The 144,179-nt window shown below is 42.9% G+C and overlaps 4 protein-coding genes across 13 annotated transcripts in view; 2 read left to right on the forward strand and 2 right to left on the reverse strand.

Annotated features, from left to right (window-relative positions):
- LOC106560325 (guanine nucleotide-binding protein G(I)/G(S)/G(O) subunit gamma-12) overlaps window positions 1-19,052 on the forward strand; it is a 58,545-nt gene extending 39,493 nt beyond the window's left edge. For 4 of the 7 annotated variants that reach the window (XM_045687718.2, XM_014123125.3, XM_082956974.1 and 1 more), the window contains 3 exons: window positions 13,113-13,166; window positions 13,267-13,375; window positions 16,264-19,052. In XM_045687718.2, the coding sequence (XP_045543674.1) occupies window positions 13,283-13,375; window positions 16,264-16,389 (219 nt within the window). In that variant the 5' untranslated portion in view covers window positions 13,113-13,166; window positions 13,267-13,282 and the 3' untranslated portion in view covers window positions 16,390-19,052. The other 3 variants (XM_014123131.3, XM_014123126.3, XM_014123130.3) reach the window with 3 other exon arrangements.
- Window positions 19,053-21,752: 2,700 nt separating this feature from the next.
- Window positions 21,753-24,779, reverse strand: LOC106560326 (growth arrest and DNA damage-inducible protein GADD45 alpha). Its single transcript, XM_014123135.2, has 4 exons — window positions 24,614-24,779; window positions 24,213-24,314; window positions 23,793-24,006; window positions 21,753-22,656 (listed from the first exon to the last, which is right to left on the reverse strand). Exons 1-4 carry the CDS (start codon window positions 24,754-24,756, stop codon window positions 22,546-22,548), a joined length of 570 nt encoding a protein of 189 aa, XP_013978610.1. The 5' UTR covers window positions 24,757-24,779; the 3' UTR covers window positions 21,753-22,545.
- Window positions 24,780-25,624: 845 nt separating this feature from the next.
- sec16b (SEC16 homolog B, endoplasmic reticulum export factor) lies at window positions 25,625-58,070 on the forward strand. Of its 4 annotated transcripts, XM_045687721.2 has the most exons (26): window positions 25,625-25,759; window positions 26,194-26,262; window positions 31,479-31,898; window positions 32,850-32,941; window positions 34,544-34,646; window positions 34,737-34,836; window positions 34,925-35,066; window positions 35,320-35,471; window positions 35,734-35,795; window positions 36,035-36,173; window positions 37,400-37,496; window positions 37,701-37,846; window positions 40,428-40,525; window positions 41,227-41,308; window positions 41,933-42,050; window positions 46,214-46,325; window positions 50,340-50,445; window positions 50,673-50,810; window positions 51,607-51,726; window positions 52,277-52,361; window positions 52,762-53,049; window positions 53,245-53,273; window positions 55,200-55,367; window positions 55,603-55,707; window positions 57,100-57,207; window positions 57,696-58,070. In XM_045687721.2, the coding sequence occupies exons 3-26, from the start codon at window positions 31,519-31,521 to the stop codon at window positions 57,780-57,782; spliced, it is 3,057 nt and encodes a 1,018-aa protein (XP_045543677.1). In that variant the 5' UTR covers window positions 25,625-25,759; window positions 26,194-26,262; window positions 31,479-31,518; the 3' UTR covers window positions 57,783-58,070. The 4 variants fall into 4 exon arrangements, 2 of the variants coding, with proteins under 2 accessions (XP_045543677.1, XP_045543678.1); XM_045687722.2 differs by lacking the exon at window positions 25,625-25,759 and having other exon boundaries at window positions 26,054-26,262; XR_014379029.1 differs by lacking the exons at window positions 25,625-25,759; window positions 53,245-53,273 and having other exon boundaries at window positions 26,054-26,262; window positions 57,696-57,856.
- A 19,647-nt stretch (window positions 58,071-77,717) lies between these two features.
- znf648 (zinc finger protein 648) lies at window positions 77,718-97,046 on the reverse strand. Its single transcript, XM_014123137.3, has 2 exons — window positions 96,641-97,046; window positions 77,718-80,285 (listed from the first exon to the last, which is right to left on the reverse strand). Exons 1-2 carry the CDS (start codon window positions 96,711-96,713, stop codon window positions 78,634-78,636), a joined length of 1,725 nt encoding a protein of 574 aa, XP_013978612.1. The 5' UTR covers window positions 96,714-97,046; the 3' UTR covers window positions 77,718-78,633.
- Between the last annotated feature and the right edge of the window lie 47,133 nt (window positions 97,047-144,179).

The raw sequence follows: 144,179 nt of genomic DNA on the forward strand, positions 1-144,179 counted from the left end.
CTGTGTTGTCTTGGCTGTTTGCTTAGGGTCGTTGTCCTGTTGGAAGGTGAACCTTCGCCCCAGTCTGAGGTCCTGAGGGACCTTATATAGACAGGTGTGTGCCTTTCCAAATCATGTCCAATCAATTGAATTTACCACAGGTGGACTCGAAGTTGTAGAAACATGTCAAGGATGATCAATGGAAACAGGATGCACCTGAGCTCAATTTCATGTCTCATAGCAAAGGGTCTGAATACTTATGTAAATGAAGTATTTCAGTTTTTGTCTAAAAACCTGTTTTTGCATTGTCATTATGGGGTAGTGTGTGTTGATTGAGGAGGATTTTCTATTGTTGATTTAATCCATTTTAGAATTCGGCTGTAAAGTAACCAAATGTGGAAACAGTCAAGGGGTCTGAATACTTTCTGAATGCTCTGTATGTGCATGGTGGTCTTGTCTCAGTTAGCATTCAAACTGGTGAGAATGTCCTGTCTGCTCTGCTTTAGATATGAACTCAACAGTACTTCCTTTTACACAATAACTGAAAGTTATATTTTGTCATAATACTGACAGAATTGTGTAGTTCAGCAAAATAGTCCAATCAAGCTATTAAGAAATAGGTCATATTTATTGCCAGCTGTACTGCAAAGCTGGGGGGTTGCATTTATGTGTAGTAGGGTAAGATATGTTCACCATTATAGCATTGAGGACTGTGAATTAAGTAACTCTCTGGTGCAGCCAACGTGAGAGAAGCAGCACAAGGTAGTCGTATAACAATGAGGGGTTGTGGGCTAGCTGGATTCCTATCCAGTGAGCTACTACTGCAGTTGGGGCCTCTGATCTGTCTAGACACAGGCGAGTCATTGGCTGTCGGTCGTTGAGATCCAACTACTCTAATTCTACTCTGAAATACAGAACTGCTCCAGGCAACAGGAAGTTGGTTTTGTGTGTGTGTGTGTGTGTGTGTGCGTGCGTGTGTGTGTGCGTGCGTGCGTGCGTGTGTGTGTGTGCGTGCGTGTGTGTGTGTGCATGCGTGTGTGTGTGCGTGTATGTGTGTGTGTGTGTGTGTGTGTGTGGAGGGGGTTCCTCAGCTCATTTCTCAATCCTCTGGGGGATTTAAGCATATGCGGTCAAACTGCTGTAACTTCAAGCTAGCTCTGTGTGCCGTGCGGTCACAGGGGTTTTTCTCAGCTCGGCAGCCCAGGTGGGTTTCACAGTCACCGGTATCAGACCAGTAGTAGACTAGAGGCCTCAGTCCTTTCAACCCTCTTACTCAACAGGAAACAGTGGCCTCCGCCTGGTCTGGTCTGGCAGTGTAGCACACAGTAAGTAGTTACAGTCACTCACTGCCCTGCTTAGGATGGATTTCCTGCTTTCCACTTAATGACCCACATTAGTTATATCACTGTAGGGAAAGGAATGAAACACCACCACCCAGAAGCAGCAGAATATTAGCCTGGTCCCATATCTGTTTGTGCTTTATAGCCAACTCCTATGGTCGTTGTATGACAGCACAAACAGCTCTGGAACCAGGCTAGCATCACCTCACTGTTTCAGTTGTCTTTCTGATTGAGATACTCACTTATCAAGTTGGAAGAGGTGATAACATCTCATCACACCTACCTCATAATAGAGATGTTACAGAGTTACAGGTTTTGTAAATAGTAAGCTGTCTGAGTGCTTATAGACATTTCGCAAAGTTACATGACTTGAGAAACAGGATACTAGTATTACCCTGGCTTTGAGAGCTTAAGAGGAGTTGGAAGATGATGAGAGCTGCACCGTGTTCTGTGTCAGTTTGGTGGCAGTTAGTGTGTCATTAATTGCAATAACTACCTGAACAAGAACAAACACAACGCTTCCTTTTGTTACTAACCACCTGAGTTCCTAGACACTGCCACACACAAAGATGAGCTCTCATCCCTTCCTCAGCCCTCCCCTCCTCATCTCTCCCCTCCTCAGCCCTCCCTTCCTCAGCCCTCCCCTTAACAGCCCTCCCCTCCTCAGCCCTCCCCTCCTCAGCCCTCCCCTTGTCAGCCCTCCCTCCTCAGCCCTCCCCTTGTCAGTCCTCCCCTTAACAGCCCTCCCTTCCTCAGCCCTCCCTCCTCAGCCCTCCCCACCTCAGCTCTTCCCTCCTCAGCGCTCCTCAGCCCCCCCCCTCCTCAGCCCTCCCCACCTCAGCCCTCCCCACCTCAGCCCTCCCCTCCTCAGCTCTTCCCACCTCAGCTCTTCCCTCCTCAGCGCTCCTCAGCCCCCCCTCCTCAGCCCTCCCCACCTCAGCCCTCCCCTCCTCAGCCACCCCCCCCCCTCCTCAGCCCCCCCCTCCTCAGCCCTCCCCTCCTCAGCCCTCCTCAGCCCCCCCCTCCTCAGCCCTCCCCTCCTCAGCCCTCCTCAACACTGGCTCAACCCTCACACTTTTATCTTTCTAAAGCCGATGCCAGAACACATGATAGGGGCAGGTTAACAAAAGGATGAGAGACAGTCAAACGCTTCCCTGCAAATGGTGTCATTTGGCTGGGATGGATACAATAGATAAGGCATAGCACTGAGGCTTAGTGTTGAGATGTACCAGAGCAGACAGGGTTGACTAACAGTTCATGATCTGATCTGTAATGCTTAACCATGCCGAGAGGGTATCACTCGCTCTGCAAGCCAAGTAGCAGTCATACTCTCTGAGCTGAGCCTTTGTTTTCAGGTCATCCTGCATGACGACAGCTACAATGTTTACAGGTGTTTATGAATTGTAGCTGTTCGGAAAGTATGCCGAATGACGTTAAAGCAAGTAAGCAACATAGAGGGACACATGAAAATGAATGTCCCTCACCACCACCCTTACCAGCTTGTGAGCTTTTCAGTTGCTGGGTAGCAAAGAGAGAGAGAACCTGTTTCATTTGCTTAGCTGTCCTGATTGTTCTAAAGTAAGATAAAAGGCCTCTAATGGACCTGGAGAGAGTGTTGCGTGCGAGGCCCTTTTCGTTACGCTGCTTCAAAGTAAATGGACTGCATGCAACAGATTTAGTTTGCATGACACCCCTCCTCCCTGTTCCTCCGCCCTTTCTCCTACTCTGTGTGTTTGTGCACTGTGTATTAATAGAACCAGATGGTGGAGCGTTTCATTGATGTGGCATCTGGTCATACACACTGTGCCAGACAGATTCTCCCTTTGACTACTCTCCAGACAGACACTCTCTCCTTCTCTCTCTCACATGTCTCCCTGTTGCCTGCTGAAAGAATAGTGTGCATAGCTGATCTCATATTTACTACTAGGCTACAAATGACCCCAGTTTTGTGAAGACACTGATAATGATCGAATGAAAAACAAATATGTTGAATTAAGATAAAATATACAGTGTGCTTCCTGAAAGGAAATGATGCACATCAATGTCAATGTGTAAACACACCTGGGATCTTGACTTTTGCTCTTTTGCTTGTCATCCATCTATTGACTGGCTCACAGATGTATTATATGAAGAATAAATACACTTCAAAGCAAGACTTAATCCATGGATGTTGTTCACCTTCCCTCTCACTGCAGGGTGTACATGCGCTGGAAGCCATAGATGGACTGTCGCTGTGTCTTAGGAAATCTTACATCAAAGACATCTTACTCACAAAGCTTTGATCACTTTCTGACTGATTGGCAATCTGTCTATTGTGTTGTGTGGGACGACTCCGAATGTGTGACTCTTGGTGAGATACACTACAGAAACTGAAAGACAAGAGAACCTGATTGCTCTTCACATGAAAGCCCAGGTGGGAAGGAAGAGACGGAGGAAAGGGTGAGAAAAGAGTCTGTGTGAGACATTATTGTTCTGGGTTTAACCTCAGCCGACCACCTAATTCGCTACTTCCCTTCACAGAGCTCTGTGGAAGAACATATATCCCCTGTATATAGCCTCGCTACTGTTATTTTATTGTTGCTCTTTAATTCTTTTTTATTTCTTTTTTACTTCAGTTTATTTTAGTAAATACTTTCTTAACACTTATTTTTCTTAAAACTGCATTGTTGGTGACTCAATGGCTAAGAACCCTTCTATCCGGTTGAGTAGATTGTAAATACAACACTTTGTTGTCTCCCTAACGGCACCCCACTATTCCCCACTATTCAGTCTGAACAACAAATAACTGCACAGTAAATCTGTCATCATCATTATCACTTAGAATCAATGTGGCACCTCTTACGGTCAATACTCAAACCTGCTTGACTGTCATTCCTGTTGCATTGCATCTACCATCATATCTTCCTCTAACCCTAGGAAGCTCTTTGCTACCTTCTCCTCCCTCCTGAATCCTCCTCCCCCCCCCCCCCCCCCCCCCCCTCCTCCCTCTCTGCGGATGACTTCGTCAACCATTTTGAAAGAAGGTTGACGATATCCGATCCTCGTTTGCTAAGTCAAACGACACCGCTGGTCCTGCTCACACTGCCCTACCCTGTGCTTTGACCTCTTTCTCCCCTCTCTCTCCAGATGAAATCTCGCGTCTTGTGACGGCCGGCCGCCCAACAACCTGCCCACTTGACCCTATCCCCTCCTCTCTTCTCCAGACCATTTCCGGAGACCTTCTCCCCTACCTCACCTCGCTCATCAACTCATCCTTGACCGCTGGCTACGTCCCTTCCGTCTTCAAGAGAGCGAGAGTTGCACCCCTTCTGAAAAAACCTACACTCGATCCCTCCGATGTCAACAACTACAGACCAGTATCCCTTCTTTCTTTTCTCTCCAAAACTCTTGAACGTGCCGTCCTTGGCCAGCTCTCCTGCTATCTCTCTCAGAATGACCTTCTTGATCCTAATCAGTCAGGTTTCAAGACTGGGCATTCAACTGAGACTGCTCTTCTCTGTGTCACGGAGGCTCTCCGCACTGCTAAAGCTAACTCTCTCTCCTCTGCTCTCATCCTTCTAGACCTATCTGCTGCCTTTGATACTGTGAACCATCAGATCCTCCTCTCCACCCTCTCCGAGTTGGGCATCTCCGGCACGGCCCACGCTTGGATTGCGTCCTACCTGACAGGTCGCTCCTACCAGGTGGCGTGGCGAGAATCTGTCTCCGCACCATGCGCTCTCACCACTGGTGTCCCCCAGGGCTCTGTTCTAGGCCCTCTCCTATTCTCGCTATACACCAAGTCACTTGGCTCTGTCATATCCTCACATGGTCTCTCCTATCATTGCTATGCAGACGACACACAATTAATCTTCTCCTTTCCCCCTTCTGATAACCAGGCGGCGAATCGCATCTCTGCATGTCTGTCAGACATATCAGTGTGGATGACGGATCACCACCTCAAGCTGAACCTCGGCAAGACGGAGCTGCTCTTCCTCCCGGGGAAGGACTGCCCGTTCCATGATCTCGCCATCACGGTTGACAACTCCCTTGTGTCCTCCTCCCAGAGTGCTAAGAACCTTGGCGTGATCCTGGACAACACCCTGTCGTTCTCCACTAACATCAAGGCGGTGACCCGATCCTGTAGGTTCATGCTCTACAACATTCGCAGAGTACGACCCTGCCTCACACAGGAAGCGGCGCAGGTCCTAATCCAGGCACTTGTCATCTCCCGTCTGGATTACTGCAACTCGCTGTTGGCTGGGCTCCCTGCCTGTGCCATTAAACCCCTACAACTCATCCAGAACGCCGCAGCCCGTCTGGTGTTCAACCTTCCCAAGTTCTCTCACGTCACCCCGCTCCTCCGCTCTCTCCACTGGCTTCCAGTTGATGCTCGCATCCGCTACAAGACCATGGTGATTGCCTACGGAGCTGTGAAGGGAACGGCACCTCCATACCTTCAGGCTCTGATCAGGCCCTACACCCAAACAAGGGCACTGCGTTCATCCACCTCTGGCCTGCTGGCCACCCTACCTCTGAGGAAGCACAGTTCCCGCTCAGCCCAGTCAAAACTGTTCGCTGCTCTGGCACCCCAATGGTGGAACAAGCTCCCTCACGACGCCAGGACAGCGGAGTCAATCACCACCTTCCGGAGACACCTGAAACCCCACCTCTTTAAGGAATACCTAGGATAGGATAAAGTAATCCTTCTAACCCCCCCCCCCCTTAAAAGATATAGATGCACTATTGTAAAGTGGTTGTTCCACTGGATATCATAAGGTGAATGCACCAATTTGTAAGTCGCTCTGGATAAGAGCGTCTGCTAAATGACTAAATGTAAATGTAAATGTAAATGTAATCTACAGTTGTTCAGAATTCTGAAATGTTATTGAAATGTCTGCAGATGTTTTCCTTTCACAGCACACAGCAAATTGGCCAGTGTTAACTAGTGTAGATCTTTCAGTTTCTAGTGTTGATTCAGTAGTTAAATGAACACTAAAGAGTTCAATTAACATTCAGTGGCATAAAATAACCCCACTGTTGGTGTTGATAACCAGAGTTGAAACAAAACCACACCCATCTTTATTATATTTCCCAGCATGCTCTATTGCAGGTTGATTATTGGAATTATTTGTTTCAATATGTATGTTTTTTATTACTCTTATGTTACTCCAATATAAACATACATTTTTCTAAACTAATCCAATCTGTTAGTAGTTGGACTTGCATCCGTTACTGAAATGGTTATTCCAGTTTAAATACTTTAGTTTAGATCTAGTATCATCTTAGTCTTCCCAACCCTGGCAGTCATTCTGAATCCAGGTTGCTGGTGATTTCTTTCTCAAAATGTTGGATATCCCCTCACTGGCTAGATTCCAATATGAGTTACACATCACTTTGCAAGCCAGCATACTGTGACTTGTAAGGCATGATGTGGCCTGTAAACCATGTGTTTCAAGCCACTGTATTAGGCTAAAACTAGGCCATCAAAATAAGACCTATATGCATTGTAATATGCATTGTATTGTCTTAAAGAATGTAACTTTAATTATTAATGAAAACATATTCACTTAGTATCTCAATTGGCAAAGGCCACAGGACTGAAAATGAATGAATGCAACCACCATGTCTGTCACTAGCAAACACACTCTTGGGTGGTACTGGTAACTAAAAAATGCACTCGAATGGTACCCTGGGAAATATGCAAACAAGGATCAATACTTTATTTGCATAAAATAAGGTGTTGAGTGTGTGTGGTTCTTCAAAGAACCATCCCATTTAAGGTTCTTCTGAGTGTACTATGTTTGTTTTTCTATGGGTGGTGCTTTTACACTAGATCAGAGAGCCTGTGTCTTTTCCCTGCACGGCTGACTAGCTCCCTGCTCTGTCTCCCAGTCCCAGATAGCATCAGGCTGTCTGAGATTAGCATCCATGAGGGTGCAGTTCAACTTTCTTTTTTTTTTTACTCCCGGACCCTATTTTTGATCCGTCCATTTTGCACATCACCCACTGTCAGTCCGGCAGCGTCAAGCATCTAGTCGCACTGATAACACGTCTTTATTGTTCCTGTGGGGCTCTAATGTCCCCCGAGCCTTGAGAGCTCATTGTACTATCATTGTAGTATCTGGTTTCAGACACATTTTTAGGCCCAGGCGTAAGGCCAAGCCATCTTGTTGCTAGGCAGTTTAGTAGTGCGGAGGATAGATAAAGGGCCTGCTTATTCTCTCATGGCCATTGGCCTACCAGTTAGGGACTGATTTTCCCATTGGCCTACCAGTTAGGGACTGATTTTCCCATTGGCCTACCAGTTAGGGACTGATTTTCCCATTGGCCTACCAGTTAGGGACTGATTTTCCCATTGGCCTACCAGTTAGGGACTGATTTTCCCATTGGCCTACCAGTTAGGGACTGATTTTCCCATTGGCCTACCAGTTAGGGACTGATTTTCCCATTGGCCTACCAGTTAGGGACTGATTTTCCCATTGGCCTACCAGTTAGGGACTGATTTTCCCATTGGCCTACCAGTTAGGGACTGATTTTCCCATTGGCCTACCAGTTAGGGACTGATTTTCCCACTGGCCTACCAGTTAGGGACTGATTTTCCCATTGGCCTACAAGTTAGGGACTGATTTTCCCATTGGCCTACCCGTTAGGGACTGATTTTCCCATTGGCCTACAAGTTAGGGACTGATTTTCCTATTGGCCTACCAGTTAGGGACTGATTTTCCCATTGGCCTACCAGTTAGGGACTGGCGGTTAGGGACTGTGTAACGGTGGCAGGGTTAGCTTCTGATTCAGTAGTAGTGCCAGAGGATAGATTGGCTGATAATAGATGATATGAGATTATTCTCACAGCTCAGCCAAGTCTCTCTTCTTACAATTATCCCTCAATCTCTGAATATAGCCAGTATCTATTTCACACAGTGTATTAGCAATACAGTCATTGATAATATCTATAACAAGTAACCATAGTAAAGACCATAGTTTCACCAAAGTAGGTCTTAGGTATAGCAACCGTTAGATGTGGTTTATCTGTGTAGTAATGTCTAAAGAGAAGCAGGTAGTGTCATGATTATAGTTACACACCACAGGTCAGAGCCTCTCAGAAACCTGCTTCTTCTGCTGTAGTGACAACCCACTTGTGTACACACCAGAGCCACACTACAGCAGCCACATTACAGCCACATGAAAGCAGTGCCTCAGTGGTCTCAGAGCAGTATATGAATAGTATCAATGGTGCAGTGTGCTGTAGTAGATGGCATTACTAAAGACTCCAATCTGTGGTCCAGAGAGGAGGCTGGGTAGCAGGATGGGATGCTAGCTATGGCATTCCTACAGACAATCCCTGACCCTTGGCTGCCTTTCCTGGACGAGAGAGCAAAGCAGGGAGGTGGTCCTATTGGCTGGCTATTATTTGTAAAGTGAGAATCTGTGAATCCCGAGACTTAGTCCCTTCAGCGCTTCCGACAGGGGTTGCCCAACTGTGGCTATTTCCTGCCCAGGAACGGAGAGTTATTTCAGGGTACATCAGAGGCCTGGGAAGGACCTCAGTGAGTCAGGACTTATGTCCCAAATGGCACCCTATTTCCTATATACGGTGCACTTCTTTTGACCAGGCCCCATAGGGCTCTAGTCAATAGGGAATAGGGCCCTGGTCAAAAGCAGTTTACTATATAGGGAATAGGGTGCCATAGAGCCATAGGGCTCTCGTCAAAAGTAGTACACTAAATATGGAATAGGGTTCCGTTTGGGAAACAACCAGGCTGTTCCTAGAGGAAAGCCAATCAGCACGGCTGGTGTCGAACTTACTTCCTTTACTTTTTACTCCTACTGAAGCATTAGCAAGACCATGGACAACAGCTTTCAGCTTGTGTCAAAGCCACAGGGAAACGCCACTGCCAGCCCAGACGTGTATGTGTGGTCTGGTGGTGGTGGGCACCTCTGCTGCCAGCTTAGCCGTGCCAAGTGGGCCTCTTACAGTATCCTTGTGGACCATGTCCTTAGGTGGTCTGATCAGGTGTGGAGGGTCTATCCGGTATAAACCCTAAGAACCCCTGGTCGTGACCACCTAAAAACAGATACACAATGAAACTCAGCTGTGTCACAGAATGACTCTAAAATTGCGTTCCAAATGGCACCCTAGTCCCTATTTAGTGCACTAAGTTTGACCAAGGGCCATAGTGTTCTGGTTAAAAGTAGTGCACTACATAGGGTATAGGGTGCCATTTTAGATACTCACTAATACTGCACATACTAATACTCTTCTGTACTTTCTTTAAGTAGATATAAGATATGATTAGATTTGAAGCCTCTACAGTTCCTTTTAGTCTGACTTTGGTATTGCCTACAGCATTAACCTGATCCATACATCTAGCCTCCTTTACTATGACATCACTGAGAGGTCAGACAAAACAAAGGTCAAGACAAAGTAGCACCAACTGAACAGACTTCATTGAGTTGACTAGACAAAAGCTAGTTGTTAGTGTTGCACACAGTGGCACTCAGCCCATTGACCCTCAAGCACCTCCTCTTTATGGTCCAAGCCCTAGCTGCTAGCGTCACTTTCAGTCTGGTGCAGACGTTAGTTAGACACTGGGTTAGTAGCCCTTGTCTGACCCAGCCCTCCGATTATGGCCTTCTTCCTGTGTTCACTCTACCATCGTCTGGTCAGTGTAGTGGTCTGGCTGTGTTTTAAAACCCACTGTTGCGCAAATAACAGAGATATGCACATTAAACCACTCCTGTGTCTAGCCAAGCCAAGCACACAAAAGGCACTGAGGCAGACATGAGGTTGAAGGGCTCTTGAAGTGTCTCAGAGCATTGAAAGATGTATTAATTCAAGGAAAGCTGCGGTGTGGAAGAGGATGAAGTGTCTTTGATTATTTCAAGATCCTCACGTGAAGGAAAGAGTGTTGAGACTGGTTGAGAAGTGTTTATTTGTCAGGATACTTTGTTTCTATTCCTATACTTACTCCTTATGGTACTAAATCTTTACGTTCCCGTCTGTTTGGGTGACTAACCACCTCTGCAGCTCTCTCCTCTTCCGCCCGCCTCTATTTTTAAAACCGGAACATATTTAATCATTTATACTTCAGAGGAGAATTGAACTGGCTGTCTGGCTGGGGATACATCTTCCTGTGAATGAAGGAGGGAGGAAGGGAAAGGAAGGGTAGGAGGAGAGGAAAGGAGTGGGTTGGTAGGGTGATTAGAGAGATGTATGCTTCCGATGGAGGTCTCTCCGTCCAGTTTGTACTCAGCTGCGCTGTGGCTGGCTACAGATTCCTTTATTCCGTTTCAGCATCCTTCCGTGCGGCATCCTCCTCCTTAAACCTCTTAGCCATTGTAATAGAAGTGGGATCACATATTCATGACCTCAATACAAAGGTTATTGTTGATGCTTCTCAAATGACCTGCACTGTGTGTGTGCGGGCGTACCAGAGTGTGTTTGTGTGTGCGTGCATGCATGTACGCAGTCAGTCTGGATCCACAGGTTCCAAGTGAAACCTGGCAGACTGGTCGCTCTTAAACAGTCCCAGCACCCAGGCAGTCTCTTTCTTACTACATACTGTACAGACCCACTACAGCCCTGTCCTCTCAGGCAATTTCTTTATTGCTATGGACCAATTAGTGTTGTCACGATACCAGAATTTTGACTTTGATACCGATACCAGGTTTAGTATCATAATACTCGATACCGTCACGATACTCGATTCCAAAACGATACTACAACAAAAAAAGAAGGCACATTAGCCAAAGTCACCGAATAGCACTTGATAGCACGGATTCCCTGTGGCTCAGTTGGTAGAGCATGGTGTTTGCAACGCCAGCATGGTGTGTGCAACGCCAGGGTTGTGCGTTCGATTCCCACGGGGGGGCCAGTACAAAAAATAAATAAATAAATGCATGAAATGAAATGTATGCGTTCACTACTGTAAGTTGGTCTGGATAAGAGTGTCTGCTAATTGACTAAAATGTTTAAAAAAAAAAAAAAAGTAAAAATATTATCCAGACAGATAAATTCTGGTCTGTTCAATCGTTGGGCATCTTTTGAGTTCAATATCATTACATTTGAACATTTGAATGTCTTTTTTTGTTGTTGAGACAACCATGTATGCATTAATGAATCAATTATACAATCATACAATCAATTTGTTTTTACCAATCTAACAACAAAACAACATAATGGTATTCATTTATTTAATAGGTAAATATATTGATAAACTGAGTAAATCAAGATGTAGCATAGGTCTTTTCACAATACAGGTGAGTGCATATTATTCAATACGGAGTGTGTGCATGCAATGAGTTATTGAGCTTGTTTTAGCTGATTTCATGGGGCTACAGATGACAAACAATTCCTTCCATTTAGGACTTATTTCAATGGCAACTGCTAGGAGAACATATTATTTGATTGTACTGATCAACAACATTGATCACCGTGTGCTAGCTAGCAAACTAGCAAGCTATTACACGGTGTCGCTAACTAACAAGCTAGCTAGTTAGCTAACACACGGTGTCGCCCCTGCCTCCCACATACCGGAGTAGCTAGCGGGAGGCAGGGAGACCGGTAGACAGTATCCTTTGCCCCTGCATGTCGGGGACTGTTTTTCCGCAGTTCTCTTAACGAATGTGAGGGCAGGTGTTCGGCAGGCGAGAGCGAAGGACACTGTCTACCGGTGTTGCCCCTGCCTACCGCTAGCTAGTAAGGAGGACGCCAGTACACAGCAGACGGCGCTGCTAGCTAGCAAGGAGAACTCTGGTACATAGGAGGCGGGGGCGATAATGCTTGTATTTTCCTTTTGACCCACATTCAAAAGTGTCACACAAGCATGAAGATGTCATGATCGAGGGGTGACATTTATGCAGGAACTAATGAGATGCTCGAGGGGGGATGTTTATGAAGGAACCAATGGGATGCTCAAGGGTGTTCCTGTATGCAGCCCGCATTCACACACTATTGGATTTTACTGGAAACCAGACTGGAAGCGAGGGAGTGAAGAAGTGAATGAGTTTTTGGTGGCGAGGGAGACAAAGTGAATTAACGTTTTTTTGTGACAATCAATCAGCTTTGAAATCAGCATATTTTGCAGTATGGTTTGCACAAACAAAGTACTAGGGTAGTGAATTGATGTTGCTTCAGCTGTAAGCTAGCAAGGAACGTTAGCCTACAATGAGTGGGCATGAGTGGGGAGCTAACAATGCAGCCCAGACAGCTCTAGCAATGAATGAGTTAGTGGAGCAGGCACTTTGCTCTTCACGCTATGAAGGGGCTGCATTTATACACAGACTTGATCCTCTCAATCACGTGAGACACATTTGACAGAAGTATCAAATGTAATTTTTTTGTATTGAAATACTTACCTACGTTTTGGTATACCGTGCAATGCTAAGACCAATGCAGACTGCCCATGTTGTGTGTGGGTTGTGCAACCACTTTCGTCTATGCCAGTCTGTGCGTGATTATGTGCGTTAGCTTGTTCGTAGGTTGTTGGTTGAGCAGTAAATTGCAGATGAACTTCCGACTGTCACTTTTGGAAAGTTACTCTGGAGAGGAAGGACAGTGGAGTAACAGCTGCTGCTAGCCACGTTGTGTTTGTATGTTCTGTTAGACAGCTTGTCAAAGTTCTGTTCCTGGCACTTAACCATCTTGGGTTATTCTCCAACACACCATCTGCTGTACAAAGACGTAAGAAGTGCCTGCTGATGTAGCTGGGATATCTTTTATGAGACTGTTATACAGGGACTGGCTGTTCTGCTGCCCTATATGGATGTACCAATGATGATTTAATGATTGTTTATTGTGCTTTTCTTTAGTTTTTCCAGATAAAGCCACACACAAAAATTGCCAGTACTCCAGAATTGTGGAAGGTATATCCAATATTCATTTATTAATTAATTCATTTATTGTCAGTCATTCTTTTACATAGTGTTATACAGTACTGAGTCCAGTATGTGTGTTTTAACACAGGTGTGTGGAGACCATCATGTCTTCAAAGATGCAGAGTTCCAATAACACTGCCCATGCCAGGAGGACAGTCCAGCAGCTGAGAATAGAGGCCAGCATTGAGAGGATTAAGGTACGCTTCTCAAACATAACCCATAATTACCTAAATAGACTGTACGTATATGATATTACATTTTTCATCCTGCAAGAACTGCCTTCGCTGACCTTCTCTTTAACAATTCCACAACGTATATACACTACCGTTCAAAAGTTTGAGGTCACTTAGAAATTTCCTTGTTTTAGAAAAAAAAAAAAAAAAAAGAAAGTCCATTAAAATAACAGAAAATGGATCAGAAATACAGTGTAGACATTGTTAATGTTGTAAATTACTATTGTAGCTGGAAACCGCAGATTTTTTATGGAATATCTACATAGGCGTACAGAGGCACATTATCAGCAACCATCACTCCTGTGATGGCACGTTGTGTTAGCTAATCCAAGTTTATCATTTTAAAAGGATACAGACGCCTCACAAGTCCTCAACTGGCAGCTTCATTAAAAAGTACCCGCAAAACACCAGTCTCAACGTCAACAGTGAAGAGGCGACTCTGGGATGCTGGCCTTCTTTTGTTCATTAAATGTGTGCTTTTCTTTCAAAAACAAAGACTTTTCTAAGTGACCCCAAACTTTTGAACAGTAGTGTACATACGAGATGAGTAATGCGAGATATGTAAACATTATTAAAGTGGCATTATTAAAGTGACTAGTGTTCCGTTTATTAAAGTGGACAATGATTTCAATTCTGATTGTAGGCAGCAGCCTCTCTGTGCTAGTGATGGCTGCTTAACAGTCTGATGGCCTTGAGATAGAAGCTGTTTTCAGTCTCTCTGTACTGACCTCGCCTTGTGGATGGTACCGGGGTGAACAGGCAGTGGCTCGGGTGGTTGTTGTCCTTGATGATCTTTTTGGCCTTCCTGTGACATCGGTGCTGTAGGTGTCCTGGAGGTCAGGTACTTTGCCCCCGGTGATGCATTGTGTAGACCCCACCACCCTCTCGAGAGCCCTGCGGTTGTGGGTGGTGCAGTTGCCGTACTAGGCGGTGATACAGCCCGACAGGATGCTCTCAATTGTGCATCTGTAAAAGTTTGTGAGGGTTTTAGTTGACAAGCCAAATTTCTTCATCCTCCTGAGGTTGAAGAGGCACTGTTGTGCCTTCTTCGCCACACTGTCTCTGTGGGTGGACCATTTCAGTTTGTCAGTGATATGTACGCAGAGGAACTTAAAACTTTCCACCTGCTCCACTGCTGTCCTGTCTATGGATAGGGGGTTGCTCCCTCTGCTGTTTCCTGGAGTCCACGATCATCTCCTTTGTTTTGTTGACGTTGAGTGAGAGGGTATTTTCTTGACACCACTCCGAGAGCCCTCACCACCTCCCTGGAGGCTGTCTCGTTGTTGTTGGTAATCAAGCCTACTACTGTTGTGTCGTCTGCAAACTTGATGATTGAGTTGGAGGCGTGCATGGCCACGTAGTAATGGGTGAACAGGGATTACAGGAGGGGGCTGAGCACGCACCCTTGTGGGGCCCCTGTGTTGAGGATCAGCGAAGTGGCGATGTTGTTTCCTACCTTCACCACCTGGGGGCGGCATGTCAGGAAGTCCAGGACCCAATTACACAGTGTGGGGTTGAGACCCAGGGCCTCAAGCTTAATGATGAGCTTGGAGGGTACTATGGTGTTGAATGCTGAGCTATAGTCAATGAGCAGCATTCTTACATTGGAATTTCTCTTGTCCAGATGGGATAGGGCAATGTGCAGTGGGATGGTGATTGCGTCGTCTGTGGACCTATTGGGGCGGTAAGCAAATTGAAGTGGCTCTAGGGTGATAGGTAAGGTGGAGGTGATATGATCCTTGACTAGTCTCTAAAAGCACTTCATATTGACAGATGTGAGTGCTACGGGGCGATAGTCATTTAGTTCAGTTACCTTTGCATTCTTGGGTACAGGAACAATGGTTGCCATTTTGAAGCATGTGGGGACAGCAGACTCGGATAGGGAGAGATTGAATATGTCTGTAAACACACCAGCCAGCTGGTCTGCGCATGCTCTGAGGATGCGGCTAGAGATGCCATCTGGGCCGGCAGCCTTGCGAGGGTTAACACATTTAAATGTCTTACTCACGTCGGCCACGGAGAAGGAGAGCCCACAGTCCTTGGTAGCGGGCCGAGTTGGTGGCACTGTATTATCCTCAAAGTGGGCAAAGAAAGTGTTTAGTTTATCTGGAAGCAAGACGTCGGTGTCCATGACGTGGCTGGTTTTCCTTTTGTAGTCCGTGATTGTCTGTTGACTCTGCCACATATGTCTTGTGTCTGAGCCATTGAATTGCAACTCCACTTTGTCTCTATGCTGACATTTTGCTTGTTTGATTGCTTTGCGGAGGGAATAACTACTCTGTATTCTGCCATATTCCCAGTCGCCTTGCCATGGTTAAATGCGGTGGTACGCACTTTCAGTTTTGCACGAATGCTGCCCTCTATCCACGGTTTCTGGTTAGGGTAGGTTTTAATAGTCACAGTAGGTACAACATCTCCAATATACTTCCTTATAAACTCACTCACCGAATCAGCATATACGTCAATATTATTCTCTGAGGCTACCCGGAACATGTCCCAGTCTGCATGATCAAAACAATCTTGAAGCGTGGATTCCGATTGGTCAGACCAGCATTGAATAGTCCTTAGCACGGGTACTTCCTGTTTGATTTTCGGCCTATAGGAAGGGATTGAGCAAAATGGAGTTGTGGTCAGATTTAGAATGCATCCCCAGTACATTGCTTCATAATAAGTAGTAAGCAAGTGTATATTTCCACTACATAATGTGTTGAGGATTGATTTAGGGTAGTCAGTCTTTACCAAGGATGTGCATCTCTCAGGGACACAAACTACATTCCTTGGTGAGCCTCCTGACTGTTTCTTTGTGTTCATCTGAGGCTGACAGTAACCTGCTGTATGATTCTCTCCCGTAGGTGTCCAAGGCCTCAGCAGACCTGATGCACTATTGTGGAGAACATGCTAAATACGATCCTCTACTCATGGGCATCCCAGCCTCTGAAAACCCCTTCAAAGACAAGAAGCCGTGCACTATATTATAGTAGCGGGACAGCTGAAATCTCTTTGCTTTTTTATTTGTATATTATTTTATAGAGGGAAATATGACATTAATACCGGTACACTATTTGCCTTAAGGCCAGCCCAGCCCCACTCCCCCTATTGCCTTGTGCTTTCGGTTGATTTCCAAATGTTATCCTTGGGCCCATAGGGCTCTGGTAAAAAAATGGTGCACTATATAGGGAATAGGGTGCCATTTTTGGACTCTTGTAAACAAGTGCCATTTTGGTAGGATCAGAAACATTGGTGTGCTCTCTGTTCATCAGATACAACTAAGACCAAATAGCACCATGAGCCAAAATGTAACAGGTCATTGGTGACCCAGAAACAATGTTTTAGTTTAGTTCAATCAGTCATGAATGAATGAAAGCTCATTCTGAGGCTCCTCTCAACAGAGACGGGTGTTCTTTCAGATTGTTATCTCATGTTATGCAGACTAAATACTGGCTTGGTTTGAACTATGGGTTCCCAACTCTGTAATGTTCACATCAGCCAGAGCATAAATAATGCCAATGGCCCTAAAGTATAAAGCATTGCACTTGCACCACACTCTAGTTAAACCTTTCAGCTCCTGATTTTGTCATCAGTCCCCACACAGTAGCTTCTTTGGGAAACAATCAGTCAAGTTTGTATGGTATAAGCCTGTAATAACCCCATTATGTAAATCACCCAGTCCCATGACACAGGAGGACTCTAAAACCAGTGCTGATGGGCTGGTAAGCTATGTCTGTTTCCCAAATGGCGCCCTATTCCCTATAGAGTGAACCACTTTTGATCAGAGCCCTATGGGCCCTGGTTAAAATGTGTGCTCTAAAGGGAAAAGGGTGCCATTTGGGACTCAGCCTGTGAATGTCCCGTCACAACAGGAGAGGGTGCCTGTCGTTTTGTAAGGGAAAGCATATGGCTTGCAGCAATAGCCTCATAAACTGGCAGGTTTAACCAGCATTGTTTTGTTTCTGCAAAGATGTCAGATCGTTTCATTTTCAGGTGGTAGTACATTTGAACTATCCCACTATGTCTATGTCTTTTGTTATGAAAGAATGACTCTTTAAACTTTAAGACTAATATTTATCTCTTGTGAATTTGCCATGCCTTTGCCTTACAAACTTTGTGACTTTGCATAGTTGTCTTATTTGTATGTGGTACAGTAGATAGGTAATGTAGCAGCAATATAAAGTGTTGCAGATACCATGTAACCCTTTAAATTATTTTACTATGCCTTACATTGATGTAAAAGTTGTTGTTCCATAATGATGTCTCTACTTGGCTGAAGGAGAAGAAGTTAAGATCACAATCACGTTAATCAAATGTACAGATGTAGGATCATAATTTGATCACCCTGTTGTTGCAGGACATTTCCTGCACAGCAAACTTGCAGTGTATTTGAGGTTTAAAAAGGGTTCTAACGTTTGTAATTTCCACTTTAAAATGTCAGATTTGATTAAAAATGTATCAAAAATGTCCATTAACTATAATCCACATAATAATTCACATTTCCTGTTGCTGCAGGATTATTTTCCTGCTGTGAAAAACTGTTCAAATTAAGATCCTACATCTGTACCAGCACCAGAGGAAACTGGGTGCTAATCTGTTTGTGCTATCATGCCAACTCCTTCACTCATTGTAGTGGCAAACAAAGATAAAAACTGGCTGGACAAGGACATCAATGGAGAGCACAAGAGCACAAACAGATCTGGTACCAAGCTAGAAATGTAAAGGTTTTCTGATATGTATTTTATTGCCAGTGCTTTTAAAGTGTTTCACTGTAATACATTTTTATTGATAGATGTACAACTTCTATTCTGACAGGGATTCTGTGATCCATCATGACATTTGTGACAACTGTTATTATGATCTCTTCTTGAGTGTGAACATTCCATGTTTACAATAGCTGCTCCATTGTCTTCTTTTCAACTCTCAGAATGGTCATGCGTTGAATAATAATTGTTATTGTGTGTTTGGGAGAATGTTTTTTTTGTCTGTGCACGTGACTGTCAAAAGCAACTCGGAGACCATGGTCGTGTTCATTGGGGCGGACAAGAGCAAAACCGAAAACTAAAACAATTAGACAAGTTCAGGTAGTACATCCCTGGCTCGCTTCGTTTTCTACCTAATGAACATGACCCAGTTTAACCAGCCAGGGCCTTAGTATTAAAGTAGTCTCGTTTCGACATCTCACCACTACTTTTTAGCCACACTCCTCAAACAACACTATACTAATACCGTGAACAACTGAATCAATACATCCCCAGTGGATGCAGGGAGCACATCTTTGAAGTGCTTGTCGCTATTCATCTGTCCGTATCATTATTGGCAATACAATAAGTTGCTATTATACCTGTGGGTTAAAGCCTATAATTACTATAAACTGCTATATAGAGAGACAGATGGCAGCACCAACTGAAACGTCCCCTCATAGTAGGCTATTTGCCTCCATATTCTGTGTAATCTTAGCAACCTACAATCGAAAATCTCACGTAAAATACTATTTACGTTACATAGTCTGTCCACAAGAGATTATTTTCTGTGTGGCTTTGAAAGCTAGCTTAAAGTTGCGTGTTCCTGTATGATGTTTTTCTGCACTTGCTTCTTCTCACTGTTATGTCACTGCATATACATTTACAATAAAAGGCCTATGCTATTTTGATGCATCTGTTGCATTGATTTTTTTCCAACTTAATTCATGTTGCAAATGGATTTTGCCGTTTTAAAGAAAAACATGTTTATTTTTCTCTGTGACACATACTGGATGCTGGATTTGGTCTCTAGTACGTACTGTCTATGTGGATATATTTCCTATTTCAAGTGATTACAATTTTATTCCCAATTTTGCCTTCTTAAATTTAGTAGATCTTAATGAATTTATTTAAATACATGAATTTATTAAATACATCATATTAATGATTTAGTAGTGATTTGTAAATGCATCTGGCACAATAAAAACTGTGTAGAAAATAATACTTGTCTTACAATGATTATCAGATACATTTGAACAAGTGGAGAGGATAGATTGTTGAATTGTCACAACCACTAATAGACTAGCTAGTGCCACGTCAGTGAGTCACCTGGCTGTAAACATTCCCATTTTGCTCTGATTTCTGCCATATTTTGTCCTGTTCTCTGCCCCAATGTCCAGGCAGGTCTGGTTGTTATGTAACGATCCCTGTGCTTCAGTGGCCTTTCTCTCTCTCTGTCTCTCTCTGTCTGTCAGTCTCTCTTTCTCTCTCTCTCTCAGGGTCTGATGTTACAGGCAAAAACCAGGTCAGGCCATATATGTTGGCTCACGTTGATGTATTGGCCACTCTCCCCTCTGATATTAGATGGCACTGGGCTTTGTGGAGATTATCTGTGATTGTGTTATCTGTCCGCTTGACAGAAAAAAAGTATTTATTTGCACTACCCACTCCCTTACAATTTCCTTTCTGTACTCCACCTGGTTAAAGATATGCTTGAGTTAAGTATATTTCACCTGCTCTCTGATACTTACTCCAGATATGCATATTTGCACAGATCAGGATATTTATGAAATGAGTCCGCTCTGTTGGCATTGCGGTTAAGCCTATAGATCCATGGTAAAAACCTACAGAAACAGTGTATTCAGAGTTCATCAGAGTAATGTTCCAGTGTTCTGTCCATAAGTTATGCTTGCTCCTCCTAGTTGCATTCCTGTCATTTGTGTCATGTGTGTTTAGTTTGACTGGTGGTGCCCCCAGCCTAGCAATTCTTCCATGACTCTTGTGGAAATTCAGAGGAGTGGGGTTGCAGTGTACTGACCTTCTCCTAACCTCCAGTCCACACTGTTTCACCCACAGGACAGCTTCCCCATTCCTGACCTGCAGTTCATTTGGACCTTTATGGTTTTATACTTAGTTCCTATATCCAGTAAAACCACTAGATTTCTACCTCAGGAGAAGGTAGTAGCCCACCTGCAACTTTCCTCTATTCTCACTCACTCCAGGTCAAATCAGCATAGCATTCTACTGCTTAGAGTTGATCTGATGACTGGAGATGTGGGCTCACACCCATGTCTCTCATGGTGACTTGCCCTGAAACATACAATGCTGTGAAAAAATGTGTGGTTATTGCCCCCGGAAAGGTTGGGAAAGCTAAATGACAAAAATGTATCATTGAATGTTCCGTTGTGTTAAGATGCCACAGGAGTACAGCTACATTTCAGGTCGTCATGCTGACGTGACATTAGGTGGTTTGTGGTTAACAGCCTGCACTGCTTGTGTTGTCTTCTAATTAGTAACACTATTATTACTATCAGTGCGTCACTGTGAGTGTGATTGCATCACCTCCATTCATAGGGTCTATTTATAGCCATGATGAAATCAGTGGTCAGTAGTACCCCCACTGTGAGGGTGTGAATGGGCCTTGACTCAGTCACACACATTGTTTCATCAGCTGCTCTTTGAGGGCTTTGTCCCCCTGCTTTGCTCTGCTGCACACACACACACAATCACTTCTGGTGTCCTCTGAGTGTGCTGGTTAGTAATATATATTTTCTTTCCTCTAGCTATTTTTGTCCCTGCCAGGTGTGTTTGAACAGAGGGTGTTTCTGTGTTCGAACAGAGGGCCTCGGTGACAGCAAGGGTTGTCATGGTGATCACACAAACACCCTGATGCTGCTCATCACACAAGGAAACTATATGTATGTGGAAATTCTCCTTCTCCCTCCTGTGTGACGTTTTTTTATTAAAAAATGTTGATGTGAATGCAGGGTGTGGAACTGTTGTTACATGGGCTTTGTGTCCTTGGATGTAAATAACCAACACTGTAGTGTTTACCATCGGGATCAATGGAGTGATGTATTGTTGAGACATGGTGTATGTTACGTAATAAATACACACAAAACTAAGTACTAGCTTTTTGCACCCGGTTAAACAGTGCACCTTTCTTTATTCAGCTGAATGCGAAAGATCACTTGAAAGTGTTGCATGCCATTCCATTCCCCTGAACTGAGGTTTGCAGTTAACACCTGCAGCTGAGAAAAAAAACACTACCTTCGTGAAATGACAAAAGGTGCTGCAGCTGGAATTGTGCTGGATTATCTAGTGACCTCGGTGAAAAGCCTCTTTGACCAAGCTTGGTGCAAACATAATCCTTGTTCAATGCCTGTTTTCCACTGCCTTGACAGAGATGGAGAAACCAGTACGGAGAAAAAATGTATGAAATGTATGCATTCACTACTGTAAGTCGCTCTGGATAAGAGCATCTGCTAAATGACTAAAATGTAAATGTAGATGCATTATTAGTCCTGTGAGTGATGTTGCTTACAGGTTAATGAAAAACCTGCAGAATGATACCCATAACTCACTGCATTAATTCCAAACAAGCAAACAAATTAAATGTTTAGTTCAGTTCTGTTTATTTCTCTACAAAGGTAGCTGTTGATGAACATTGCAAGATAAATACAATTCATTAAATTAACGCAAACATATTAATTAAAACAAAACAACAAGTTAATGTTTAAGTCAATACATTGCTTTTTCCTGACAATATCTTCCCTTTTTTTATTTAAATAATTCTCAAAACAACAATTCAGAGATGATCAACATCATATAAATTACAGTTGAGATTTGTCCACTTTCCTTGAGGCATTATCCAACCTGTAGTCCAGACTACTCCAGTCCAGTTCAGTAACATCCTGTCCGGTTAAATCGAGTCCGGTCCAGTCCTTGGAGTCAGTTGTCTGATCCTTCAGTAGATTCCAATCCCCTGCTGCCTAGTGTTCTCTGCTCTGCTCACCACCGCCTGTGTCTAGTGTGTTCTGTTGTGTGTGCTCACATGATTCAGCTTCCTGTAATGGCTTTCTTCCCGGCAAGGAGGGCACAGTCATACCAATGACCAACCGTTGCCTTGTGATTACAGTCATCATTGTTACCATGGCAGTCTTGGTACCCAGAATGCTGAATCACTCTTCCTCAGCCGAAACCTCTGCATAAAATCCACACTGATCCAGCAAGTTTTGTTGGAGTTGGAGATTTTCTTGTTATTTTGTTGGGAGATTTCCTGGTCCTCTATCTCCCTCTGGCAGAATCAAGGTTGTTCATGAGAGGTCCAATAAAGGGGTTAATACACAGATCTCGTGCAGTGTGCGATGTTTCCATATAAAGTGCACAACATGGGTAGAGTCATCAGTCAGGTAGGTTGATGATGGGGACCCACTGGTCCAGGATTCGACTGTCTCTACAGAAAAGATTCACTTTGCTCAGTGCTGGGTCCTTCCACGTGGTCAACTGGGGGTTCTGTGAAGAGGAAGGGAAAACACAGTCAGGCTAATGCTGCTTTCTAAAAACATATGCATTCAAATACAGACCTAATAAATGTGTAAGAACAACCCTAATCAGTTAGGCCTAAGGGGTTCTCTGCAAGTGAGTATGGTTACCATAACTGCTTACACAGTTAATCAGCACACATCTACTGCTGTGCTTTCTAAATATATTCATCAAATATAGGGATAAAAAGTGATTTCTAACAACCATAATAAGATAAGGGTTCTCTGCAACTGGTGTGGTTACAGTGACAAGTAGAGCCAGTTTGCTACAGCAGGAAAAATATTTCTGCAGCAACAGGAAATGTAAAGTATTATGTGGATTATAATTAATTTACATTTTTGTAGGGGTTGATACAAGGGAAAATCAAGTCTGAAATTTCTAAGTAGAAATTACAAAACTTCAGAAGCCTTTTTAAACCTCAAATACATTACAAGTTTTACATTTCTTGAATTGCAGGAAGGTTCTGCAACAGGGGGATCAAATTAAGATCCTATACGATCTGTATGGCCTGCTAGTGTGCTTCATAGATCAGATCACTACTAAGGAAGTGTATGAGCAGGGCATAAAAATGTCACCATGCTGACTTCTGCATTCTAAGAATCGCTCTGCAAATATGCAATCATTCATCCTTTTTCTCAGCTTCATTTCCTGGAATGTGTGTTTGAAGAAATACTAGTGGCCCACAGGAAGAGCAGCTAGAGTACACATCGCTCTGCCAACTCAGCCACAAATGTATAGAGTACATCCCAAATGGCACCCTATTCCTATGCCATTTGGACGCAGTCCCAGTAACTGGAGTCAGATCACTTGCAGTACTGCAGTCAGCGTAAGCTACGTCAGACCACTACGCAACCCACATCACTACAGATCAGGTGGCTGCAGTCAGCTGGATTCAATTTAAAAGAGCAGAGCAATGAATGAAGACATAAAACTACTAGACCAGATGTTGTGGCCATTAAAATCAAATATTTGTTTGCATCTAGGCATTTGATTCTGTATTCAAAGCTCTTGACCTGCAAATCTTTAGCATCTGAGTAACTGATATAAAAGTCTAGCACTGTTTAGTGCAGGGATATGGGGAGTATGAATAATGTAATGACACGTACAGTAACTAGTACACAGTGCATGTCCATTGGCTCTCCTCCTGGCTTCACTCCTCCAAGGATCTCAGCGAGGCGCCTCATGTTGCTGACCCGCAGGATGTTGATGTCGTTCTCGCAGCAGAACGCCTGGATAAGGGTGAAGTGGATCTGGAGGGCCACGTCTTCTACCTGTTCCTCGTCCGTAGCCAGGAGGCACAACACCACATTATCCGGGTCACTGATGATTTAAATGACAACACAATTTGTTAAACAAGCAGAATATATTAATTTAGTTGCCAGAATGTTTATTACAGTTTCATTGCGTAAGGATATATTGAAACACAATGTACTTCACTCCTTGCATTTAGTTATTTCACAATGGATTTATTACTAGCTAATAACGTTATAATATTGCTGAATGTGCTTCATTTGCTATCTACTTACACATTGAGCGACTTGGCTGCCTCGTATACCCCGACAGTGATGCAACCCTGAGGTAACGCGGAGCAGAGGACCTCCTCCAGTGCTTTAGCCACCGAATCCATCCTGAGGTTGCACAACAACAAAGAAGCATATTGATGGTGGGTGATACATGGACCAAAAAACAAAGTATCGATAGTTAGTCAGTTTGCAACATTCTAGAAAGTATATAACTACCTACCTATCTAGCTAACTGCATAGCTAACTAGGTTAGCTTAGACATGCTCAGCCAAACGCTCGTCCATACCGGGACATTGACATCACATAGCTGCTATAATTGGCTTGCTTGCCAAATGAAGTAAATTTAGCTGAAAACTGAAGCTTTCATTTTCAACAAGTTGCAAAAAATTATCTCAGCTAACTACCTTTCTGTAGAGTTTTCTCCGCTGGTTTCCTCAAAAGTCATATTGCACATTAGAAAATATCCACGTTGAAGACAGGATATCCACAGATGATCTCTCCACGTCGGAGTTAATTTCGCGACCTTGTGTCCTGCTCTTTTCCTCATATTTCCCCACAGTTCACCGTGGAAGGTGGAGTTCGACGCAACATATTTGCATATCAAACCCCATTGGTCACATGCTAATTCCACGGTGTTTGACGTGAATGAGGAGCGCCCCCCAGGTATCAGTACACCTATGTAACTTCCTTGGTAAACTGCGACGACTGCTGGAAAAACTATGAAATTCATTAGTGGCTAACTATTTCATTGTATATTCGTGGTAAATGCACACTGATAGTGTGCAGAGTTTTGGACAATACGTTTTATTTACAGTTGTTATTATAGCCTACATATTTTATACCCGTTTGCTTTGAAGGCTAATTCAACATTCTAAACTTTCTGAAATGTCATCGCATCCCAACCCACTGGGCACAGACGTCAATTCAACGTTAATTCATTGAAATGACGTGGAAACAAAGTTGATTCAACCAATGAGTGGGGAGAAACTCAAGCAGAGCACATCAAATAGATGTTATCTCCATTTGCTGTGATTCCAACAATGATCTCATAGCGGATGTATACGAGACGCCTTGCCAAAGCTGTATAGAAGGCCTATGGTTTAGAAACTCCTTGCCTTCTCTTGAAATAGCTAATTAAAATTTGGTCAGCACACTCTTTTAAGATATTTGATATACACTTGATATAATAACAGCTATGCAAAAGTTCATAGTGATTTGTCCACAGAAGACACCAACCAGTAGACTACACATGGTCCTCCCTAGTCTCATTTCATAGCCACTCTGTGCTTTCAGATCTTCACTTATGTGGGAGACAGTCCTCTAACCTTTTCCCTTCCCAATATGGAGGTTTTAGGATACCAACCTCCAGCTAAATGGTATGCGCTGGTGGGTGTTTTTTTCCCCCCATTTCCACTGTCAACGGCCCGGGGTTCAACGCAACGTGGCATGTCCAGACATCCAAATAATAAAAAAAAATGTAAACATGGAAATGGATACAGTTATCTTTCACAGACACAAAATATCGCAAATGATAGATATAGAGACATGATGTAAGTAATTCAAAGTAGCCTAATCTCTTCTTAAAAGTAATCTCATGTTTATTACAACGGTTCTGCTGTCAAGGGTGTGTGCCAATATATGTTTACTAACGATTGTATGAACAACGTGCATCGGGATTTTGTCGGGGCCACAGATTAGACATTTGTTTAGAAATACATTTTGATAGATGGGTACAATATTTTATATATATTTTTTCTTTCAATGAAACGTTTATTATATATATATATATATGAAACTATTTTACATTTGCGCAAATGCAAGCTCTAATTGTAATGCGCAATTTGGCCCTTGTTATCCAATGAAAATACCTCTCTTACGCCATGCTTTTATTTACCTGCTCATTTGGACTGTTGGACTTTGTACCCCTGAGAACTTTATCTGTCAAGTTCGGGTCGGTTTATTTAATGTTGTGTTTCTTTTCCAGTGAAATTATGTGGCAGATGAACTTTGCCTGCGACTGGCTGGGTGGAAGCGCTTTGAAAAGATGTGAACAGTAAGTTTGAACTTTACAAATATATTTGGTATTTTTTTGTTAAGAAAATTATTAATAGAATGTTAAATGCGCTGTCAAGGAAAGACAAAGTACGTGTGCATGTATGTATTGGTAGGTAGCTATAGCCTTGTTGGTTTATGTTGCAGAAATCAAGATTGACAGTTCTCTCTCGAAAATAGGTTCTCAATCTCAATTTCAAGATATCTCTCGTTTAGACAAAGGACAAATGCCCTTCAAAGGCTTTTATTTTATTATCTGTAGGCTACACATGATATTGACCAAATGTGAACATGTATGGTCTAAATTAGCCTAACCATGTAGCACTAGTATTCTGCCAGAAGCACAAATGATGATGTCAAGTTTGTATGGTAATGAGCTAACCTTCAAAATAAAAGCCCGCATTTCAAAACATTGCAATGTGGATAACTCATTCAAAATATATGTAATTTTAATCAATGGCCACTTTTATTTTGCCAACAAGAAAAGGCAATGAGTAATTTATTAAAACAAATAACAAATATGGTTTTAAAAATATTTTTACCATTAATGAAAAAAGTACTATGTTGGCACTGGTATGTTGAAAATATTGGTCTGTAGAGATAACTTTTCTACCTGTCTCAGCTATAGTAAGGTGGAAAATACTCAGTAGGTCCTCTAATAACCAAATATGTGTAGTTTTGGAGGGGTACTGTGTCCTACATATCCAACAGCACTTTGTTCTCCACCCCTTCCATAGCCCCCAATGCAATACACTGTAATACTGTACATGGGATACATATTGGGTTGTCGAGAGATAACTTTTCTACCTGTCTCAGCTAAAGTGGGGTGGGAAATACTCAGTAGGGTCTCTAATAACCAAATATGTGTAGTTTTGGAGGGGGACTGTGTCATACATGTCCAGCAACACAGCTTTAAATGATCTGGTGCTATCCATGGTCCCGACGTCAATAAAGACAGCAACAAAAAACACACAAAAGCAACACTATTTTATCAAAATGAAAATCAATTTTATTTATATGTTAAATGTAATGAATATTAACCCAGCTATTAGGAAACAGTATAATCACACTTTCTAAACAGCAATGGAGAAAATGATAAATTATTAAGTTGTAGGCCAATATGTGCTGCTTATCTATGAAGGTTATTAGACCTATTAAATGGTTTTACAAATTATAACAGAGACAAGATTATTTACAAGCTATATTGTAATGATTATTGATTAAGGTCAGAAAAGGCACTTTTTGTAGAGTTTAAAATGCGTTACATGAGACAACAAGGCTACATGGCTAACAGTATACAGTATAATCAAGCTTTCAGAACAACAATGGAGAACATTATTTACAAGTTATATGCCTCTGTGTTTTGCATCTCTATCAATGTTAGCAGTATACAGTAAATGCCTATTAACCAAGTTTTCAAAACCAATATCAGAGACAAGATTATACGATAATACATACAACAGATATGTGATGATTATCTATCAAGGTCAGCAAAGGCATTTTCTGTAGAGTTTAAAATGTATTACGTTGTAATTTCTGATCAGTCATATAAAACATTCTCTCGCATGCCATTGTGACAACGCGTATTCACATTTCCCTCTAATAAGACTGTTTATGAGAATAAGCACACATAAACACCACAACTACTACCATCTGACTGTTTTCTAAAATAGGGACACCGATGAGAAAATGTCACATCTACCACAACACCATGCATTGCCAGATACTGTGATGCCAGATATTTCTGAAGTAGAAGTAGTGTATCCTTTAATTCTCGTTTTTTCTGGCTTAAGGAATCCATCATTTTAAGATGTAATGTAATGCAATTACCGCTACTAAATACACAGAGTACACAAAACATTAGGAACACCTGCTCTTTCCATGACATAGATTGACCAGGTGACTCTACTGTAGGTGAAAGCTATGATCCCTTATTGATGTCACCTGTTAATGAAGGAGAGGAGACAGGTTAAATAATGATTTTTAGGCCTTGAGACAATTGAGACATGGATTGTGTGTGTGCCATTCAGAGGGTGAATGGGCAAGACAAAAAATGTTAAATGTCTTTGAGCGCTCAACAGTTTCCCGTGTGTATCACGAATGGTCCACCACCCAAAAAACATCCAGCAAACTTGACACAACTGTGGGAAGTATTGGAGTCAACATGGGCCAGCATCCCTGTGGAACGCTTTCGTTCATGCCCCGACTAATTGATATTAGGAAGGTGTTGCATATCTATGACTATAACTGTCTAATGTGACTTTACGTTCACAGGCAATATCACATGCTCAAAATGCCACCAATTGTTCACCGTTCCAGGCACATTTGGCATAACCTCTTTGCTCTCACAAAATAGACTCTGTAATTCCTGACTCGCAAAAGACACAGGGGACATTAACGCATATTGTTCCTTCACGTGCGGCTTGAAAAGACCATTGTACCCCACAAGTATTCGGTCATTGAACCAGTTGTAGTCATTGCTTAACCTTTTACTGAAGTGGGTTAAATCAGGATCAGACAGTGTTTCTTGGTAGTCCTAAACAAATCTACTTTGAAACAAAAGTATACACCTCACACACATGGTTATGGGCTTATAAAAGAAGACACCTGTACCATGTCAGTTATAGAGTTGAAATGTACTACATTTTGAGTTTGCATTACATAATTGCACTTTATATACATCACAGAAGTCTGAAAAATATAAAAACCATTTGACATAGAAACACAGGATTAATAACTTAATAATCCCTTGTATTTTCTCACAAATGACAATTGCAACCAAAGTGGGTTTAAGAAAATGTTTGAAAGGCTATGCATAACTGGGTTGATATAAATCTATACCAACATTATTTTACTAAGATACTACATAAAAAAATATTTTATTTGTCAGTTCAAGCGATTGACCTGATGCATTTTTTGGCACAAGTCAAAACTGGCCTTGGGTTGATTTAAATGTGTTAAATGGACCATTACCATCACCATTAGGTTAATCTAGGTCGTTAACAGGTATGTCAGTCCATGATTGTTTACATTGTGTCTTTGACTTTGTTTACATTTTTGTCACACTGGAAGCTAACATAGTAAGATAACAAAGTGTCAAAGTGTTTTATCTTTACAACTGATATTCAACACAACAACAGTACATTCAGTTATTGTTTTGGGATTAATATAACATGCAGGACAAATGCATATGTCTATAACCCAGTCCCCCTCCAAAACTACACATCATTCGTAAGTAGAGACTCTACTGAATATTTCCCACCCCACTTTAGCTGAGACAGGTAGAAAACGTATCTCTCTATAAGCCAATATTTATCCCATGTAAAGTCTATTACAGTGTATTGCATTGTAACTGGTTGTGTTTATGCCACACAGAAAAGGTAAAACATTTTAAAAGTTAAACTACAAATATTTAGGCTATATTGAAGCGTTAGGTTCTTAGGTTCTAGGTCGAGGAATAGCCTCTCCGATTGGACAGGTGGCTGACACTGCACTAGAGTGCTAAAGAAAATCAATATTCCCTGTGTCACTGTGTCTTTGCATTGGGACTCTTATTTTGAGGAAATCATCTGCGATTGTTCTGCCAGCATAATATCCTGCTGCTAGGAGAACAGTAATCCATTTCCTGAATATCTGGGCCTGATTGGAAAATAGGCCTATGTGTCTGCACTATATAGGACAACATGGGAGAGTGATGATCGGTAACAGGCAGCGCATCAGTATCAGAAGTTAAAATACAGCTAGACTGTCCTCTACTGTTCCTTTCTAGACCTTAAAATCTGTCGAGATTACAATTTGGGTCGCTGGTGTGATAGACAAACACCCTACGCATCATGCCAATAGGGTTAACCCACTTGCTTGGAATTGTAACGTGGCTCATAGCAAGGTTTGCAACACTGCCCCCTCCTCCTTTTTACGCGAACAAAGTGCATGTTGAATAAAAAATGTCATGACAGGCCTGATGGAAACTTGCCAAATGTCGACAAAACAAAGTACACTAGAAAAGGTGGGATCTTTTTCTGTTGGTAAAAGGAATTGTGCGTGAAATGTGGGTGGAAACGCTTTTATGTTGAAATATTGATATAATAACCCTCATATCGAAGTAATCTTGGAGTCACGCGATGACATGTAGTGTGGTCCTCCCACTACGACTCCTCTGGGAAAGCATGCCGTTTATTAGGCTACAGATGAAATAAGTTATGATGAACTTCACAGGGTGGTGAAAGTGCAAGGCGATGAGCTTGATGCTCCTTTCCAATAAATATTGAGGGTCTTATTCTGGTGATGTTATGATCAATGCTTGTCTGCTATTTGACAAATAAAAATAATCTTGGTCTTTTGCCCATAATAATCTCATAATGTAGGCTATACGTGCACTCTAGCCAACAGCACCCAATCTGCGCCCTGCCCCCTGCACGCTGCGCCCCCTGCACGCTGTTGGCTGGCTAGAGCGCACATACCAATACCAGAGTGAGCACACTCACTGAATAACAAAAAATAATTGTGAGAAAACAATCAGTAGACTTGAAAATGCGATGGAAACCCATTTTACTTTTATTTTTTATTCGGTACATGGGAATTTAACCGCAAAAGTAATTTTTATGTGCACTCTGTCATCATGCACAGCCTTTTATCTACAACAAGTCAATTTGATGGAAACATCTCTGGTGGGAAAATGTGCAAATAGTTTTTATGCGGATTTTTGAATCTGTCACCAGTTGGATGAAAACCTAGCTACTGTTTGCAATTCACAAATTATTATTTTGATTCCTATGATTCAATTCAGAGACAATTTAACCGATCCCCAACTACTTCAATTGTGAAGCACATCATTCAATTTGTCAAAAAGAATCGTTTAAAAATAATCTTTTCATATGAATTAAATGAATCAAATTATTATAATATTTTTTTACTATTTGGAGAAATGTGAAGAGGGGCATCTGCTATATAGTTAATTTAGATATCAATAGGGGAGCTGTTTGAGCTGCATGTCTCATGTCCTGACTGATCTTTAATGCGCAATGACAAACCAAAAAGGCACTACCCTCCCCAAAGCAAAAAAAAAAGTTTGGCAACCTTCCCCTATTTTGGACCAGCCCTCCCACCCAAGTAAATTTTGATCTGTCCTTAATTGACTGTAATGCTCCAGAGATTTCCTCAGAGAGCTCTACCAATCCTTTTCATGTGAAAGTACTGATGATCCATTATTCTTCTCAGGTATTGAAGCATTCTCCTCTCAACATAAAGAGTGGTCATCATGGACCCCAAAAGTCACCACTGGACCAAGCCAGGCCCTGGTCGTCCCCCACAGAGACCCAGGGAGAGAGAGGACTACCATAGGCCTGCTCACCCTCACCAGGGGACTGGAACCGGGCACCACCCACCAGCACCAAATGTTGGGGACGCTATCGCTGGGCACTACCCACCACCACCGGACCCCAGGGAGAGGGAGAGGCAGTGGTCCCACCAGGACCCTCGCTACAGGGTCTACCTCACCAGCCCTCCCCCTTCCAGACCACCTCTAGATTTCTCTCTCAGCTCTTACAGCACTCCCCACTCCAGAACAGCTTATGACAGACCCCATTCCACGATGGGTTACATCAGACCAGAGCCACAACACTCCAGACCCCACTCAAGGTTTGTACACAGAAACTGACTGTTACTTATTATATTATTGTCAAATGTCAATGTCTCTATGTCTCAATTTGAAAACGTACAAATAAAGTATATAAAAAAGAAAAACTGACTGTAACTGTAACTATCCACTATTCATTGAGGAAAATGTTAAACTACTGGATCTCTCAGTATTAGTTGTTGTGGTTTGGTGGTGACACATGTGAAATGCCAGCTATTTATTATGTGGACCTTAACATGCTGACCAGACCAATCGCGCACGCGTCCGCCATCGTGCCCATGTTGATTTTGTCCACCCACACCAGACATGATCAGGACACGCAGGTTGAAATATAAAAACTAACTCTGAACCAACTATATTCATTTGGGGACAGGTTGAAAAGCATTAAACATATATGGCAATTTAGCTAGCTAGCTTACTGTTGCTAGCTAATTTGTCCAGGGATATAAACATTGGGTTGTTATTTTACCAGAAATGCACAAGGTCCTCTACTCCGACATAATCCACAGATAAAAGGGTAAACCGAGTTTGTTTCTAGTCATCTCTCCTCCTTCAAGCTTCTTCTTCTTTGAACTTTAGATGGCGGTTGGCAACCAACTTTAAGGTGCATTACCACTACCAACTGGACTGGAGTGTGGACCTCAGTTCATCTTTCAATTACCCACGTGGGTATATGCTCCTAAAAACCAATGAGGAGTTGGGAGAGGCGGGACTTGCAGCGCGTCAAGTGTCGCAAATAGAACCAAGTTCTATTTTAGCGCCTGGCTACGCAGATGCTCATTTACACACGCGAGCAGTGTGGGTTGCAATGATTGAATAATATGTATGTGTAAATGTATTTTGCAACTCGAGTGGTGTGGTCAGCATGTAAGATACAGTTTTTAATAAATGATTCATCTTTATATGATCAGAAATGGATCTATGATATCTTTATATTATCTTATTGTTTACAGGCAAGCATATGACTACCCACCCCAGATTTACTGGGACCATAGTCAGGACTATGGCTACTATGACCAGGGCTATTACGAAGGACATTACCCAGGTACTGACATATTGTTATCAGTGGATTACACTGATGGATTATATTACTCAAGTATTGCACTCCTGCTTGCCAAGCAACTGAAGCTATTATCAGAGTTATAAAAAGGGTGGCAGGTAGCCTAATGGTTAAGAACATTGGGACAGTAACCGAAAGGTTGCTGGTTTGAACCCCCGAGCTGACTAGGTGAAACATCTGTCAATGTCACCTTGAGCAAGGCACTTAACCCTAATTGCTCTTGTAAGTCACACTGGATAAGAGCGTCTGCTAAATGGCAACAACACGTCCGCTACGCTGATCCTCAACATGGGGGCCCCACAAGGGTGCTTGCTCAGCCCCCTCCTGTACTCCATGTTAACCCATGACTGCGTGGCCACGCACATCAGCAACTCAATCATCAAGTTTGCAGACGACACAACAGTAGTAGGCCTGATTACCAACAATGACGAGACAGTCTACAGGGAGAAGGGGAGGGCCCTGGCAGACTGGTGCCAGAAAAATACGTTAACTGAAACAAAGGAGCTCATCGTGGTCTTCAGGAGACAGCAGAGACAGCACAGAGCTGCAGTGGAGAGGGTGAAAAGATTCAAGTTCCTTGGTGTGCACATCACTGACAACCTGAAATGGTCCTTCCATACAGAGAGTGTAGTTAAGAAGGCGCAACAGTGCATCTTCAACCTCAGGAGGCTGAAGAAAATCAGCTTGGCCCCTAGGACACCCACAAACTTCTACAGATGCACCATTGAGAGTATCCTGTTGGGCTGTATCATTACCTGGTACGGCAATTGCACCGTCCGTAACCATAGGGCTCTCCAGAGGGTGGTGCGCTCAGCCCAACATATCACTGGGTGCACAGTGCCTGCCTTCCATGACACAGGAAGGCCATGAAGATCATCAAGGACCTCGGCCACCTGAGCCATGGCGTGTTCACCCCGCTACCATCTAGAAGTCGGAGAAAGTACAGGTGCATCAAAGCTGGGACTGAGAGACTGAAAAACAGCTTTTATCTCCAGGCTGTCAGGCTGTTAAATAGTCACCGCTAGCCAGCCTCTGCCCAGTACCCTGAACTGTACTTAGTCACTGTTACTAACCGGCTACCACCCGGTACTCTACCCTGCACCTTAGAGACTGCTGCCCTATGTATATAGACATTGAACACTGGTCACTTTAATAATGTTTACATACTGTTTTACCCACTTCATATGTATATACTGTATTCTAGTCATGGCTCATCGTATATAACTACTGCTGTACACACCTTTTCTATTCATATACTGTCCATAATGTCTATACACACTATCATATACATATATATTCATGTTCCGGACTCTGACATTGCTCATTCTGATATTTCTTAATTCCTTTCTTCGATTTTTGGGGATTTGTGTGTATTGTTTTGTATTGTTAGGTGAGCTAGAAACATAAACATTTCGCTGCACCTACGATAATGTGTGTACGCGACCAATAACATTTAATTCAATTTTATTTCAACATATGCAGCACAGTACAAAAGTAATTAATGTGTAAAGAAACAAAACTAAACAATAACTATGTGCAAGTAAAGCAACATGATTGATCCAATTCTCTGTAATTGATATGATCCAGATGCAGGTCAATGGCCTCCCCAGGAACAGTGGAGATCAGACCAGTATCAGGAGAGGAGATATGAGCAGGACCAGACTGGCAGTGGCTACCCAGAACAACAAAGGTTAGACAGAAAGATGTGAGATTCATGATATTCCTTTCATTGAAGGGCATGAATTCAACCCTATTTCTTCCTCTTCTAATTATTTTTCAGGTATGACCAGCGGAGAGCGAGCTCTCAGCATGACTTCAGAGGTTCTGATGAAGATCGTTCTAAAGCGAATGGGGATGCTGGTGGAGATTTGCCCACTTTGGTGAATATTTACTTAGGAAACTTAGTCGTATGATGTTCTCCATCCCTGCCCATTCTCCTATGTTGATTTGACTGATTTTGTTTTCCAGGCTTGCTGTTATGCCGAAGGTGCTCTGGCCATCTCCAAGGCCTCAGGCTTGTCCTCCAGTAGCTATGAGTTGAGCCAGTACATCAACGGTGCTGAACAGACTGAGCCTGCCCCACAAACCACCTGGAGCATAGCAGACACAGGTAATCATTGAGTTACATGTAATCTCTGCCCAGATACTACAGGTCTGTCTCTTAGAAACAGGGATCACATTCTAATGTCATGCTCTTCTCTGTAGGGTTGATTGTAATCCGCTAATAACAAAATACCACAATGAGGCTAACTTGCCATCCTCAAGTCTAATGAACACTCATTACACACTCATTACAACACAATGAATATCTCCCATGAAAGTGATAATATTATGAATGATAATAATGCATGTTCTCTCCTTAGAGTATGCAGCTATTCCCCAGGTGACTGCCCCTCTGAAATACACTTTGCCCCATGCTCTGGTCAGCTTTGGTCCAGCTGGACAGTTGATCCGGGTCAGTCCTGGTCTGGCCATGCAGGGAGACCCAGGGAAGGTGGAACTACACAGTCTCGAGGTATAGTTCTAGGTTAAAGGAGCAGGACAGAATCAGTACGGAGAATAGTAGGATATATCTACATGGCAGAATTGTTGTGGTGAACTAGCAGGTTATAGGAAGAGGCCGCAATCATTCTAGTGAATAGAGTAATCATCAAGGAATGGCTAAATTACTGGCCGATTAGTTTCGGTTTTGAGGAACTGTTGAGCTGTTTTTATCAGTATTGAGCTGGTGTGTGAGAAGTTTCTGTTAATGTGTTACTGAGAGGTTCTGTCTGCAGATCATTCTGGGGGAAACACAGGAGCAGCAGGACATGAGAGAATTTCCTGGGCCACTGGCTAGGTATTTTACACTCTTAAACACAATATCCAAACATCCATGCTACTCTGTATGTGATGATGTATTGTCTATGCATGCAAAGTAGGAGACACTGACGAAATAACTACATAAAACTGTTCTAGAGACAGTAAAAACAGGCACACAAAATGGATTGACAACAACGAAGGTTTACTGTCATAATGGTGGCTATTAGTATTATGTGTGTATTTCTTTCAACTGGCGTCTTTTCTCCTCCTTCAAAGGGAAGACCTGCACAAAGTAGATGCCATCTCTTTTGCCCACCAGAAGGCAGAAGCCTGCATGAAAAATGAAAAGCTACAAGACAAGGGCTCTGCCGCCCTCCTTTGGAATCTACTGGTACTGCTGTGCAGACAGAATGGAGTAGGTGTACTATAGACTGTATCTCCTCATATATCCTCATATATATACTACACCTACTCTTATAGTAGGTGTACTATATATCTTCTCACACTCTTCTAGTAGGAGTAGGTGTACTATATATCTCCTCACACTCTTATAGTAGGTGTACTATATATCTCCTCACACTCTTCTAGTAGGTGTACTATATATCTCCTCACACTCTTCTAGTAGGTGTACTATATATCTCCTCACCCTCTTATAGTAGGTGTACTATAGACTGTATCTTCTCACACTCTTCTAGTAGGTGTACTATATATCTCCTCACACTCTTATAGTAGGTGTACTATATATCTCCTCACACTCTTCTAGTAGGTGTACTATAGACTGTATCTCCTCACACTCTTCTAGTAGGTGTACTATGTATCTCCTCACACTCTTCTAGTAGGTGTACTATATATCTCCTCACACTCTTCTAGTAGGTGTACTATATATCTCCTCACACTCTTCTAGTAGGTGTACAATATATCTCCTCACACTCTTCTAGTAGGTGTACTATATATCTCCTCACACTCTTCTAGTAGGTGTACTATATAGCTCCTCACCCTCTTATAGTAGGTGTACTATAGACTGTATCTTCTCACACTCTTATAGTAGGTGTACTATATATCTCCTCACACTCTTATAGTAGGTGTACTATATATCTCCTCACACTCTTCTAGTAGGTGTACTATATATCTCCTCACACTCTTATAGTAGGTGTACTATAGACTGTATCTCCTCACACTCTTCTAGTAGGTGTACTATAGACTGTATCTCCTCACACTCTTCTAGTAGGTGTACTATATATCTCCTCACACTCTTCTAGTAGGTGTACTATATATCTCCTCACACTCTTCTAGTAGGTGTACTATATATCTCCTCACACTCTTCTAGTAGGTGTACTATATATCTCCTCACACTCTTATAGTAGGTGTACTATAGACTGTATCTCCTCACACTCTTATAGTAGGTGTACTATATATCTCCTCACACTCTTATAGTAAGTGTACTATATATCTCCTCACACTCTTATAGTAAGTGTACTATATATCTATCTCCTCACACTCTTCTAGTAGGTGAAACCCCTTTTGTCTTAGCACTCTTGAAATATCAGGAGTTGGCCAAGATGGTCCAAAACGAAACTAAACGCCCACCCACATACTCATTCTAACATTACTTTCCTTTTTTTTCTCCCTGGATTCATTCAGCGTATCGTTGGTTCAGACATAGCAGAGCTGCTGATGAGGAACTCTCAGGGCCATGGTGGTTTAGGGGGCAGTGAATCAGAGGCCCCTACACTCATAGGTAAAACCTTTTTTTAAGCGTCTGCTAAATGGCATATATAGGTAAAGGACTCTACACCACACGTACTGAGGAAGACATGCTGTTTTTGTCTGTTCGACGTGTTGCTATGAGTTAAAAAATAAATCAAACAAAGCTTGTAAATAATTGCAAATTATATCCAAGTGAGTCCTGGCCTTTTTTTCACTTTTTATACCATCCTCATAGACCTGAGTGAGGGCCCCAGTCCTGAGACAGACCCCTTGGATGGAGCAGATCTGTTGACAGGGACAGCCACTGGTGTCTGTACGGCTGAGTCCACAGAGAAGGACATGCAGGGATACACCAAGCTTCTCCTGGCTGGACGGAAGAAGGTCAGGGTGATCTTTTGAACAACATATAATAATATATTTTAAAATGATAAAGTAATCTCCTATTTATTCTGAAATTAATAGATAGTGTCTATGATTAACACCATGGAGACAGCATAGTGATAGCTGTCTGACTAATGTTACACCGGGGCTATCCTCTTACTCCTCCAACACTGACCCCTGACCCTGTGTTCTTCTACAACTCCTCCATATCTCTTCCATGTTCTTTCATACTTCCTTCATCCCTGCCTATGCCTCGCCTATAACCCCCCCACTCCTCCACCACACCTCATGTCTCCTCCAGATACTTCAGTTCTGGGACAATGTAAAGTCCATGGAGAATAAGAGCACCTCCTCCCAGCTGCCCACTGCACTGAGGCTAGGAAACACTGTCACCACTGATAAATCCACAATAATTGAGACCTTCAATAAGCATTTTTCTACGGCTGGCCATGCTTTCCACCTGGCTACCCCTACCTCGGTCAACAGCCCTGCACCCCCACAGCTACTTGCCCAAGCCTTCCCCATTTCTCCTTCACCCAAATCCAGATAGCTGATGTTCTGAAAGAGTTCCAAAATCTGGACCCCTACAAATCAGCCGGGCTAGACAATCTGGACCCTGTCTTTCTAAAATTATCCGCCGCAATTGTTGCAACCCCTATTACTAGCCTGTTCAACCTCTCTTTCGTATCGTCTGAGATTCCCAAAGATTGGAAAGCTTCTGTGGTCATTCCCCTCTTCAAAGGGGGAGACACTCTAGACCCAAACTGCTACAGACCTATATCTATCCTACCCTGCCTTTCTAAGGTCTTCAAAAGCCAAGTTAACAAACAGATCACCGACCATTTCGAATCCCACCGTACCTTCTCCGCTATGCAATCTGGTTCCGAGCTGGTTATGGGTGCACCTCAGCCACGCTCAAGGTCCTGAACGATATTATAACTGCCATCGATAAAAGACAATACTGTGTAGCCGTATTCATCGACCTGGCCAAGGCTTTCGACTCTGTCAATCACCACATTCTTATCGGCAGACTCAACAGCCTTGGTTTCTCAAATGACTGCCTCGCCTGGTTCACCAACTACTTCTCAGACAGAATTCAGTGTGTCAAATCGGAGGGCCTGTTGTCCGGACCTCTGGCAGTCTCTATGGGGGTGCCACAGGGTTCAATTTTTGGGCCGACTCTTTTCTCTGTATACATCAATGATGTCACTCTTGCTGCTGGTGATTCTTTGATCCACCTCTACGCAGACAACACCATTCTGTATACTTCTGGCCCTTCTTTGGACACTGTGTTAACTAACCTCCAGACGAGCTTCAATATACAACTCTCCTTCCATGGCCTCTTCCAACTGCTCTTAAATGCAAGTAAAACTAAATGCATGCTCTTCAACCGATCACTGCCCGCACCTGCCCGCCCGATTCTGACTTAGAATATGTGGACAACTACAAATATCTAGGTGTCTGGTTAGACTGTAAACTCTCCTTCCAGACTCACATTAACCATCTCCAATTCAAAATTAAATTTAGAATCGGCTTCCTATTTCGCAGCAAAGCATCCTTCATTCATGCTGCCAAACATACCCTCGTAAAACTGACTATCCTACCGATCCTTGACTTCGGCGATGTCATTTACAAAATAGCCTCCAACACTCTACTCAGCAAATTGGATGCAGTCTATCACAGTGCCATCCGTTTTGTCACCAAAGCCCCATATACTACCCACCACTGCGACCTGTATGCTCTCGTTGGCTGGCCCTCGCTTCATTTTCGTCGCCAAACCCACTGGCTCCAGGTCATCTATAAGTCTTTGCTAGGTAAAGCCCCATCTTATCTCAGCTCACTGGTCACCATAGCAGCACTCACCCGAAGCACACGCTCCAGCAGGAATATTTCACTTTCACCCCCAAAGCCAATTCCTCCTTTTGCCGCCTTTCCTTCCAGTTCTCTGCTGCCAATGACTGGAACGAATTGAAACTTTAAGCATCAGCTGTCAGAGCAGCTCACAGATCACTGCACCTGTACATAGCCCATCTGTAAATAACCCATCCAACTACCTCATCCCCATATTGTTATATATATTTTTTGCTCCTTTGCACCCCAGTATCTCTACTTACACACTCATCTTCTGCACATCTATCACTCCAGTGTTAATTGCTAAACTGTAATTATTTCGCCACTACGGCCTATTTATTGCCTTACCTCCCTAATCTTACCTAATTTGCACACACTGTATATAGATTTTTTTATATTGTGTTATTGACTGTACGTTTGTTTATTCCATGTGTAACTATGTGTTGTTGTTTGTGTCACACTGCTTTGCTTTATCTTGGCCAGGTCGCAGTTGTAAATGAGAACTTGTTCTCAATTGGCCTACCTGGTTAAATAAATGTGAAATAAAAATAAAATAAAAAGGCTCAGGCTTGAGTTTCACAGAGTTTTGCCTCCCCGTGCCTCCCACACTGTTCCTTCACCCCTCCCTAAGCCTCCTCATGCCTCTCCAAATCTCCCCTATGCCTTCCCCCACGGTTCCACCGCCCCTCACTCGCGTCTCCTCCACACCTCCTTTATGGTTCTTTCACAGGAGGCCCTCGAGTTGGCCATGAAGAGTGGACTGTGGGGCCACGCCCTGTTCCTGGCCAGCAAGATGGACAACAGGTCCTATACCACTGTGTTGAACAGGTAAGCGCATGGAGCAACATTATCTTTGAGACAATACAGTGCTTTTAGAGATAATTCACTATTGATCCAAGGTTAGTGGGTTGGGTGTATGGGGGACGGGGGAGGGGGGGTAAAGAATAGGGGGAGACTGCAGGGAGGAGGAGTGAAGCTTGGGGTGAGGGATAGGGACGGGGAGGACGGAGGAATGCCTGGTCTCTGGGCAGATCATTGGTCTGGACCTCACGCAGTTTGTTAGCAGTTCTGTGGGCAAAACCTACATCCTCACTTACATGATCTGATGATCGGTGTCGGGGTTGTCAACATACTCAGCACATAGCGCAGTATTACATATTCATATACCATTACATTTTCAGTATTTCGGTAGGCGTTTCTTTTTTGTAATATTTTACTTGACTTTTGTTTTACAATAAACAAAAAAAACATGAGCTGTTCTGTTTCTATTACCCTGAACAGGGGTGGATTTTTCCATGTACAGTGTAGCCTTACATGTTCATAACAATTACATATTAATATCACATTACATATTCAGTATTCTGAATTTCCATTTCATGGGTGGTTCTAGTTGCAGCACTCAGTGACTGGAACTATGCATGGGCGGGATTCTTTCCATGTACAATGACCTTACATATTCATATCTATTACATATAAATATTTAATATTATATATTTAATATTTCCATGGCGTGGTCATCTCTATGGCAGGTTTACAGGCCAGCTAGCTCCCAACGACCCCCTACAGACCCTGTTTCAGATGCTCTCTGGAAGGATCCCTGCTGTTTCCACGGTAAAACAATGCTTAATAAATACATAAACATACCACAGAACAATAGTTGTCTATTCTAATGTGCCCTTCCTTCCTTGTGTAATTGGGGCTGGTCTTGGCACATTTACTGTAGTTGACCAGTTTTTATGTTTCAGTGGCTGTTGTGTTTATTGTACTGTAGTTGACCAGTTCATGTTTTCAGTGGCTGTTGTGTTTATTGTACTGTAGTTGACCAGTTCATGTTTTCAGTGGCTGTTGTGTTTATTGTACTGTAGTTGACCAGTTCATGTTTTCAGTGGCTGTTGTGTTTATTGTACTGTAGTTGACCAGTTCATGTTTTCAGTGGTTGTTGTGTTTATTGTACTGTAGTTGACCAGTTCATGGTTTCAGTGGCTTTTGTGTTTATTGTACTGTAGTTGACCAGTTAATGTTTTCAGTGGCTGTTGTGTTTATTGTACTGTAGTTGGTAATTATGCTAACAACGTACAGTACATTTACAGTATTTTGCACCAAATTGTAATATAACAATCTGGTAATAGACTGACGTGTGTGTGTGTGTGTGTGTGTGTGTGTGTGTGTGTGTGTGTGTGTGTGTGTGTGTGTGTGTGTGTGTGTGTGTGTGTGTGTGTGTGTGTGTGTCCTCAGTGTTGTGGAAGTGACAAATGGAGAGACTGGGAGCCTCATCTGGCCGTCATGCTGTCCAATGAGACGGGAGATCCAATCGGGCACCAGAAGAGCATCATTACCATGGGAGACACGCTAGGTATACATACATACATACATACATACATACATACATACATACATACATACATACATACATACATACATACATACATACATACATACAGTTGAAGTCAGAAGTTTACATACACTTAGGTTGGAGTCATTAAAACTTGTTTTTCAACCACTCCACAAATTTCTTGTTAACAAACTATAGTTTTGGCGAGTCGGTTAGGACATATACTTTGTGCATGACACAAGTAATTTTTCCAACAATTGTTTACGGACAGATTATTTCACTTATAATTCACTGTATCACAATTCCAGTGGGTCAGAAGTTTACATACACTAAGTTGACTGTGCCTTTAAACAGCTTGGAAAATTCTTTAGAGGCTTCTGATAGGCTAACTGACATCATTTGAGTCAATTGGAGGTGTACCTGTGGATGTATTTCAAGGCCCACCTTCAAACTCAGTGCCTCTTTGCTTGACATCATGGGAAACTCAAAAGAAATAAGCTAAGACCTCATAAAAAAAATTGTAGACCTCCACAAGTCTGGTTCATTCTTGAGAGCAATTTCCAAATGCCTGAAAGTACCACGTTCATCTGTACAAACAACAGTACGCAAGTATAAACACCATGGGACCATGCAGCCGTCATACCGCTCAGGAAGGAGACGTGTTCTGTCTACCGTAAATTCCGGACTATAAGCCGCAACTTTTTTCCCAGGCTTTGAACCTCGTGGCTTAAACAAGGCTAATATATGGATTTTTCCCGCTTTCAATGATTTTTTATTTTTTTTAAACACATTCTGTGACGTGCTCAGTTTTTTGCGGGATGAAGCTTTCATTAGACCAATGAAATTGCCGTTAAGGTCAAACAACTTTTTTGTTTACTGTTTAGATTAAATCGAGCGCTCTCAAACTTCCCATCATTCTGATTACGGTAGTCATTTTGTCACCCTCATCATGGCAAAGACACGGAGAAATGCATATGATGCAGCTTTCAAGGTGAAGGCGATTGATCTGGCTGTTGGAAAAGGAAATAGAGCTGCTGCACGGGAGCTTGGTCTTAATGAGTCGATGATAAGACGTTGGAAACAGCAGCGTGAGGAATTGACTCAATGCAAAAAGACAACTAAAGCTTACTGCAAATTTTTTTTTTTTTACAAGCCGTGTTTCGTTAAAGCCTATTTATTTTTGTTACAAGCCGTGTTTCGTTGAAGCCTATTTATTTTTGTTACAAGCCGTGTTTCGTTAAAGCCTGTGTAAAGTTCATTTGTTTCAATGTACCGGTAGGCACCTGTGGCTTATAGACATGTGCGGCTTATTTATGTTCAAAATATATATATATTTTTTAATTCAGTGGGTGCGGCTTATATTCAGGTGCGCTTAATAGTCCGGAAATTACGGTACTTGAGATGAACGTACTTTGGTGCAAAAAGTGCAAATCAATCCCAGAACAGCAGCAAAGGACCTTGTGAAGATGCTGGAGAAAACAGGTACAAAAGTTTCTATATCCACAGTAAAACGAGTCCTATATCAACATAACAAAGGCCACTCAGCAAGGAAGAAGCCACTGCTCCAAAACCGCCATAAAAAAGCCAGACTACGGTTTGCAACAGCACATGGGCACCAAGATCGCACTTTTTGGAGAAATGTCCTCTGGTCTGATGAAACAAAAATATAACTTTTTGACCATAATGACCATCGTTATGTTTGGAGGAAAAAGGGGGAGGCTTGCAAGCCGAAGAACACCATCCTTACCGTGAAGCACGGGGGTGGCAGCATCATGTTGTGGGAGTGCTTTGCTGCAGGAGGGACTGGTGCACAAAATAGATGGCATCATGAGGTAGGAAAATTATGTGGATATATTAAAGCAACATCTCAACATATCAGTCAGGAAGTTAAAGCTTGGTCGCAAATGGGTCTACCAAATGGAAAATGACCTCAAGCATACTTCCAAAGTTGTGGCAAAATGGCTTAAGGACAACAAAGTCAAGGTATTGGAGTGGCCATCACAAAGCCCTGACCTCAATCCTATATAAAATGTGTGGGTAGAACTGAAAAAGCGTGTGCGAGCAAGGAGGCCTACAAACCCGACTCAGTTACACCCCGAAACGTTTGACCCAAGTCAAACAATTTAAAGGAAATGCTACCAAATACTAATTGAGTGTATGTAAACTTCTGACCCAATGTGATGAAAGAAATAAAAGCTGAAATAAATCATTCTCTCTACTAATATTCTGACATTTCACATTCTTAAAATAAAGTGGTGATCCTAACTGACCTAAGACAGGGAATTTTTACTAGGATTAAACGTCAGGAATTGTGAAAAACTGAGTTTAAATGTATTTGGCTAAGGTATATGTAAACTTCCAACTTCAACTATACATACATACATACATACATACATACATACATACATACATACAGTGGGGGAAAAAAGTATTTGATCCCCTGCTGATTTTGTACGTTTGCCCACTGACAAAGAAAGGATCAGTCTATAATTTTAATGGTAGGTTTATTTGAACAGTGAGAGACAGAATAACAACAAAAATATCCAGAAAAACGCATGTCAGAAATGTTATAAATTGATTTGCATTTTAATGAGGGAAATAAGTATTTGATCCCCTCTCAATCAGAAAGATTTCTGGCTCCCAGGTGTCTTTTATACAGGTAACGAGCTGAGATTAGGAGCACACTCTTAAAGGGAGTACTCCTAACCGCAGCTTGTTACCTGTAAAAAAGACACCTGTCCACAGAAGCAATCAATCAATCAGATTCCAAACTCTCCATCATGGCCAAGACCAAAGAGCTCTCCAAGGATGTCAGGGACAAGATTGTAGACCTACACAAGGCTGGAATGGGCTACAAGACCATCGCCAAGCAGCTTGGTGAGAAGGTGACAACATTTGGTGCGATTATTCGCAAATGGAAGAAACACAAAAGAACTGTCAATCTCCCTCGGCCTGGGGCTCCATGCAAGATCTCACCTCGTGGAGTTGCAATGATCATGAGAACGGTGAGGAATCAGCCCAGAACCACACGGGAGGATCTTGTCAATGATCTCAAGGCAGCTGGGACCATAGTCACCAAGAAAACAATTGGTAACACACTACGCCGTGAAGGACTGAAATCCTGCAGCGCCCGCAAGGTCCCCCTGCTCAAGAATACATATACATGCCCATCTGAAGTTTGCCAATGAACATCTGAATGACTCGGAGGACAACTGGTGAAAGTGTTGTGGTCAGATGAGACCAAAATGGAGCTCTTTGACATCAACTCAACTCGCCGTGTTTGGAGGAGGAGGAATGCTGCCTATGACCCCAAGAACACCATCTCCACCGTCAAACATGGAGGTGGAAACATTATGCTTTGGGGGTGTTTTTCTGCTAAGGGGACAGGACAACTTCACCGCATTAAAGGGCTGATGGACGGGGCCATGTGCCGTCAAATCTTGGGTGAGAACCTCCTTCCCTCAGCCAGGGCATTGAAAATGGGTCGCGGATGAGTATTCCAGCATGACAATGACTCAAAACACACGGCCAAGGCAACAAAGGAGTGGCTCAAGAAGAAGCACATTATGGTCCTGGAGTGGCCTAGCCAGTCTCCAGACCTTAATCCCATAGAAAATCTGTGGAAGGAGCTGAAGGTTCGAGTTCCCAAACGTCAGCCTCGAAACCTTAATGACTTGGAGAAGATCTGCAAGGAGGAGTGGGACAAAATCCCTCCTGAGATGTGTGCAAACCTGGTGGCCAACTACAAGAAACGTCTGACCTCAGTGATTGCCAACAAGGGTTTTGCCACCAAGTACTAAGTCATGTTTTGCAGAGGGGTCAAATACTTATTTCCCTCATTAGAATGCAAATAATTTTATAACATTTTTGACATGCGTTTTTCTGGATTTTTTTGTTGTTATTCTGTCTCTCACTGTTCAAATAAACCTACTATTAAAATTATAGACTGATCATTTCTTTGTAAGTGGGCAAACATACAAAATCAGCAGGGGATCAAATACTTTCCCCCCCCACTGTACATACATACACACAGACACATTTCTACTTGAATATAGTGGCCGTGTTTCTATTCTCATCAGAAAGGTTTTGTCTTAGTCCCAAATTGTGCCATTTTGCCTATATAGTGCACTATATAGGAAATATGGTGCCATTTGTTACATAACCTTAGTGTTGTCTCTCCCCAGCCTCCAGAGGGCTGTTACATGCTGCTCATATCTGCTATCTGACAGCTTATGTTCCTTTTGGCGTCTACACAGCCAAGAATGAGAGACTGGTGCTTCTGGGCAACTGCAACAGGTGAGCTCAGCTGTAATATGACCCAGATTCTATTAACGCTCCTTTCACATGTCATCTTTCTGGGTGGTGATCCCCTCTTTCACTCTTATGTCTTCCTAACGAGTGGGAATGTCCTCTGGGACTCACTGTTGAACAGCACAGCAATGGTCATTTGAGACGCAACCAATCTGAATAGAAAGGAGCTCCTTGTGTTGGAAGAAGAGGACACTTGTTACGAACCGGCTCTGAGTTCGCAACAAAAGGGAGACAACGTGGAGACAAGGAGTATCAAAATATATATTTATTAAATAAAGTAATGAACAATGGTGTGTGTAAGTGAGTGCTTGCATGCATAAATGTAATAATGCAGGGTGTTGAAGGGAGCCAAAGCAAACAACCAAAAAGCCACAACTAGCACAACCAAAAACAACAAGGTGTCTGCATGGAGAGAGTCTCCCCAATAACTGTGGAAGAGGTGCCTTTATCCTGGGACACACCCGGGCCCAGGTGTTTCCCATGTAGCTGACGACCTTCCCAACTCCGCCCACCAGCATCCTAATAAGGAACAAGAGCAAAGAGAGAGAATACGGCAGACAGAGTGGGAGGGTCGTCACACCTATCTTTAAATTGGGTTATACAGTTATAGTTCCTGATTGCGGGTATCAGTATTTGGGTGATCCCTGTAATGTTTTCTTAACAAGGTGTCCTCTGGGACTCACAGTAGAACAGCACAGCAATGTGTTTGTAATGAGTGCACTGGGAGTCAGGAAGCAAGCTCAGGGAGTGCATAATTTAATAAACAGATGAACGAAACACGAACAACGCACAGACAGGAAACTGAAACAATAACACCTGGGGAAGGAACCAAAGGGAGTGACATATACCCCCCTTTGACATATACCCCCTCCCTGGCGCATTCGGCTCCAGACACAGGACGCCAACCAAAGGGACAATCCCGGGGATCCGGAGTGTACCGGTCGCCTCCGCTGAGGCGCAGAAACCTGACGAACCGGCTGAGGTGTGAGAGCCTAATGAGCCGGCTGAGACCTCCCCGGTTGCCTCGGTCGAGGCACGGGAGCCTATTGAGCCCGCTGAGGTATGGAAACCTGTCGAGCCAGCTGAGGCAGGGGAACCCGACAAACTGGCTGAGGCCTCCCAGGTAGCTCCGGTTCGGACACCCAGACCCAAAATCACCTCCAACACAAATTAATACAAATAAAAAGCAACCCCTGATGCTTCCCTCTGGTGAGGCGTTATTCTGTAATGAGTATGCTGGGAGTCGGGAAGCAAGTTCAGGGAGTGCATAATTGAATAAACAAATGAACGAAACAAGAACAACACACAGACAGTAAACTGAAACAGAAACAATAACGCCTGGGGAAGGAAGCAAAGGGAGTGACATATATAGGGAAAGTAATCAGGGAAGTGATGGAGTCCAGGTGAGTCTGATGAGGCGCAGGTGCGCATAACGATGGTGACAGATGTGCGCCATAACAAGCAGCCTGGTGACCTAGAGGCCGGAGAGGGAGCACAAGTGACAGTCTTGCCATGCTGAAAGGAAACGAGCTGCTGATTTTCGAAAAGCAGAATAGGGACGTCATGCACCCAATTCATAGTGGTACACACGATGGATGTGTCGATGTGAGGGGGATGCCCCCATAGGCATGAAAGTAATAGCTATTGTTTGCGGGAACTAATGCCACAACATAATGCTGGTATTATCGTAGCATGACTGGTATGAAAACCACTTAGTCCTACTTAAAGGCCCAGCACAGCCAAAAACTAGATTTTCCGGTGTTTTATACACTGCCTTCGGAAAGTATTCTGATCCCTTGACTTTTTCCACATTTTGTTACATTACAGTGTTATTCTAAAATTGATTAAATAAAAATAAAAAACTCAGTAATCTACTCACAATACCCCATAATGACGAAGCAAAAACAGGTTTTTAGATTTTGTAAATGTATTAAAAATAAACAGAAATACCTTATATACATAGGTATTCAGACCCTTTGCTATGAGACTCTAAATTGAGCTCAGGTGCATCCTGTTTCCATTGATCATCCTTGAGATGTTTCTCGACTTGATTGGAGTCCACCTGTGGTAAATTCAATTGATTGGACATGATTTGGAAAGGCACACACCTGTCTATATAAGGTTCCACAGTTGACTGTCCATGTCATAACAAAAACCAACCCATGAGGTCAAAGGAATTCTGCGTAGAGCTTCGAGACAGGATTGTGTCGTGGCACAGATCGGGGGAAGGGTACCAAAAGATTTCTGCAGTATTGAAGGTCCCCAAGAACAGTGACCTCCATCATTCTTAAATGGAAGAAGTTTGAAACCACCAAGACACTTCCTAGAGCTGGCCGCCAGGCCAAACTGAGCAATCGGGGTCATAAGGCCCTAGGTCAGTGAGGTGACCAAGAACCCGATGGTCACTCTGACAGAACTCTAGAGTTCCTCTGTGGAGATGGGAGAACCTTCCAGAAGGACAACCATCTCTGCAGCACTCCACCAGTCAGGCTTTTATGGTAGACTGGCCAGACAGAAGCCACTCCTCAGTAAAAGGCACATGACAGCCCGCTTGGAGTTTGCCAAAAGGCACCTAAAGACTCTCAGACAAAGATTGAACTCTTTTGCCTGAATACCAAGCGTCACGTCGGAGGAAACCTGGCACCATCTCGACGGTGAAGCATGGTGGTGGCAGCATCATGCTGTGGGGATGTTTTTCAGGGGAAGGGACTGGGAGACTAGTCAGGATCGAGGTAAAGATGAACGGAGCAAAGTACAAAGAGATTCTTAATGAAAACCTGATCCAGAGCGCTCAGGACCTCAGACTGGTGCGAAGGTTCACCTTCCAACAGGACAATGACCCTATGCACACAGCCAAGACAACGCAGGAGTAACACGTCTCTGAATGTCCTTGAGTGGCCCAGGCAGAGCACGGACTTGAACCCTATCTAACATCTCTGTAGAGACCTGAAAGTAGCTGTGTAGCGACACCCATCCAACCTGACAAAGCTTGAGAGGATCTGAAGAAGACTTGAGGGTGTAATCGCTTCCAAAGGCGCTTCAACAAAGCTCTGAGTAAAGGGTCTGAATACTTATGTAAATGTAGTATTTCAGTTTTTTTATTTATAATAAATTTGCAAACATTTCTACAAACCTGTTTTTGCTTTGTCATTATGCGATATGGTGAGTAGATTAATGATGGGGAAAAACAATTTAATAAATGTTAGAATAAGGCTGTAACATAACAAAATGTGGAAACTCTTGAGTTAATAGACCAATAAGAAAGAGTTCTAAACCTTTCTGTCAACAGCTAGGGTTCAGTTTTCCCCTCCCCACTCAGACCACTCCCAGACAGTCATATCAAAATTCTTACTGGAGAAATTGCTCTTTGCTAATAAGCAATTTCTGTTTGTTTTTAATTAAAATGCTAAAAACTATCACAGTAAGGTAGTTAATTGTTACCCAGAAATAATTTGATATTGAGATTAACACGGTTTTAAAGTAACTGTCTAGTGTTTCCAGATTTCTATGAAATATTACTTATTATTAATAAAAATATGAGTGAAATAGTTTTCCTTCCAAACGTTTTTAATTAAGTATGTTAAAAAGCAGCTTTTCTGTGTTGGAATGGTGTGGGCGTACTCCAACAACAGAATGGTGTGGGCGTACCCCAACAACAGAATGGTGTGGGCGTACCCCAACAACAGAATGGTGTGGATGTATACAGGTTCTTAAAATGACATGTTCTATGAGGAAACGGTGTTGTTGAGACAAGTTTGAGGTGGGATATTTGAAGTGTTTAAAAATAATAAAAATGATGCTTTGGCCAAAAATACGAATATAGGACAAGTCAACAACATTATTTGGGTATGAGTTAACAGAATATGGACTTTTAAAAGTGAGATTTTCACTGGATAGTTACTTTAAGACTTAGGTAGCAAGTAGTAGTAGTCCCAATTGTAACTTTTTAATGTTTAAAACAACGTCTGCTAAGAATTGAATGTATTTCCTCCCCTACAGTCTCCCATTCAAAGAGTTTGCTCAGAATTCTGCCATTCGGTGCACAGAGTTATTTGAGTACTGCCAGAGACTTGGAGATAAATTCTTCTGTATCCCCCCCTTCCAGGTAGTTTATATTCATTTTTTTGTGCTTTTTTATGACTAGTATGATTCGTCCATAATTTGCCAGATTTGGAACTCATAAGTCAATACAGAGTTTTGATTCCATCTGTATTTTGCTATTAAGCTTTCTCTAGTCCAGGACACAGTGAAATTATGTTTAGCTTTTTCCATGTGGCTACCGTAGGTTGTGCTGTTGTGTTGTCTTGTTACAAGCTGTTTTGTCATTCCCAGGTGTATAAGTTCCTGTATGCGTGTCGTCTGCTGGATGCTGGGCTGGCGTCCCAGGCCTTCCACTACTGTGAGGTGATAGGGATGTCTTTACTCAGACTGCAGGAGCCCAGCATGGTGCTGCTGGGGGAGCTTATCAAGGTAGAGCACTTTATCATGATACTCTGACATATACACATCATATGTAGCACTTCGGCGGTAGGTAGCCTAGCGGTTAAGAACGTTGGGCCAGTAACCGAACGGTAGCTGGTTAGAATCCCTGAACTTACTAGTTGAAAAATCTCTGTCAATGTGCCGTTGAGCAAGGCACTTAACCATAATTGCTCTGCATAAGAGCATCTGCCTATCTATGCACTTCCATACATACGCTAAACACAGTCTGCAGGGAGAGCTTATAAAAGTAGCGTACTCTGACTTGTACTGTATGTATCATACACACATTTTATGCCATATTGCATTCCTAGTATCCAATCACTTCAGGGCCTATATTCATAAAGCATCTCAGAGTAGGAATGCTGATCTAGGATCAGTTTTCCCTTTTAGGTGATAATGAATACCATTACATGGACAGGAACGACCTGAGCTCCCGAGTGGCGCATTGTTCTAAGGCACTGCATCTCAGTGCAAGAGATGTCACTTCAGTCCCCGGTTTGAATCCAGGCTGAATCACATCCGGCTGTGATTGGGAGTCCCATAGGGCGGCGCACAATTGCTCCAGAGTTGTCTGGGTTTGGCCAGGGTAGGCCGTCCATTGTAAATAAGAATTTGTTCTCAACTGACTAGCCTTGTTAAATAAAGGTTCAATAAAAAAATACAAAAAGGACCTGTTCCAGAGGGTATCAGATTAGGCACTAATCTTCTGTACAGTGTGTGTGTGTGTGTGTGTGTGTGTTTGCTCAGCACTTTCCCTGTTTGTGTGTGTGTCCTCCCCTCCCAGCTGGCAGAGCGGCTGAAGCAGTGTGAGGGAATGGGACAGCTCAGTGACACAGCTGACGACAGGCCTGGACAGGAGCCTGACTGGCTACAGCAGCTGAGATGCAGACAGCAGGGCATACAGGTGACCACACCACAAAGCATTACCATTGTACTCGTCACATTTTCACATGTTCCTCTGTTTGTGTTGGAGATGATTACCTATTTACTGGTTACAAACATCCTTGTATAGAGATATACTTTGTTGATGTTGATTGAATAATGATAGTAAATGGGACTCACTGTAGTTGGATCTTAAGATTCACCTAAATTGGATATTAGCCTATAATCCACTGGTACTGGTAGGTTGTCAAGTGAGTGAAATTTTGTCAGTTGGCACTTTTGTCAAGGTTGCTGAGGTGGTAAGTACTTCCTATAGTCCAGCTGGCAAGACTAGACTCAGGTTTTTAACTTGCCTCAGTCAGCACAATGGTTGACCTTATATAGACACTGGTAACATTTTTATTACTACATTAGAATCCCTTTGTACCATTTAAATGATATATTTCAAACAATACCAGACCGTTTGAAATTATTCAATTGGCTCATATGATCTTAATTGTGTATTTTTTGTCTCTTCCAAAACATTCTCGACACATTATGACGCTATGGTTAAAACGTATCTATTTGCTTAGATGGGGAGCAGTGGTTGCAGTGATACATACCAGCCACCAGCAGACAGGAGTGCATTGGCCCATGAGGAGAGCAGTGTGTATTCAGGTAAACCTACAGTCCCAGATCATTATTTCAATGGACAATTAATAACAATTTATTGGACTCATATAGCACTTTTCCTGATGCTCAAAGCGGTTACATAGTAAGGGGGAACTCACTTCATCCACTTGGGTGATGTACGGCCACCATTTGTGCCCCATCCAGTATTTCTCTGCTCTGTGTTTGTGTCTGTATGGTGTGGTACACTCTTATTCCACCTGGGGGGAGTGTCTCATGTATCAGAGTTGCATGATGACTCATCAGAGGGCTCGTCCTATCAACCAGTTGCACAGTGTTTGAACCATGTCCCAGGTCGAAAGTAGTGCATTTGATAGGGAATGGGGTGCCATTTGGGACGCACACCAGTGTTGTAATTTTTGTCTTCACTCCTTTGGTTTCGCTGTAGAATCAGACACCGGTGACCTTTCTGCAAGGGGAGATGACCAGAGACTGGATGCTAAATTCCTCTCCCACAAAGCAGCAGAAGAGCAACAACAACAGCACGTGCAGGCACAGCAGATCAACACCCAGCCTCCGCTGCCAGTCATGGCTTCTAACACTCAGCCTGCAGTGCCACTTGTGGTGGGAGGCCAGGACCACAGTTGCCACTACACAGACACTGCCCAGCCTTTGCCTCAGCCTCAGCCTTCACCTCAGCATCCTACACTGGACTGTCCTCCTTCAGCAAGGGAAGGTGAGAAAATGGATGAAGGCCCTGGTTTTTATTGATCCAACATACTAGGGATTCAACCCTGTTTCTGGTGGTTTACAATGAAACATGCTCATTTAATGTAACTCCTTTTTACTCATTTTATGAATCTTCTTACATGTTTCTGTTGTTAACTGTGATATGAGGACCTCATGCTTTGATATCATTGTATTGTTGTAGGGGCTGATCCTTTTGCTGGCCCAGGCATGGTGAGTGCTCAGGAGGGTTTTATTGGCTACCAAACATACATTACAACTACAGTGGGGGAAAAAAGTATTTAGTCAGCCACCAATTGTGCAAGTTGTCCCACTTAAAAAGATGAGAGAGGCCTGTAATTTTCATCAGAGGTACACGTCAACAATTACAGACAAAAATGAGAAAAAAAATCCAGAAAATCACATTGTAGGATTTTTAATGAATTTATTTGCAAATTATGGTGGAAAATAAGTATTTGGTCACCTACAAACAAGCAAGATTTCTGTCTCTCACAGACCTGTAACTTCTTCTTTAAGAGGCTCCTCTGTCCTCCACTCGTTACCTGTATTAATGGCACCTGTTTGAACTTGTTATCAGTATAAAAGACACCTGTCCACAACCTCAAACAGTCACACTCCAAACTCCCCTATGGCCAAGACCAAAGAGCTGTCAAAGGTCACCAGAAACAAAATTCTAGACCTGCACCAGGCTGGGAAGACTGAATCTGCAATAGGTAAGCAGCTTGGTTTGAAGAAATCAACTGTGGGAGCAATTATTAGGAAATGGAAGACATACAAGACCACTGATAATCTCCCTCGATCTGGGGCTCCACGCAAGATCTCACCCCGTGGGGTCAAAATGATCACAAGAACGGTGAGCAAAAATCCCAGAACCACACGGGGGGACCTAGTGAATGACCTGCAGAGAGCTGGGACCAAAGTAACAAAGCCTACCATCAGTAACACACTACGCCGCCAGGGACTCAAATCCTGCAGTGCCAGACGTGTCCCCCTGCTTAAGCCAGTACATGTCCAGGCCCGTCTGAAGTTTGCTAGAGAGCATTTGGATGATCCAGAAGAGGATTGGGAGAATGTCATATGGTCAGATGAAACCAAAATAGAACTTTTTGGTAAAAACTCAACTCGTCGTGTTTGGAGGACAAAGAATGCTGAGTTGCATCCAAAGAACACCATACCTACTGTGAAGCATGGGGGTGGAAACATCATGCTTTGGGGCTGTTTTTCTGCAAAGGGACCAGGACGACTGATCCGTGTAAAGGAAAGAATGAATGGGGCCATGTATCGTGAGATTTTGAGTGAAAACCTTCTTCCATCAGCAAGGGCATTGAAGATGAAACGTGGCTGGGTCTTTCAGCATGACAATGATCCCAAACACACCGCCCGGGCAACGAAGGAGTGGCTTCGTAAGAAGCATTTCAAGGTCCTGGAGTGGCCTAGCCAGTCTCCAGATCTCAACCCCATAGAAAATCTTTGGAGGGAGTTGAAAGTCCATGTTGTCCAGCGACAGCCCCAAAACATCACTGCTCTAGAGGAGATCTGCATGGAGGAATGGGCCAAAATACCAGCAACAGTGTGTGAAAACCTTGTGAAGACTTACAGAAAACCTTTGACCTGTGTCATTGCCAACAAAGGGTATATAACAAAGTATTGAGATAAACTTTTGTTATTGACCAAATACTTATTTTCCACCATAATTTGCAAATAAATTCATAAAAAATCCTACAATGTGATTTTCTGGAATTTCTTTTCTCATTTTGTCTGTCATTGTTGACGTGTACCTATGATGAAAATTACAGGCCTCTCTCATCTTTTTAAGTGGGACAACTTGCACATTTGGTGGCTGACTAAATACTTTTTTCCCCCACTGTATATACAAGAACATACCCCCTATTGGGGCATACAAATTTAATCTCTCTAAAGATGTCCAGTGATTTATTCCTGAGCACCTGCTGTTTCTGTCAGTGGTGCTGTATTTTATATGTAAAACATAAATAAATAAACAAATAATTTAAAAAAAAATTATCAAGCATGTGAAATCGTTTGATAAATGTATTTGTGCGACTCAGATGAGATCATGTGTCTTGTTTGTGTCCATGGAGATGTCAAATGACAGTCTGTATATCTGTCTGTCCTATGCAGATAGGGGTCCATGTGAATGCTGGCATGATGCCGGTGGCAGAGTATGGTCAGCACTATGGCCAGGAGTCTGGTTATGGAGATCAGCAAGCATGGCAGCAGGGAGGGCACCAGGCCACCATCACGCAGGAGGGCAAGGCCTCAGAGCCGGACAGAATCCAACCAAAACAGGTGGGTGGAGCCTGAAGCCTGTCTTGTCGACAGCATCAGATAAGAACCAGAGTTTGTTTAAATAAGCCTCTCTCTCTCTCTCTCTCTCTCTCTCTCTCTCTCTCTCTCTCTCTCTCTCTCTCTCTCTCTCTCTCTCTCTCTCTCTCTCTCTCTCTCTCTCTCTCTCTCTCTCTCTCTCTCTCTCTCTCTCTCTCTCTCTCTCTCTCTCTCTCTCTCTGTGTGTGTGTCTGATCAGAGCACCAAGTCAGGGTGGTTTAGCGGCTGGTTCAAACACAAACCCAAAGAGGAGCAAAGTGAGGCGTCTCAGGATGCAGACTCAGCTGACCCAGTTCTCACTATGGTAAGGGTCAAGCAGACCTACTGTTAACTCTTACCTAGCCGTTAGATGGGGGACATAACAGTCAGTCAAGTCAGTGATCTCAAGTTTAGGTTTTGTAGTTTACCGTCCAACAAATGATGTCGATGGACATAATAACATTTTGATGATGATGGGCAAGAACATTATGAACTTAGTTGAAAACAATCTTTTAAAATGAGTTTTGGCTATTATTGTTATTATGATATTCAGAGAATTTGATCTCCTTGTTCTTCTCATAAGACCCATTGGAGGTGGTGACGATGTTTAGTTTGAATGTAGACTCATTGAACCTTTTTAATGAAGGTTAGCCACTAAGTAGGGTATGGTATTTGCTGTCGGTCACCAACTAGCTCTAAGTAGGGTATGGTATTTGCTGTCGGTCAACCAACTCTTTCCAGTTCATTGGCAATGTTTGCAACACATTCTGCACAAATACTGTAGTTTAGCAATTTTGTTGTCCATAGCATTTGAATTGTACAGCTACGATCCATAAGTTACAATGATAAAGCATAAGCTACAATGATATAATAACTATTTGTGTCATAAATGGTAGAGGTTTACCTACTACTTTCCTGAGAGCATTGTATTATGCAAGGTAGATTAAAACAGTGATTTTTAAAACGTGCTCTAAATATGTCAATAAGTCAAGTCAGAAGTAATTTGAAGGATTTTATTGTTTTTTTGTTATTAAGTGATAACAGTATTTTAAAATGTTTGAGACTAACTGGCTGATAAATTGTTGTAAGTTAAACATAGTTTTTAACAATTCAAAATATAACCTACCAATTGTCAAAGTAAAGCTTTTCAGAAACATCTTAAATACATGATTACATAATCAGAAACAAGTAGCTTTCCTTATGTCAATGACAGTAAACTCTAAAAATTCACCACAGAGAAGCTATTGAGTCTATGTATGCCCCTTAAACTGGAGGTTCTGAGAGATAAGCAAACCTAACGCATCCTAGTGCCGTAAAATGAATTCAGAGTAAGGTCGGTGACTTTCCGAGTGATGACCCCTTAGTACAGCTGTAGGTTCTTAATTTTATCACTTTTTTGTTGCAGATGAGCTTCGTGATGTATATAAATTCATTGAAAATCCGCACTAACACAAGTTAAATTAACAGTATTGCACTTTTCATGTAGCCAACTTTTGTCCAGCTAATAGCCTAACCACCGATCAAGCAACATTATGGACTAAACGTTCAAACCCTGTTGCTGCAGGATTATTTTGCTATGACAATACTGGTCAAATTAAGATCCTACATCTGCATCCTTAGTGCCCCTCGGTATGTATTCGTCGGTTACGTCATTGTGCAATACTAGGTCAGTGGGTCTTGGGCGTTAATGTAACATCATTCATGTGTATTTCCTCAGGAGATGCCTCCCACTTCCCTATTTTCTTTCCCTCCCACTACCAACATCCCTGCAGCCAATTTTCCTACCCAGCCTGCATCTACTGGTATCAACGCCTTTTCTCGGAAAGTGGGTGAATAACAGGCCGGAATGCATTGGACAACACATAGACTAAAGTTTTTATGTTTTGCTGCAACCACCCACCATACATCATACACCTGTACACATACACAAATCATTAATGATAATAAAATATTTGTGGTGACAATTGATATTGATATTTAATGGATTACTGCATGTTGGAACTGCAGAAATGCATGAATAATGTGCAGAACAGTGTCCAATACTGTCCAGAGTTGTGGACAGGAGGCTGCAAATCTCACTTATCACTGTATCTAATTCTCCCGGAAGCGAATTTGGGCTGGTTTTCTATTTATCTTTCACCTACACTTTGATTAAGGCTCTATGCTGAAACATGTTGGGCACTTTACATTTTTTGAACTGCTCTATGCCCTGTAGATACAGTTTTTTTTAATGTAAAACCCATCTGGAGTGCCTGGAACTTAGACTCGTCAAACAATTTTACACTCTTTTGTTGGATTTTTCCTGTTTTTCAGATTTTTAATTCCCCACTCCAGAGCGATGGTGGATGTTTTTGTGGGATACTTGTAGTGCTCCCGATATATTGGTTCCTGTCGGGCTGATCTTGAACCAGACATATTCATGCTGAATGACAACTGTATGCTTGTCTAGGCTAACATGAAGTGAGGAATTTTGACTGGTGCTTCTTTGTAATGAAATACCCAACATGCTCTACCATATAGTGATAGTGCTTCCATTGATAGTGTTAGTGCTTCGAGTGTTAGTGCCATTGAGTGATAGAGAACACCATTGAGTGATTGTCTGAACTTTGGTCTGCTGTAGAATCCTTTCAGTAGTCTTTAAACAGCAGAATGAGTACAACAGAGAAATACAAATGGTTTATAACAATGCTTTTTTGTGAATATTTTTTTCTCAATCAGAAAACAGTACTCATGTGCTACTTGACCTGAATGCTATTGTATATGAGACATAACCTTGATTTCTATGAGTATCCCTCCCTTTTATCATTATCTAAACTATAGATGAATATGGTTAACTTGTTTAAACTATGATTTATAATTGTCATATTATTCACGAACAAGTTGTATACAACTTGTTGCTAAATCCTTGCTGCCCTTTGAGCTTTGAATCTGTAGCAAAGTATGCATTTCAACCATTGCACTACCCTGCATAACCCTGACAAACTCTGCAACACATACTGTAAAAAAAAACTTTAACTAACCTAATAATACTTTTTAAGTACCATACATTCTGTCATTAATCTAGATAGGTTGCAGCCAAGGATTTTTTTTCCTATGTCCAACATGAGTGTGATATTCACACACGCATACACACACACGCCAGCACACACACTCTGCACAAACATACACTACTGTTCAAAAGTTTGGGGTCACTTAGAAATGTCCTTGTTTTTGAAAGAAAAGCACATTTTTTGTCCGTTAAAATAACATCAAATTGATCAGAAATAAAGTGTAGACATTGTTAATGTTGTAAATAACTATTGTAGCTGGAAACGGCAGATTTTTTTATGGATATCTACATAGGCGTACCAAGGCCCATTATCAGCAACCATCACTCCTGTGTTCCAATGGCATGTTGTGTTAGCTAATCCAGGTTTATCATTATAAAAGGCTAATTGATCATTAGAAAACCCTTTTGCAATTATGTTAGCACAACTGCAAACTGTTGTTCTGATTAAAGAAGCAATAAAATTGGCCTTCTTTAGACTAGTTGAGTATCTGGAGCGTCAGCATTTGTGGGTTCGATTACAGGCTCAAAATGGCCAGAAACAAAGGTCTTTCTTCTGAAACTCGTCAGTCTATTAATGTTTTGAGAAATTAAGGCTATTCCATGCGAGAAATTGCCAAGAAACTGAAGATCTCATACAACGCTGTGCACTAATCCCTTCACAGAACAGTGCAAACTGGCTCTAACCAGAATAGAAAGAGGAGTGGGCGGCCCCGGTGCACAACTGAGCAAGAGGACAAGTACATTAGAGTGTGTAGTTTGAGAAACAGACACCTCACAAGTCCTTAACTGGCAGCTTCATTAAATAGTACCCGCAAAACACCAGTCTCAACATCAACAGTGAAGAGGTGACTCCGGGATGCTTGGCTTCTAGGCAGTGTTCCTCTGTCCAGTGTCTGTGTTCTTTTGCCCATCTTAATCTTTTATTTTTATTGGCCAGTCTGAGATATGGCTTTTTCTTTGCAACTCTGCCTAGAAGGCCAGTATCCCGGAGTCGCCTCTTCACTGTTGATGTTGAGACTGGTGTTTTGCGGGTACTATTTAATGAAGCTGCCAGTTGTTAGGCGTCTGTTTCTCAAACTAGACACTCTAATGTACTTGTCTTCTTGCTCAGTTGTGCACCGGGGCCTCCCACTTCTCTTTATATTCTGGTTAGAGACAGTTGCGCTGTTCTGTGAAGGGAGTAGTACACAGCGTTGTACGAGATCTTCAGTTTCTTGGCAATTTCTCGCCTGGAATAGCCTTAATTTCTCAGAAGAATTCAGAAGAAAGATCTTTGCCATTTTGAGCCTGTAAGTGAACCCACAAATGCTGATTCTCCAGATACTCAACTAGTCTAAAGAAGGCCAATTTTATTGCTTCTTTAATCAGAACTACAGTTTTCAACTGTGCTAACATAATTACAAAATGGTTTTCTAATAATCAATTAGACTTTTAAAATGATAAACTTGGATTAGCTAACACAACGTGCCATTGGAACACAGGAGTGATGGTTGCTGATAATGGGCCTCTGTACGCCTATGTAGATATCCCATAAAAAATCTGCCGTTCCCCGCTACAATAGTCATTTACAACATTAACAATGTCTACTCTGTATTTCTGATCAATTTGATGTTATTTTAATAGACAAAAATAGTGTTTTTCTTTAAAAAACAAGACAATTTCTAAGTGACCCCAAACTTTTGAACGGTAGTGTATACATCTCATATACAATAGAGCTCAATATCACTCAGGAATAACCCTGAACCGGAAGAGAAGCACAACAAAATCTACAGAAGGCCAGCATACTGACCCCTTAAATGTCTGAACTGGGATTGTATGAATGTATGAACACTGTGCAGGACCCCAATTCCAACCAGGCCACAACCCACATATCTATTCTCAGATGCCCTTTCAGCCGGACAGTATTTTGACATCATGTGTTGAGTTGGTAGGCTACGCAGGCAGGCAGGGGGAGTGAGTGGGCTTTTAAGGGCTCAGTGTTCACTGAGAACTTAACAGCTGAGATCTGGTTCCCCTGAGCTGACAGATGGGGAGAATGGCTAGCATCGGACGCTGCAAAGTAGTGGAAGTAGTAAAGCTGGTCAAGTAAATCTCACAAAAAATCTCAAGTCACAAGTAAAGGATCCAAGAAAAGTTATGTTTGGAGCAAGTCTCAGGTCTCATTGGTCATATTTTGCAGCTATATGCAACAATGACTCATGTTTAGATAGACCTATCTTTGTCTAATCATTGATTTCGAGTCACAAGTTAATTTCAAGTCCAAGAAAATGTATGTAGAAAAAGTCTCAAGTTGTGACATGTAAGATCAAATCAAGGCAAGTGCAAGTCCTAATGTTTTATGCCTCAAGTCTCAAGTTCTTGATAATTCAGTATCTTCTAGACATTTGCGTTAACTCATGTGTAGTTACCAATGCATTTTATACATAAAATAACACTTTTACGACAAACTCCAATGCAAGCTTGTAAATCCTGCTGTGTGATAAGTCAAGCTATCAATTTCTAGCTGTATACAGTGCCTTCGGAAAGTATCCAGATCCCTTGACTTTTTCCACACTTTGTTACCTTAAAGCCTTATTTTAACATGGATTCAATAAAAACAAATCCTCAGCAATCTACACACAATACCCCATAATGACAACGTGAAAACAGGTTTTTAGAAATTGTTGCAAATTTTATTACAAATAAAAAACAGAAATACCTTATTTACATAAGTTTCAGACCCTTTGCTATGAGACTCGAACTTGAGCTCAGGTGCATTCTGTTTCCATTGATCATCCTTGAGATGTTACTACAACTTGAATGGAGTCCACCTGTGGTAAATTCAATTGATTGGACATGATTGGAAAGGCACACACCAGTCTATATAAGGTCCCACAGTTGACAGTGCATGTCAGAGCAAAAACCAAGCCATGAGGTCAATGGAATTGTCCGTAGAGCTCTGAGACAGGATTGGGTTGAGGCACAGATCTGGGGAAGGGGACCAAAACATGTCTGCAGCATTGAAGGTCCCCAAGAACACCGTGGCCTCCATCATTCTTAAATGGAAGAAGTTTAGAACCACCAAGACTCATCCTAGAGCTGGCCGCCCAGCCAAACTGAGCAATTGGGGAGGTGACCAAGAACCCGATGGTCACCAGCGCTCTAAAGTTCCTCTGTGGAGATGAGAGAACCTTCCAGAAGGACACCCATCTTGTCAGCACTCCACCAGTCAGGACTTTATGGTAGAGTGGCCAGACGGAAGCTACTCCTCAGTAAAAGGCACATGACAGCCCGCTTGGAGTTTGCCAAAAGGCACCTAAAGACTCTCAGACCATGAGAAACAAGATTCTCTGGTCTGATGAAACCAAGATTGAACTCTTTGGCCTGAATGCCAAGCGCCACGTCTGGAGGAAATCTGGCACCATCTCTACGGTGAAGCATGGTGGTGGCAGCATCATGCTGTGGGGATGTTTTTCAGCGGCAGGGACTGGGAGACTAGTCAAAATCGAGAGAAAGATGAACGGAGCAAAGTACAGAGAGATCCTTGATGAAAACCTGCTCCAGAGTGCTCAGGACCTCAGACTGGGGCGAATGTTCACCTTCCAACAGGACAACGACCCTAAGCATGCATCCAAGACAACACAGGAGTGGCTTTGGGACAAGTCTCTGAATGTCCTTGAGTGGCCCAGCCAGAGCCCGAACTTGAACCTGATCGAATACCTCTGGAGACCTGAAAGTAACTGTGCAGCAACACTCCCCATCCAACCTGACAGAGCTTGTGAGGATCTGCAGAGAAGAATGGGAGAAACTCCCCAAATACAGGTGTGCGAAGCTTGTATCATCCTACCCTCGAAGACTCAAGGCTGTCATCACTGCCAAAGGTATTTCGACAAAGTACTGAGTAAAGGATCTGAATACTTATGTAAATGTCATTTTTCAGTTTTTTATTTGTTATAAATTAGCTACAATTTCTACAAACCTGTTTTTGCTTTGTCATTATGGGGTATTGTGTGTAGATTGATGAGGGAAAAAAACTATTTCATACATTTTGGAATAAGGTTAACAAAATGTGGAAAAATTCAAGTGATCTGAATACTTTCCGAAGGCACTGTATTTTTTTATTCAGTAAGACCATATTATCTTAGGTGTCGCCGGTTGCATGAGTTATTCTGATATCTTGACCTTGAAAGGCCTTTATGTTGGTTATTGGCTGAAAGATTTGTGCACTGCTGTTGCTGCCTAGCTTGCAAATTATAATTTGAAGTTTAATTCAAAGTAAATAGCTGATGATGCTAACACTGTATAGTGTAAAAAATGTGATCAGTGTGATTCTATGATAGTTGCTGGTTGAAAATAGATCTATACAGGAACTTATTTTCAGCAGGTTCTGTATAGGTGGATGTTTTTCCCCTAGACGTCAAGATTGAGACTGATTTTAATAGACCATGGTCTATGGTTGTTTCTCAATTGTCAAAAAATCTGTTCTCCTTGTCTGCTTTCCTTCATCTGCACTGATTACTGTATAGTATATCACATTATTAGATATACCCTATTGTCTTGTTGTTAAGATGAGTGCATTACTGTAAATCGATCTGGATGTGGGCCTGCTATATGACAAATATGTAAATGTTCACAGAAATGTACTTTTCGTAAAGATAATACAATGCGTTAAATTCACAACTAAACAGGGACATGGAATAAACAGTTAAACAGACACAGGCCTACAAAACATTAATGGAAAAGTCTTGACAGGTGAAAGTTCACCATTAGGCAGGCTGTCTCCTTTCACCTGGTCAGTTCTTTCAGATTAGTGCAATGGAGTTGAGGAGAGGACAGCATTTATAGGAAAAAAATGAGAGTGAAAGAGAAAGAGCCTGTGATGTGTAATAACAGCCACCTCAGCTTTACCTCAGCATCAGTTCTGTTATGTTACATGTCTGTTGTAATCCTGGTTACAGGATAGATACCCTAGGTATGGTGTATAGGACTGAACGTTTTTATTTAGTTTGTTTATAACTCACACTAAGGCATAGGTCAGGCCCCCTGAGAAATGTTCTGGTTACGTCAGGAGTGGTGACATGATGTCAGAGAAGACTTCCCTTTGGTGACATTGGATGGTGCATAGTAGTGGGAGTAGTACAGGGTTGGGATATACTGTACCTCAATCAGGACACCATCCAAACCCTATTGATCAACCGGAGCCTGTATAATGAGGCCAAACAGCCAGGACCACAAGGGCAAACTTTTCCTTAGGGGTATGTGCCACAGTATCAGCCAAAATATAAATCTGGCTCTGAGACAGTATGGCACATGTTAGGATTGAGGGGAAACTGTATTCTATAAAAAGCATGAGCTGACACACCCCAAAATATTTGTAAAGGTGCTGACTAACGGAGAATAAACTACAGTACCAATCAAAAGTATGGAGAATCTGAAATCTAAAATATATTTTGATTTGTTTAACACTTTTTTGGTTACTACATGATTCCATATGTGTTATTTCATAGTTTTGATGTCTTCACTATTATTCTACAATGTAGAAAATAGTACAAATAAAGGAAAACCCTTGAATAAGTTGGTGTGTCCAAACTTTGGACTGATACTGTTTATAAAAATGAAGAAAGTCGCACACTATAAACTGTATTCTGTGACACAGATACACATACCCATGTGGAACAGTCTGGCCCTGACCACATGGCCTACATAACAGGTACCATTAACAGTCTGGCCCTGACCACATGGCCTACATAACAGGTACCATTAACAGTCTGGCCCTGACCACATGGCCTACATAACAGGTACCATTAACAGTCTGGCCCTGACCACATGGCCTACATAACAGGTACTATTAACAGTCTGGCCCTGACCACATGGCCTACATAACAGGTACCATTAACAGGATATTATTACATAGAGGTATTCTAAACTAGACTATCACTAGAAGGGATATGCAATATGTATGATTATTTTCATTTAACTTCTCTCAGAGAACAATGCCTTGTCATTGTATTTGTAAATGTAAACTGTAAATGTAAGAAAATTCCTTCAGGGTCTTATCAATGTTTTTTATTTAATTTAATCAGACAAGTATAGGCCCAGAAACCAGTGTGCAAATGTATTATATTTTAGCTAAGTCATTTATGGCCATAGTAATTTGTATATGGTTCGCTTAATACAGAAACTCATTCATTAAATCTCTTGGTTATGTTTTACAATAAATATTAATTGACAAGTGTTTTATTTAACTTTGGTTTGATATACTTATAAGTGTTATTCAATCATGTTACTATATCTATTTATGATAGACAATTATTTACCACTGTGTTTTACAGAAATATATTGCAGTTAAGGCCCAGTAAAACTGAATCTTGTGAAAATGTTCATTTACATGGGAATAGCCAGTCCATCATTTAAATGTCATATGATGCCTTTCAAGCAGGAGTGAAGAATTTTGCAATATGCCTGGTCCCATCTCCTTTTACCATTAGTCAACACTCCTGGCTCTAGGGCTGGGAATAGTGACCCAGTGTCCAGCCAACGTGTTCAGGCCCCCACCCGTTACACTGGCAGCCTCTGGATGTGTCCAAAATGAACAGTATTCCCATTTTTCTACTTCAGTGCTACTTTAGTAGTGCCCTATACACTGATTGTACAAAACATTAGGAACACCTTCCTAATATTGAGTTGCACCCCCTTTTGCCCTCAGAACAGCCTCACTTCATTGGGGCAGGGACTCTACAAGGTGTTGAAAGCGTTCCACAGGGATGCTGTCCCATGTTAACTCCAATGCTTCCCACAGTTGTGTCAAGCTGGCTGGATGTCCTTTGGGTGGGGGACCATTCTTGATACACACAAGAAACTTTGAGCGTGAAAAGCCCAGCAGCGTTGTGGTTTTTAACACACTCAAACCGGTGAGCATGGCACCTTCTACCATACCCTGTTCAAAGGCACTTAAATCTTTTGTCTTGCCCATTCACCCTCTGAATGGCACATTATACGCAATTCATGTCTCAATGCTTAAAAATCTGTAGCCCTTTCCTGCAGTCAAATGACCAAATCGCCCTCTAGTGCCCTCATTGGAATGAGGAGGTGGAATGTTATTCATATTTTTCATAATTTAAGCATTAATAAACATATATAAAAAAGCGTTTTTTCTATATTTCAGTCTTTTGTGATGTACAGTAAGTGCAAACTCAACATTGAATACATTTCAACTCTATATCTGACATGGTACAGGTGTCTTCTTTTTTAAGCCCATAACCATGTGTGAGAGGCGACTTTGTTTCAAAGTAGATTTGAACTAGCCCACTACAGTAAAGGGTTAACTTGTCTCTTCCCCTTCATCTACACTCATTGAAGTGGATTTAACAAGCAACATCAATAAGGGATCATAGCTTTCACCTGGTCAGTCTATGTCATGGAAAGAGCAGGTGATCCTAATGTTTTGTGCACATCAAGCTGCTTCACGCTACCGAAACAGGAGACAGGGACCTGCTCCTATGAGCTGTTTCGGCTGGCACAAACCAAGGCTCGTGCAAGGCTACTGAGGCTGCCAGTGTAATGGATTCCAGGACACGTTGGCTGGACACTGGGTCACTATTCTCAGCACTAGAGATAGGAAAGACAGCTGCTAGTAAGATTCCCAGCCATGTCACCGGTCTGGACCACATCTCGACAGTGAAAACTATCCCTCATTCCTGATTGTGTTGTTTTGCATCACCCTAAAGGCGTGGCGAAACGTGACTTTTTAAATAGACTGATATGAAGTGGCCTACATGTGCTGGATGATGTAGTGTTGTCTCCATGTTTTGAAGGGGGGGACACTGACTAAATGCAATCCTCTGATGTCACGTGAGAGTATTTCATGGACAAATAAGATGGCAATGGTGCTGGTAATTCTAAAGTAAGTTCCACAATGGAAAATGTATAACACACTTATGAATTTTAAAAAAAAATACTATGAAAATGTGACTCAGAATTTATAAAAAGGCCTATTGTTATATGATCTTTTTTTCTTTTTTCTTTGTCATCTTTATTTTCAGGGTCTTGTAGGGTGAAATAAATGTACAGATAACAGCTGAAATAAAGAAATGCCAACAATTAAGTGTCTTAAAGGTCCAATGCAGCTGTTTTTATTTAAATATCAAATCATTTCTGGGTAACAATTAAGTACCTTACTGTGATTGTTTTCAATTAAAATGGCCAAAAATAAACAAAAATAGGTTCTTAGCAAAGATAAAGTTCTCAAGCAAGAATGTTGCTAGGACTGTCTGGGAGTGGTCTGAGTGGGAAGGGGAAAACTGAAAACTAGCTGCTATTGGCAGAGAGGTTTGGAATTCTCTTTCTTAATGGTCTATTAACTAATTTACCACCTAGCAATGTTACTAGGCAGGCCAAAACTCCATCCCACCAAAGCGAGCTGTAATTTCAGGCAGTCTTTTCGAACAGCTCTTACACTAAAGGGGCATTATCATAATGTTCATAATTTCACAGTATTATTCCAACCTCATTATGTGGAAATATATATATATATAAAAGACAGAAAAATCATGTTTAATAGGGCCTTTAATAGGGTGCTGGGCCAAGGACACCATGAGCTGCCAGAACAGCTTCAATGCACATTGTCATTGATTCTACAAGTGTCTGGAAATCTATTTGAAGGATAAGACAACATTCCTCCATGAAAAATGTCAGAATTTGGTCTTTTGTTGATGGTGGTAGAAATTGCTTTATCAGGTGTGGTTGCAGAATCTCCTATAAGTGTTCAATTGGGTTGAGATCTGGTGACTGGCACGCACGCACACAGGCACGTACACACACACCCCCCCACAGCTACACATCCTCTTTGAGACCCCTCTTTCAGAGACACTGAGATCTCTTCTTCTAGCCATGATAGCCAAAATAATGGGCAACTGGGCATTTTTATACATGATCCTAAGCATGATGGGATGTTAATTGCTTAATTAACTCAGGAGCAACACCTGTGTGGAATTACCTGCTTTCAATACACTTTGCATCCCTCGTTTATTCAAGTGTTTCCTTTATTTTGCCAGTTACCTGTATGTTGTGCCTGTCATCAGTTCCATACATTCTGTAATGTCTACTGTACTGTGACTCTTGAACTGAAAATGAACGTGTGTACATTTAAAGTATGTGTGTGGTAACGGTATTTTTCTACTTCAGTGCTACTTTAGTAGTGCTCTATATAGGGAAATGAGTGCCATTTGTGACACAGCCTGAGACACACTAACTCAGTGGCCTTGTGGTTAGTATCCACACTGATATTGGAAGGTTGGGAGTTTGATCCCCAGCTGAGTCATACCAAAAACTGTAAAAATGAGACCAGATGTGTCTCTGCCTGGCACTCAGCATTAAAGAAAAACTCCATTGTTGACATAGTCCCAAAATGTTTTGCTTATCCGATATAAAGTCTTCAAAATACATAAATCATCCCCGTATGATGCATTTTTCATCATATGATTCGTTATGCATCATATAATGCAAAATGCATCATAAGGGGATGATTTATGTATTTTGAAAGTTACAAATCTTGAAAACTTGATTGCTGACAAGCAAAACATTTTGGGACTATGTCACCAATGGACTAATGAAACAAATACCAAAATAATGGAGATAGATTGTGGGTAAGGCCCTGTAATAGACTAGTGTCCTGTCCAGCGGGTGTACTTGTACATCAAGCTGCCTCACGCTACAGAAACAAGCGATAGGCACCTGTTCCTATGACCAGTTCCGGCCCGCACAAACCAAGGCTCGTGCTAGGCTACTGAGGCTGCCAGTGTAATGGGTGGGGGCCAGGACACATGGCTGGACACTGGGTCACTATTCTCAGCCCTAGAGCCAGAGACAGGAGAGACAGCTGCTAGTAAGATTCCCAGCCAAGTCACCGGTTTGGACCACATCTCAACAGTGAAAACTATCGCTCATTCCTGATTTTGTTGTTTTGCATCACCCTAAAGAAGGCGTGGCAAAACGTGGCTTTTTAAATAGACATATAAAGTGGCCCACAATATGCTGGATGATGTAGGAGATAGTGTACCATTTGACATTTATCCATGTGTTAAAGGGAAGGGGGGGGGGGGGGGGGGGCACACTGAATAAATGGAATCAAATCAAATGTATTTATGAAGCCCTTTTTACATCAGCAGATGTCACAAAGTGCTATACAGAAACCCATCTTAAAACCCCAAACAGCAAGCAATGCAGATGTAGAAGCACAGTGGCTAGGAAAAACTCTCTAGAAAGGCTGGAACCTAGGAAGAAACCTACAGAGGAACCAGTCTCTGAGGGGTGGCCATTCCACTTCTGGCAGTCCCCTCTTTCAAAGTCAATGAGATTTCAAACGAAGGCTCGTGCAAGGCTACTGAGGCTGCCAATGTAGGACACATTTGCTTGACACTGGGTCACTATTCTCAGCCCTAGAGCTGGAGAGACAGCCACTAGTAAGATTTGGCTTATTTCCATGTGCCAAAGGGGCGGACACTGACTAAATGCAATCCTGTGTTGTCACGTGAGAGTATTTCATTGGTAAACAAATAAGATGGCAATGGTGCTGATAATTCTAAAGTAAGTTCCACAATGGAAAAGGTATAACACACTTATGAACAAAATGTACATAAATAATTTATAAAAAGGCATATTTCTGTATGCAATCCTGTGTTGTCATGTGAGAGTGTTTTATGGGTAAACAAATAAGATGTTTTTATTTAGATTTTATTCATCAAATCTAATTTTATTTGTCACATGTGCCAACTACAACAAGTGTTTACCATGAAATTCTTACCTATGAGCCCTTTCCCAACAATGCCGAGTTAAAAAGTACAAAGAATTTGGTACAAATAAAAAAAGAAATAGTCACATAATAAAACAACAATAACGAGACTATATACAAGGAGTACTGTTAGATAGTCAATGTGCAGGGGTACGAGCTAATTGACGTAATGGGGATATTAGGATCCCCATTAGCCAACACCAATGGCGACAGCTAGTCTTACTGGGGTCCAACACATAACGAAAAATAAAAATACTTTACAACTGACATCCATTTAAAACCTTAACATGCAGTATGTGTGTGTGCATCTATCAGTTCCACATACATGTCAGTACATACACACAACAAGTAGGTCACATGGTGGAGAGGCGTTGGGCCATGAGGTGTTGCTTTATTTGTTTTTTGAAACCAGGTTTGCTGTTTACTTGAGCTATATGAGATGGAACGGAGTTCCATGCAATCATGGCTCTGTATAATACTGTATGTTTCCTTGAATTTGTTATGTACCTGGGGACTGTAAAATGCTCCTGGTGGCATGTCTGGTGGGGTAAGTGTGTGTGTCAGTGCTGTGTGTAAGTTGACTATACAAACTATTTGGAATTTCCAACACAAAGTTTCTTAGAAAAACAAGAAGCAATGCAGTCAGTCTTTACTCAACACTTAGCTAAGAGAGACTGGCATGAATCATCAGCATACAGTACATGGACACACAGGCTTTGTTTAATGCCAGTGGCAGGTCATTGGTAAAAAATAGAAAAGAGTAGAGGGCCAAGAGGGCTGCCCTGCGATACACCACACTTTACATGTTTAACATTAGAGAAGCTTCCATTTAAACCCCCTAGAGTCTATTGACGCACCGATGCATAAATCTAAGTAACATAATAAAAAAATCCCCATCAAAATCCATCAGTTTAAGCTAGAGATACAGTATCAGTTTTTCTGCATGGGCTGCTTCTCAATCCACCACATCCGCCTGTGTCACCCTTTCACATCTGTGGTGACAAGTGGCAGAGCTACAGCGCTATTTGTCAGAGCAGGAGGCATTTCGAAAATCTGTCTTCTCACAAAAACATTTGTAGCATCCGAACGGCTTGGCCTTTAGACTCATCTAAAGGTAACCCATACAAATGAATGGAAGTATGGAGGTAGTTTTGTGCCAACAAAAATAAGGGGTTAAATATGTGTAAAAAAAAATAAAAAAATACTGAGCTTTCTTATATCTCCAAGATATAGGACAGACACTTCAAAACCTTATTCTTTATGATACATTTTTTGATTGTCTGTTTTGCCATTTATGAATGTGTTATTCATTGCCAGTAGTAAAGGTCAAATTCAATATATTTTATCAAATAATTAACTTTTTTTTTACCTAAAGGGGTCCTAAAACTCCACATCAAATAGCTAAATGATCCATGGTATGACCTTTTTTAAAATGATTCCATATGTGAGATTAGAACCCTTCCCCCTCATTTTATTATAAGGGGGTCTTGTAGGGGGAAATGTATGTGCATGTCACCACTTCCATAGATTCTGTAATGTCTACTCTGCTGTGACTCTTGAACTGTATAAATGTATGTGTGTACATTGGAAGTATGTCTGTGGTAATGGATATGTGCTAATGTAGTTTCAGAAATTAAACCTGTCACTAACAAGGATCATCAGCAAGAGAAAAAACTAAATTAAGATGAGTTATTTGCTATCTGATTCTGGTGGGTTGCTGGGGTTCAAATTCCCAACTCCTGTCAAACACCTTGTCCAATATGTCTTATAAGTAATATAAGCTCCATTGCCAATGTAACTGTGTGTCATAGTTGAACGAGAATTCTCAAAACCAAAAATGATTGCACTGAATCAATAACATATCATGATTTATGCTTAGAGATTTCTGCTTGTACTGTTAATGAACATTTCAGCGCTTTACAAATAAAATGTACTATAATGTTTACATTAAACATTTTCAAAAAACACAAACAATTGATTGTTATTCGCATTCTCTTTTATTTAAATTCGTGTTCTCTTTTACTCAAATCCAATTATACACATAACATCTATGTGTTACTGCAGCAGACAGCTACAGAAATCAGGTCCATTGCAGCTTGTACAGTACAAATTATATATTTTTTTCATACCCGCAATATTCAGTAGACTTTTGGTCTTCAAATAGAATATCAACTTGACACTTGAAATAACATTCTACATTCTTCTGACATCTAGCAAATATTCACACAATATTTCTTGACACATAAACAAACATAAAATGTGCCACCCTGGGCAAGAGGGCAAGGATGCCTCGTGTCAAGATTTTTTCTCACTAATGTATCTACACTAGGAAGTGAACACACTAGGAAGTGAACACACTAGTGACCAGAGCCTTGTTTATACCGGGCTCTAACATGCATCAAATTATTTGATTAATATTATTTCAAAATAATATAAATGTATTTATTGTAAAACACAAATCGATGTCATAAGTCAATGGTGCCACCTGTCAATGATTTTAGAAGGTGGGATAATTATGATTCAAATGGTTTCACTGTCTAGATATGTCTACATTTGTAAGATATCCAGACACAATGCATGCCTGTCCATGGCCGTGCGAAGATGTTTGAGGGTGGGGGTGCTGCACTACAGACGGCTATATAAGTCCGTTAATATCGTACTAGTAAAGGCCCAGTGCACTACTTTTGTGAAGAAGAAATCGGGGTGCTGCGGTACTTCCCACGGCTATGTGCCTGTCTACCTCTGGAGGTGGTCAGGAAGATCACAATCAGATCACAATGTGTTTTTTGATCGTCTACAAATGTGGGTACAATCAGGATGTGGACACAATCAGGACAAAGGGGGCTTGTTAGCACCAGGTATTAACAGCACTTTTGTAGTATCACATGAACTCCTGTCAGTCGGACAGCAGCTCTGAATGACTCCGCTCTGGTTTTCATTCAACCCAATCTCTTGATTATTGCATAGAAATAGTGAGTGAGTCTCTTACTGTACATTCTCATGTGACTGGATGGCACTGATGGTATCTGATGGTATCAAAACTGTATTATTGAGTAAGTTGTGGATTGTAGTAAGACTTAAGGTTAACTACAGAGCACAGGCAGCGAGTGGCACCTTAATTGGGGAGGACGTGCTCATAGTAATAGCTGTAAGGGAATGGAATGGTATCGAACACATCAAACATGTGGTTTCCATGTGTTTGATACCATTCCATTCACTCCATTCCAGCCATTATTATGAGCTGTTCTCCTGTTAGCAGCCTCCTGTGCTACAGAGGTATTGGTGGACCAATTTTCACAATGGATCACCTGTTCTTAGTAAGACAAATGACTCGACTTTCAAACTCATTTAAGGTCCCTGCTGTGAGCTTTAAAGTGCTTCAAAGGACGTCCATTGAATTCAATCTTGCTGGTCTAGATTTTCAGAAAAGGATGGCGCTTTCTGCATTATGTTATTCTGCACTCCTTTGCAATCAAGGTCTCCATACTCTTCATCAAAGAACACCAAAAACACAGGTAAAAAATACAAAAACAAAACCTGCCAAATCCATAACAAACAAAAATTTAATAAATTCCATTCCATATTGTACTTTCAAAGATTCCGATTGTTCCCATACGATTAACCTTAGAACTGCACCCTCATGACTGATCTCCACTTCATATGCTACTAGGTGTGCTTGCCAAAAGGCAACCTATTCCCTATATAGTACATTCTTTTTGACCAGGACCCATTGGTGCCATTTGGGATGCACACTGCACTTGATAGGCTACTAGGTGTTCTTCTTAGAGGTGCTCATGTGTACAGTCGTGGACAAAAGTTTTAACAATGACACAAATATAAATTTTCACAAAGTCTGCTACCTCAATTTGTATGATGGCAATTTGCATATACTCCAGAATGTTATGAAGAGTGATCAGATGACTTGCAATTAATTGCAAAGTCCCTCTTTGCCATGCAAATGAACTGAATCCTCCAAAAAAACATTTCCACTGCATTTCAGCCCTGCCACAAAAGGACCAGCTGACATCATGTCAGTGATTCTCTCGTTAACACAGGTGTGAGTGCTGACGAGGACAAGGCTGGAGATCACTCTGTCATGCTGATTGAGTTTGAATAACAGACTGGGAGCTTCAAAAGGAGGGTGGTGCTTGGAATCATTGTTCTTCCTCTGTCAACCATGATTACCTGCAAGGAAACACGTGCCGTCATCATTGCTTTGCACAAAATGGACTTCACAGGCAAGGATATTGCTGCCAGTAAGATTGCACCTAAATCAACCATTTAACGGATCATCAAGAACTTCAAGGAGAGCGGTTCAATTGTTGTGAAGAAGGCTTCAGGGCGCCCAAGAAAGTCCAGCAAGCGCCAGGACCGTCTCCTAAAGTTGATTCAGCTGTGGGATCGGGGCACCACCAATACAGAGCTTGCTCAGGAATGTCAGCAGGCAGGTGTGAGTGCATATGCACGCACAGTGAGGCAAAGACTTTTTGAGGATGGCCTGGTATCAAGAAGGGCAGCAAAGAAGCCACTTTTCTCCAGGAAAAACATCAGGGACAGACTGATATTCTGCAAAAGGTACAGGGATTGGACTGCTGAGGACTGGGGTAAAGTCATTTTCTCTGATGAATCCCCTTTCCGATTGTTTGGGGCAACCAGAAAATAGCTTGGTGAGCGCTATCATCAGTCCTGTGTCATGCCAACAGTAAAGCATCCTGAGACCATTCATGTGTGGGGTTGCTTCTCAGCCAAGGGAGTGGGCTCACTCACAATTTTGCCTAAGAACACAGCCATGAATACAGAATGGTACCAACACATCCTCCGAGAGCAACTTCTCCCAACCATCCAGGAACAGTTTGGTGACGAACAATACCTTTTCCAGCATGATTGAGCACCTTGCCATAAGGCAAAAGTGATAACTAAGTGCCTCGGGGAACAAAACATCAATATTTTGGGTCCATGGTCAGGAAACTCCCCAGACCTTAATCCCATTGAGAACTTGTGGTCAATCCTTAAGAGGCACGTGGACAAACAAAACCCCACAAATTCTGACAAACTCCAAGCATTGATTATGCAAGAATGGGCTGCCATCAGTCAGGATGTGGCCCAGAAGTTAATTGACAGCATGCCAGGGCGGATTGCAGAGGTCTTGAAAAAGAAGGGTCAACACTGCAAATATTGACTCTTTGCATCAACTTCATGTAATTGTCAATAAAAGCCTTTGACACTTATGAAATGCTTGTAATTATACTTCAGTATTCCATAGTAACATCTGACAAAAATATCTAAAGACACTGAAGCAGCAAACTTTGTGGAAATTAATATTTGTGTCATTCTCAAAACTTTTGGCCACGAATGTATAATCACTCCTCTAAGGTTTAGCCTTCACTAACCTCACTAACCTACATGCTGTTAAACTATGAAACTGTCCAATTTTGATGCAACTGAATTGCTTTTTGGGGACAATAAAGATGAATTGTATTGTATTGTATTCTACTCTACTCCATTCTAAGTCAAATACTGTATTGCAGAATAATAGAGATTTGAATAGAACTATGGGTCACCAGAAAGAAGACATGCTCAAATTATGAAAACAAGAACAAACTGACACACTTTAAAAATAAATTGATGAAAAAAAGCTGTTGCTTTTGTTAATTAATCAGAGTGATCTATTTTATAAGAACAGATAAAAAAGAAAGTACATTTCAAACATATTGATTCACTCCAACTGTCATTCAGGGCAAAGTAATGCCTGGTAGTATATCTTTTTCAGACAGTCTTTGCCAAGTTCACACAGAATAAAGAAACTATGTAACCACAGTGTAGTAAACTAAATCCAATACTCTCCATCATTGAGGATGACAGATGACAGTAGATTTTTGTAGGTATTTCACCACATTCCTTATTTAAGAGATCAGAAATATTACAGAAAGCAGCAAATAATTCCTGACCATCATACATCTTCCTAAACAATTTAGCTTTTTTGTGTCAAACTCATGCTTGCATTAGCAGATGTTTTTTAGAATAGATTTTAGAATATTTTCAGAGGATGCTTAAGTAACTGTCCAGTCCCTTTTAAACGTTCATATTCTGTTAACACATACCCAAATTATGTTGTTGACTCATCCTATACTCGTATTTGTGGCCAAAGCATAAAAAAAAATATATATATATAACAAAAACTCCACCTCAGACTTGTATCTCAAACAGACCATTTCAAAAATGCTTGTTATTTCCTCATAGGGAATGAGGAGTCTACTTGCATTCATATTTTTAATGACTAGTATACACCCACACCATTCTGTTGTTGTGGTACGCCCACACCATTCCAACACAGAAAAACTGCTTTTTAAAATTAGCATTTTTAGGAAGGAAAACCTTTTCACTCATATAGTAATTAATTACAGGTCGTATTTCATAAAAATCATACTCCTTGACTTATTCCACATCTTGTTGTGTTACAGCCTGAATTGAAAAGGGATTAAATAGATTTTATTCTCACCCATCTATCTACACACAATACCCCATAACGCCAAAGAGAAAACATATTTTTAGAATTTTTTGCAAATTTATTGAAAATGAAATACAGAAATGTGTCATTTACATAAGTATTCACACCCCTGATTCAATACTTTGTAGAAGCACCTTAGGCAGTGATTACAGCTGTGTCTTTCTGGGTAAGTTTCTAATAGCGTTAAAAAACTGGATTGTACAATATTTGCATTTTATTCTTTTTAAAATTCGGTTAAGTTGTTGATCATTGCTAGACAGCCATTTTCAAGTTGCCATAGATTTTCAAGCCGATTTAAGTCAAAGCTATAACTAGGCCACTAAGGAACACTCAATGTCGTCTAGTATGCAACACCTTTGTATACAGTGGCTTGCGAAAGTATTCACCCTCTTGGCATTTTTCCTATTTTGTTGCCTTACAACCTAGAATTAAAATAGATTTTTGGGGGGTTTGTATCATTTGATTTACACAACATGCCTACCACTTTGAAGATGCAAAATATTTTTTATTGTGAAACAAACAAGAAATAAGACAAATAAACAGAAAACTTGAGCGTGCATAACTATTCACCCCCGCAATGTCAATACTTTGTAGAGCCACCTTTTTCAGCAATTACAGCTGCAAGTCTCTTGGGGTATGTCTCTATAAGCTTGGCACATCTAGCCACTGGGATTTTTGCCCATTCCTCAAGGCAAAACTGCTCCAGCTCCTTCAAGTTGGATTGGTTCCGATGGTGTACAGCAATCTTTAAGTCATACCACAGATTCTCAATTGGATTGAGGTCTGGGCTTTGACTGGGCCATTCCAAGACATTTAAATGTTTCCCCTTAAACCACTCAAGTGTTGCTTTAGCAGTATGCTTAGGGTCATTGTCCTGCTGGAAGGTGAACCTCCGTCCCAGTCTCAAATCTCTGGAAGACTGAAACAGGTTTCCCTCAAGAATTTCCCTGTATTCAGCGCCATCCATCATTGGTTCAATTCTGACCAGTTTCCCAGTCCCTGCCGATGAAAAACATCCCCACAGCATGATGCTGCCACCACCATGCTTCACTGTGGGGATGATGGTCTCGGGGTGATGGGAGGTGTTGGGTTTGCGCCAGACATAGCGTTTTCCTTGATGGCCAAAAGCTCAATTTTAGTCTCATATGACCAGAGTACCTTCTTCCATATGTTTGGGGAGTCTCCCACATGCCTTTTGGCGAACACCAAACATGATTACTTATTTTTTTCTGGACACTCTTCCATAAAGCCCAGCTCTGTGGAGTGTACGGCTTAAAGTGGTCCTATGGACAGATACTCCAAATTCTGCTGTGAATCTTTGCAGCTCCTTCAGGGTTATCTTTAGTCTCTTTGTTGCCTCTCTGATTAATGCCCTCCTTGTCCGGTCCTTGAGTTTTGGTGGGTTGCCCTCTCTTGGCAGGTTTGTTGTGGTGCCATAGTCTTTCCATTTTGAAATAATGGATTTAATGGCGCTCTGTGGGATGTTCAAAGTTTCCAAAATGTTTTTAACCCAACACTGATCTGTACTTCTCCACAACTTTGTCCCTGACCTGTTTGGAGAGCTCTTTGGTCTTCATGGTGCCACTTGCTTGGTGGTGCCCCTTGCTTAGTGGTGTTGCAGACTCTGGGGTCTTTCAGAACAGGTGTATATATACTGAGATCATGTGGCACATCATGTGACACTTAGATTGCACACAGGTGGACTTTATTTAACTAATTATGTGACATCTGAAGGTAATTGGTTGCACCAGATCGTATTTAGGGGCTTCATAGTAAAGGGGGTGAATACATATGCACGCATCACTTTTCTGTTTTTAAATTTTTTAAATTTTTTGAAACAAGTTATTTTTTTCATTTCACTCACCAATTTGGAGTATTTTGTGTATGTCCATTACATAAAATCCAAATAAAAATCCATTCAAATTACAGGTTGTTATGCAACAAAATAGGAAAAATGCCAAGGGGGTGAATACTTTTGCAAGCCCTTGTGTTTTAGGTTATTGGCCTTGTGTTTTAGGTTATTGTCCTGCTGAAAGGTACATTTGTCTCCCAGTGTCTGTTGGAAAGCAGACTGAACCAGGTTTTCCTGTGCTTAGCTCTATTCCATTCCCTTGTCCTTACCAGTAACAAGCATACACATAACATGAAGCAGCCACCCCCATGCTTGAAAATATGAAGAGTGGTGCTCAGTGATGTGTTGTGTTGGATTTGCCCCAAACATAACGCTTCGTATTCAGGACAAAAAGTGAATTGCTTTGCCACATTTCTTGCAGTTTTACTTTAGTGCCTTATTGCAAACAGGATGCATGATTTGGAATATTTTTATTCTCTACAGGCTTCCTTCTTTTCAATCTGTCATTTAGGTTAGTATTGTGGAGTAACTACAATGTTGTTGATCCATCCTCAGTTTTCTCCTATCACAGCCATAAAAGGAAAAGTCCACCCCAAAACCATATTTTGGTATTTGTTTCATTAGTCCATTTTTTATATAGTCCCAAAATGTTTTCCATGTCAGCAATCAAGTTTTCAAGATATACAACTTCATAAAATACAGAAATACAACGTGTATGATGCATTGAGCAATATATGATGCAAAACGCAACATCATATGATGCAAAATGCATCATACCGGCTGAGGGCACTTGTGAATACTTTCTGAAGACACTCTATTTTAAGGCTTAGCAGCCTAGCAGGATGTTGTCCTTCAAAAAAGGTGCTATCTACCTGGAACCAAAAAGGGTTCTCCTATGGGGACAGCCGAAGAACCCTTTGGGAACCCTTTTTTCTAAGAGCATAGCATGTAGAGATCAGTAAGGTTGATTAGACCAACTGTTTGTACTGTATGAGAGGGTAGCTCCCAAACAGCATAAATCAGTCTTCAGTGCTTTCAACAACAGAAGCAGCAGTAGCAGCAGTAGCAGTAGGGTCATTCATGGCACACCATGTGCTCTGTGAGCTGAGAGGCACACTGGAAAGCCTTGTCACACTCCACACAGACAAAGATCCTCCCGGCACACGTCTGCTCTTGGTGGCGCTTCAGAGCAGCCGTGCGGCTGAAGGACATGCTGCAGCCTGTGCAGTCGTAGGGCCTCTCTCCGGTATGGACACGCTGGTGACGGACCAGGCGGGACACCATGGCAAATGCCACCCCGCACTGAGGACACTTGTGGGGGCGGATGCCGCTGTGTACGGCCTGGTGCTCCAGCAGGTTGGAGGACTTGGTGAAGGACTTGGTACAGACCAGGCAGGTGTAGGGTCTCACCCCGGTGTGCACCTTCTGGTGCTCTGCCATGCGGCTGGCCACGGCAAAGGCTTTCCCGCAGATGGGACAGCAGAAGGGCCGCTCGCCCAAGTGAGTGCGCTCATGGCGGAGCAGGGACAGTGGCTTGTTGAAGGTCTTGCCGCACTGCGTGCACGGGAAGGGTTTTTCATTGGTGTGCATGTTGCGCTCATGCTTCCGCAGGTCCGAGGAGCGCACAAAGTCCTTGCTGCAGGTCTCGCACACGTACGGTTTCTCTCCGGTGTGCGTGCGAATGTGCTTGCGGTAATCGGAGGACCAGATGTACGTCTTTTCACAGAAGGGGCAGTGGTACGGTCTCTCTCCAGTGTGCAGGCGCTTGTGCTGCTGCAGTGTGCCTTGGTGAGAATAGGCTTTGCCACACAGGTCACATATATGAGGCTTCAGGCCACTATGAGTATCCAGATGACTCTGCAGATTGCTGGACTTCTTAAAGGCCCAGTTGCAGTGAGTGCACTTGTAGGGCCGGTTCTCTGTGTCTCCCTCCACTCCACGTTTCTTCATGGCAGCAAACACTATAGGCACCTTGTCCTCACAGGCATCAATCATGGCCATAGCCTTGTTTAGTGGAGGGGGAATGACTAGCGGTTCTCCACCCTTCCAACTCCCCTTGTTCCCACGTACATCACACACATCACGCACATCATGACGCACATCAGACTGAGCCTCCTTGGTTTTGGGCCTGATCTCTTTCATCAGACGCAGCTTCAGATCAGAAGGATCACCACTACACGCTTTCCTCTGCAGAAGTCTTTTAGTACCATTCTTGATGTTGCCTTCCTCCTGTTGTGACGAGTCTAAGTAGACCCCCTCCAGACCTGTAGAACCTCTCCTATTGGCAACATTATGTTCAGTGGCTGCGGGTGAACCTGGAGGACTACAGAGGTCCTGATTGGGAGACATTCTCTTGTCTTTTCCAGAGTTGAGCCCAGCAAACTTCTCAGCCAGAGTCCATGTAGGTGTTTGTGGGTTTAAATAAATCATCCCAGTGTAGCTACTACCTGAGAGGGAGTCAGCATCGTCATTATCAGATGGGTTAGAGTCACTTTCCACTTTGTGAGCAGTGTTGACTTTTACACTCTCTGAGGGCACATGGGCAACGTAGTGCATTTTGTTTATTAAGTTTTTCCTGATACTTCTCTTTGAAATGTACACTTTATCAACAAACCTTTCTGAGGTCCATGAAGGCATTTCTTCAGCCATACTTGATATTATAGAGGTGGTGAATGTGGCTTGAGGCTGAAAAGGGATTTTCCCTGAACTCACCTCCTTGGCAGTGCCTGGAAGAAAAACACAAAAACAAATAGTGTTTACTATCCACCAAAGTGAAAATAAAAATTGTAATGCTATATGACCAAAGGTTTCACAATAAGTAGTAATGTTATTGAGTGCATCACACATGCAAAATGTGAGTTTAGTAGGTGTTATAAAGCATCTATGAATGTTTGTAAAGCATCTATGAAGGGTTTATTAAAGTTTTAGTGCTCTGCGAATACTGCCACTATACAAAACTGCCTAAGAAGAGACAAGCTGTCTGTGTGCAGCTCATAACAGGCTCATATGAAGCATATGAATTCCAATAACTGGTGCTGTTTGTCGTGAAATAACCAAGTGTCAGCCGAAGAAGATGTGGATGTGGTGGTTCAAAATAGAAGAGAAATTAAATATGTAATAAAATATAGATGCCTTTATGAAATCAATTAAATATACAGAATATTGGACACACCTACTCATTCAAGGGTTTTTCTTTATTGTTACTACATTGTAGAATAATAGTGAAGACATCAAAACTATGAAATAACACATATGGAATCATGTAGTAACCAAGAAAGTGTTAAACAAATCAAAAGTAGCCACCCTTTGCCTTGATGACAGCTTTGCACACTCTTGGCATTCACTCAACCAGCTTCACCTGGAATGCTTTTCCAACAGTCTTGAAGGAGTTCCCACATATGCTGAGCACTTGTTGGCTGCTTTTCCTTCACTCTGTGGTCCAACTCATCCCAAACCATCTCAATTGGGTTGAGGTCGGGTGATTATGAAGGCAGGTCATCTAATGCAGCCTTCCATCACTCTCCTTCTTGGTCAAATAGCCCTTACACAGCCTAGAGGTGTGTTGGGTCATTGTCCTGTTGAAAAACAAATTATGGGATGGTGTATCGCTAGTGAATGCTGTGGTAGCCATGCTGGTTAAGTGTGCCTTGAATTTTAAATAAATCAGACAGTGTCAACAGCAAAGCACCCACACACCATAACACCTCCTACTCCATGCTTCACGGTGGGAACCACACATGCGGAGATCATCCGTTCACCCACTCTGCGTCTCACAAAGACAAAGTGGTTGGTACCAAAAATCTCAAATTTGGACTCATCAGACCAAAGGACAGATTTCCACCGGTCTAATGTCTATTTCTCGTGTTTCTTGGCCCAAGCAAGTCTCCTCTTATTATTGGTGTCCTTTAGTAGTGGTTTCTTTGCAGCAAATCGACTATGAAGGCCTGATTCACGCAGTCTCCTCTGAACAGTTGATGTTGAGATGTGACTGTTACTTGAACTCTGTGAAGCATTTATTTGGGCTGCCAATTCTGAGGTGCTGGTAACTCTAATGAACTTATCCTCTTCAGCAGAGGTAACTCTGAGTCTTCCTTTCCTTTGGCAGTCCTCATGAGAGCCAGTTTCATCATAGAGCTTGATGGTTTTTGCAACTGCACTTGAAGAAACTTTCAAAGTTACTTACAAGCCCTTGGCTGACCTTCATGTCTTAAAGTAATGATGGACTGTTGTTTCTCTTTGCTTATTTGAGCTGTTCTTGCCTTAATATGGATTTGGTATTTTACCAAATAGGGCTATATTCTGTATCACGTCAGATCAAATCAAACTTTATTTGTCACATGCGCCAAATACAGTGTAGACCTTACCGTGAAATGCTTACTTACAAGCCCTTAACCAACAGTGCAGTTCAAGAAGAGTTAAGAAAATATTTACCAAATGAACTAAAGTAAAAAATAATAAAAAGTAACCCAATAACATAACAATAACGAGGCTATATACAGGGGGTACCGGTACCGAGTCAGTGTGCGGGGGTACAGGTTAGAGGTAATTTGTACATGTAGGTAGGGGTGAAGTGACTATGCATAGATAAGAAACAGCGAGTAGCAGCAGTGTACAGCAGTCTTATGGCTTGGGGATAGAAGCTGTTAAGGAGCCTTTTGGTCCTAGACTTGGCACTCCGGTACCACTTGCCGTGCGGTAGCAGTGAAAACAGTCTATGACTTGGGTGACTGGAGTCTCTGACAATTTTTGGGGCTTTCCTCTGACACCGCCTATTATATAGGTCCTGGATTGCAGGAAGTTTGGCCCCAGTGATGTACTGGGCCGTACGCACTACCCTCTGTAGCGCCTTATGGTCAGATGCCGAGCAGTTGCCATATCAGGCGGTGATGCAACTGGTCAGGATGCTCTCGATGGTGCAGCTGTATGACTTTTTCAGGATCTGGGGACCCATGCCAAATCTTTTCGGTCTCCTGAGGGGGAAAAGGTTTTGTCGTGCCCTCCTCACGACTGTCTTGGTGTGTTTGGACCATGATAGATCGTTGGTGATGTGGACACCAAGGAACTTGAAACTCTCGACCCTCTCCACTACAGCCCGTCGATGTTCGACCCGCCTTTTCCTGTAGTCCACGATCAGCTCCTTTGTCTTGCTCACATTGAGGGAGAGATTGTTGTCCACGCACCACACTGACAGTTCTCTGACCTCCTCCCTATAGGCTGTCTCATCGTTCTCGGTGGTAAGGCCTACCAATGTTAATGATGGTGTTGGAGTCGTGTTTGGCCACGCAGTCGTGGGTGAACAGGGAGTACAGGAGGGGACTAAGTAAGTACACACCCCTGAGGGGCCCCAGTGTTGAGGATCAGCGCGGCAGACGTGTTGTTGCTTACCCTTACCACCTGGGGGCGGCCCATCAGGAAGTCCAGGATCCAGTTGCAGAGGGAGGTGTTTAGTCCCAGGGTCCTTAGCTTAGTGATGAGCTTCATGGGCACTATGGTGTTGAACGCTGAGCTGTAGCCAATTAACAGCATTCTCACATAGGTGTTCCTTTTGTCCAGGTGAGAAAGAGCAGTGTGGAGTGCGATTGAGATTGCGTCATTTGTGGATCTGTTGGGGCAGTATGCGAATTGGAGTGGGTCTAGGGTATCCGGGAGGATGCTGTTGATGTGAACCATGACCAGCCTTTCAAAGCACTTCATGACTACCTACGTGAGTGCTACGGGGCGGTAATCACTTAAGCATGTTACCTTGGCTTCCTTGGGCACAGGGACTATGGTGGTCTGCTTGAAACATGAAACATGAATTTTGTCCCATTCCTCCTGACAGAGCTGGTGTAACTGAGTCAGGTTTGTAGGCCTCCTTGCTCGCACACGCTTTTTCAGTTCTGCCCACAAATGTTCTATAGGATTGAGGTCAGGGCTTGTGATGGCCACTCCAATACATTTACTTTGTTGTCCTTAAGCCATTTTGCCACAACTTTGTAAGTATGCTTGGGGTCATTGTCCATTTGAAAGACCCATTTGCGACCAAGCTTTAACTTCCTGACTGATGTCTTGAGATGTTGCTTCAATATATCCACATCATTTTCCTACTCGTGATGCCATCTATTTTGTGAAGTGCACCAGTCCCTCCTGCAGCAAAGCACCCCCACAACATGATGCTGCCACTCCTGTTCTTCACGGTTGGGATGGTGTTCTTTGGCTTGCAAGCCTCCCCCTTTTTCCTCCAAACATAACAATGATCATTATGGCCAAACAGTTCTATTTTTGTTTCATCAGACCAGAGGACATTTCTACAAAAAGTTCGATCTTTGTCCCCATGTGCAGTTGCAAACCGTAGTATGGCTTTTTTATGGCGGTTTTGGAGCAGTGGCTTCATCCTTGCTGAGCGGCCTTTAAAGTTATGTCGATATAGAACTCGTTTTACTGTGGATATAGACGCTTTTGTACCTGTTGCCTCCAGCATCTTCACAAGGTCCTTTGCTGTTGTTCTGGGATTGATTTGCACTTTTCGCACCAAAGTATGTTCATCTCTAGGAGACAGAACGCGTTTCCTTCCTGAGCAGTATGACGGCTGCGTGGTCCCATGGTGTTTATACTTGCGTACTATTGTTTGTACAAATGAACGTGGTACCTTCAGGCATTTGGAAATTGCTCCAAAGGATGAACCAGACTTGTGGAGGTCTACAATTTCTTTTCTGAGGTCTTTGCTGATTTCATGATTTTCCCATGATGTCAAACAAAGAGGCACTGAGTTTGAAGGTAGGCCTTGAAATACACCTACAGGTACACCTCCAATTGACTCAAATGTTGTCACTTAGACTATCAGAAGCTTCTAAAGCCATGATATCATTTTCTGGAATTTTCCAAGCTGTTTAAAGGCACAGTCAACTTAGTGTATGTAAACTTCTGACCTACTGGAATTGTGATACAGTGAATTATAACTGAAATAATATGTCTGTAAACAATTGTTGGAAAAAAGTACTTGTGTCATGCACAAAGTATATGTCCTAACCGACTTGCCAAAACTATAGTTTGTTAACAAGAAATTTGTGGAATGGTGGAAAAACGAGTTTAATGACTCCAACCTAAGTGTATGTAAACTTCCGACTTCAACTGTAGGTATTACAGACTCAGTCAGTGAGAGGTTGAAAATGTCAGTGAAGACACTTGCCAGTTGGTCCGCACATGCTTTGAGTACACGTCCTGGTAATCCATCTGGCCCCACGGCTTTGTGAATGTTGACTTGTTTAAAGTTTGAACTGTCTGGGTTTCCCTTTGTAGTCCGTAATAGTTTTCATGCCCTGCCACAATACAAAGAGCGTCAAAGCCGGTGTAGTAGGATTCAATCTTAACCCTGTACTGACGCTTTGCTTGTTTGATTGTTCATCTGAGGGCATAGTGGGATTTCTTATAGGCAGCTCTAGCCTTTAGCTCGATGCAGATGTTGCCTGTAAACCACCCCTAACTTGTCACAACACAACTGATTGGCTCGAACACATTAAGTGTCACAGATCCCTCAGAAATGTTCATTACGCACACCTGACCCCTATTCCCAGTGATTAGTAATTGTATAAGTGTGTCCTTGGTTTACCAGTGTCCTGTTGATTATTGTTGCAATGTCTGTTGGTGCGTGTGAGTACCTGTGCTGTGTTTTGGCTTTCGTGCCATTGTGGATTGCGCATATGATTACGGGTCTCGTCCCGTGTATTAATCATTGTGCGCTAGTGTTATTTATTTGAGGTACTCCTCTTTCTTTTGTTTGGGTTTCAACCCTGTGTGTTGTATACGTGTTTGTTTGGTCTTCGTTCCTGTGCCATTACACGGCATGCTTTAATTTGGGTAAGAAATAAAAAAGCCTATTACGCATTTATGCACCTGACTCCTGAATCACTCATACCAGCATGACATTAAGAAGGAAAGAAATTCTGCAAATTAACTTTTAAAAAGGTACAGCTGTTAATTGAAATGCATTCCAGATGACTACCTCATGAAGCTGTTTGAGAGAATGCCAAGAGAGTGCAAAGCTGTTATCAAGGCAAAGGGTGGCTACTTTGAAGAATCTCAAATAGAAAATATATTTTGATTTGTTTAAAACTTGTTTGAGTACTACATGATTCCATATGTTTTATTTCATAGTTTTGAAGTCTTCACTATTATTCTACAATGTAGAAAATTGTAAAAAATAAAGAAAAACCCTGGAATGAGTAGGTGTGTCCAAACTTTTGACTCGTACTGTATATGAAATAAAAATAAATAAGGGGCACAATTTACCTGAACTGAAACAAAACCAATTTCTTTACACAGTGCTTATTGACAGATTTCAAAATAGTTCTGCCCCCTGGCTTGTGCATGATGATTTGAAAAATCTTTATATTATAAGACTGTTTGTGTTGGCAATGCACTTATGAATTTCTAACATTAAATATCATTTGAAATAAAAACATATTTTAAAATATTACAAATATTTCATAAATCATTTATCTTAAAATAATCATGTCTCTTAATGGCATTTTGCTCCATATGTTTCTAAATACATAACAGTCTGTAACAGTCTAGCTACTTTAAGTATAGATGCACAGTAGCCTATGGCTCAAGCTGTCTCTGTGGCTCTGGAATCCGGAATCAATTAACTGTCTATTCATGGGTTGCACATTTCGTCACAATATAGTTTTGAACGTTAGTTTTGGGACTGATGCCCAGCTGAGCATTCTACTCAATGCAGTATCAATTAGTGCTGATGAAGATTTGATCTAAAGTGCATTACTGTGGCTTGGAAACATGATGTAATTTCGAAAGGAGGCAAATAATTAGTAGGACAAGCTTTAGTCATCATTGTGATGTCTCCAGATTGATTTAAGATGCAGTATAACTTTAGCTAGCTAGCTAAGATTAAGGGGAGAGCACCGACATTTTAACTAGCTAACGTTAGCATTGCTAGCTATTTTTGACGAACTTTGCTAGCTCATGGCAACATAGCCATCTCTCTATAGTAAACTTGACCACATCATAATGATGGCAAAGTTGTTTTTTATGTCTAGTAACTTTATGTCTAGTAATTATTTATATGTCTAGTAATTTATGTCTAGTAATTATTTATATTGAGTCAATAAGTATTCAACCCATTTGTTATGGAAGGCCTAAATAGATTCAGAAGTAAAACATTGCTTAAAAAAATATTTCATAAATGTGCAACAAATTGCAACAAAAACAATTCCATTTGTTAGGTTTGTATGGCATTGTCATCGCCATTGACCTCCAGCTGGTAATACACTTGTGTCCCCTGTCTACCGGTTCATACATAAAACATTCAACCTCCATCCAGGTTGCAAATGCGTCTGTTTCCTGCTTAACTCGATTTAATGGCTCGCTGGCCAAAAAATACAGAGAAAATATGCACAATATTCCACCACCGTTTTCGGATTTTCTGACAGCTTCCTGATGTTGTATATCACGTTTAGACATTCAGTTGCAGCAGTCTGTTGTTTACCCCTGCCTGAACAAGGTGCGCAACATTTGGAAGTAGCATTTTTTTTAATTAAAGTTGCAATATGCAGAAATCGCTCCGCCATTTCCTGGTTGCTAAAATTCTAATAGTTTGCCTAATTTCAGTTTATGTGCCAAAACAAGCAATGTATAGTGTACAGAATCCTTGTACCATCTAAACCGCTGAAAAATATATTTTCAATAACCCCAAATATTGTATTTTCAGCTTTTTGAATCTGGTGTACAAAACTGAAAGTAAAAGACACATAAGAGTGCACATAGAACTGATCTACCACTTCTTAGACTTGCTTTCAATGATAATGACAGATCTATAACTCATATTTCTATGTGAATTTGGAGGATCGCCCAAAAATGTACATATTGCAACTTTAAGAAAGTAGGGGAGAGTGGGATAAGAAAGTAAGGGAGAGTTGGAGAGCCAAAGGATTAGTTGAGCCACCCATTGTTGTCACGACTTCCGCCGAAGTCGGCTCCTCTCCTTGTTTGGGCGGCGTTCGGCGGTCGATATCACCGGCTTTCTAGCCATCGCCGCTCCATTTTTCCATTGTTCCATTTGTTTTGTCTTGTTCCCTGCACACCTGGTTTACATTTCCCTAATCACACTGCATGTATTTATTCCTCTGTTCCCCCCCATGTCTTTGTGTGAAATTGTTTGTGTTACGTGTTTCTTGTTGCGCGCCAGGCTGGTTTTTCCCTTGTATTCCGTGGTATTTCACGAGGATGTTTAATTGTTAAACATTTGCTTATTTTGTGACTGTTTGCGCCTTGCACTTTTTACCTTTGGCTGGAGGTTTTGACGCAGTGGCGTCTGTCTGTTTTATTGCCTCTGCCTAAATAAAGTGTGCGCCTGTTCACAACTCTCTGCTCTCCTGCACCTGACTTCTCCACCAGTAGCGCACAACGTTGACAGAATTTCACACCACCCATGGAGTCAGCAGGAGCAGGTACCCCGGTCAGAGGAGTTGAGGAGCGCGTCCGGGAACACTCGGCAATGCTGCAACATCTCGGTGCCACGATGGATCGTGTTGTCCAGACCATGGACCGCTGGGAGAGACAGGAAGTCTCTCCAGCTCCTCGACCAGCGCAACCGGGGTTACCTCTACCCGTCCCTCCTGGATCCAGTCCCAGTGGGATGCGTCTCTCACTTTCCAGGGAGTATGATGGGACGGCAGTACGGTGCCAGGGGTTCCTATTACAGCTGGACCTATACCTGGCCACCGTTCACCCAGCTCCCTCGGGAAGGGAGAGGGTGTCTGCCCTCGTCTCATGCTTCTCGGGGAGAGCTCTGGACTGGGCAAACGCCGTGTGGGGAGAAGGAGACGCGGCGTTGGACCACTATGAGGGGAACGGCTCTTCCACTTGAGGCAGGGGACGAGGAGTGCCCAGGAGTTCGCCCTATAATTCCGGACCTTGCCCACCGGAGCAGGATGGAACGACAGGTCCCTTATCAACCACTACCGATGCAGCCCGCGCGAGGACGTCCGACAGGAGTTGGCCTGCAGGGATGCCACCATCACTTTTGACCAACTGGTAGATCTGTCCATCCGGTTGGATAACCTGCTGGTCACCCGTGGACGTCCAGAGAGGGCTCTGTCGGTTCCATCTTCCAGCACCCCCGCTCCGGTGCCTATGGAGCTGGGAGGGGCTGCGATTAGGGAGGCTGGAGGAGGGGCCTTCACATGCACCATCTGTGGCCGCAGAGGGCACACTGCCAGTCGCTGCTGGGTTGGTCCCTCTGGGAGTCGAGGCAGCAGGCAGGGCACTCTGCCGTCACCCCAGGTGAGTCTGCACCACTCTCATCCAGAGTCCTCTGTTGTCCACCTGTTTGTACCTGTTTGTTTTCCTGAGTTTTCCCCGCATTCCCAGCATAAGGCGCTCGTCGATTCAGGCGCGGCTGGGAATTTTATCGACAGAGCGTTCTCCCTTAGTTTAGGGATCCCCATTATTCCTGTGGTTAGACCTTTCCCGGTACACGCTCTGGACAGTCGACCATTAGGGTCCGGGCTAGTCAGGGAAGCCACCATCTCCCTGGCCATGGTGACGCAGGGGGGTCAAGAGGAGAGAATCAGTCTCTTCCTCATTGACTCCTGCGTTTCCCGTGGTACTAGGCCTTCGCTGGTTAGCTTGTCATGACCCCACCATTTCATGGCAACAGAGGGCTCTCACGGGGTGGTCGCAAGAGTGCTCAGGGAGGTGTGTTGGGGTTTCCGTTGGTGCTACCACAGTGGAAAGTCCAGACCAGGTCTCCACCGTGCGCATCGCCCCAGAATATGCCGATTTGGCTCTCGCCTTCTGTAAAAAGAGGGCGACTCAATTACCAACCCATCGACGGGGGGATTGTGCGATAAATCTCCTGGTAGATGCTGCACTTCCCAGGAGTCACGTGTATCCCCTGTCGCAAGCGGAGACGGCGGCTATGGAGACATATGTCTCTGAATCCCTGCGTCAGGGGTACATTCGGTCCTCCACTTCACACGCCTCCTCAAGTTTCTTTTTTGTGAAGAAGGAGGGAGGTATGCGCCTGTGCATTGACTATCGAGGTCTCAATCAAATCACGGTGAGGTACAGTTACCCGCTACCTCTCATCGCCACGGCGATTGAGTCAAATGCATGGGGCGCGCTTCTTCACTAAACTGGATCTCAGGAGCGCGTAAAACCTGGTGCGTATCCGGGAGGAAGACGAGTGGAAGACGGCGTTTAGTACCACCTCAGGGCATTATGAGTACCTCGTCATGCCGTACGGGTTGATGAATGCTCCATCAGTTTTCCAATCCTTTGTAGACAAGATTTTCAGGGACCTGCACGGGCAGGGTGTAGTGGTGTATATTGATGACATTCTGATATACTCCGCTACACGCACCGAGCATGTGTCCTTGGTGTGCAGGGTACTTGGATGACTGTTGGAGCATGACCTGTACGTCAAGGCTGAGAAATGCCTGTTCTTTCAGCAGGCCGTCTCCTTCCTAGGGTATCGCATTTCCACATCAGGTGTATAGATGGAGAGTGACTGCATTTCAGCTGTGTGTAATTGGCTGACTCCCACCACGGTAAAGGATGTGCAGTGGTTTTTAGGGTTTGCCAATTACTGCCGGAGATTTATCCGGGGTTTGGCCAGGTGGCTGCTCCGATTACCTCACTGCTGAAGGAGGGTCCTGTACGTCTGCAGTGGTCGGTTGAGGCAGACAGGGCTTTTGGGCACCTAAGAGCTCTGTTTACCTCTGCTCCCGTGCTGGCCCATCTGGATCCTTCTTTGGCGTTCATAGTGGAGGTGGACGCGTCCGAGGCTGGGATAGGAGCCGTGCTCTCTCAGCGCTCGGGCACACCACCGAAGCTCCGCTCCTGTGCTTTCTTCTCGAAGAAGCTCAGCCCGGCGGAGCGGAACTATGATGTGGGGGACAGGGAGCTGTTGGCTGTGGTTACTAGCTTTGAAGGCGTGGAGACATTGGCTTGAGGGGGCTAAACACCCTTTTCTCATCTGGACTGACCACTGCAACCTGGAGTACATCCGGGCAGCGAGGAGACTGAATCCTCATCAGGCAAGGTGGGCCATGTTCTTTACCCGTTTTGTGTTTACCCTGTCCTACAGACCAGGTTCCCAGAATGTGAAGGCAGACGCACTGTCCCGGCTGTATGACACAGAGGAGCGGCCCATGGATCAGACTCCCATACTCCCGGCCTCCTGCCTGGTAGAGCCGGTCGTGTGGGAGCTGGACGCGGACATTGAGCAGGCGTTGCGTTCAGAGCCCGCTCCCCTTCAGTGTCCCGCCAGGCGTCTGCACGTTCCGTCTGCTGTCTGTGACCAGTTGATCTATTGGGCCCACATGTCACCCTCCTCTGGTCATCCGGGGATCGGTCGGACGGTGCGCTGTCTGACTGGGAAGTACTGGTGGCCCACCTTGGCAAAGGACGTGAGGGTTTATGTTTCTTCGGTGTGTGCCCAGTGTAAGGCTCCTAGACACCTGCCCAGAGGTAAGCTACATCCCTTACCCGTTCCACAACGACCTTGGTCACACCTGTCGGTGGACTTTCTGACCGATCTTCCTCCCTCACAGGGAAACACCACAATCCTGGTGGATCGTTTCTCAAAATCCTGTCGTCTCCTCCCTCTGCCTGATCTCCCTACGGCCCTACAGACTGTGGAGGCCTTGTTTACACACGTCTTCCGGCACTACGGGGTGCCTGAGGATATAGTGTCTGATCGGGGTCCCCAGTTCACTTTGAGAGTCTGGAGGGCGTTCATGGAACTTCTGAGGGTCTCGATCAGCCTCACCTCAGGTTTTCACCCCGAGAGTAATGGCAGGTGGAGAGAGTGAACCAGGATGTTGGCAGGTTTCTGCGGTCTTATTGCTAGGACCGGCCTGGGGATTGGGCGGCGTTTGTGCCCTGGGCCGAGATGGCACAGAACTCACTCTGCCACTCCTCCACTAACCTCTCCCCCTTTCAGTGCGTATTGGTGTACCAGTCGGTTCTGGCGCCATGGCATCAGAGTCAGACCGAGGCTCTTGCGGTGGACGACTGGTTCAGGCGCGCGGAAGACACATGGGAAGCCACCCATGTTCACCTCCAGCGAGCCACGCTGCGCCAAAAAAACTGCGCGGACCGTCACCGCAGTGAGGCCCCAGTGTTTGCACCAAGGGACCGGGTCTGGCTCTCGACCTGAAACCTGCCCCTCCGCCTGCCCTGCCGGAAGCTGGGCCCGCGGTTTGTGGGGCCATTCAAAGTCCTGAGGAGAGTGAACGAGGTGTGTTAAAGGTTACAGCTTTCCCACGATTATCGTATTAACCCCTCGTTCCATGTGTCTCTCCTCAGGTTGGTGGTGGCTGGTCCGCTCCAGGAATCTGAGGTGCGCGAGGTTCCTCTGCCCCCTCTGGACATCGAGGGAGCTCCGGCGTACTCCGTTTGTTCCATCCTGGATTCGAGGCGTCGGGCGAGGGGCCTTCAGTACCTCGTGGAGTGGGAGGGGTACAGTCCGGAGGAGAGGTGCTGGGTTCCGGCGGTGGATGTGTTGGACCCTGAACTGCTGCGGGAGTTCCACCGTCGCCGGCCGGATCGCCCTGTGCCTCGCCCTCTGGGTCGTCCCCGAGGCCGGTGTCGGTGCGCCGCTGGAGCCGCGTATCAAGGGGGGGGGGGTACTGTCACGACTTCCACCGAAATCGGCGCCTCTCCTTGTTCGGGTGGCATTCGGCGGTCGACGTCACCGGCTTTCTAGCCATCGCCACTCCATTTTTCCATTGTTCCATTTGTTTTGTCTTGTTCCCTGCACACCTGGTTTACATTTCCCTAATCACACTGCATGTATTTATTCTTCTGTTCCCCCCATGTCTTTGTGTGAAATTGTTTGTGTTACGTGTTTCTTGTTACGCGCCAGGCTAGTTTTTCCCCTGTATTCCGTGGTATTTCACGAGGATGTTTAATTGTTAAACATTTGCTTATTTTGTGACTGTTTCGCGCCTTGCACTTTTTACCTTTGGCTGTAGGTTTTGACGCATTGCCGTCTGTCTGTTTTATTGCCTCTGCCTAAATAAAGTGTGCGCCTGTTCACAACTCTCTGCTCTCCTGCACCTGACTTCTCCACCAGTAACGCACAACGTTGATAAATGTTCCTAGGAAACCATACAAAACATTTATCATTTGACCAAATATTCTGGAAAAGGTCATAATTTCATGGAATCTGTGATGGAAGAAACATGGAAAAAGTGGTAAGCAAGTTAGTTCCCCCGAAATGATTTGTACAAAGTCAAATTAATTTATTGTGTTATAGGTTTCACGATCCTTGTATCTGAACCAAAGTAGATTGTTTTAAGATTGTTTTATACATCAGTTTGGGTCTCTATAAGCTACAATATGAGGTCCTAAACCTAGCATGAAAGTGCATCCTTGTAGCTGTGTGGGCTAATATAGTCAAAGGTTTGCCTTGGGGTATATTGAGCACTTGGCCATGGGGTAGGTTGAGCGAATGGCCACCATACCCCATTCAAATGATGATAAACAAAATCGGTTTTATGTATAATATGCATAATATTTTAGCAATATGTAATTTTTATGAACTCAAGATAGTGCTTTTTCATTGTTTCATTGTGTGAGTTGGAAGCAGAGGTTACAATGAGGAATAAATACACAATGAGTAACAATAACTTGGCTATATACACGGGGTACCAGTACCGAGTCGATGTGCAGATGTACAAGGTAATTGAGGTAGATATGTACATATACGTAGGAATAAAGTGAATAGGCAACAGGATAGATAATAAACAGTAACAGCAGCGTACATGATGAGTCAAAAGAGTTAGTGCAAAAAGGGTCAATGCAGATAGTTTGGGTAGCTATTGGTTAACTATTTAGCAGTCGTATGGCTTGGGTGTATAAGCTGTTCAGGGTCCTGTTGGTTCAAGACTTGGTGCATCAGTAGCAGAAAGAACAGTATATCACTTGGGTGGCTGGAGTCTTTGACAATTTTTAGGACCTTCTTCTGACACCGCCTAGTATAGAGGTCCTGGATGGCAGGGAGCTCGGCCTCAGTGATGTTCTGGGCCGTACGCACTACCCTCGGTAGTGCCTTGTGGTCGGATGCCAAGCAGTTGCCATACCAAGCGGTGATGCAGCCAGTCAAGATGCTCTCAATGGTGCAGCTGTAGAACTTTTTGAGGATCTGAGGGCCCATCCCAGGGTACTTTGCTTAGTGATGTGTTTGGAGGGCAGTATGGTGTTGAATGCTGAGCTGTAGTCAATGAACAGCATTCTCATGTATAGGTGTGCCTTTTGTCCAGTTGGGAAAGGGCAGTGTGGAGAGCAATAGAGATTGCGTTATCTGTGGATCTGTTGGGGCGGTTTGCGAATTGGAGTGGATCCATGGTGTCGGGATGATGGTGTTGATGTGAGCCATGACCAGCCATTCAAAGCATTTCTTGGCTACAGATGTGACTTATACGGGGCGATAGTAATTTAGACAGGTTACCTTGGCGTTCTTGGGCACATGGACTCTGGTGGTCTGCTTGAAACATGTAGGTATTACAGACTGGGTCAGGGAGGGTTTGAAAATGTCAGTGAAGACACTTGCCAGCTGGTCAGCGCATGCTCTGAGTATGTGTCTAGGTAATCCGTCTGGCCCTGCGTCCTTGTGGATGTTAACCTGTTTAAAGGTTTTACTCACATCGGCAGACGGAAGCCACTCCTCAGTAAAAGGCACATGAAAGCCCTCTTGGAGTTTGCCAAAAGACACGTAAAGACTCTCAGACCATGAGGAAGCCTGATGAAACCAAGATTGAACTCTTTGGCTGTCACGACTTCCGCCGAAGTCGGTCCCTCTCCTTGTTCAGGCGGCGTTCGGCGGTCGACGTCACCGGCTTACTAGTCACCACCGATCTATGTTTCCCTGTTCGTTTGGTTTTGTCTTAATTGTACACACCTGTTTATGATTCCCTGATTATGTTCATTATTTAACCCTCTGGCTTTCCTGTTTGTCTTGTCCGTGATTGTTTCCTGTTTTGTGGTTGTTGGAGGTGTTTCTCCCAACCATGTTTTATTACTGTGGGAGAAGTTTTATTGTGGTTTTGAGTAAAACGTTTTGTTTGCACTCATCCCTGTGTCCTGTGCCTGACTCTGATACTTCTCTAAACGAAATCATTACATTGGCCTGAATGCCAAGCGCCACGTCTGGAGGAAACCTGGCACCATCCCTACGGTGAAGCATAGTGGTGGCAGCATCATGCTGTGGGGATGTTTTTCAGCGGCAGGGACTGGGAGACCAGTCAGGATTGGGGCAAAGATGAACAGAGAAAAGTAAAAAGAAATCCTTGATGAAAACATGCTCCAGAGCGCTCAGGACCTCAGACTGGGGCGAAGGTTCACCTTCCAACAGGACAACGACCCTAAGCACACAGCCAAGACACCTCAGGAGTGGCATCGGGACAAGTCTTTGAATGTCCTTGAGTGGCCCAGCCAGAGCCTGAACTTGAACCCAACTGAACATCTCTGGAGAGACCTGTAAAGCTACGCTCCCAATACAACCTGACAGAACTTGAGAGGATCTGCAGAGAAGAATGGGAAAAACTCCCCAAATACAGGTGTGCCTAGCTTGTAGAGTCATACCCAAGAAGACTCAAGGCTGTAATCGCTGCCAAGGGTGCTTCAACAAAGTACTGAGTAAAGGGTTTGAATACTTATGTAAATGTGATATTTCAGTTTTTATGTTGAATAAATTAGCAAATATTTCTAAAAACCTGTTTTTGCTTTGTCATGATGGGGTATTGTGTGTAGACTGATGAGGGAAAAAAATGTTTTAATACATTTTTGAATAAGGTTGTAACATAACAAAATGTGGAAAAAGTCAAGGGGTCTGAATACTTTCCCAAGGCACTGTATATCTGAACGTAGGCATAGATTTAATATATGTAATACACCATAATGCCATTCCATGAATTATCTTTGGCCTACTAGCAGCATCACAGGACAATATTACCCACTTACCCCAAGGTGGCTCAATTTACCCTATGCTTAATTTACACTATACATACACCATAAATTGTGCCAAGAGACCAATTTTTTGGGACTAGCTATGTTTTCAAAACTGTTAGGTTTATATTAATTCTATTTCATGGGATACACAACATCCTGAAATATATGTAGATATATTTGTTAGAAAGAATACTATATTTCCCTTGACTTAGTGATGCTTAATGTAAAAAATGGCGCAAAATACCCCACTCTCCCCTACGCATATTTTCCCCATTTGTTTGTGTCCTGCGGGCCATGAATAAATCAAGTTAAGGAGGAAACCAACCTTTACAGCCTGAATGGAGGATGTTTTATGTACGAAATGGTCGCAGGGGTACACGAGCAGGAAGTCAATGGCAATGACTAGGACGTAAGGAATAATAGCGCCATTATTCTTAACAGGGCTAGATTTTTTGACTAGGAGGTTAACTGTAACCTCATAAAGTTCCCAAAGCTTCTGTGGCACTGGCCCAAAGTCATGCAATGCATACAACGCATTTCTAACACAATGTAGGCATAATGTGCATAATTAGAATTGATAACATACTTTAAGTCAAATGCAGTGCAGAAATAAATCACATTTGGACAATAAATATCTAAAATTCCAGTAAACCAACAGGTTGCCCAACTCTTATTTTGTGGGGACACCATGCGATGGACTCTATATAATGCAACGTATATGATGTATATTTACAAGTTTCATCCGATTTTACTCTATTGTATGCTAATATTAATTCCGTATGTAATATTTCTCAATAAAAGGCTACTGTTTGCTAACACGCTACTTAGATATAAACGACAATAATGACAGCAGTCAAATGCGCTGATGGGGGGACAAGTTATGGGCAAGTTATGTTTACCCGCTGATGAGGGGTATCCTAGTAATGGAGTAGGAGGGGATCCTAATAAATAATACATGCACTGATGATCCTTAAAATCTATATAAGACTAATAAATAAAAAGCTCAGCGCCTTCAGGCCATTTCATAAACTGTCTGCATACATGCCACCTCTTCTCACTACAACGTTTAGTCATCAGAGCTTGATCTGTCCATTCATTCAGTCATAGGCTGCATTCTGCCGCTTACCTCGACAACGTCCTCCTATCTCCCCGTAGGCAAACCATAAGCATCCTCCTGTCGGCGTGCGAACCATAGTCATTTAGAGATGTCCACTCGGAGTGGGCGGAGTCAAAGTGAAAGAACGTGGGGACAGCAGTGTCACTTACGCCTTTAGCAAGCAGTTTTATGCCGCGTTCAAAACAATTTGGAACTTGGAAGTCGACTTCCGAGCGTTCAAGACAACTAGGAACTCGGGGAAAAACCTTGTGAACGTTCATCCAACTCAGAATTCCAATTCGGAAACTCGGAATCTTTCTAGAGCTCCTCCTTTCCGACGTGAAAATCACTGACGTCATTATTTGACCTCATTTTTCCCGTGTTCCCAGTTGTCGTGAAAGCACCATTAGACTCTTGCAAGCCGACACCAACATTAAGTCATGATCCTAGTTCAAGATCTGTATGCCTATACCAGGGTATTTATGTGACCCACTGACCCATATTTGATGAAGACATATTGACAATGCGGTTTTTCCCGTCATTTGTCCGTATTTTTACAGTGATTGACTTTATTATAGGTTGTATTAACTTATACATACTGTATATAGACCCTATATATATCATATTCACCGCAATTTCGTTAATTGTTTTATTTATACATAGCCTAGAAGTGAGACAGATTAATGAATGTTGCTTGTTACACAGTTAGGCCTACATAGCCTAATCATCACAAAGTGTACTATGTAGACCTATATATTCAACCTTTTAGTATTTTCTTTATTTAAAGTTGAACGTTTTAATGTCATGTTCACAAGTACAGTGAAAGGCCTTTCTTACCAACTCAATGCCCCAAATGCAATAATCAATTACAATGTAGCTTAATTAAAAAAATGTAAAAAATAAATTAGAAGAAATATGAAGAACACAATAAGTAAGTAACATACAGGGTCAGTTCCAATACCATATTTACATGTGCAGGGATGCTGGAGTGATGGAGGTAGATATGTACAGGGGTAAGGACAACAGGATATAAGATAAACAGAGTAGCAGCAACTTGTATGTGAGTGGGTGTGTGTGTGTGTAGAGTCAGTATAAATGTATGTGCATATTATGTGTGAGTGAGCAGATGATGGAGTGTGTGTGTGTGTGTGTGTGTGTGTGTGTGTGTGTGTGTGTGTGTGTGTGTGTGGTGTGTGTGTGTGTGTGTGTGTGTGTGTGTGTGTGTGTGTGTGTGTGTGTGTGTGTGTGTGTGTGTGTGTGTGTGTGTGTGTGCGTTTGTGTGTGTTGAAGTGACAGTGTGTGTGTGTGTAGGGCCTTGTGAGTGTGAATAGAGACTGCAAAAATAAAAATAAGATAATAAATAAAGTTTAATTTAGATAGTCCATGTAGCTATTTTGTTAGCTATTTATCAGTCTTATTGCTTGGAGATAAAAGCTGTTCAAGAGCCTGTTGTTGTCAGACTTGATGCACCGGTACGGCTTGCAGTGCAGAAGCTGTGCTCGCTTCATAGACTTCATGTGAGGCTGTGACTAATTAAATAATAATTGTGGCTCCTTCTCTCTGTCAGATAGGATTTGTGGTGTATCATATAGAGCCCCAGAGTAAAGGTGTCATAATACCCATAAAACCTAGCGGTCAAACGCAGAAATGGTTTCAATTGCTTTTCCACCATTCATTTTTGAATATATTTGGTCGCTAGGTTTTATGGGTATTATGACAGCTCTACTATGGGGCTCTATATGATATGCCACAAATCCTATCTGACAGAGAGAAGGAGCCACAATTATTATTTAAGTAGTAACACCATCACGTGAAGTCTATGAAATAGGTGGTGAGGGTAGGCAACATCCCCTCTGCCATGTTGACCCTCAACACAAAATTTGTTGAAAAATACATTTTTTCAACACATTTTTTATCTAAATCCAATGTCATGCTAAAATGTTTTGTTGATTTCATGTTCATTTCACTTTATTTGACAACTCAACTCAATGTAAATCAAAAATATGAGAAGGAAAAAAATGTCAAGGGAGGTTCTCTTCTGCATTGTTCAACAAATCAGTAAATGTGGAGGAGTTAAGATGGAGTTTCCTTGTTACGTCCAAAAGCGGAAGACATGTCACAGGCTCACAGGCTCATTTACTTTCTAGTGTAGGCCTGATGTAACTAGAAGGTTGCAGTGTAATGCATATTCCTGACTGCGGTCACTGCTCCTCATGTGTTGTCGTACTACAGCTACTTAATGAGGACAGGGAGACATTCAGCCAAGAAAACAACACTTGCAGCCCATCCTTAGAACAGACTGCCACCATGTGGATTTATTTCATAAAGACATTTCCGGAGAGAAAATCTGTATTACACAGCGGAATTGTTTATAATCTACATAAACAAAATACACAATTGGTCAACATTATTATTATAAAAAATAAAGGGTCAACAGTAAAACTTTTTGAGAACCCTTTGAGATATTCCAGTAATAAGTCAGTTACTTAATAAATAAATAAATCATTCACTTAAAACATAATTGCCTTAAAAGCAGATTTCTGGCACACATTGTTTCTTCATAGCTGATGTTCCCATGCTGGTTTTGCACTAAGATATGCAAAACGATTAGTGACAGAAATACATTTTAATTTCCCTTCTTTTTAATCACACCAAAAAGATTGAGAAATCAATGCAGTTCGCAGTTGGTCAGAATGAGACCAACGCATTTCATAGCATTCGGGCATTCATTTACATTATATCCACAGGGTTGCTATTCAGAGTCTCTGTTTTAAATGAGCATAAGTACAGTTTGTGTTTTATAAATTGAGAAACAATGTTACAGTATAACCAACATCAGGAAGGAGGAGGGGTGTCAGTAGACTAGAATTGTGCCATATGGAGAGAACATTCTGTACAGTTTCACCCGTTCTGAATATCTACAGTTTCCTACTTAGGTTTAGACCAGAAGCGCTCTGGATCTTCCAACAGGCGAGGAAAACAACTTGCAGTACCACTCATAACCACTAGAGGACTCACTGTTTCAATATATCTGGCTTTTATAATCTTGTTTTCTGAAGACCTAGGGACAGCTCAGAATGAATGAAAAATAGAATCTTTAACTATTCATTAATTGAACAATTTATTAATGAAAAAGCACAATTGATTTTAGGCTGGTTCCAGATCACTTTGTACTGTGTAGCCAACTCCTATGGTCATTGTTATGCAGCATTTGTCACACCCTGATCTGTTTCACATGTCTTTGTGATTGTCTCCACCCCCTCCAGGTGTCGCCCATCATCCCATTATCCCTGTGTATTTATATTTATACCTGTGTCATCTGTTTGTCTGTTGCCAGTTAGTTTTGTTCATCAAACCTACCAGCAGTTTTCCCCCTGCGCCTGTCTTTCCCTGTTTTGACCTATTCTGCCCGCCCTGAGCCTGCCTGCCGTCCTGCACCTTTGCCCCACTACTCTGGATTTTTGACCCCTGCCTGCCTTGACCTGTCGTTTGCCTGTCCCTGTTGCTGTAATAAACATTGTTACTTCGACACAGTCTGCATTTGGGTCTTACCTGAAACGTGATAGTGCAAACTGGCCATGACTGACCAAGCAGACCCGGGCCAGCTGCGCAACGCCATCTCCTCCCAAGGAGCCACCATCGGTAGGCACAAGGAATTGCTTCGTGGCCTTATGAAGGGGGTCCAAACGTTGGCTGAACGCCATGACCGGGCGTTGGACAGTTTGCTGGAGCAATTCCATGTGTTGTCTGGGAGGCAGCCTACCATGGTGGTAACCCCACAGCCCCTCAATAACTCAGCTGCACCATCTCATCGGTCTCTCCACCTTCTCGGGAGCCCCGCTTACCTCCCCCGGAATGCTTCAATGGAGAGCCGAGCACCTGTCGGGCGTTTCCCATTATCCCCTGTGTATTTATACCTGTGTTCTCTGTTTGTCTGTTGCCAGTTCTTTTTGTTCATCAAACCCACCAGCGGTTTTCCTCCTGCTCTTGTCTTGCCTATTGTTTCTGTTTTTCCCGGTTTGTCTGGGACCTGTCGTTTGCCTGCCCCTGTTGCTGTAATAAACATTGTTACTTCGACACAGTCTGCATTTGGGTCTTACCTGAAACGTGATAGCATTTGGTGTGACAATGACCAAGCGTTGACAAGACAGCATGAACGGATCTGGAACTAGACTAACCTATTCCCCACAAGGAGCCTTTAATTAAATACCCTGAAATACCCCTGCCCTTGTCACATATAGGTCCTGGACAAAAGTAATACACTAAACAGGGAATAAGGTGGCATTTAGGACACAGACAAGGAGGAGGCACTGTTAAGTAATTTAACTTTCCGGGAGAGAGAGAGAGAGAGAGAGAGAGAGAGAGAGAGGAGAGAGAGAGAGAGAGAGAGACAAGGCTACTCAATTACAACTCAATTAAAGCTTAAGGGAGGAGAGCAGGACTGTGTTCTTTGTCAAGGTCTTTCCAATGGATAGGCTTATGTGTTTGCAGCATAGAGTTTCCCTCACCTGAGCCTGAGAAGATGACCCCTGTCATTCATTTGCTCCAGGACACAGATGCAGAGATAGGATGCTTCCCAAATTGCACCCAATTCCCTATATAGTGCATCATTTTTGACCAGGGCCCATGTCAAACAGGTTGATGAAAACATTTTCATCCTTTGAAGAAATGTTGTAACTTTTCCTGTTTCGCAATACTGCTACCACTTACCCAGAAACGTCCCTTCCTATGCAAGATCAGGTTGCTCAACACCTGAGGCGGGGAGAATGAAGTGCGTCTTTGTCTCCTTTGATGATGTCATGACAATTAGGCCCTATGCCTTAATCCAATTAGACCATTAAGATTAAACTATTCTCATCACAGCATCTACTGACAATGACTTTAAGCTTAACCAACCACATTGGGTTGTATCCCAAATGGCACCCTATTCTCTATATTTTGCACAAGTAGTGCACTATAAAGGGAATACAGTGCCATTTGGGACAACATCCTTGTCTGTCTGTGGTGTGCTTCACTCTGGGAGTGAATGTAAGTTCAAATATTTCACTGGTGTATATTTCACTGGTCACCCCCAATTCCTCTTTTGGCCGCCTTTCCTTCCAGTTCTCTGCTGCCAATGACTGGAACGAATTGCAAAAATCACTGAAGCTGGAGACTCATATCTCCCTCACTAACTTTAAGCATCAGCTATCAGAGCAGCTTACAGATCATTGCACCTCTACATAGCTCATCTGTAAATAGCCCATCCAACTACCTCATCCCCATATTGTTATTTATTTTATTTATATATTTTTTTTTATTTTCCTTTGCACTCCAGTATCTCTACTTGCACATTCATCTTCTGCACATCTATCACTCCAGTGTTTATTTGTGAAATTGTAATTATTTCGCCACTACGGGCTATTTATTGCCTTACTTCCCTAATCTTACTTCATTTGCACACACTGTATATAGACTTTTCTATTGTGTTATTGAATGTACGTCTGTTTATTCCATGTGTAACTCTGTGTTTGTGTCACACTGCTATGCTTTATCTTGGCCAGGTCACAGTTGTAAATGAGAACTTGTTCTCAACTGGCTTACCTGGTTAAATAAAGGTGAAATAATAATAAATAAAAAAAACTGTGATAAAGAGGTAGAATATTCATTTTTCCACAATGCTGAATATGTCATTAGGAAGCTGTGTAAACAAAGCTGTCAGAAGGGGGCTGTGACTCTGTGGTCATATTGGTCAGCTATAAGCACAGCTCAGCAAGATGTTCAAGCTGAACTAACAACTAGGTATGCATCCCAAATTGAAAACTATTCCCTACATATTGCACTGCTTTTGAAAAGTAGTGCACTAAAAAGGGAATAGGATACCATTTGGGATGCAATCCAGGAGAGAAAATCTCATATGTTTCATTGAGGAGGTCCCAGTTGTTTTGATAGATTCAATGGAGGATTGTTAGTGTACTGAGTGTTTCTGTTTCTAGTAGATCTTAGGATCATTTTACAGCCAGCTGGGAATGTAGAGGTTGTACATGGTCCGATAGTCAAGTAAAAGTTCACCCTTAGGTGAGTTTGTTTTGATCCTAGTTGTTTTGGTTCAACTAGCTGTTTTGGTCAGGCTTGTTTTGTCCAGCTATCTGTTTTGGTCAGGTTTGTTTGGTCTAGCTAGCCTTTTTGGTCAGGCTTGTTTGGTCCAGCTAGCTGTTTTGTCAGCTTGTTTGGTCTAGCTAGTTGTTTTGGTCAGGCTTGTTTGGTCCAGCTAGCTGTTTTGTCAGCTTGTTTGGTCCAGCTAGCTGTTTTGGTCAGGCTCGTTTGGTCCAGCTAGCTGTTTTGTCAGCTTGTTTGGTCCAGCTAGCTGTTTTGTCAGCTTGTTTGGTCCAGCTAGCTGTTTTGGTCAGGCTTGTTTGGTCCAGCTAGCTGTTTTGTCAGCTTGTTTGGTCCAGCTAGCTGTTTTGGTCAGGCTCGTTTGGTCCAGCTAGCTGTTTTGGTCAGGCTCGTTTGGTCCAGCTAGCTGTTTTGGTCAGAATGGTTTGCATGTACTACACCTGTATGTATGCATTCACTACTGTAAGTCGCTCTGGATAAGAGTGTCTGCTAAATGACTAAAATGTTTTTTTTTTAAATGTACCTGTCTAGATATTTGATACCAAGACTAAGGCTATGTATAGACTTGTTTTCATTGTGCATGTATTGTAACAGAATAAGGTGAGTTGAATTTCAGGGTTAGAAGCATCTTGTAATCATACAAACATTTCTTAACTTGAAGTTTATGTGAAATAGGGTTAGAAAGAGTCTAAGAAACATAAATGAGTAGCTATACTGGAATATATAGCTCACCAAAAAGTGCAAAGTCATCCTAGCTAGGGCTGGTTCTTGAATTATGCAGTCAAGGAGACTGGGCCTTAATTGAGAACATACCCTGTCCTGGAAATTGAATTTTTCACAGTTCTCCACTTCTGCAAGAGCAGTTTAGAAATTGGGAGTTACGGGGTACATTACAGACTATATGGCCAAAACATGCAGTTACGTAAACCCTTAACCTACATCTACACACACTGTCACTTGTCTTCCTAATACTATACCATTTAAAACCAGAAATAGATTACATTAAGGTATGAGTGAAATATAAAGTACTATGACCAGTTGACCACACAACTCTATATTGACAATCTCCTCCAATCTTGAAATTATGTTTTTCTCCAACAGTGTTGGCCTAATGCTTTTGCAACATGCCTGCATACTAATAAATACACACACACAACCTTGCATTTTGTATTCATCAAGACACAAAATTCTCACGCTTTATGTGTTGAAATCCATGCAAGTTTCACAAACTTCCACCAAACAACAATGCTGTAACTTGAATAGGTGGTTAGTATCATTGAGAGTTGATGCAAGACAAGACATTGGAATGGATAGGTTAGGCATGCTTCTATCCCCCAACTAATGTCTTGAGGATAGAGTTCTCTGTGCTTTAGACAATGAGACTGTGTCCCAAATGGCACCCTATTGACAATCTAGTGCATTCATTTTGACCAAGGCCCATAGAGTAGTGCACTATGTACTGTAGGGAATATTGTGCTAGATGGGACACAACCAGGGAGCAGGAGAGTGCCACGTTTTTGTTCTCCGTCTCTGTCCCATGCGCCATCGCCTGTGAACATCAAGATTAGACTGCTCTCAGGCCACAATGATCAGCAGCCTCTCTGCGCAAACACTGTGTTATACTTCTGTCTTAGATCAATATGGAATCTTTGGCACATGACCTTAGGGGGTACAGAGGTTAACTAACAGCAACTTGTTTTTGTCTTTCACTCTGTACAATAACCACTGAATGCCTTTTACTATCATGTCCAATAACCATTGAAATCATTTCTTTGAGCAGTCTGTGTTGCTTTTAGATCTACATGATAATTGTAAGGATGATGGAAAACATCTTGGCCAACATGTTGACACTCATTGGATGCGTCCTAAACGGCACTCTATTGTTAATATAGTGAACTGCTTTTTGCAATAGCCTAACCATAGGGCTCTGGTCAAATGTAGTGCACTATATAGGGAATAGGATGCCATTTGGGATGAATCCCGTGTCTTATCGGGACGCCTCCGAGGCGTGAACCATCATCAGTCTCACGTGGAGCAAGGAGGATAGTTGGCAACCACAGGAGGCTGGTGGCACCTTAATTGGGGAGGACGGGTTTGTGGTAATGGCTGGAGTGGAATGAGTGGAATGGTATCAAATACAACAAACACATGGTTTCCATGTGTTTCAGGGCATTCCATTTGCTCCGTTCCAGACGTTACTATGAGCCGTCCTCCCCTCAGCAGCCTCCACTGTTGGCAACGCCACAACCACAGAGTGGGAGGAATAGTTATGTAACTGGCTATGGCTACAGTTCACTGAAGCTGAAGACACTCTTTGTATCCCAAATGGTACCCTATTCCCTATGTAGTGCACTCCATAGGGTCAAAAGTAGTGCACTATATAAGGAATAGTGCCATTTGAGACATAACCACTGTGTAGACTAGAAAAGGTCCTCAGCCGAGGTAAACATAGCTAGTAGAGAGCATTTGAAAATTGAGGGAGGCAAATCGGATGTCTAAGGAGACTAAAGAGAGACAAAGGCAGGGAGAGGAGGAGAGAGACAGAGGCAGGGAGAGGAGAGAGACAGGCAGAGAGAGGATGAGGAGAGAGAGAAAAGACTGTGAGGTCAGGTCACTATGACCTCATGGGAACAAGAGAGTAAGTCTTCTTAGATCGAGGATTATTCTCCTTCTCAAAAGGCTACATAGTTGGCCTTTAGCCCACCTTTCACATCATCCAAGGAGACCAGACATCATCTTTCCCATTTGACATAGGGATATAATCTTCTTCCTTGTCATTTCATAAATGTATATATTTATAGAAGATGTTGGGAGTCTTATTAACATACTGTAGATTATTATCATATTCGAGAAAAATTATAATCTTTGACTTCTGCTGCAATGTAGCATATTTCTATGGAAATCTGTCACGGTGTACCTTTCTCCCATGTCTTTTCACAGGGATGCTGTAATCAAAATGAAGGTACAGTCATGGTGTGAGCATGATTATGTAAGAGTAGGACTTCATAGGACACTGCACATCAGATTCTGTCTTCACTTGAAGCCAAGCCAGGATATCAAATTAGACAGATTTTATGTAGTTATGCAATTGGAGGGGAATTAGCCGCCAACGTAAATTCTCCCTGTAATTCTCCTTTGTTGTTACAGTGTAACAAGGAACCTAGTCTCAGATAAAGACGTGCAATACTATATGTCCTCCAAGACGTGTGATAAGTCACGCCATCCAATTCATATGCATATGCTATTGTCATTCGTCTTACTGGGTAAGACAAATTACATTATACGTCCTCTAATTCATATTATATTGTACGACCGCTATTCCATTCATAATGTAACCTACATTATATAAATATCATACTACATGGAGTTCACAGATTTACATACTGAATAATATGAATTTACCTGAAACCACATTGATCAGTCAGTCAGTGGTGGTCTGTACTGTTCTGTCTGTCTGTGTTCCTGATTTGATTAGCTCCATCAGGAACAGGAACTGCTGGAGGAGGCTGTCAGTCACACCAGAGTCCTGGTACACACCTGAGCTCTGTGAGCTTATGTGTTGTTTTAGCCGGTACCTGCTTCACCTGCCTGCGTCATCTGTTTTCATGGGCTGTCCCAGACATGACGTTTCACTGGAAGTCTGCTGCCTAAGTGCCAGCTCCTCAGGGCAGGCTGGAATTTTCCCAAGAGAGGTTTATCAGCATGTTGCCATCATGTAGAGTGTAGACCTTGGGAAAATGCTGCCACAGCAAGACTCAGCAGCAGGTTTATTAATGTGCTTGAAGTAAATACTTTCTGTATTCAAGCACGACATACGTAGTTCTTGACTTTTAGCATCCCATTGTCATTCGTTCTGCCCCTTTTATTTAACTAGGCAAGTCAGTTAAGAACAAATTCTTATTTACAATGACGGCCTACCCCGGTCAAACCCGGACGACGCTGGGCCAATTGTGATTGGGTGTCCCATACGGCGGCACACAATTGGCCCAGCGTCGTCCGGGTTTGGCCGGAGTTATGCTGTAATCAAAATGAAGGTACAGTCATGGTGTGAGCATGATTATGTAAGAGTAGGACTCCATAGGACATTACACATCAGATGCTGTCTTCACTTGAAGACATGCCAGGATATCAAATTAGACATATTTTATGTAATGTTTTTACGTATATTATGTTGTTACGAAACTACCCTAAGAATGTACATTTATTGTATTGCTTGATGTACCTTTTGAGCATGGGAGCCAAGTAAGGTAAGAACCAGGGGCGGAGCTTAACTTTCACTCCTATAGGTGCAGGCACAGCCAGAGGCCCCCTTCATGTGCTTAAAAACTACTCAGTCCAGGCAATTGCTAACTGATTTCCCAAGTCGAACATGTACAGAGATTATTGTTTTTTAATATAATTTACCAATGACTTAAGCAAGTGTTATCTACCATGATAAACACAAGCTTGTAATAGGCAACAGAAACCAGTACCTGGAGTTAAAAGGCAAGGGCTAAACTATATTGCTACATATAGCATAACCATGCAGTAAATAGTATGCACAGACAAATGACGTGGTGTAGCCAATAAATGGCAAAACTGTATCACAAATAGCTTTGAAACTTGGCTCAAACTATGATGTATTGCATTGAATAACTGTTTTACTGTTAATTTGTATCTGCCCCAATTTATTCAAATAAATCAATTTGAAGTGATCCAGCTGAACTTGGAAGAGGCTACAACCAAACGTTTTGCTCCCGGCTTGTACATGACCATCCATTCTGGTCTGTATTTTAGCGATTTTATTACCGTTCTGGTTTTGTTTTCAACCGACGGTTATTTTAACATCTATTGTATCCCTGGATGTCTGCTTAGTTGAGGGTCTCTCTTTGGTTTCATCCTGTTACCTGCTGCACTGCTCCCCGCCTGCCCTGGCCTGTCTCTCCCAGTCTGGTACAGGTGCCCCCGCCACTCTCTCTCTCCCCGGAGCATTGCTCGCTTACATCATACGCTGACTTTTTACTGATCTGCTGTTGGACTATTTGATTAGTGATTCTTTCTATGTTTATATTTTAATTTAGGAACGCTTTTATATGAAGTCGTAGCTACTTTAATATTAGTGTTTAGAGTTGTGTTGGCTACATATCTTAGATTGTTCTGTTGACTTTGTATGTGCTTAGCACTGTGTTTTCTCTTCATGTTAATTGATAGGGTAATAAACGAACACGCTGCTGTTTCTCATTTTGCTGTTGCCTACCCTTGGCTTTTACAATGTTGGCGATACTTTTAGAGCCCTTTGTTCTGTGAATGAGGAAATATATGGTTGTGTCCCCCTCATGCCTGGGAGAAACCACACGCTTGCTCTTTAAACCCACGCGAGAACTCTGCACATTTCTCCCAAACAACATGGGAGCATTCAGACTCTTGCGCTTACATGTCAGAACTGTTCTCTTGGTACTTAACCATGTCTCCGGACTTCACACATATCCTGACATATGTGGCGTTAAAGACTCTGGTGACTGTGGATTGTCGTTAAAGTGCTGTCTGTAAATCCAAATGTGGTAACCGCGATCTAGACTTTCCATTATCTTGCTGCTTCTGTCTGGAAATGTGCAATCTAACCCAGGTCCTGACATTTTTACCCCTGCCGAATGAAGTAGTCAGAGTGGCCTGAAGTTTCTGCATATAAATGCAAGAAGTCTTCTGCCGAAGCCGGATTTTGTGAATATATTGATAAAAACTGCCGACCCTGACGTATTTATGCTTTCTGAAACCTGTCTCAAAAAACCTATAACAGATAAAAATATTGGCATAAATGGTTACAATGTTTTTCGTGCTGATCGTAAATCTAGGGGTGATGGTGTTGGTGTATAGGTAAAATAAGTTTTCAGCGGTCATTCTGAATTCTGTTACTAAACCTATGCAATTTCAATATCGGTCTTTGAAACCTCAGCTCATCTTTAAATATTGTTGTATCTTGTTGTTATAGACATCCATCTGCTACTGCTGGCTCTCTGGATTGTATTGTTATCACAGCATGTCAACTCTGAGTTTGTCTTGATGGGTGATCTGAATCAGGATTGGTTAACATCTGTCTCTGATCAACTCAAAATTCTATGCACTAGGCTACTGTAAGACACATATCACAATTGTATGTACTGTCTAAGGTATTGGAGTCCTTAGTTAGTAGGCAGTTGAAGGCCTAGCTCCAAGAAAACAACATCTTTAAATAGAATGCAATCAGGTTTTAGGTCTGGCCACAGCACTGTTTCAGCAACATTGAAGTTCGTAAATGACATCCACTATTCTCTTGACAAGAAGTTACTGTCACGGCTGTCTGAAGAATGGGACCAAAGTGCAGCGTGTGTATCGTTCCACATATTTGATTGAACTGTGAAACTATGCAAGATACACAAATAAACTAAAGAACAAAAACAACAAACCGTGACAAAGCGGTGCAACATACACTAACTCAAAAACAATCTCTCACAAACCCAGGTGTGAAAAACAACTACTTAAGTATGATCTCCAATTAGAGACAACGATGACCAGCTGCCTCTAATTGGAGATCATCCCAAAAAAACAACAACATAGAAATACAAAAACTAGAACATAACAACATAGAAAATCTAAACTATAAAAAAAACCTGTCACACCCTGACCTACTCTACCATAGAAAATAACAGCTTTCTATGGTCATGACATGACAGTTACATTGTGTGTCTGTCTTTATTGATTTGTCGAAGGCATTTGACACCGTGGACCATGTTGTTGCAAATGTTAAAATGTTGTGGAATTACTGGTCATGCTCTAGCTGGGTTTATAAATTACCTATCAAATCGTACACAATGTGTAATGGCGGATGGTTGTAAATCCATAGATTTGTGCTCAGGTGTTCCGTAAGGTTCTATTTTGGGCCCACTGTTGTTAATTTTGTATATCAACAACATTGGGGATTATATTGAAAGAGCGGATGTTAATTTTTATGCAGATTATACTGTTCTTTATTCAAGTGTAGTTTATCTTTCGTTTTTGATAATGCCCAAAGAGCATTTAACACCATACAACAGAAGCTGTATGATTTGAAGCTGGTTCTGAATTTGGGTAAAACAATATGCATGGTATTTTCAAATGCCAGGCATGTTACTAATCATGTCATTGCTACATTGGATGGACATACTATAGAGTTAGTCAAAGTGTACAAATATTTGGGAATGTGGGTGGATGACAAGCTGAGCTTCACTGTTCATGTGGAGAACTTGATAAGGAAGCTCAAGCTGAGAATAGGTTTTTATTACCGGCATAAGGCTTGTTTTTCTCTGGAAGCCAGGAAGGAGTTAGTACGATGTGCATTACTTTAGATTTTAGTGATGTTATACAGTACCAGTCAAAAGTTTGGACACACCTACTCATTCAAGGGTTTTTCTTTATTTTTACTATTACTATTTCTACATTGTAGAGAAGACATCAAAATTATGAAATAACACATACGGAATCATGTAGTAACCAAAAAATTGTTAAATAAATCAAAATATATATTAGATTTTAGACTCTTCAAAGTGGCCACCCTTTGCCTTGATGACCGCTTTGCACACTCTTGGCATTCTCTCAACCAGCTTCACCTGGAATGCTTTTCCAACAGTTTTGAAGGAGTTCCCACATATGCTGAGCACTTGTTGGCTGCTTTTCCTTCCCTCTGAGGTCCAACTCATCCCAAACCATCTCAACTGGGTGATTATGGAGGCCAGGTCATATGGTGCAGCACTCTGTCACTCTCCTTGGTCAAATAGCACTTTTCACAGCCTGGAGGTGTGTTGGGTCATTGTCCCACTAAGAGCAAACCAGATGGGATGGCATATCGCTGCAGAATGCTGTGGTAGCTATGTTGGTTAAGTGTTCCTTGAATTCTAAATAAATCACAGACAGTGTCGCCAGCAAAGCACCCCCACACCATCACACCTCCTCTTCCATGCTTCACAGTGGGAACCACACATGCGGAGATCATCAATTCACCTACTCTGCGTCTCAGACAGACATGGTGGTTGGGACCAAAAAATCACATTTGGACTCATCAGACCAAAGACAGATTTCCACCTGTCTAATGTCCATTACTTGTGTTTCTTAGCCCAAGCAAGTCTATACTTCTTATTGGTGTCCTTTAGTAGTGGTTTCTTTGCAGCAATTCGATCATGAAGGCCTGATTCACGCAGTCTCCTCTGAACAGTTGATGTTGAGATGTGTCTGTTACTTCAACTCTGTGAATCATTTATTTGGGCTGGTAACTCTAAGGAACTTATCTTCTGCAGCAGAGGTAACTCTGGGTCTTCCATTCCTCATGAGAGCCAGTTTCATCATAGCGCTTGATGGTTTTTGCGACCTCACTTGCAGAAACTTTCAAAGTTCTTGAAATTTTCCGCATTGACTAACCTTCATGTCTTAAAGTAATGATGGACTGTCGTTTCTCTTTGCTTATTTGAGCTGTTCTTGCTATATTATGGACTTCGTCTTTTACCAAATGGGGCACTGTTCTGTATACCACCCCTACCTTGTCACAATACAACTGATTGGCTCAAACGCATTAATTCCATAAATTCACTTTTAACAAATCACACCTGTTAATTAAAATGCATTCCAGGTAACTACCTCATGAAGCTGATTGAGAGAATGCCAAGAGTGTGCAAAGCAGTCATTAAGGCAAAGGGTGGCTACTTTGAAGATGAACACTGTTTTGGTTACTACATGTGTTATTTCATAGTTTTGATGTCTTCACTATTATTCTACAATGTAGAAAATAGTACAAATAAAGAAAAACCCTTGAATGAGTAGGTGTATCCAAACTTTTGAATGGTACTGTATATATGCAGGCCTCAACCACTACCCTGAGAGCACTTGATTCAGTGCATCATGCGGCCCTCAGGTTCATTACCAATCAAAACGTCGAACACATCATTGTGATCTGTACAGCACCGTTGGCTGGTCGCCATTGATGTTGCGTAGGCTTATACTTAACTGGTATACATTGATTTTATTTATTTAACCATTATTTAACTAGGCAAGTCAGTTAAGATCAAATTCAAATTTACAATGACGGCCTACCCCGGCCAAACCCTAACCCGGACGATGCTAGGCCAATTGTGCTCCACCCTATGGGACTTCCAATCGCGGCCGGTTGTGATACAGCCTGGAATCGAACCAGGGTCTGTAGTGACGCCTCTAACACTGAGATGTAGTTTCTTAGACTGCTGTGCCACTCGGGAGCCCACTCTGGATTTATAAGGCTATATTAGGTAAAATGGCACTTTATCTCTGTTCTTTTTTATTCAGGTCAGTAAATAAATGTCAATTACAGTCCCATTCTCATTTGCTTTTAACAGTACCAAGAATTAGAACAGGTCATGGTAGAACTCGTTTTAGTTACTCAGCTCCGTGGTCCTGGAATTCTCTCCTGAACATTTAAAAGTTTGATGATCTAGTCACGTGTGTGAAGTTTAAACACTTAGTCGATGTAAATATCATAGAAGAGTGTCATTTTCTTTAGGACAGCTGTTTATTAGTTATGACATTAGTGTTTCGTTACGTAATATGTAATTGTTGTACTGTATGTGTGTCTACAGTTTTGTTCAATGTTATGTTAGTGTATGTAAGTTCTTATGTCTAAAACGTTGTTCCCCATGCTGCTGTTGGACCAGGTCTCTCTTGAAAAATAGATTTTATCTCAACGAGAAAAAAAAAAGAAGGTTAATCCAGGACCTGCCGTGCCTAGCTCCACTCCTACTCCCCAGGTGCTCTCATTTGTTGACTTCTGTAACCGTAAAAGCCTTGGTTTCATGCATGTTAACATTAGAAGCCTACTCTCTAAGTTTGCTTTATTCACTGCTTTAGCACATTCTGCCAACCCGAATGTCTTAGCCGTGTCTGAATACTGGCTTAGGAAAACCACCAAAAACCCTGAAATTTCCATCCCTAACTATAACATTTTCCGCCAAGATAGAACTGCCAAAGGGGGCTGTGTTGCAATCTACTGCAGAGATAGCCTGCAGAGTTCTGTCTTACTATCCAAGCTTGAAGTCCTCAATCTCACACAAATGATCAATGAACCTACCAGGTACAACCCCAAATCCGTAAACACGGGCACCATCATAGATATCATCCTAACTAACTCGCCCTCCTGTTTTCAACCAAGATCTCAGCGATCACTGCCTCATTGCCTGCATCCGTAATGGGTCTGCAGTCAAACGACCACCCCTCATCACTGTCAAACACTCCCTAAAACACTTCAGCGAACAGGCCTTTCTAATCGACCTGGCCGGGGTATCCTGGAATGACATTGGCCTCATCCCGTCAGTAGAGGATGCCTGGTTATTCTTTAACCTCTCTAGGGCCAGTGGGACGATTTCGTCCCACCTACGTAACAGCCAGTGGAATCCCGTGGCGCGTTATTCAAATACCTTAGAAATGCTATTACTTCAATTTCTCAAACATATGACTATTTTACACCATTTTAAAGACAAGACTCTCGTTAATCTAACCACACTGTCCGATTTCAAAAAGGCTTTACAACAAAAGCAAAACATTAGATTATGTCAGCAGAGTACCCAGCCAGAAATAATCAGACACCCATTTTTCAAGCTAGCATATAATGTCACATAAACCCAAACCACAGCTAAATGCAGCACTAACCTTTGATGATCTTCATCAGATGACAATCCTAGGACATTATGTTATACAATACATGCATGTTTTGTTCAATCAAGTTCATATTTATATCAAAAACCAGCTTTTTACATTAGCATGTGACGTTCAGAACTAGCATACCCCCCGCAAACTTCCGGTGAATTTACTAAATTACTCACGATAAACGTTCACAAAAAACATAACAATTATTTTAAGAATTATAGATACAGAACTCCTCTATGCACTCGCTATGTCCGATTTTAAAATAGCTTTTCGGTGAAAGCACATTTTGCAATATTCTGAGTAGATAGCCCGGCATCACAGGGCTAGCTATTTAGACACCCACCAAGTTTAGCCCTCACCAAAGTCAGATTTACTATAAGAAAAATGTTATTACCTTTGCTGTTCTTCGTCAGAATGCACTCCTAGGACTTCTGCTTCAATAACAAATGTTGGTTTGGTTCAAAATAATCCATAGTTATATCCAAACAGCGGCGTTTTGTTCGTGCGTTCAAGACACTATCCGAAAGGGTAAAGAAGGGTGACGCGTCCGACGCGTTTCGTGACAAAAAAATTCTAAATATTCCATTACCGTACTTCGAAGCATGTCAACCGCTGTTTAAAATCAATTTTTATGCCATTTTTCTCATAAAAAAGCGATAATATTCCGACTGGGAAACCGTGTTTTAGTACAAAGAGAGAGAAAATAAAAACATGGGGTCGCCTCGTGCACGCGCCTCAGTCTCATTGTCCTCTGATAGACCACTTACCAAAAGCGCTAATGTTTTTCAGCCAGGGGCTGCCTCGACATCATTCAGCTTTTTCCCGGGTCCCGAGAGCCTATGGGAGCCGTAGGAAGTGTCACGTTACAGCAAAGATCCTAAGTTTTCAATAAAAAGAGTCAAGAAGCCCAAGGAATGGTCAGAGAGGGCACTTCCTGTACAGAATCTTCTCAGGTTTTTGCCTGCCATATGAGTTCTGTTATACTCACAGACACCATTCAAACAGTTTTAGAAACTTTAGGGTGTTTTCTATCCAAAGCCAATAATTATATGCATATTCTAGTTTCTGGGCAGTAGTAATAACCAGATTAAATCGGGTACGTTTTTTATCCGGCCGTGCAAATACTGCCCCCTACCCTCAACAGGTTAAAAGTGCCTTCCTAACCATCTTAAATAAGCATGCTCCATTCAAAAAATGTTGAACTAGGAATAGATATAGCCCTTGGTTCCCTCCAGACCTGTCTGCCCTTGACCAGCACAAAAACATCCTGTGGCGTTCTGCATTAGCATCGAATAGCCCCCGTGATATGCAACTTTTCAGGGAAGTTAGGAACCAATATACACAGGCAGTTAGGAAAGCTAAGGCTAGCTTTTTCAAACAGAAATTTGCATCCTGTAGTACAAACTCTAAAAAGTTCTGGGACACTGTAAAGTCCATGGAGAATAAGACCACCTCCTCCCAGCTGCCCACTGCACTGAGGCTAGGAAACACTGTCACTACCGATAAATCCACAATAATTGAGAATTTCAATAAGCATTTTTCTACGGCTGGCCATGCTTTCCACCTGGCTACCCCTACACCAGTCAACAGCCCTGCGCTCCCCACAGCAACTCGCCTAAACCTCCCCCACTTCTCCTTCACCCAAATCCAGATAGCTGATGTTCTGAAAGAGCTGCAAAATCTGGACCCTACAAATCAGCCGGTCTAGACAATCTGGACCCTCTCTTTCTAAAATTATCTGCTGAAATTATTGCAACCCCTATTACTAGCCTGTTCAACCTCTCTTTCGTATTGTCTGAGATTCCCATAGATTGGAAAGCTGCCGCGGTCATCCCCCTCTTCAAAGGGGGAGACACTCTAGACCCAAACTGCTACAGACCTGTATCTATTCTACCCTGCCTTTCTAAGATCTTTGAAAGCCAAGTTAACAAACAGATTACTGACCATTTCGAATCTCACCGTACCTTCTCTGCTATGCAATCTGGTTTCAGAGCTGGTCATGGGTGCACTTCAGCCACGGTCAAGGTCCTAAACAATATCATAACCGCCATCGATAAGAGACTGTGCAGCTGTATTCATCGACCTGGCTAAGGCTTTCGACTCTGTCAATCACAACATTCTTATTGGCAGACTCAACAGCCTTGGTTTCTCAAATGATTGCCTCGCTTGGTTAACCAACTTCTTCTCCGATAGAGTTCAGTATGTCAAATCGGAGGGCCAGTTGTCCGGACCTCTCGCAGTCTCTATGGGGGTGCCACAGGGTTCAATTCTCGAGCCGACTCTCTTCTCTGTATACATCAATGATGTCGTTCTCGCTGCTGGTGATTCTTTGATCCACCTCTATGCAGACGGCACCATTCTGTATACCTCTGGCCCTTCGTTGGACACTGTGTTAACTAACATCCAGATGCGCTTCAACGCCATACAACTGCCCTTCCGTGGCCTACAACTGCTCTTAAATGCAAGTAAAACCAAGTGCATGCTCTTCAACCGATCGCTGCCCGCACCTGCCCGCCCGTCCAGCATCACTACTCTGGACAGTTCTGACTTAGAATATGTGGACAACTACAAATACCTAGGTGTCTGGTTAGACTGTAAACTCTCCTTCCAGACTCACATTAAACATCTCCAATCCAAAATTAAATCTAGAATCGGCTTCCTATTTCACAACAAAGCATCCTTCACTCATGCTGCCAAACATACCCTCGTAAAACTGACTAGCCTACCGATCCTTGACTTCGGTGATGTCATTTACAAAATAGCCTCCAACACTCTACTCAACAAGTTGGATGCAGTCTATCACAGTGCCATCCACTTTGTCACCAAAGCCCCATATACTACCCACCACTTCAACCTGTATGCTCTCGTTGGCTGGCCCTCGCTTCATACTCGTCGCCAAACCCACTGGCTCCAGGTCATCTACAAGTCTCTGCTAGGTAAAGCCCTGCCTTATCTCAGCTCACTGGTCACCATAACAGCACCCCCCGTTAAACACGCGCTCCAGCAGATATATCTCACTGGTCACCCCCAAAGCCAATTCCTCCTTTGGCCGCCTCTCCTTCCAGTTCTCTTCTGCCAATGACTGGAACGAACTGCAAAAATCTTTGAAGCTGGAGACTCTTACCTAACTCACTAGCTTTAAGCACCAGCTGTCAGAGCAGCTCACAGATCACTGCACCTATACATAGCTCATCTGTAAATCGCCCATCCAATCTTCCTCATCCCCATACTGTATTTATTTATTTATCTTGCTCCTTTGCACCCCAGTATCTCAACTTGCACATTCATCTTCTGCACATCCTACCATTCCAGTGTTTAATTGCTATACTGCAATTAATTTGCCACCATAGCCTATTTATTGCCTTACCTCTCTTATCCTACCTCATTTGCACATGCTGTATATAGATTTTTGTACTGTATTATTTTTTGTATGTTTGTTTATTCCATGTGTTGTTGTATGTGTCGAACTGCTTTGCTTTATCTTGGCCAGGTCGCAGTTGCAAATGAGAACTTGTTCTCAACTTGTCACGTCCTGACCAGTATAAAGATTATTTGCTATTGTAGTTTGGTCAGGACGTGGCAGAAGGTATTTTGTTTATGTGTTTCGGGGTGATGGTTTATGTAGTAGGGTGTTTGATTTATTATTTCCGGGTTTTTTGGTCACTGCTCTATGTTAGTCTATTTCTATGTTCTTTCTAGTTAGTCTTCTATGTTTAGTTAATTGGGGTGTGGACTCTCAATTGGAGGCAGGGGTTGTCTAGTTGCCTTTGAGAGTCCTATATATTAGGGTGTGTTTGTTTGTGATTTTGTGGGAGGTTGTGCTTGTTTAGCTGTCTATGCCTGACAAGACTGTATTTCGTCGTTCATCATTTCTGTGATTTTTGTATACGTGTTTGTTTGGTTTTCCTTTCTCCTATTAAAAGATGAGTATACAACCCGCTGCGTTTTGGTCCTTTCCAGACAACAATTGTGACACAACTAGCCTACCTGGTTAAATAAAGGTGAAATAAAAGACAGCCTGGATTCAAAGCAGGGTCTGTAGTGACACCTCTAGCACTGACATGCAGTGTCTTTAGACCGCTGCACCACTCGGGAGACCTTGAAATACCTTGACTGCAGTAGCTTCATTCACCTCACCTACATGTGTTATTTAACTAGGCAAGTCAGTCAAGAACAAACTGTTATTTACAATGATGGCCTACCGGGGAACAGTGGGTTAACTGCCTTGTTCAGGGGCAGAACAACAGATTTTTACCTTGTCAGCTCAGGGATTCAATCCAGCAACCTTTCGGTTACTGGCCCAACCCTCTAACCACTAGGCTACCTGCCACCCCTGATACTGGGGCGCCTGGCACCTACTGTTCAAAGGCACTTAAGTATTTTGTCTTACCCATTCACCTTCTGAATGGCACATACACAATTATTTTCTCCATTTGTCTCAAGGCTTAAAAATACTTATTTAACCTGTCTCCTCTCCTTCATCTACTTTGATTGAAATGGATTTAACAGGTAACATCAATAACGTACTATAGCTTTTATTTGGATTCACCTAATGTTTTGGACACTCGGTCGGCAGGTAGCCTGGCAGTTAAGAGCTTTGAGCCAGTAACCGGAAGGTCACTGGTTGGAATACCCGAGCCGACTAAGTGAAATCTGTTTGTGCCCTTGAGCAAAGGCACTTAACCCTAATTGCTCCTGTAAGTTGCTCTGGATAATAGCATCTGCTAAATGACAAAAATGTAAATGTATAAAGGCGGGCAGGTTTATTTGCATTGAGAGGGTATGTGGGCTAAACATACACGACCGTGAGTTCCAATCAAATGAAATTGTATTCGTCACGTGCCGAATACAACAGGTGTAGATTTTACCATGAAGTGCTTATTTACGAGCCATTTCCCAACAATGCAGAGTTAAAAAGTAAGAAATGTGCTCAAAAGGAAATACTAACATAATGACACTATATACAAGGAGGACCGGTAACAGTCAATGTGCAGGGTACTGAGGTAATATGTACATGTAGGTAGGGGTAAAAGTGACTAGGCAATCAGGATAGATAAACACTAACAGCATATGTGGACATCTTCTGCTCCTCCACCATCTCCACCTCTTCCTCCTCCATCTCCAATCATACATAGTGTATCTATGTATGATTGTGTTGGGAGTGTCTGTGTAAGTATGTGTGAGTGTGCATAGAGCAGGTGCAAGAGAATCAGTGCAAATACAAAGGGGGTCGATGAAAGTAGTCAGGGTAACCATTTCAATAACTGTTAAGCAGTCTAATGGCTTGGGAGTAGAAGCTGTTCAGAAGCCTTCCTTAGTGTCTAAATATACCATGTCTTATGTGTGTCACACACACTGAAATAGTGTTACTCTTCTAGTTTTTGACACAATAGAGATCAGGCCTATGTTGACTGTCTGTTTTTCTCTCTTCCTGTCTCTTTGTAATAACTGCAGACAGAAATGTTCATAATTTCACTGATGAGTATTGACACCACTCTCTCAATGCTAAAAACAACTTGAGATCTCCAGTATTTTCCCACGTCCCTTATCTTGTTTTCCTGGTGGATTTTAAAGACAGCCCATCCCCCATGTTACACCTCCCCCTTCTTCCTCCTCCTGCTTCCTGGCACCATCCCCTAATTTACTACCAACCACCCCCCCAACCCCTCTGCCTTGAAGCTTTGTCTGCAGATGGCTCAGAGCCGGCTTTATTTTTCTTACTATGGAGTGCAGCTGCAGTGAAAGAACAGCAGACCTCTCAGTTTCAGTTGAGTTGATGAAAGCAGTGCAGAGGTGGAAAATGGCTAGGTAACTGCTGTTTGATTTGACAGGAAACTAAACTACAGTTTTTAATCCCGGTGCTGAGCTACTGTGTAGCAGTTTATTGTTGTAGGCTATGGCATGTATTTGTTCCAGAATGTTATGTATGTCCATTAGTAGGCTGTCATTGTAAATAACAATTTGTTCTTAACTGACTTGCCTAGTTAAATAAAGGTTAAAAAATTAAGTTGAGCATGTCAAGAACTGCAACGCTGTTGGGTTTTTAACGCTCAACAGTTTCCCGTGTGTATCAAGAATGGTTCGCCACCCAAAGGACATCCAGCCAACTTGACACAACTGTGGGAAGCATTGGAGTTAACATGGTCCAGTATCCTCATGGGACGCTTTCAACACCATGCCCTGACAAATTGAGGATGTTCTGAGGGCCAAAGGGGTGCAACTCAGTATATGGAAGGTGTTTTGTACACTCAGTGTATATGTAAGGCACACAAAGATCCGACACAATGTTGCAATCCAGAAAACTCATAGGCGTTCAGTTGCATGGGGAACAGTTACACAAATGCATGAGTGAGAACATTTTGTTCCCGTTGAGGGTGAGCAATCTGACACCAGGTGGTTTTACAGAAAAACAGGATGGAAGAAAAAAAACTGCCTGGAAAGGGGAGGTACAGGAGAAGGAGAGGAGGAGGAAAAGGTGTAGATGGAGGAGAAAGAGGTGTAGATGGAGGAGGAAGAGGTGGAGGAGGAAGAGGTGGTGGAGGAGGAAGAGGTGGAGATGGTGGAGGAGGAAGAGGTGGAGATGGAAGAGGTGGAGATTGTGGAGGAAGAGGTGGAGATGGTGTAGGAAGAGGTGGAGATGGAGGAGGAGGAAGAGGTGGAGATGGAGGAAGAGGTGGAGATGGTGGTGGAGGAGGAGGAAGAGGGGGAGATGGCGGAGGAAGAGGGGGAGATGGTGGAGGAGGAAGAAGAGGTGCAGATGGAGGAAGAGATGGAGATAGTGGAGGAGGAGGAAGAGGTGGAGATTGTGGAGGAGCAGAAGCAGAAGAAGTACAACCTGTCAACTTTCACCATCCACAGTTGAGGGAAATAGATGTTTACAACCTCCAATGGCGGCAGCAGCCTTTTAAAGGAGCATAGGGCAGCCTGTGTGGAAGACATTAGACATCCCTACTAGCATTATCACCACAGATTAGATTTACTGTAAAGAAGAGAGAGACTGTTTGTTGCTTTCATCAATATTTGTTGCTTACCCAAATATTGAAATATTGGCTTAACTGAAAACAACATATGGCCTTTCACGACCTGTTTTTAATGACCTCCTAGCGTCTTTCTTCCCAGACCTCTGAACTCTAACCTGTAACATAAGCAGTTTCCCTGAGGCTGTAAAGTCTAAACAGAGTGTGACTGTGCAAAACCCAGACCTCTCATAAAAAACACCAGCCTATAGAAACCAACTGAGGAGAAACCTTTGGTGATTTAATAAACAGCTGAACCAGCATTATCATATTTGGGTTGGGATGAACCATCCGGCCATATTCTGTACCAGTCTGGGTTGCATACAGAATATGTTTGGATACCGGTATGTTACTCATGAGTTACAAAATATAAAGTATGAAGCACTGACATCAACGTGATGTAACATGGGTGTGTAATACAGGAGGTTGGTGGCCCGTTAATTGGGGTGGACGGGCTCGTGGTAATGGCTAGAGCGGGATTAGTGGAATGGTATCATATACACTACATGACAAAAAGTATGTGGACACCTGCTTGTCTAACATTCGAAAATCATGGACATTAATATGGATTTGGTCCCCCCTTTGCTTCTATAACAGCCTCCACTCTTAAGGGAAGGCATTCCACTAGATGTTGGAACATTGCTGCGGGGACTTGCTTCTATTCAGCCACAAGAGCATTAGTGAGGTCGGGCACTGATTATGGGCGATTAGGCCTGGCTCGCATTCCAATTCATCCCAAAGGTGTTCGATGGGGTTGAGGTCAGGGTCCTGTGCAGGCAAGTCAAGTTCATCCACACCGATCTCGACAAACCATTTCTGTATGGACTTTGCTTTGTGCACAGGGGCATTTTCATGCCGAAACAGGAAAGGTCCTTCCCCAAATTGTTGCCACAAAGTTAAGCAGTATCCCTCTAGGCTGGGTAAAGTCCTATTTATCAGGTAAGGAGCAAGTAGTAGAGGCTAATGGTTCACTGTCTCAGGCAAAACCAATGAGTTGTGGCATTCTGCAGGGGAGCGTGCTTGGGCTTTTATTTTTTACTGTATATAAACGATATGAAAGATGCTTGTTATTTTCCTTTATGTGCACGATTCTACACTTCTGGTGTCTCACAAAAGTAAAACTATGTTGCAGAGCATACTTAGCTTATTATCTCCAACATCTGTGCTGTCTCTGTACTTAGGTTAAACTGAGGGAATTCTTTTTGCATCCAGACCTAACTTGAGTAGGTCATCTGAAATCAGAGTGGAGTTAGGGGGTGAGGTGCTGACTACTAAAACCTCTGTTAGCTACCTGGGATGCATCCTTGATGGAAGCTTGGGAGGTGTGAGCATGGCCAATAAGGTGCTAGGGAAGGTTAATGACAGTACTAAGTTGTTGGCTAGAAAGTCCAAGCTGCTTGATAAGGACTCCATGAAAGTGCAAGCCAATAGCCACATTCAATGCCATTTTGACTACCCTAGTACTTCCTGGTTTGGGGGCTTATCTTAGCTTATGAAGGGAAGCTCCAGATAGCCCAGAATAAGCTGATCAGGGTAGAATGTGAGTCAACGTACTCACATAGGCAAGAGCTGCTTTCAGGAACTCAACTCTCTGCCTGTTGAGGCTAGGGTATCCCAGATTAGAATGGGTTTGGTTTACAGGAGTATTTATGGTTCTGCGCCCAGATATCTAACTGTTTACTTTCCCTGTGTTAGGAATGTACACAATCACAGCACCAGATCAGGTGTTGCTAATGTGTTCTTATACAGGTTCAGGAGTAATGCTGGGAAAGGTACTTTATTGTATACTGGAGCCTCAGAGTGGAATGAGTTGCCTCTGCCCATAAAAACGAGATTCTCTCTGGGCAGCTTTAAAAATAAAGTAAAAAACAGGTTGATGTCTTCTGTGCCCATATGAATGACCCCTATGATGTAACTGTAATGTTGAGGTAGATGTTCTTCATTGTTTTTTGTTTTATTATCTTGCTGTCATACTGTTTTCAACCATGTTCGATCTTGACTAGCCATCTTGTTTCAAGAGGACCACAATGGAAATAAGTCCCAGACTTTACATTTACATTACATTTTAGTCATTTAGCAGACACTCTTATCCAGAGCAACTTACAGTAGTGAATACATACATTTCATTTCATGCATTTTGTACTGGCCCCCGTGGGAATCGAACCCACAACCCTGGCATTGCACACACCATGCTCTACCAACTGAGCCACAGGGAAGACCATGCGGAAGACACATTTCAGTTGAAGGTATTCAGTTGTACAACTGAATAGGTATCCCCTTTCCCTTTCCAGCATTGGGGAACATCCGGCGCCTCGTTGTGCACGTTGCATCTATTTCTATGGGCACAAGCACTGTTCATGACACAAACTGTTCACACTCCTCTTGTTGGTGGAGATAATTTTTCAGGGTTAAAGCTTATTTCCTGCAATTCTGCACATTTTGTCATGGGGTGAAAAGAACATTTTGCAGTTTTAAAGCTCATTTTCTTGCAATTGATTGACAGGGGATTGACCTCTAACTTTATTGTGTGTTATCCAAAGTGATTTTACTCATTTGCATGTATGGCTTTTTCAAGTTTTATGTGTGCTTGATTTTTTTTATAATGGTCAAATTAATTAACTAAACTAAGTTGGAAGCACAGAATTGTCTAGAATGTCATTGTATGTTGTAGCATTAACATTTCCCTTCATTGGAACTAAGGGGCCTAGCCTGAACCATAAAAAACAACACCAGACCATTATTCCTGGTCCACCAAACTTTACAGTTGGCACTTTGCATTGGGGCAGGTAGCATTCTCCAGGCATCTGCCAAACCCAGATTTGTCCGTCGGATTGCCAGATGGTGAAGCGTGATTCATCACTCCAGATAACGCGTTTCCACTGCTCCAGAGTCCAATGATGGCGAGCTTTACACCACTCCAGCCGACTCTTGGCATTGCGCATGGTGATCTTAGGCTTGTGTGCGGCTGCTCGGCCATGGAAACCCATTTCATGAAGCTCTCTAAGGAACAGTTCTTATACTGACGTTGCCTCCAGAGGCCGTTTGGAACTCTGTAGTGAGTGTTGGAACCGAGGACAGACGATTTTTTATGCACTATGCGCTTCAGCACTCAGCAGTCCCATTCTGTGAGCTTGTGTGGCCTACCACTTCGGAGCTGAGCCATTGTTGCTCCTAGACAATTCCACTTCAAAATAAAAGCACTTACAGTTGACCGGGGAAGCTCTAGGAGAGCAGAAATGTAAAGAACTGACTTGTTGGAAAGGTGGCATCCTATATTGAAAGTCACTGAGCTCTTCAGTAAGGCCATTCTACTGCCAATGTTTGTCTATGGAGATGGCATGGCTGTGTGCTCGATTTTATACGCCTGTCAGGAACAAGTGTGGCTGAAATTGCCTAATCCACTACTTTGAAGGAGTGTCCACATAATTTCGTATATATAGTGTACATTGATGCCATTCAATTAGCTCAGTTCTAGCCATTATTATGAGCCGTCCTCCCTTCAGCAGCCTCCTATGGTGTGTATACATCAGTGTGTTGCTACTGTACATTTCCAGTTGTCACCCTGTAATCAAAGGGGCGGGGCTCTAACACCTATTGTTAGAATGCCAAGTAACTACTGACTCTATCAAGTTAGATGTCTGCAAAGATTGTCTATTATATTGGCAAGATAGTTGATTGACCACTCTAACAATGGAAATACATGTCCTCAAAGATGGAAGGTAGGCGGGAGGAGATGAGATCAGGTAGGACCATTCTATCCAGTGAGAGGGCAGATACTTGTGTGAACAACAGGCCATGGATATAGATAGAGATCTTGGCCCGGTTGCATAAAACATTAAGGTGAATTTCCCCCTTAAATTAAGTGACAAAGTTAAGGGTGCCCATGAGGTCCCTTAAGTGCTTAATTCTGTATGGATATCAATGTAAACAGTATTTATGAAGGTGAATGTTGCTTTCTTCTGCCCTGGTTGCAAAAGGAAAACATCAAACAGGTAGCTAGCTAAATGGCAATACTAACTGCTACTTACAGTGCCTTCAGAAAGTATTCATACCCTTTGACTTACTCCACATTTGTTGTGTTACAGCCTGAATTAAAAAAGGATTACCAATACCCCATAATGACATAGGGAAAACATATTTTTTTTAATGTTTGCAAATGTATTGAAATACAGAAATATCTAATTCACATACTGTAAGTATTCACAATCCTGAGTCAATACTTTGTAGAAGCACCTTTGGCAGCAATTACAGATTACAGTCTTTCCACACCTGGATTGTGCAACATTTGCCCATTATTCTTTTCAAAAAACTTCAAGCTCTGTCAAATTGTTTGTTGATCATTCTAGACAACCATTTTTAGGTCTTGCCATAGTTTTTCAAGTAGATTTAAGTCAAAACTTTAACTCGGACACTCAGGAACATTCACTGTCTTCTTGGTAAGCAACTCCAATCTATATTTGGTCTTGTGTTGTTGTCCTGCTGAAAGGTGAATTCATTTCCCAGTGTCTGGTGGAAGCAGATTAAACTGTTTTAAAGTCACCATTGGCCTCATTGTGAAATTCCTGAGCGGTTTCCTTCCTCTTTGTCAACTGAGTTAGGAAGGACGCCTGTATCTTTGTAGTGACTGGGTGTATTGATACACCATCCAAAGTGTAATTAATAACTTCATCATTCTCAAAGGGATATTCAAAGTCTGCTTTTTTATTTTTACCCATCTATCAATAGGTGTGTCACGTCCTGACCAGTAATAGGGGTTATTTGTTATTGTAGTTTGGTCAGGACGTGGCAGGGGGTGTTTGGTTTATGTGGTCCGGGGTTTGTTAGTCTATGTTCTATGTTAGTGTATTTCTATGTTCTGTCTAGTCTATTGTAGTTCTATGTTTAGTTAATTGGGGTTGGACCTTCAATTGGAGGGAGCTGGTTATCGTTGCCTCTGATTGAAGGTCCTATAATTAGGAGTTTGTTTGTCATGGGATTTTGTGGGAGATTGTTTCTTGTTTTGCTGTGTGCCTGACGAGACTGTCTAGTTCGTTTGTTTTTGTATACGTTGTTTTGTGTTTTTCCTTCTTCACTAAATAAAAAGAAGATGAGTATACATTTTCCCGCTGCGTTTTGGTCTACACCCTAGGAGAGTCATCCTACGGTCCTGTTGGAAACCAGGCACCGCTCATCACCTGGCAGCATCATGGTGTGGGGATGTTTTTCAGCAGCAGAGACTGGGAGACAAGTCAGGATCGAGGGAAAGATGAACGGAGCAAAGTACAGAGAGATCCTTGATGAAAACCTGCTCCAGAGCGCTCAGGACCTCAGACTTGGGCGAAGGTTCACCTTCCAATAGGACAACGACCCGAAGCACACAGCCAAGACAATGCAGGAGTAGCTTCGGGACAAGTCTCTGAATGTCCTTAATTGGCCCAGCCAGAGCCCGGACTTAAACCCGATCAAGAGACGTGAAAATAGCTGTGCAGGGACGCTCCCCATCCAACATGACAGAGCTTGAGAGGATCTGCAGAGAAGAATGGGAGAAACTCCCCAAATACAGGTGTGCCAAGATTGTAGCGTCATACCCAAGAAGACTCAAGGCTGTAATCGCTGCCAAAGGCGCTTCAACAAAGTACTGAGTAAAGAGTCTGAATACTTATGTAAATGTATTTATATATATATTTTTTATTTGCTAACATTTCATTTTAAAAATGTCACTTCTCCAGCTGACGGGACTCCCCCATGGGGTCTGGGCGTGTGCTCAATCATTGATTAAAAATACAGACCCTACCCGGCCCTAACCTAAAGTTTAATTTTGGGGCCCGTCGGGGTCGGGAAGTAGAGCTCTAGCTCTCGGCCCTGTCTTATATCAGTTTCTAAGAGTCCCGGGCAGAGTGTTGCAAGCAGGAGCAGGCAAGTAGTTAATGATTTGGCAACATCTTTCCTTACAAGCTGTCACACAGCTTCACCACAATAGTGTCTATCTCCATTTTACAGTAGTCAATTTTGTTCTTCTTCATTAACTGATTGCTCGCAACTCATAGGAATACCCACCCAGTTGACTACTTTAAAAAGGTGGAAGCCCTCAATGGCAATGTCCATGTTAAAATGGGTTATATCTATGATGAGTCTTCTATCGCTATGACAACAGGCACAACTCCGATATAACGTTTTTTTTTTCTCCAAAGTTGTCAAAATGCCACGTGCTTCCAGGTGCTTCCATATCAGTGCATTCGTAACAACCTAATCATTAGAAAACATATATAAGATAAGCCTCACATAGCAAAGTAGCGATTCTATGTTTTGTTGACCAAATTTGACACTCTCATTGACCTCTGTACAAAAATTCCTAAATTCTTGGCCTTATTTTTCATGGACAGATTTTGGGCAGAGTAAAACTTCTCACCTCGTCTCTTTCTCTGATGCCAGTATCTTTCTCTCATTCAGAAGCTCCCGGAGAAGTGTGTCTTGAGAGCATCGGAGGTCTATTCTCCTTCTTCCATTGAAGTGTTGTGTGCGTGTGTGTAAATGTGTGTGCATTACCATGTTAGTGTTCCTTCACCTCTCTTGTGTTCATTGTCTCTTATCTCCCAGTCAGTCAGCTGCACATGCTGTGGTCTACAGTGTTTTCAGTCAACATCGTGTGTTTGTGTGTGTGGTCAGTCAACAGACTTGACCCAGATCTTCTCCATGGGATCAACACAAACACAATGCCTTTACTTATCTGCCTCTCCCATTTAGATGTTTATTTGTCCTAACTAAGATAGGATCACTTTTGTGTAAATCATGCATTGAGGTCAATGTGAGATTCATATGAAAACTTGGACTACACGTGCAAATCTCAAGTTAGGACTCCAGACTTATCGAAGTAAGTAGAAAGCCTGAGTAAGAAATAAGAAAAAGATTGTGGTACGTTTCCCTTTCAGATACAGTGCCTGGAAGATGTATTGTGTTCTTATTTCAAGCGTGATGAAAACACAGCTTTCTCAGACCATTGCTGAAATGTTCACTATGGGGGTCCTGAGTAAGGTGGTCGGTGGTGGTGTCCCCTATAGCGTTATAGCTGTCCTTGATATCTCCCAAACCACCACGTCATGTGTCTGCTTTTACAGCTGCTGTCGTTGCCCAACACTCACTATCTCTCTCTGTGTGTGTGTGTGTGGCCCTGCCATGGTCATTTTCACAACAGACTGCTCTAGGAGAGATTGGGACTGGGGGATTGTTCACAAACAACACAAGACCAGTCTGTTGTCAACAACATGATCGGTGGCTGGAGGGCTCTTTAGTTGCCCACTAAAAGTAGTGCAATAGTAGTGCACTATATAGGAAATAGGGTACCATTCGAGACACAAGTTATGGCACAGTCATAGTGAAGCCTTTTCTCCTCCATACAAATACAGACCCAGACCAATGATGGGGCCTCTTTTGTGTTAAAACCATCTGACTTTAATTTGAACCCAGCAGATCTTGTTTACTGTAGCATTATAAGGGGATACCTAGTCAGTTGCACAACTGAATGCATTCAACCGAAATGTGTCATCCGCATTTAACCCAAACCCTCTGAATCAGAGGTCCACGTCATCAGCACCCAGGGAGCAGTAGTTGTTGGGGGTTAACTGCCTCGGGCAGAATGGCAGATTTTCCCATCTTGCCAGCTCTGGGATTTGAACCAACGACCTTTCAGTTACTGGCCCAACACTCTTAACCGCTAGGCTACCTACTGAGTACAAAAGACCCTATATTGTTGTTTTTGAACGTCAAATATATGGTCCATCTAACTGGAGGTCTTTGTTTAGAAGGGGGCATATAGAGGCTATGTTAGAGGAGGGGGATGCGATCGGTTAGCTGCTCAGATAGCTGATGTTTAAAGATAGTGAGGGAAATATGTCTCCAGCTTCAGCGATTTTTGCAATTCGTTCCAGTCACTGGCAGCAGAGAACTGGAAGGAAAGGCGGCCAAAGGAGGTGTTGGCTTTGGGGATGACGAGTGAGATATACCTGCTGGAGCGCGTGCTACAGGTGGGTGTTGTTATCGTGACCAGTGAGCTGAGATAAGGCGGAGCTTTACCTAGCATAGACTTAGATGACCTGGAGCCAGTGGGTCTGACAACGAATATGTAGCGAGGGCCAGCCAACTAGAGCATACAGGTCGCAGTGGTGGGTGGTATAAGGGGCTTTAGTAACAAAACAGATGACACTGTGATAAACTGCATCCAGTTTGATGAGAAGAGTATTGGAAGCTATTTTGTAGATGACATCGCCGAAGTCGAGGATCGGTAGGATAGTCAGTTTTACTAGGATAAGTTTGGCGGCATGAGTGAAGGAAGACTTGTTGCGAATACAAAGCCGATTCTGGATTTGATTTTGGATTGGATATGTTTAATGAGTCTGGAAGGAGTGTTTACAGTCTAGCCAGGCTAATGTTAGAGGAGAAGGATGCAGGCTATACGTTAGAGGAGGGGGATGCAGGCTATATGTTAAAGGAAAGGGATGCAGGCTATATGTTAGAGGAGGTAGGTTATATGTTAGAGGAGGTAGGTTATATGTCAGAGGAGGGGGATACAGGCTATATGTTAGAGGAGGAGGATGCAGGCTACATGTTAGAGGAGGTAGGTTATATGTTAGAGGAGGTGGATGCAGGCTATATGTTAGAGGAAGGGGATGGAGGCTATATGTTAGAGGAGGCAGGCTATACATTAGAGGAGGGGGATGCACTCTATATGTTAGAGGAGGAGGATGCAGGCTATATGTTAGAAGAGGGGGATGTAGGCTATATGTTAGACGAGTTGGTTATATGTTAGAGGAGGAGGATGCAGACTATATGTTAGAGGAGGGGGATGCAGGCTATATGTTAGAGGAGGGGGATGCAGGCTATATGTTAGAGGAGGAGGATGCAGGCTATATGTTAGAGGAGGAGGATGCAGGCTATACATTAGAAGAGGGGGATGCAGGCTATATGTTAGAGGAGGGGGATGCAGGCTATATGTTAGAGGAGGAGGATGCAGGCTATATGTTAGAGGAGGGGGATGCAGGCTATATGTTAAAGGAGGAGGATGCAGGCTATATATTAGAGGAGGAGGATGCAGGCTATACGTTAGAGGAGGAGGATGCAGGCTATACGTTAGAGGAGGATGATGCAGGCTATACGTTAGAGGAGGATGATGCAGGCTATACGTTAGAGGAGGATGATGCAGGCTATACGTTAGAGGAGGAGGATGCAGGCTATATATTAGAGGAGGAGGATGCAGGCTATATGTTGGAGAAGGAGGATGCAGGCTACATGTTAGAGGAGGTAGGTTATATGTTAGAGGAGTGGGATGCAGGCTATATGTTAGAGGAGGTAGGTTATATGTTAGAGGAGTGGGATGCAGGCTATATGTTAGAGTAGGCAGAGTGTGTGTTAGAGGAGGGGGATGCAGGCTATTTGTTTTAGTAGGGGGATGCAGGCTATTTGTTTTAGGAGGGGGATGCAGGCTATATGTTAGTGGAGGAGAATGCCGACTATACGTTAGAGGAGGGGTTGCAGGCTATATGTTAGCAGAGGAGAATGCGAGCTTTATGTTAGAGGAGTGGGATGCAGGCTATACGTTAGAGGAGGGGGATGTAGGCAATATGTTAGAGGAGGGGGATGCAGGCTATATGTTAGAGGAGGTGGATGCAGGCTATATGTTAGAGGAGGGGGATGCAGGCTATACGTTAGAGGAGGGGGATGCAGGCTATACGTTAGAGGAGGGGGATGCAGGCTATATGTTAGAGGAGGGGGATGCAGGCTATATGTTAGAGGAGGGGGATGCAGGCTATACGTAAGAGGATGGGATGAAGGCTATATGCTAGAAGAAGGGGATGCAGGCTATATGTTAGAGGAGGCAGGCTATACGTCAGAGGAGGGGGATGCAGGCTATACGTCAGAGGAGGGGGATGCAGGCTATATGTTAGAGGAGGAGGACGCAGGCTATACGTTAGAGGACGGGGATGCAGGCTATACATTAGATGAGGACGATGCAGGCTAAACGTTAGAGGAGGGGGATGTGGGCTATATGTTAGAGGAGGGAGGATTTAGGCTATAAATTAGAGGAGGAGGATGCAGACTATATGTTAGAGGGGGATGCAGGTTATATGTTAGAGGAGGAGGATGCAGGCTATATGTTAGAGGAGGAGGATTTAAGCTATACGTTAGAAGAGGGGGATGAAGGCTATATCCTAGAAGAAGGGGATGCAGGCTATATGTTAGAGGAGGCAGGCTATGTCAGAGGAGGGGGATGCAGGCTATACATTAGAGGATGGGGATGCAGCCTATATGTTAGAGCAGGCAAGCTCTACGTCAGAGGACGGGGATGCAGGCTATACGTTAGAGGAGGGGGATGTAGGCTACATGTTAGCGGAGGTAGGTTATATGTTAGAGGAGATCGATGCAGGCTATATGTTAGAGGAGGGGATGCAGGCTATATGTTAGAGGAGGCAGGCTATACGTTAGAGGAGGGTGATGATGGCTATGTGTTAGAGGAGGGTGATGATGGCTATGTGTTAGAGGAGGAGGATGTAGGCTACATGTTAGCGGAGGTAGGTTATATGTTAGAGGAGATCGATGCAGTCTATATGTTAGAGGAGGGTGATGATGGCTATATGTTAGAGGAGGGGGATGCAGGCTATATGTTAGAGGAAGAGGATGCAGGCTATATGTTAGAGGAGGCAGGCGATATGTTAGAGGAGGAGGATGCAAGCTATATGTTAGAGGAGGAGGATGCAGGCAGTGTGTTAGAGGAGGAGGATGCAGGCTATACATTAGAAGAGGGGGATGCAGGCTATATGTTAGAGGAGGGGGATGCAGGCTATATGTTAGAGGAGGAGGATGCAGGCTATATGTTAGAGGAGGGGGATGCAGGCTATATGTTAAAGGAGGAGGATGCAGGCTATATATTAGAGGAGGAGGATGCAGGCTATACGTTAGAGGAGGAGGATGCAGGCTATACGTTAGAGGAGGATGATGCAGGCTATACGTTAGAGGAGGATGATGCAGGCTATACGTTAGAGGAGGATGATGCAGGCTATACGTTAGAGGAGGAGGATGCAGGCTATACGTTAGAGGAGGAGGATGCAGGCTATATATTAGAGGAGGAGGATGCAGGCTATATGTTGGAGAAGGAGGATGCAGGCTACATGTTAGAGGAGGTAGGTTATATGTTAGAGGAGTGGGATGCAGGCTATATGTTAGAGGAGGTAGGTTATATGTTAGAGGAGTGGGATGCAGGCTATATGTTAGAGTAGGCAGAGTGTGTGTTAGAGGAGGGGGATGCAGGCTATTTGTTTTAGTAGGGGGATGCAGGCTATTTGTTTTAGGAGGGGGATGCAGGCTATATGTTAGTGGAGGAGAATGCCGACTATACGTTAGAGGAGGGGTTGCAGGCTATATGTTAGCAGAGGAGAATGCGAGCTTTATGTTAGAGGAGTGGGATGCAGGCTATACGTTAGAGGAGGGGGATGTAGGCAATATGTTAGAGGAGGGGGATGCAGGCTATATGTTAGAGGAGGTGGATGCAGGCTATATGTTAGAGGAGGGGGATGCAGGCTATACGTTAGAGGAGGGGGATGCAGGCTATACGTTAGAGGAGGGGGATGCAGGCTATACGTTAGAGGAGGGGGATGCAGGCTATATGTTAGAGGAGGGGGATGCAGGCTATATGTTAGAGGAGGGGGATGCAGGCTATATGTTAGAGGAGGGGGATGCAGGCTATACGTAAGAGGATGGGATGAAGGCTATATGCTAGAAGAAGGGGATGCAGGCTATATGTTAGAGGAGGCAGGCTATACGTCAGAGGAGGGGGATGCAGGCTATACGTCAGAGGAGGGGGATGCAGGCTATATGTTAGAGGAGGAGGACGCAGGCTATACGTTAGAGGACGGGGATGCAGGCTATACATTAGATGAGGACGATGCAGGCTAAACGTTAGAGGAGGGGGATGTGGGCTATATGTTAGAGGAGGGAGGATTTAGGCTATAAATTAGAGGAGGAGGATGCAGACTATATGTTAGAGGGGGATGCAGGTTATATGTTAGAGGAGGAGGATGCAGGCTATATGTTAGAGGAGGAGGATTTAAGCTATACGTTAGAAGAGGGGGATGAAGGCTATATCCTAGAAGAAGGGGATGCAGGCTATATGTTAGAGGAGGCAGGCTATGTCAGAGGAGGGGGATGCAGGCTATACATTAGAGGATGGGGATGCAGCCTATATGTTAGAGCAGGCAAGCTCTACGTCAGAGGACGGGGATGCAGGCTATACGTTAGAGGAGGGGGATGTAGGCTACATGTTAGCGGAGGTAGGTTATATGTTAGAGGAGATCGATGCAGGCTATATGTTAGAGGAGGGGATGCAGGCTATATGTTAGAGGAGGCAGGCTATACGTTAGAGGAGGGTGATGATGGCTATGTGTTAGAGGAGGGTGATGATGGCTATGTGTTAGAGGAGGAGGATGTAGGCTACATGTTAGCGGAGGTAGGTTATATGTTAGAGGAGATCGATGCAGTCTATATGTTAGAGGAGGGTGATGATGGCTATATGTTAGAGGAGGGGGATGCAGGCTATATGTTAGAGGAAGAGGATGCAGGCTATATGTTAGAGGAGGCAGGCGATATGTTAGAGGAGGAGGATGCAAGCTATATGTTAGAGGAGGAGGATGCAGGCAGTGTGTTAGAGGAGGGGGATGCAGGCTATATGTTAGAGGAGGAAGATGCAGGCTATATGTTAGAGGAGGAAGATGCAGGCTATATGTTAGAGGAGGAGGATGCAGGCAGTGTGTTAGAGGAGGGGGATGCAGGCTATGTGTTAGAGGAGGGCGATGCAGGCTATATGTTAGAGGAGGGGGATGCAGGCTATATGTTAGAGGAGGGGGATGCAGGCTATACGTTAGAGGAAGGGGATGCTGGCTATACATTAGAGGAAGGGGATGCTGGCTATACGTTAGAGGAAGGGGATGCAGGCTATATGTTAGAGGAGGGAGGATGCAGTCTATGTGTTATAGGAGGAGGATGCAGATTATATGTGAGAGGAGGCAGGATATATGTTAGAGGAGGAGGATGCAGGCTAAATGTTAGAGGAGGCAGGATATATGTTAGAGGAGGAGGATGCAGGCTATACGTTAGAGGAGGAGGATGCAGGCTATACGTTAGAGGAGGATGATGCAGGCTATACGTTAGAGGAGGATGATGCAGGCTATATGTTAGAGGAGGATGATGCAGGCTATACGTTAGAGGAGGATGATGCAGGCTATACGTTAGAGGAGGATGATGCAGGCTATACGTTAGAGGAGGAGGATGCAGGCTATATATTAGAGGAGGAGAATGCAGGCTATATGTTGGAGAAGGAGGATGCAGGCTACATGTTAGAGGAGGTAGGTTATATGTTAGAGGAGTGGGATGCAGGCTATATGTTAGAGGAGGTAGGTTATATGTTAGAGGAGTGGGATGCAGGCTATATGTTAGAGTAGGCAGAGTGTGTGTTAGAGGAGGGGGATGCAGGCTATTTGTTTTAGTAGGGGGATGCAGGCTATTTGTTTTAGGAGGGGGATGCAGGCTATATGTTAGTGGAGGAGAATGCAGACTATACGTTAGAGGAGGGGTTGCAGGCTATATGTTAGCAGAGGAGAATGCGAGCTTTATGTTAAAGGAGTGGGATGCAGGCTATACGTTAGAGGAGGGGGATGCAGGCAATATGTTAGAGGAGGGGGATGCAGGCTATATGTTAGAGGAGGTGGATGCAGGCTATATGTTAGATTAGGGGGATGCAGGCTATACGTTAGAGGAGGGGGATGCAGGCTATATGTTAGAGGAGGGGGATGCAGGCTATATGTTAGAGGAGGGGGATGTAGGCTACATGTTAGCGGAGGTAGGTTATATGTTAGAGGAGATCGATGCAGGCTATATGTTAGAGGAGGGGATGCAGGCTATATGTTAGAGGAGGCAGGCTATACGTTAGAGGAGGGTGATGATGGCTATGTGTTAGAGGAGGGTGATGATGGCTATGTGTTAGAGGAGGAGGATGTAGGCTACATGTTAGCGGAGGTAGGTTATATGTTAGAGGAGATCGATGCAGTCTATATGTTAGAGGAGGGTGATGATGGCTATATGTTAGAGGAGGGGGATGCAGGCTATATGTTAGAGGAAGAGGATGCAGGCTATATGTTAGAGGAGGCAGGCGATATGTTAGAGGAGGAGGATGCAAGCTATATGTTAGAGGAGGAGGATGCAGGCAGTGTGTTAGAGGAGGGGGATGCAGGCTATATGTTAGAGGAGGAAGATGCAGGCTATATGTTAGAGGAGGAAGATGCAGGCTATATGTTAGAGGAGGAGTATGCAGGCAGTGTGTTAGAGGAGGGGGATGCAGGCTATGTGTTAGAGGAGGGCGATGCAGGCTATATGTTAGAGGAGGGGGATGCAGGCTATATGTTAGAGGAGGGGGATGCAGGCTATACGTTAGAGGAAGGGGATGCTGGCTATACATTAGAGGAAGGGGATGCTGGCTATACGTTAGAGGAAGGGGATGCAGGCTATATGTTAGAGGAGGGAGGATGCAGTCTATGTGTTATAGGAGGAGGATGCAGATTATATGTGAGAGGAGGCAGGATATATGTTAGAGGAGGAGGATGCAGGCTAAATGTTAGAGGAGGCAGGATATATGTTAGAGGAGGAGGATGCAGGCTATATGTTAGAGGAGGAGGATGCAGGCTATACGTTAGAGGAGGAGGATGCAGGCTATACGTTAGAGGAGGATGATGCAGGCTATACGTTAGAGGAGGATGATGCAGGCTATATGTTAGAGGAGGATGATGCAGGCTATACGTTAGAGGAGGATGATGCAGGCTATACGTTAGAGGAGGATGATGCAGGCTATACGTTAGAGGAGGAGGATGCAGGCTATATATTAGAGGAGGAGAATGCAGGCTATATGTTGGAGAAGGAGGATGCAGGCTACATGTTAGAGGAGGTAGGTTATATGTTAGAGGAGTGGGATGCAGGCTATATGTTAGAGGAGGTAGGTTATATGTTAGAGGAGTGGGATGCAGGCTATATGTTAGAGTAGGCAGAGTGTGTGTTAGAGGAGGGGGATGCAGGCTATTTGTTTTAGTAGGGGGATGCAGGCTATTTGTTTTAGGAGGGGGATGCAGGCTATATGTTAGTGGAGGAGAATGCAGACTATACGTTAGAGGAGGGGTTGCAGGCTATATGTTAGCAGAGGAGAATGCGAGCTTTATGTTAAAGGAGTGGGATGCAGGCTATACGTTAGAGGAGGGGGATGCAGGCAATATGTTAGAGGAGGGGGATGCAGGCTATATGTTAGAGGAGGTGGATGCAGGCTATATGTTAGAGGAGGGGGATGCAGGCTATACGTTAGAGGAGGGGGATGCAGGCTATATGTTAGAGGAGGGGGATGCAGGCTATATGTTAGAGGAGGGGGATGCAGGCTATATGTTAGAGGAGGGGGATGCAGGCTATATGTTAGAGGAGGTGGATGCAGGCTATATGTTAGAGGAGGGGGATGCAGGCTATACGTAAGAGGATGGGATGAAGGCTATATGCTAGAAGAAGGGGATGCAGGCTATATGTTAGAGGAGGCAGGCTATACGTCAGAGGAGGGGGATGCAGGCTATATGTTAGAGGAGGAGGACGCAGGCTATACGTTAGAGGACGGGGATGCAGGCTATACATTAGATGAGGACGATGCAGGCTATACGTTAGAGGAGGGGGATGTGGGCTATATGTTAGAGGAGGGAGGATTTAGGCTATAAATTAGAGGAGGAGGATGCAGACTATATGTTAGAGGGGGATGCAGGTTATATGTTAGAGGAGGAGGATGCAGGCTATATGTTAGAGGAGGAGGATTTAAGCTATACGTTAGAAGAGGGGGATGAAGGCTATATCCTAGAAGAAGGGGATGCAGGCTATATGTTAGAGGAGGCAGGCAATGTCAGAGGAGGGGGATGTAGGCTATACATTAGAGGATGGGGAAGCAGCCTATATGTTAGAGCAGGCAAGCTCTACGTCAGAGGACGGGGATGCAGGCTATACGTTAGAGGAGGGGGATGTAGGCTACATGTTAGCGGAGGTAGGTTATATGTTAGAGGAGATCGATGCAGGCTATATGTTAGAGGAGGCAGGCTATACGTTAGAGGAGGGTGATGATGGCTATGTGTTAGAGGAGGGTGATGATGGCTATGCGTTAGAGGAGGAGGATGTAGGCTACATGTTAGCGGAGGTAGGTTATATGTTAGAGGAGATCGATGCAGGCTATATGTTAGAGGAGGGTGATGATGGCTATGTGTTAGAGGAGGGGGATGCAGGATATATGTTAGAGGAGGGGGATGCAGGCTATATGTTAGAGGAAGAGGATGCAGGCTATATGTTAGAGGAGGCAGGCGATATGTTAGAGGAGGAGGATGCAAGCTATATGTTAGAGGAGGAGGATGCAGGCAGTGTGTTAGAGGAGGGGGATGCAGGCTATATGTTAGAGGAGGAAGATGCAGGCTATATGTTAGAGGAGGAAGATGCAGGCTATATGTTAGAGGAGGAGGATGCAGGCAGTGTGTTAGAGGAGGGGGATGCAGGCTATATGTTAGAGGAGGAAGATGCAGGCTATATGTTAGAGGAGGAAGATGCAGGCTATATGTTAGAGGAGGGGGATGCAGGCTATATGTTAGAGGAGGAGGATGCAGGCTATACGTTTCAGGAGAGGGGATGCAGGCTATATGTTAGAGGAGGAGGATGCAGGCTATACGTTAGAGGAGGGGGATGCAGGCTATGTGTTAGAGGAGGGCGATGCAGGCTATATGTTAGAGGAGGGGGATGCAGGCTATACGTTAGAGGAGGGGGATGTAGGCTATATGTTAGAGGAGGGGGATGCAGGCTATATGTTAGAGGAGGGCGATGCAGGCTATATATTAGAGGAGGGGGATGCAGGCTATATGTTAGAGGAGGGGGATGCAGGCTATATGTTAGAGGAGGGGGATGCAGGCTATATGTTAGAGGAGGGGGATGCAGGCTATATGTTAGAGGAGGGGGATGCAGGCTATACGTTAGAGGAAGGGGATGCTGGCTATACATTAGAGGAAGGGGATGCTGGCTATACGTTAGAGGAAGGGGATGCAGGCTATATGTTAGAGGAGGGAGGATGCAGTCTATGTGTTAGAGGAGGAGGATGCAGATTATATGTTAGAGGAGGCAGGATATATGTTAGAGGAGGAGGATGCAGTCTAATTGTTAGAGGAGGCAGGATATATGTTAGAGGAGGAGGATGCAGGCTATATGTTAGAGGAGGAGGATGCAGGCTATATGTTAGAGGAGGAGGATGCAGGCTATATGTTAGAGGAGGAGGATGCAGGCTATATGTTAGAGGAGGGGGATGCAGGCTATATGTTAGAAGAGGGGGATGCAGGCTGTATGTTCGAGGGGGATGCAGGCTATACGTTAGAGGAGGAGGATGCTTGCAAATGTTAGAGGAGGCAGGCTATATGTTACTGGAGGTTGATGCAGGTTATACGTTAGAGTAGGATGATGCAGGCTATATGTTAGAGGAGGGGGATGCAGGCTAATGTTAGAGGAGGCAGGCTATATGTTAGAGGAGGAGGATGCAAGCTATATGTTAGAGGAGGGGGATGCAGGCTATACATTACAGGAGGAGCATGCAGGCTATATGTTAGAGGAGGAGGATGCAGGCTATATGTTAGAAGAGGAGGATGCAGGCAGTGTGTTAGAGGAGTGGGATGCAGGCTATACATTAGAGGAGGAGCATGCAGGCTATACATTAGAGAAGGAGGATGCAGGCTATATGTTTAGAGGAGGAGGATGCAGGCTATGTGTTCGAGGAGGGGTTTCAGGATATACGTTTGACTAATGTTTCCATAACAAAGGGGTTGAATACTTAATGACTCAAGACATTTCAGCTTTTCATTCTTTAAAAAAAAATATGTATTTCACCTTTTTTTTAACCAGGTAGGCTAGTTGAGAACAGGTTCTCATTTACAACTGCACCTGGCCGATATAAAGCAAAGCAGTGCAACACAAACAACAACACAGAGTTACACATGGAATAAACAAACATACAGTCAATAATAAATTAGAAAAAGTCTATATACAGTGTGTGCAAATGAGGTAGGATAAGGGAGGTAAAGGCAATAAATAGGCCATAGTTGCGAAATAATTACAATATAGCAATTAAACACTGGAGTGATAGATATGCAGAAGATGAGTGTGCAAGTAGAGATACTGGGGTGCAAAGGAGCAAGATAAATAAATAACATTCATTTGTAAATGTTTTGAAAAACATAATTCCACTTTGACATTATTGGTATTGTGTGTAGTCCAGCGACCAAAGATCTAAATGTAATCCATTTTAAATTCAGGCTGTAACACAACAAAATGTGGAAAAAGTAAATGGGTGTGAATACTTTCTGAAGGCACTGTAGACTTTCTATAAGCACTGTAACAGCATGCAGGCTACCCCACCCCCTCTCTTTCACCACCACACACACACACACACACTCTCTCTCCTCCATACAAACACAACACGCATATTGTCTGTGCTCAGAAGGTGGGTGCCCTTGCAACCAAGCTGCAGCGTCTCTTTACCTTCACATTGCTATTATGTTTACTCTCCTGATTTGTTCTTAACCCCTCTATAATTTTAATATTTTTTTATTTGGCTTGGCTTTCAGCATCATTCTCTATCCCCTATCTGTCCCTCTCCTCCTCTCCTCCTCCCATCTCTCTCATGCACAAACACACATGAGTGCATGCTCTGCAACATCACCTACAGCTCTGTGTTTTCTGATGGACTGGGTGGATGGGATGGCCTCCATGCTTCTAAACAGGAGTAGATATTTTAATTGCATTTCCTCCAAAGCACGCTCTATAGAGCATGCAGTAAGGAGAGTCATGTGGTGTGCACATGACTGCCCCAGACCCAGACCATGCCTCTGTCCATTACTAATCTGCTTGAGGAAAGCAGAAGAAGACAAAGGGGCTGGGCATTGGCCTTCACTTGCTCAGTCGTACCCAATTTGCCCCTATCCCTTCCCCTTGGCCCCAACCATTCAATTATTGTAGGTGAAGGGGTAGGAAGCAATTTGGCACTGGCTGATTCAGTCATGGTTAGGCAACAAACTACCACTCACTACTACATGTATGTAAGGGCACTCAACCTGTACTGTACTGACTCAGATGACTAATAGCTTAATTAAATGGATACTAAGTCGATAGTTGGAGCTATATTAATAGATTTCAGTGCAGCCTTTAATGTTATTGATCATCATTTGTTATTGACTTGTTATGCCTTTACATCACATGTCATCACATGGTTGGAGTGTTACTTATCCAATAGATGTTAGTTTCTCTAACATCAGATATGTACAGTGCAGTATCACTCAGGGCAGTTGCCTTACTCTTCTCTATTTTTACAAATGATTTGCCACTTGTCTTACAATAAGTTACAATGACTATGTATGCTTAAGATTACACAAACTACACATCAGCACCTACAGCCAGTGAGCTTACTGAGACTCTGAGCAAGGAGTTACAGTCAGTGTCAGAATGGTCTTAAATACATCTAAAACGAAAAGCGTTGTATTTGGTTCAAATCATTCTCTTAGAACTAAACCTCAACTGGAGTTGTACATAAAGGGGGTGACCATTGAACAAGTTGAAGAAGCTGAACTCCTAGGAGTAACATTGGATGGTAAGTTAACATGGTCAAGTCATATTGACAAAGTTGTTGTGAAGATGGGGAGAGGTACAGTACATTCGGAAAGTATTCAGACCCTTTTACTTTTTCTGCATTTTGTTATGTTACAGCCTTATTCTAAAATGGATTACATTACATTTTCGCATCATCAATCTATACACAATACCACATAATGACAAAAGTGAAACGTTTTTTTTTATGTTTGCGAATGTATTCAAAATAAAAAACAGAAATACCTTATTTACATAAGTATTCAGACCCTTTGCTATGAGACTCGAAATTGAGCTCAAGTGCATCCTGTTTCCATTGATCATCCTTGAGATGTATCTACAACTTGATTGGAGTCCACCTGTGGTAAATTCAATTGATTGGACATAGGGCTGTGGCGGTCACAAAATTTTGTCAGCCGGTGATTGTCAAGCAAATAACTGTCTGTCTCACGGTAATTGACCGTTAATTAACATAAACACATATAGCATCTCCTGGCTTCCACACACAGCCTATAAGCCACTGATGCAAACCATTGGAACATCTACATTTTAAAAAGTCTAATAAATCCATGTAATATATCCTACACCTTCACAATAAATCCATTATTTATTTTAGACAGGTCTAAAGAAGAACAGAATAGCAAACTCTGAATTGTCCTTATGTTAGGTCCTGACCTGGCTATGCCAAATTGCAGTGGGCTACACTAGTTCATTTAGCAGACAAGATTTGCTTAGAATTATGTGGCATTATTTTATAGTATGAAGAATACCATTTTTTTTTTTTGGGAGTGCGCACATGTGGCTATTCTGTGTTGAGCAGTTAACAAAGAAATAGCTGTTCCTTTATGCTTAATTTAGAGTTATTAATGTAACTTTACATTAAACCTATGTTTCGTATGTTTTGATTTTTAATAAGTTGTAAGGCTGCATGATACGACTCCAACGATGATTTGAAAAAAGTAGCTTGAAAGGCATGATCTCAGCTTGTTTTTTTGCGCAGGCTGTACACACTACATCAGTCACTCATTCACAATTTGACAAGCATATGATAATGCCTAAAATTTCACGACGGCATCCCCTTTGTGTGGCCGTAATGCACCCTAAAATAATTCTTGCCTTTTGCAGCCAGTGGCCATTGTGGCTTCTCCCTGAGTTCTGGGCACTCCATCACATGATCGGGTCTTTCTCACAGGCCACAAGTGAAGACAGACACATCGGGGATGCAACTGCGCACATCCTTATCCAAATCCGCGGTGCATGTTGATATTGGAAGAACTGTCCACATTTACTTTTCGTCAGCCAACAATATGAGTAGGCTTAACAAACAGCAAAAGCACTAGCCTATGTCAATCTACTATCCCTCATAGTACAAAGGTTGTCCTATTCTATTCTGTGTGAGAAATAAATATTCCAATATTCAAAAAACCTTTTTTACGCAATGTGGCTGATGCAACATCAGAAAGTTTCGCTTAAAATGTTGATAAACTATTAAGTTATTTCTACACATTATAAGCGTAGCAATGCACACATAGTAGTAGGCTATAAGCGTGAATGTTCCATTAGCGGAAAACACCATTATCAAAAGTGACTGGAAATGCAATTATGCATGTAATGCTTTTATTAGAAAGGTGAATTTTTATGGTGAAAATGATCTTCCCTAAACTTGAAACTCACGCGCTGCTTATGTATGCCAGCTAGGCTCTACACCCCTTGTAAAGCAGATTAATGTGCTTCGTTTTAAGAAGTTATTTGGCCACTTTAGTTGTGATACAAACCTTATCAAAACATACAGGCCTATGGGCTAGGCTACATGGGGTGTGCAACTCTGATTAGAAAAAGTTGCAAAAAAAGGCATTGTTTCTTATGCTGGTCATAATTCACAAGTGATAATATATAATTCACAAGCGATAGGCTAATATTGTCATCCATCAGACTATTCTTGATTTAATCTTGTCTTTACATATACTAAATAATAGATGTGTGAAATTTGTTTTGGTTTAGAATGGACCATTATCATGCACCTATGTCAAAACAGGGTCAGCGGGGAAAAATACATGCTATGTTTGCACTTAAATAGCGAATAGAGAACACTTTCCCCCGTGGTTTATTTTTATGCCAGCCAGGTAGGCTATACTCCTGTTATAAGTATAAGCAATGTGCTTAATATTAGGAAAGTTGAGAAATAAATATAGTAGGCCTAACCTATAGAAAGCTGATGCTCCTACTTTTAGTAGAGGCCTCTGTTTTTTCCCGCAATTGCATAGCCTATAGAAATGTTGCGCAAAATGAGGTCATGGTCACTCATGAAGTGTTTGATTAGATTTTCAAATACATTTACATTGATGTCAGAGTGACTAGAGGGACAATAGAGTGCTGAGCACAAGGCAGTTAGCAAGTTTGGTAGGCTACTAATCATCAGCAGCAGCATCAGAGCATAACCACAACAGCCCTAATTGGACATGATTTGGAAAGGCACACACCTGTCTACATAAGGTCCCACAGTTGACAGTGCATGTCAGAGCAAAAACCAAGCCATGAGGTCAAAGGAATTGTCCGTAGAGCTCCAAGACAGCCTGCTTGGAGTTTACCAAAAGGCACCTAAAGGACTCTTAGACCATGAGAAACAAAATTATCTGGTCTGATGAAACCAAGATTGAACTCTTTGTGTCATGTCTGGAGGAAACCTGGCACCATCACTACGGTGAAGCATGGAGGTGGCAGGATCATGCTGTGGGGATGGTTTTCAGCGGCAGGGACTTGGAAACTAGTCAGGATCGAGGGAAAGATGAACGGAGCAAAGTACAGAGAGATCCTTGATGAAAACCTGCTCCAGAACGCTCAGGATCTCAGACTGGGGTGAAGGTTCACCTTCCAACAGGACAACAACCCTAAGCACACAGCCAAGACAACGCAGGAGTGGCTTCGGGACAAGTCTCTGAATGTCCTTGATTGGCCCAGCCAGAGCCCAGACTTGAACCCAATCGAACATCTCTGGAGAGACCTGAAAATAGCTGTGCAGTGACGCTCCCCATCCAACCTGACAGAGCTTCAGAGGATCTACAGAGAAGAATGCGAGCAACTCCACAAATACAGGTGTACCAAGCTTGTAGCGTAATACCAAAGAAGACTCAAGGCTGTAATCGCTGCCAAAGGTGCTTAAACAAAGTACTGAATAAAGGGTCTGAATACTCATGTAAAGGTAATATTTACGTTTTTTTATTGTGTGTAGATTAAAGAGGGAAAAAACAATTTCACCCGTTTTAGAATAAGGCTGTAACATATCAAAATGTGGAAAAAGTCAAGGGGTCTGAATACTTTCTGAATGCACTGTATGGCTGTTATACAGTCGTGGCCAAATGTTTTGAGAATGATACAAATATTAATTTTCACAAGGTCTGCTGCTTCAGTGTCTTTAGATATTTTTGTCAGATGTTACTATGGAATACTGAAGTATAATTACAAGCATTTCATTAGTGTCAAAGGCAATTACATGAAGTTCATGCAATATTTGCAGTGTTGACCCTTCTTTTTCAAGACCTCTGCAATCTGCCCTGGCATGCTGTCAATTAACTTCTGGGCCACATCCTGACTGATGGCAGCCCATTCTTGCATAATTAATGCTTAGAGTTTGTCAGAATTTGTGGGTTTTTGTTTGTCCACCTGCCACTTGAGGATTGACCACAAGTTCTCAATGGGATTAAGATCTGGGGAGTTTCCTGGTCATGGACCCAAAATATTGATGTTTTGTTCCCTGAGCCACTTAGTTATCACTTCTGCCTTATGGCAAGGTGCTCCATCATGCTGGAAAAGGCATTGTTCATCACCAAACTGTTCCTGGATGGTTGGGAGAAGTTGCTCTCGGAGGATGTGTTGGTACCATGTTGGTACCATTCTATTCATGGCTGTGTTCTTAGGCAAAATTGTAAGTGAGCCCACTCCCTTGGCTGAGAAGCAACCCCACACATGAATGGTCTCTGGATGCTTTACTGTTGGCATGACACAGGACTGATGGTAGCGCTCACCTTGTCTTCTCCGGACAAGCTTTTTTCCGGATGCCCCAAACAATCGGAAAGGGGCTTCATCAGAGAAAATGACTTTACCCC

This window comes from Salmo salar, chromosome 10 (assembly GCF_965601325.2).
Source record: "Salmo salar chromosome 10, fSalSal1, whole genome shotgun sequence".
In the NCBI taxonomy this organism is placed as follows: domain Eukaryota; kingdom Metazoa; phylum Chordata; class Actinopteri; order Salmoniformes; family Salmonidae; genus Salmo; species Salmo salar.

Bases quoted from the DNA above. Each gene is read 5' to 3' on its own strand.
- LOC106560326 (XM_014123135.2), bottom strand. From the start codon at position 24,756: ATGAGGAAAAGAGCAGGACACAAGGTCGCGAAATTAACTCCGACGTGG. The intron at 24,315-24,613 runs GTAGTTAGCTGA...GTGCAACCTCAG, and splicing joins GGAGAAAACTCTACAGAAAG to GATGGATTCGGTGGCTAAAG. The intron at 22,657-23,792 runs GTACGTGTCATT...TCCTCTTCACAG, and splicing joins TGCACTGTGTACTAGTTACT to AACCCCCAGTTGACCACGTG.
- sec16b (XM_045687721.2), top strand. From the start codon at position 31,519: ATGGACCCCAAAAGTCACCACTGGACCAAGCCAGGCCCTGGTCGTCCC. The intron at 32,942-34,543 runs GTACTGACATAT...GATATGATCCAG, and splicing joins TTACGAAGGACATTACCCAG to ATGCAGGTCAATGGCCTCCC. The intron at 41,309-41,932 runs GTAAAACAATGC...GTGTGTCCTCAG, and splicing joins GGATCCCTGCTGTTTCCACG to TGTTGTGGAAGTGACAAATG.
- znf648 (XM_014123137.3), bottom strand. From the start codon at position 96,713: ATGACTATGGTTCGCACGCCGACAGGAGGATGCTTATGGTTTGCCTAC. The intron at 80,286-96,640 runs GTAAGCGGCAGA...TTTTTCTTCCAG, and splicing joins GATAGGAGGACGTTGTCGAG to GCACTGCCAAGGAGGTGAGT.